The 144,179-nt window shown below is 38.9% G+C and overlaps 5 protein-coding genes and 3 long non-coding RNA genes across 9 annotated transcripts; 2 read left to right on the forward strand and 6 right to left on the reverse strand.

Moving 5' to 3' along the window:
- Positions 1-25,935: 25,935 nt before the first annotated feature.
- On the reverse strand, positions 25,936-30,291 carry LOC110865982 (TVP38/TMEM64 family membrane protein slr0305). Its single transcript, XM_022115327.1, has 9 exons — positions 29,963-30,291; positions 29,714-29,775; positions 28,823-28,877; positions 27,941-28,039; positions 27,766-27,852; positions 27,478-27,594; positions 26,823-26,915; positions 26,576-26,606; positions 25,936-26,270 (listed from the first exon to the last, which is right to left on the reverse strand). The coding sequence occupies exons 1-9, from the start codon at positions 30,062-30,064 to the stop codon at positions 26,116-26,118; spliced, it is 801 nt and encodes a 266-aa protein (XP_021971019.1). The 5' UTR covers positions 30,065-30,291; the 3' UTR covers positions 25,936-26,115.
- Positions 30,292-33,715: 3,424 nt separating this feature from the next.
- On the reverse strand, positions 33,716-41,656 carry LOC110865981 (histidinol-phosphate aminotransferase, chloroplastic). Of its 2 annotated transcripts, none has more exons than XM_022115326.2 (10): positions 41,514-41,656; positions 41,191-41,380; positions 39,791-39,874; positions 39,469-39,623; positions 39,215-39,312; positions 38,157-38,265; positions 37,279-37,436; positions 35,816-35,958; positions 35,579-35,719; positions 33,716-34,018 (listed from the first exon to the last, which is right to left on the reverse strand). In XM_022115326.2, exons 1-10 carry the CDS (start codon positions 41,645-41,647, stop codon positions 33,887-33,889), a joined length of 1,344 nt encoding a protein of 447 aa, XP_021971018.1. In that variant the 5' UTR covers positions 41,648-41,656; the 3' UTR covers positions 33,716-33,886. The 2 variants fall into 2 exon arrangements, with proteins under 2 accessions (XP_021971018.1, XP_021971017.1); XM_022115325.2 differs by having other exon boundaries at positions 41,191-41,443.
- A 1,572-nt stretch (positions 41,657-43,228) lies between these two features.
- Positions 43,229-46,222, reverse strand: LOC110865978 (pentatricopeptide repeat-containing protein At3g23020). Its single transcript, XM_022115321.2, has one exon. It carries the CDS (start codon positions 46,150-46,152, stop codon positions 43,351-43,353), a length of 2,802 nt encoding a protein of 933 aa, XP_021971013.1. The 5' UTR covers positions 46,153-46,222; the 3' UTR covers positions 43,229-43,350.
- Positions 46,223-49,512: 3,290 nt separating this feature from the next.
- Positions 49,513-55,249, forward strand: LOC110865979 (ATP-dependent zinc metalloprotease FTSH, chloroplastic). Its single transcript, XM_022115322.2, has 5 exons — positions 49,513-51,026; positions 51,793-52,039; positions 53,170-53,353; positions 54,086-54,257; positions 54,908-55,249. The coding sequence occupies exons 1-5, from the start codon at positions 49,737-49,739 to the stop codon at positions 55,127-55,129; spliced, it is 2,115 nt and encodes a 704-aa protein (XP_021971014.1). The 5' UTR covers positions 49,513-49,736; the 3' UTR covers positions 55,130-55,249.
- On the reverse strand, positions 55,147-62,965 carry LOC110865980 (serine/threonine-protein kinase BSK1). Its single transcript, XM_022115323.2, has 9 exons — positions 62,571-62,965; positions 61,294-61,429; positions 60,246-60,379; positions 59,975-60,080; positions 58,999-59,084; positions 58,742-58,930; positions 57,170-57,334; positions 56,642-56,755; positions 55,147-55,549 (listed from the first exon to the last, which is right to left on the reverse strand). Exons 1-9 carry the CDS (start codon positions 62,865-62,867, stop codon positions 55,307-55,309), a joined length of 1,470 nt encoding a protein of 489 aa, XP_021971015.1. The 5' UTR covers positions 62,868-62,965; the 3' UTR covers positions 55,147-55,306.
- Positions 62,966-65,499: 2,534 nt separating this feature from the next.
- On the reverse strand, positions 65,500-66,231 carry LOC110864206. Its single transcript, XR_002549721.2, has 3 exons — positions 66,100-66,231; positions 65,915-65,995; positions 65,500-65,684 (listed from the first exon to the last, which is right to left on the reverse strand). It is a non-coding gene; the product is annotated as an uncharacterized LOC110864206 (long non-coding RNA).
- A 79-nt stretch (positions 66,232-66,310) lies between these two features.
- Positions 66,311-68,310, reverse strand: LOC118479813. The gene is made up of 4 exons (XR_004860910.1): positions 67,900-68,310; positions 67,517-67,679; positions 67,356-67,390; positions 66,311-66,447 (listed from the first exon to the last, which is right to left on the reverse strand). It is a non-coding gene; the product is annotated as an uncharacterized LOC118479813 (long non-coding RNA).
- Positions 68,311-95,151: 26,841 nt separating this feature from the next.
- On the forward strand, positions 95,152-97,379 carry LOC118479814. The gene is made up of 3 exons (XR_004860911.1): positions 95,152-95,359; positions 96,627-96,683; positions 97,224-97,379. It is a non-coding gene; the product is annotated as an uncharacterized LOC118479814 (long non-coding RNA).
- The last annotated feature ends 46,800 nt before the right edge of the window (positions 97,380-144,179 follow it).

The raw sequence follows: 144,179 nt of genomic DNA on the forward strand, positions 1-144,179 counted from the left end.
ATACCCATTTTAGTTAATTTGCTAAGTATATAATTATTCAGGATCTTTATCACAACCCTAAATTATAAGTTAATAATAGCACAAAAAAGGCCTAGTCACGTAGACAAGTTTAATTTATAAACCAGGGTTCCTACAGAATCGAGGTATTAAGGTTTGAATCAAAGTTCATTACCTTTTCTTGACAGGGAGTTGTAAGCTACCACTGTCTTTAGTCCCAGAGGACATTAAATATAGCCTGTAGGCACTTCATCTTTAAGGGATGATTATTTAATTAAAGGAAATTGGAATAATCCAATTTAAGAATGACTTATGTGATTTTATCAAATCACATTTTGTCAAGCATGTTAATTATGCTTTCAGATGTTAACAAGGTTTTGAATCTTTTGGATAGGTTTTACCATCTTGGCCATGTCTGCAATGACATTTAGGCTAGGTTTTACCTTTAAGATTCTTTTTAATATTTAAACGCAGAGCAATCCTAATTTGAGATGTTAACAAGATCTGAATCTAATTAAGGAACTACCATCTTGGCCCTGTCTTAAGGTGACACGTGGCTAGGTCTTGTCCTTTTAGATTTTGCCATTTTATTATAATGTTAGATCTTATAATAGGAAATGTTATTTTAAATCTAACTATTCCACTTAAAATTTAAACAAGTACATGGTTGCCCTAAACGGGACTTCTAATTGAAATGATTTGCCCATGCAAAGGCTAATCAGAAAAATAACAAAGGAAACAAATCAAGGACAAAATAAAACGAATTAGGATTAGTCCTAAGCTCTTTGTCTAGACTCGAGAATCAAGGAATGTGCAATTGTGTAACTAAGATTAAACACAAAAGGCTAGTGTTTAATTCACTCAGTGTTGGCTCTGATACCAACCTGTCACACCCCGATATTTCCACGTATTACCGTTGGGCCCGGTGGGGAGTATCGTGACGTAGTTGATATCATCATAGTCAAACAACACAAATTATAAATGCACAGCGGAAGCAAAAAGATAGATTTATTTCAACCGAATAAATTGTAATATTAAGTATCACAAAACAGTTGAAACAGATCCACAGGCGGATCGAATAAAAAGGAAAATTGTTCAACAGACTTTAACATCTAAAGCTTGCGAGACTTGAGTAATGATGCCAGCCTATTTCGTATAGTACCTGCACTTAGCCTTTTTGGAAAATACGTCAGTTTACACTGGTAAATACAACTTAACTGTCTCATTTTGAAAAGAGTTTGAAAATTGATTTGAATGCACTTCGGCAAAAATATCTTTATAACTTGGGACAATTATTTAAAAATAATCTTGTATACAGTTTTACTTATTTGTCCTGCATCAGGGCCGGTTTGTAGGGCCGGTCTAGATTAACTGACACGCCACAGGTATAATACCCACAAGGCTGATTCCTGTAAGTGGACTACCAGTTTTTACATATGCAACTGTCAGGTGTACGCCTACACCCCGTGCTTAGGTCGTGGCCATTTCTTTGAATGATGCCAAGGATATCCGGGACATGGTCATTTAACCCCCAAGGCCATACACCAAATAATATATATTGAACGGGTCATGTAAATACTCTTAACTTATTTTCCCTATACGGGCTTGGGATACGGTACTATAAAAGTACCGCTTGGTCGGGTGTGTAGTCATTTAAATCGGATTGTGATTAATGTATTTACATGACCCGTTCAATATATATTATTTGGTGTATGGCCTTGGGGGTTAAATGACCATGTCCCGGATATCCTTGGCATCATTCAAAGAAATGGCCACGACCTTAGCACGGGGTGTAGGCGTACACCTGACAGTTGCATATGTAAAAACTGGTAGTCCACTTTAAGGAATCAGCCTTGTGGGTATTATACCTGTGGCGTATCAGTTTATCTAGACCGGCTCTACAAACCGGCCCTGATGGACGACAAATAAGTAAAATTGTATACAAGATTAGTTTTAAATAATTGTCCCAAGTTATAAAGATATTTTTGCCGAAGTGCATTCAAATCAATTTTCAAACTCTTTTCAAAATGAGTCAGTTAAGTTGTATTTACCAGTGTAAATTGACGTATTTTCCAAAAAGGCTAAGTGCAGGTACTATACGAAATAGGCTGGCTACTCGAGGCATCATTACTCAAGTCTCGCAAGCTTTAGATGTTAAAGTCTGTTGAACAATTTTCCTTTTTTATTCGATCCGCCTGTGGATCTGTTTCAACTGTTTTGTGATACTTAATATTACAATTTATTCGGTTGAAATAAATCTATCTTTTTGCTTCCGTTGTGCATTTATAATTTGTGTTGTTTGATTATGATGATATCAACTACGTCACGATACTCCCCACCGGGCCCACCGGTAATACGTGGAAATATCGGGGTGTGACATCAGAGTTCTTAAGCGATCTTAGCCTGACCGCATCTAAAGTGAGGGACAATGATAAATCAGCTGCCGACCTAAAAGTAGCAGGTCTTGAAGCCTTAACGCTGGCTTTGATTTCTGGGGCTAAACCCCCAATGAAGCGAGCAATCCTTTTGGGTTCCGGGGATACCAGATACGGAACCAGCCTAGACAGGGTATTGAAACTTGTGAGGTAAGCTTGACAATCTAAATTCTTCATTACCAACGATAAGAAATCTGACTCAATCCTTTCAACCTCATGCTGCGGGCAATAATTCTCTTTAATGAGAGCAACGGACTGATCCCATGACAGATTGTAGAGTGGGATCTTCCCAGCAGCTTGAATGAGAGACTTCCACCATGCTAATGCCTCTCCCTTGAATGATTGGGATACATACTTCACTATATCCCTTTCAGCACAACCGCTGATGTCAATTACTGTGTCCATTTCATCTAACCAAGTTATACAATCAATTGCCCCTTTCTCCCCAGTGAAATCCCGGGGTTTGCAGGAAACAAAGTACTTATAGGTACAGGACTTGGTACGTGGTTCATCATCAAACACTATCCTCTTGGATGGAACACAGTGTTGATTTGAGGAATGTTGAACATCCTTTTTCTTGGGTTTAGGTTGGGTAGAGGGTGGCTTGCTGTGAGCTTCTGAATGAGTTTTAGGGACAGACTTAGAGTGGGGTACAGGTGATGTTCTACTATGTGTCCCACTAGATTCATTATATTGTCGCTCCATAGCTTTTGTAACAGCATTATCTATCAGTGCTTGCAGTTCCGCACCGGTCATATGTATCTTAGTATTTTCATGGTTTTCCAATGGATGACTGATTACCTCTTCTGACCTAGCCATGTAGCTTTAATTGCTACATAAAATCAAATAAGGACAAGGTTTATACAGAAGCTTATACAATTTTATTGTTTTTGACAACTTATTAACCATGGATTTTAATAGCCATTTTAGTGAATTTGTTAATTATATAATTGTTCATGATCTTCATCATAATCCTAAATTATAAGTTAATAATAGCACAAAAAGGCCTAGTCACGTGGACAAGTTTGGTTTATAAGCCCAGATTTTATGGAATCAAGGCATTAAGGTTTGAATCAAAGTTCATTAACTTTTCTTGACAGGGAGTTGTAGGCTACCACTGTCTTTAGTCTCAAAGGACATTAATTATAGCCCGTGGGCACTTCATCCTTAAGGGATGATTATTTTAATAAGGAAAGATTGGAATAACCAAATTTAAGGATGACTTATGCGATTTTATCGAATCACATTTTGCCAAGAATGTTAACATGTCTTCAGATGTTAACAAGGATTTGAATCTTTTTGAATAGGTTTTACCATCTTGGCCATGTCTGCAACAACGTATAGGTTAGGCTTTACCTTTAAGATTCTTTTTAATATTTAAACGCAGAACAATCCTAAATTGAGATGTTAAAATGGATCTGAATCTAATTATGGAATTACCATCTTGGCCCTATCTTAAGATGACACGTGGCTAGGCCTTGCCCTTTTTAGATTTTGTCATTTTATTATAATGATAGATCTTAAATAGGAATGTTATTTTCATTTATTTCATATTTTATATTTATGCATGTAATAAATAAAATGAAAATTTTAACTAACCATTCCATTAAAAATTTCAAACAAGTACAATCGTGCCCTAAACGGGACTTCTACTGAAACAACATGCCCACACAGGAGCTTAAACAAACAAACATACCCACGCAGGGGTCAATAGAAAGACATGCCCACGCAGGGGCAGAATACAAAAAGACAAGCCCACGCAGGGGCTGAGTACAGGAACAAATGTCCATGCAGGGACATGATTACAAAAAAAAATAAACAAGGATTTTCAAAAATCCCCTCTCTTGGACTTCCCCTTGATTAGGCTTGCCAAACCTTTGAAGAAGCCTTGACGTTCCCTGTGATCTCTTTGAACCTCCCGCTCAACCTGGCTCAACCTTTCAAGAACCTCTTGTTGGCGTTCCGGCGGGATCAGTTGCGGCTGCGGCGGCTGCTGATGCAGAGGTTGAGGAGGTGGCGGTGCTGGTACACATAAGGTGGGTACCCAGTGGTCCAAAGACCACCATAGGGCCCATCAGGATGAAGAGCGTTGTAGTCCCACGCTGCTTGGTATGGGTCAACCTCTGCATAGTTGTAGTTGGTGTGGGCCGGCTGCTCAAATGGGTTGTACGTCGTTGAACCGGCGAATGCAGGAATTGGGTTACCAAAACCCAATGGTGGCGCTACAGGCGCAGAGTCTACTTCCGAGACGGGGTTTGAAGGTCCTCCCGTCTGCGGTTCTTCATGGAGTAGCGGGTAGTGGCTGCCACTTGATGGTTGAGGGGTGCTGATACGCACTCCTTCTCGCACGGACATCTGTGCGTTTGATCTTCGTCGCCTCGGTGGCTCCGGAGGCGGCTGTTGTACTGGTGGTGGTGGCGGTGGAGTAACTGCCACAAAGCGAGAATCCTCAGAAGGATCCTGATGCTGCTGCTGGTGGGGCAAGGAGTGGTAAGAAGGTTTAAACACCCAATCATACTGGGTGAACCTCGCCTGATAACTATCTGGACCACGATAAGGTGATCCATGAAAAGAGGACCCATCAGAGATCTCGATGGGATGGTTAGGGGTCCCGGTTGCAGGCTCAGCGGGATCCGTATCCTCATCCATGTCCATGGCATGGTCTCCCGAGAAGTGGTCTTCGGGTCCTAGTGGGTTAAAACCCACTAGTTCTTCAATATAGTTTGCCGGGTTGAACCGGCTCTGGAAGACAGGAGTGGGGTCGCCAAAGGAATGGTGCGAATTAGACCGCTAGAGTGGTATAAAGGAAGGTTGCGGGTTGTTGGGCTCATTTTCGGGCTGAGGCCCAAATGAATGGTGATATGAGGGTGAAGAACTGAGCGAGACAGATCGCCTCGCTGGCTCAATGTACGTCCTCCAGTGCTCCTGAGGACTAGTGCTCATTGTAGTTCACGGTGTTCTTCTATGTGACGGCCCGGCCTCGTGGTCATGCCCAGTGACGGGAGCCTTGCCTCTTCCCCTTCTAAACCTCGGCGGCATGATTAAACCTGTCAACATAAACAAAAATAACAACAAGAAATATATATAAAATAAAAGACAAAAATAAAACAAAACAGAATTTGTCCTATGTTCTTTGTCTAGACTCGAGGATCGAGGAATGTGTAATTGTGTAACTGAGATTAAACACAAAAGGCTAGTGTTTAATTCACTCAGTGTTGGCTCTGATACCAACCTGTCACACCCCCGTTATTTCCACGTATTACCGGTGGGCCCGGTGGGGAGTATCGTGACGTAGTTGATATCATCATAGTCAAACAACACAAATTTAAAATGCACAGCGGAAGCAAAAGATAGATTCATTTCAACCGAATAAATTGTAATATTAAGTATCACAAGTTAGTTGAAAATGATCCACAGGTGGATCAAAAGAAAAAGGAAAATTGTTCAACAGACTTTAACATCTAGAGCTTGCAAGACTTGATTATTGATGCCTGGAGTAGCCAGCCTATTTCGTATAGTACCTGCACTTAGCCTTTTTGGAAAATACGTCAGTTTACACTGGTAAATACAACTTAACTGACTCATTTTGAAAAGAGTTTAAAATTTAATTTGTATGCACTTAGGCAAAAATATCTTTTATAACTTGGGACAATTATTCAAAAATAATCTTGTATACAGTTTTACTTATTTGTCGTCCATTAGAACCGGTTAGAAGAGCCGGCTTAGATTAACTGACACGCCACAGGTATAATGCCCACAAGGTTGATTCCTTTAAGTGGATTACCAGTTTTTACATATGCAACTGTCAGGTGTAATGCCTACACCCCGTGCTTAGGTCGTGGCCATTTCTTTGAATGATGCCAAGGATATCCGGGACATGGTCATTTAACCCCCAAAGGCCATACACCAAATAATACAGATTAAAACGAGTTATGTAAATACATCAATCACAATCTGATTTAAATGACTACACACCCGACTAAGCGGTACTTTTATAATACCGTATCCCAAGCCCGTATAGGGAAAATAAGTTAAGAGTATTTACCTGAGCAAGTAATATTCAAAACCAGCAAGTGCACGTATCTTTTACTGGGCTCATAATCTGGAACTAAGGTTTTTAAATAACCTATTAGATTCCTAACGGGTCTTAATTAAGCCTAGACTTAGACCGGTTAGTTTTAAAAAGGAAGATACGGTTCAAACGCATGATAAAGCGAATACTGGTTTAGAATGTGGTTTTGACCCAACAAGCTTGTATACTTGTTTAATGTGGGTAAACTAAACACATTCTGGATTTTGAGATGAAAATGATATGGTTTGACCCGTTTCGGCTAATATATGCAGACTAGTTACATAAGCTGATCCGAACGCGAAAAGTGCGTAACGGGTAACCAAAAGAATCATATACAGGTTTCCTAAGTTAATATGCCTTAAATATGTTGTGACATCAGTAAGATATCTTCTATTATGCCCAAAACGAATTTAAACTCAAACTATGCCCCGTAAGGGCATTTTGGTCATTTTAAAGGTTATAAAAGAGTTTAAATGTTAATCTGAGTTACAGGTCTGGTATAATCAGTAAAAATACTTAATTTAATAAGTTATAATAGTAGGTATTACATATATGTGAAATTTATCATTTATAACCAAACTATGCACCGTAGGGGCATTTTGGTAATTTCACATAAGCTTAAAAGGTCAAAACCGGAAATCTGAGTTTAAAACTTTTGCTTACTGTTTAGTTATGAAAATTTAATAAAAATATCAGTAAGTACCAAACCTTATATGCTAAAAATAGTTTTAACTTATACTATGCGTTAAAAACGCTTAAAAAGGCGATTTTGGGCTAATTCCGGGTTTTATATTGAAAGCTTATATTTTTATGATTCCAGAAAGCTTAAAATACTTTATTAATCATATGAAATCAGTAGCAAAAGGTTTGGGGTCAAAATGATCTGTAAAACTCATTTTAAGGCCAAAAGGGCAAAAGCGACAATAACCGAATCAAGCTTAGAACTCTATGTTATGCTCAGCCTAAAAATAAATAAAAATCTTCAAAAATCCCAGAATATTATTTTATATCAGTAGGTAAAAATTTTGGTATCAAAAAATTGGGTTTAGATAGGCTATACGCTAATTATGCGTTTAATTAACAAAAAGTTTTTCATTTACGCTAATGAGCATAACTCCTAATCTAGACCTCAAACTGACGTCAAATTTTAGGGACAAGTTTATAATTCAGTAATGAAGGTTTCTATTCTTTTACTTTTTCAAAAATCATGTTTTAAGGTGAAAAGCGCATAATAGTCAACATTTAAGCAATTAACGGAAAGATGCATATGAATCGGATAACTAATGAACCAAGTTGTATAATCTCAGAGGGTTATACTCACATGAAACCTGGTCCTAATAAGGCTCTAAGGCATTTCTAAACTATGCTCTAATGGGTCAGAACTGAAAGTCAAAGTAAAAGTCCACTTATGCGACTTTCGATTCCAAACCGAGCTTAAGCTGAAAATTGTCGGGTTGAACATGTTTAGACATGTTCTTACATTAATTACCAAGTTATATTAGTGATAAAATAGGTTGCATGGCTTCTACATTGCTAATTATGTGTTAATTTGAAAATAAGCTTTCTGTTGACTTTTTAAGATTAACTTTGACCCGACATTTGACCTACTTAGAGTGGGAATCAGAGAGTACCCTTTTAAGGGTTTATCACCCACATAATTACCAACTCATAGGTATTTGCAATTCGAGATTTGACTGGACAAATTATGAGTAATCTTGAAGTCAAACCTTAATTACGACGGTTTGACTTTAAGCTAATTAACTAAGCAAAACTGAATTAGAGAAGGTTAAGGACACTTACAAAGGTCCTATGCACGATTAGGAAGCCTAAGAAAACTTGATTGCTGACCAGAGAGCTCCAGAAAGAAGTTTATGAAAGTTTGCAAATGAAGTGTGAAGTGTTGCAACAAGGAGGTAGCTTATATAGCAAATTTGATGCAACAAGATTATGACAAGGAAGTCTACTGATGTTATGAGATCATTACAAGCGCCCCTATTGCATGTTAAACCATTGGAGGAGTCCCTGGTATAAGAAAACAAGCTTTTAAGTCGGTTACAGACCTGAATTGGCACCTGCAGGTGACTTCTGTCGCTGTAGGTCGGACGCGGCCCACGTAACAGACCACATAGGTCTTACGCGGCCGGTATGAGTCCTCAAAACCAGCCAAACAAGTTTCTACAATTGCAATTCAGCCCCTGGTCCTTTTTAAACGTGGTTTTAAGTTATTTTCTTGCATTTTCAACCCCTTAACTTAACTTTTAAGGGCTCCAAGACTTATCCCAACTTCGTTAAGTCCTCGGTTATCTTTGTGATCACCCGTAAGGCCCTAGATTTCAACGTTGACGCTTTTAACCCCTCGTATACGAATATCATCATAACTTTCTCATACTTAATCGAAACCTTGTGAAATTTTTATCACTTATTCTCGTGAGTATAATTAATCGTTACAAAGCTTCGGCTTTGCTAAAAGGTCAGTCAGAGGTATACTTTTAACATGTTGACGCATTTAACCCCTTTAGTTTGTAATTTCTCACTTTCTTCCACAATTAGCTTCGTATGATCCATGACTTATTCGTTTAAGGATATAAACATCGTGTAGGGTTATTGTAAAGTATATTTATCCATTGTTGACACTTTGAACCCTTTTATTCACATAGTTTCTCTTTTTGTCAACTTTAGTCCCTTTAAATCAATTCTTTACACGTTTAAAGTCCATGATACGTGTCGATATAATATTGGACATGAATTTTCGAGGTGTTACAACATGGATACATAAAGACTCTAGTTTCAAGCGTCGCAAGTTTTGTCAAGATTCAACATTCCGCAATCCCACGACTCCCGCATGGCACGTGGTACGAAAGTCTGGCAACATGGTAGAAACACTTATATATAGGAAGTACCAGCGGCGTATCCACCATGTTTCGACCATGTCACGTTCGTCTCGTCAGTCGGTGTCATGCATCGTGCTTTGCCACACCTAAAATAGTATTACATATATTACTCAAATTGTTTCGCATGGTTCAACAAGTTTCTCATAGCTTGAATAATTTAGCACATTCACTACCAGACACCCACTTCTGCGAGTCACAAAACACCGAACCTCCCATGGCACGTGGTACGAAATTTCGGTAACATGACGAAAACACTTATATAAAGGAAGCACCAGCGGCGTATCCACCATGCTTCAATCATGTCACATCCGTCCCGTACTTCGGGTCATGTACCGTGTTTAACCTCCCATATAGAACATCCCACATAGATTAACCAAGTAGTTTACATACAAATCGTTCATCAAGATTCACCATTCAACATCTATCCCCGTGAGTTACAAAACACCGAATCTCTCATGGCACCTGGTACGAAATTTGGTAATGTGGCAGAAACACTTATATATAGGAAGTACCAGCGGTGTATCCACCATGTTTCGACCACATCACTTCCACCTCGTACTTCGGTGTCACGCATCGTGTTTTGCCACCCACATAGCACATTCCACACAGATTACTCGTATAGTTTCACATAGTATCACCAAAGCTTCACATAGTATAAATCGTTCATCAAGTCTTACTATCAAACAACTATCCACCATGTTTCGATCATGTCACGTCTGTCTCGTCTTTAGTGCCATGTTACTTATCGTGTTTTGCTACTCAACACATGTCACACCCCAACCGATGGCGGAATCATCGGGGCATGGCACTGAGCGAAACAGATTGTTCAGAAGTTTCCATAACAACTATCTATATAATCCAGTTAAAGATACGTCCCATACCGTATCCCGAATAAACAAATACATTATTACAGATAACATCCAAACAAGTAGTTCTGTTCCGAAAACTCAGATTTAAGTTAATACAAAACATAAATATTGTTCAAATGCTCCTAAAGACCCAGCCTGACAAGATCTATAGACAACTATACCCTAGTTGCTTGTTCCTGACAGACAACTATTTGTTGGGGGCCTCTAAAGCTTTATTCTAGCTTCACCTCCCTAGCAAGCAAATATCTTAAACACCTGTCACATACGTTAAAATACAGTCAATACATAAAATGTAAAGGTGAGCATACAAGTTTAATAATAGCATACAGAGTTCGAATAGTTTACGCATAACCAGCACGTACGCAGAGGGAAATGATGCATGTTAATTATCGACATGAACCTATCGATACCAACGACTGAGGGTTGACTGTGCGAGACAGTTCGCAATACATGATTACCACCGTAATCCATGCAAGTAATTGTCCTTAACAACCCCCGTGTGAACGGGCGCTGAGTCCAAACTATAGTACTACGTTGCTAAGGCAGGTAGACAGCATTCCACGTGTAAACATAACAAGCTTACATTTAGTCACGTAATACATGCAATCGGTTAGCGTTCAAATAGTTTGAATAGTGTGTTCGATTGTGATTTTGATAAGTAACGTATGTAACACCCAAAAGTGCTAAAAGCAAAAAGGGATCCGAGTATACTCACAGTGATTGATTATGGATTGAAGGGAGCGCTGAGAGTAGGGTTAGCCTGAATAGTTCGATAGTATAACGATGAGTAACGCGGAAAATACAAACAAGCGCAAATGGATCGAATAGCCTGGTCGATCGAACAGCAGGTTCGATCGAACGGGCTGTTCGATCGGCTTGAAAGTCCGTTTGAACGGTCCTGTTCGATCGGCCAGTAGGCTCGATCGGCTGGGCCATTCGAGTGGATTGTTTCTTCCTCTGATGTGCTTGTATATGATGGTTTGAACTTTTGAAGTTTTCGTTGTAGTATTTGAGAACACTGAAGTGTTCTTACCTTTCAGGTCGATCGATCGAACGGTCTGTTCGATCGGCCGGCTTAACCGATCGGTTAGGAACTTCAGAAGTAGTTCTCAGCAGGATGTCACTCGATCGAACAGCCTGTTCGATCGGCTGGCATTCCATACTACGAACGAGTTGCAAAATCGATTAAGTGTTGAAGCATAGTATCTCATGATCCGAAGAGTAATGTTTACCAATCGAGTAGCATATTCGATCGAACATCACTTCGTCAATAGCATACTTCATGAAGTTTGAAAAGTGTGGAACCATGTGCTAGCCGATCGGCTGGCCCGGCCGATCGGCTGGTATGTTCGATCGGCTGGGCTGTTCGTCCGAACAGCCTAGCCGTTCGGCCAGCAATTCTGACCTGGTCGGCCTTTCGTCTAACACTTGGCTGTTTGATTATTTGTCATGATTTTAAGGTATTTTGACAGCGACTTAAACCGTAGAACGTGGGTTCTTACTTGTTTCACCGGTTCGGACAGGAATCACCCAAGTCCGGTCGGTGAACTGTTCGGAACGGTAGTTTGATGTTTAACCCGAAATCGGTGAACCTCGTAGATAGAATCCGAATCTTGAACCTCTTGACTGTTTAGAATGATTAGTTAGTTGGTTCGAGCTCCGTTTCTATCGGTTTTAAGGTTTTGAGTGTAAAAGAGTTGAAAGAAAGTTGGAAATCCTTCCATGAAATGTTAAGATTCTTACAAATCCTAGCTTGTTTATGTGGAAATCGTTCAGATCTAAGCTATTCACGGTTGAATGAGGCCAAAGTATGATGTTCTTCAAGAACACCATGATGACATCACCCAAGAACACTTAGATCTTGGTCATTTCACGGTTAGAATTCAAGTTTTGAAAGATAGAAAGGTGTAGAATCATGTAATGATCAAAAACGTACAAGAATTAGAGTGAAAACTTACCGGAGTTGAGAGAAATCTGAGAAAAGGTGAAGAACAAGGGCTGGTTCGGTCAGAGCTTTCCAAAAGTAGAAAGAGTGACAATGACAGGGCTATTTATAGGCTCCAAAAGAGGAAAGTGGTAACCGATCGGCCAGGGTCTCCGATCGGCTGGGCTGCTCGATCGAACAGCATGTTCGATCTGCTAGCCTGTTCGATCAGTGATTCCGGTTCGATCAGGAACCCCTTTTTGAGTGTTTCGCGACGATTTTCGATATTTCGATTTCGATGGACGATGATACGAATACGATAGAGTTCCTAGTCAAATTACTTTCAGTCCCAACTACTATATCTAACATACAATCATCTATAAGTCACGTTTCGATGTCGGTTCCGATTGAGTTTGATTGCTTTTTGAGTTTCGATTCGAGTTTCGATCTATTCGATTGAATACCACACAAAACATAAAGTAAACATGCACAAGTAACACATAAGGCACACACACACATATAGCAATACCAAAATTCGCATAGTTCGAGGTTCGAGTTCGATGATTGATTTGATTACTTGATTATCGATTGATTAACTTTATCGCATTGTTACTTCCTACTATTCACAGTCGTAAATCGGTCGCATTGATTAAACATTCGATCATTTCATTTAGACAACACTTACTCCACATAATACAAAAAGCAAAAGAACATTAACAGTCAAAGAAGACAAAGTTGACTTGGACTTTGACTTTGACTTTGACATTCGAAAACACGGGGTGTTACAGCCTCCCCTTGTTTAGGGAATTTCGTCCCGAAATTAGGCTCGAAGCTGCACATCACCGTGAGTCGTTCACCAATTTGACGTTTCAGATCTTTATTCAAATAGTTGCGGGTACTTGGCCTTCATGTCGCTTTCGAGTTCCCAAGTGAACTCCGCGCCTCGTTTCCCTTCCCATCGGACCTTCACGATAGGGATGCGTGAGCGCCTGAGTTGCTTGGTTTGGCGATCCATGATTTCGACAGGCTTTTCCACGAAGTGTAAGGTTTCGTTGACCTGAAGATCGTCGAGTGGTACGATTAGATCATGATCAGCAAGGCATTTTCGGAGGTTAGACACATGGAAAGTCGGGTGAACGTTACTGAGTTCCTCCGGTAGTTCGAGTCTGTAGGCGACTTTTCCGATCCTTTCCAGAATCTTAAAAGGTCCAACATATCGAGGCGCCAGTTTCCCTTTCTTGCCGAATCTGACTACACCCTTCCAAGGTGATACCTTTAGGAGTACGAAGTCGCCAACGTCAAATTCAAGGGGCTTGCGTCTTCTATCGGCATAACTTTTCTGTCTGTTCCGAGCTTTCACCAAGTTGTCTCGAACCTGGTGGATTTTGTCAGTCGTTTCTTGTAGAATCTCAGGACCGGTTAGTTGAGAATGACCGATCTCGTGCCACACAATAGGTGATCGACATCTCCTTCCATACAAAGCCTCAAATAGTGCCATTTGGATGCTGGCATGATAGCTATTATTGTACGAGAATTCGACTAATGGCAGATGTTTATTCCAACTACCACCAAAATCTATGACACACGCCCGGAGCATCTCTTCAAGAGTACGGATCGTTCTTTCAGTCTGTCTGTCGGTTTGCGGATGGAATGCAGTACTCAGATTAAGCGACGTACCAACTGCCGCTTGAAAAGTTTCCCACAATCGAGAAGTAAACCGAGCATCACGGTCTGAGATGATGTCGCGAGGCGTACCATGATTACAAATGATCTCGTCGGTGTAGATCTGGGCTAGTCGTTCCACCTTATAGTCTTCTCGTATCAGCAAAAAGTGGGCTGATGTTGTTAGACGATCAACTATAACCCAAATACTGTCGTGACCTGATGGCGTGGGCGGGAGTTTCGTTATGAAATCCATAGCTATACTCTCCCACTTCCATATAGGTATCGGCGGTTGTTCGAGTAAACCAGAAGGTCTTTGATGTTCAGCCTTGACTCTTGCGCAAGTTAAGCAACTTCCAACGTAAAGAGCGATATCACGTTTAATACCCGGCCACCAGTACTTGTAACGAAGATCCTGGTACATTTTATCGGCACCGGGATGAATGGAATATCGGGACTTGTGGGCTTCATTCATGATAATCTTTCGCAGATCAGTTCGTCTAGGAATCCAAATTCGGTCCAGATAGTAGAAAATCCCATCTGATTTGCTTACTAACTGAGCTCCATCGTGATAGATCCTCTCTTTCTTCAATGTACGCTCGTTAAAGCAAGCATGTTGAGCTTCGCGAATAAGGGCTTCGAGGTTATGCTGGGCTTGAACGTTTCGGATACTGAGCACATAACTCTTTCTGCTGAGCGCGTCGGCAACCACATTCGCCTTGCCTGGGTGATAACGAATCTCACAGTCGTAATCATTGAGGAGTTCTACCCATCAGCGTTGATGCATATTAAGTTCCCTTTGATTAAAGATATGTTGTAAACTCCTGTGATCAGTGTAGATTGTACACTTAGTACCATACAGGTAGTGTCGCCAAATCTTCAATGCAAAGACAACCGCGCCTAGCTCGAGGTCATGGGTTGTATAGTTCTTCTCGTGGATCTTGAGCTGTCGAGATGCGTAAGCTATAACCTTGTCTCGCTGCATGAGAACACAACCAAGACCAAGGTTGGAAGCATCACAGTAGACAATGAAATCGTTGCTTTCATCGGGCAGCGTAAGAATCGGTGCGTTGCACAGCATGTGCTTGAGGGTTTGAAAGGCAGACTCTTGTGCGGTTCCCCACACAAAAGGCTTGTCTTTATGAGTAAGAGCGGTAAGCGGCACAGCGATTTTAGAGAATCCTTCAATAAATCGTCGATAATAGCCCGCTAGTCTGAGGAAAGAACGAACTTCAGACGGGTTCTTAGGCGTAATCCAACTGTTGACGGCTTCAATCTTCACGGGATCGACGTGTATTCCCTGACTATTCACGATGTGACCCAGAAATTGAACCTCTTCTAACCAGAATTCACACTTGGAGAACATGGCATAGAGTTGGTTCCCCTGAAGTAACTCGAGAACCAAACGTAGATGTTGCGCGTGTTCGGTCTTCGATTTGGAATAGATCAAGACATCGTCAATGAACACGATGACGAAACGGTCTAAGAAAGGCTTACATACGCGATTCATCAGATCCATAAAGACCGCGGGTGCGTTAGTTAAACCAAAAGGCATAACAACGAATTCATAATGGCCACATCGGGTTCGAAAAGCGGTTTTGGGGATGTCTTCCTCTTGAATCTGCAATTGATGATAGCCTGAACGTAGATCGATCTTCGAGAAACACTTGGCACCTTGCAGCTGATCAAATAAGTCGTCGATTCGAGGCAAAGGGTATTGGTTCTTGATGGTTAGCTTATTCAACTCCCGATAATCGATGCACATCCGGAACGACCCGTCCTTCTTTTTGACGAAAAGGACTGGCGCGCCCCAAGGAGAGGTGCTTGGGCGAATAAAGCCTTTTTCGAGTAATTCCTGGAGTTGGTTTGAGAGTTCCCGCATTTCGGATGGAGCGAGTCGATAAGGAGCTTTGGCAACGGGGTTAGCTCCAGGAATGAGGTCAATTCGAAAGTCGATATCACGACTTGGCGGGAGTCCTGGGAGATCATCAGGAAACACGTGAGGGAATTCACAAACAACAGGTACCTGGTCTACCGCCATTTCTTTCTTTTTCTTTTCCTTCTCCGCTACTACAATGTTGGCCAAGAAGGCTCGGTATTCCTTGCGGAGATACTTTCTGGCTTGAATACACGACATTAGCTTGAGACCTTTCGAAGCAGTTTCACCGTACACACATAGAAGATCACCGTTTGCGAGCGAGAATCGAATCATCTTTTCAAAGCATACAACTTCAGCATGGTTTTCGCGAAGAAAGTCCATGCCTACTATGACGTCAAAACTTCCGAGTTGCATCGGAATAAGGTCGATTGGAAAGATGTGATTGTTGAGCTCTAGAGTACAATCACGGAGAACAGAGTTAACGGCGACAGTTCTTCCAATAGCGACTTCGAATTCGAATGACGAGGACAGATAAGAGCGCTTACGACTAAGAAGCTTCTCGAATTCAAACGACACAAAGCAGTTATCGGCTCCAGTATCAAACAAACACAATGCATAAATACCATTCACAAGGAACGTACCATTAACCACGTTGTTATCCGCCTGAGCCTGACGGGCATTGATGTTAAAGGTTCGAGCATGGGCTGCTTGCTGCTGTTGCTGAGGCTGCTGTTGTTGCTGCTGGGGCTCTTGCTTGACCACCCTGTTCGGGCACCTGTTTGCAAAGTGGTTAGGATCACCACATGCAAAGCAGACTCGAGCATTGACTGCAGGTGCTTGAGCCGCTTGTTGGCCTTGAGGGGCGGGGAGTAGAGCTTGGTTGACAGTAGCTTGCACTGGGGCTTGACGGGGACCAAAGCGACAGTTCGCAGTGAAATGACCGTAAAGGTTGCAATGAGCGCAAAAACGACAGGCTAGACCTACTGGATAATGATACGAGCATGTCGGGCAGAGCGGGTGAGGGCCTGTGTATGCACGCTTCGCTGGCGGTGCATTGATCACTGGAGCTGAGCGGTGGTGCTGTTGCTGCTGAGCCGGTACAGCTTGTAGAGGAGCAGCAGTTGTTGCGGCAGCACAGCTCTTGTTGCTGGAGCTGTTGTTGTTGTGCTTCTTCTTTCTTCTTGATGATTTGGAGGATTGAGCAGATGAGTCGGTGGGTGCTGCGGTGGTGGCTTGGTGCAGTGACTTGGTATGTTTATCCCAAAAGCCAGATTTCACTCGCTTGTCATTGATCTCAGCGGCGAGTAGGTAAGTCTCTTCAATTGTTGCTGGCTTGGCGGCGTGAACAAAGTCGGCTACACAATCGGGCAGAGCTCGAATGTACTTCTTGATGGTTTGATCTGGGGTCTTGACCTGATCGGGACATATGATACTAAGCTGCTTGAAGCCAGCAGTGAGAGCAGCGTTGTCTCCATCCTTCTGCTTGATGGTCCAAAACTCGTCCTCCAGCTTCTGGCGTTCATGAGGAGGGCAGAATTCGTCAATCATAATTGCCTTCAACTCCTCCCATGTTAGCTCGTAAGCTGCATCATTTCCACGCTTCTTTCGTTCGGCCGTCCACCAGTCTAGAGCACGGGACTGAAAGACGCCTGTTGTGTTGAGGGTGCGGAGATTCTCAGGACATCCGCTCTGGCGCAGAGTGACTTCGACTGAATCGAACCAGTGAAACATGGCGGTAGGGCCATCTTCTCCGGTGAACTCTTTGGGTCCGCATGCTTTGAACTGCTTGAAGCTGAAAGCAGCTTTGCTAGCATCTTTGGGTGCGTCTGTTCGTGATTCATCAGTCGACTTGCTAACATTTTCATAAACATTGCTCACAGCTTTTGCCATGCTTTTGGCGATGATGGTGGCAAGACGCTTATCTCTCTTCTCTTGATGAGTCAGATGGTGTCGGGATCCAGACGACGACATGGTCTGCAACAGACATCGTCACAGGACTCAACATAACGAAGTCGAATCTCACCTCACACTTCTAGACTACTAAAGCTTAGGAACACGTCGAAACACATACCACATAAACACATAGGCACATAATCCACAGATTCACGTAACCACAGAAGCACATAAGCACGTAGGCACGTAGAGCACAGAGTCACATAAACACAGAAGCACATATACTTATACACACCTAATCATAGAAGCAGTTAATGTCACGTAATTCCCCTATAAGCACATAGAGCATTCTGACTGCCTCAAGATCCTATCATTCAAAGCTCGTGTGTCGTTCGTATAGCATATCGAGTAGCATAGTATAATCGTATAGCGTGTCGAATAGTGTAGTATAATCATATTTCGTGGCATAGTATCGTCTAGAATTGCAGCGACTTGTTAGCGTTTTGAGATAGAATAGCAATGCGAGTCGTGTGTGCTGATCAAAATGACATCAAAATCGAATAATATCCAAGGTATAAACAGATAAAGCACAGATAAAGCACATATAAACACATAAAATCAACGAGTCAAAAACACCAAAAATCGGGAATTGGATCGTCTGCGGCTACTAGACATCGACTACCCAAAGCGATTCGACTATTCACATTAGACTTGTCTTCATATTTCGAATCTCAGGTTTATGTTTCTGCCTCGATTCTTGGGCATTCAACACGCATTCCTTAGGTCATACTTGTGAGTTCAGGTCGTTAGAGTCCGTCGAAGCTTTGGTGAGATGAAATAATATTCGAAGCAATTTGCCAAGGTTAGGGTTTCACCCCTGGCTTAGCAATTTCTTCCTTGTTTTAAGAAAATCTAAGGAGAATTTTCATCAAAATGGGGATTTCACTCCTGATTTGGTATAATTCTCCTTGTTGAGAAATCGATAAGAAATCAATATCAGTTAGGCAATTTAGTCGGGAGTTCGCGGTTTTCACACCTATTCCTGACCAAATCGCTTAACTTTAATTGAAAATTCGAGTGCAGTGATAGTGAATAATTGTAGAATAGAGCACATAAGCTTGGTCTGTTGGTTCCTAACTATAGTCTAGGTCTCTATGACAGCGACCCGGACTAGGTCGTGTCTTACCTAATTCCCTATAGTTATGGCTCTGATACCAATCTGTCACACCCCAACCGATGGCGGAATCATCAGGGCATGGCACTGAGCAAAACAGATTGTTCAGAAGTTTCCATAACAACTATCTATATAATCCAGTTAAAGATACGTCCCATACCGTATCCCGAATAAACAAATACATTATTACAGATAACATCCAAACAAGTAGTTTGTTCCGACAACTCAGATTTAAGTTAATACAAAACATAAATATTGCTCAAATGCTCCTAAAGACCCAGCTTGACAAGATCTACAGACAACTATGCCCTAGTTGCTTGTTCCTGACAGACAACTATTTGTTGGGGGCCTCTAAAGCTTTATTCTAGCTTCACCTCCCTAGCAAGCAAATATCTTAAACACCTGTCACATACGTTAAAATACAGTCAATACATAAAATGTAAAGGTGAGCATACAAGTTTAATAATAGCATATAGAGTTCGAATAGTTTATGCATAACCAGCACGTACGCAGAGGGAAATGATGCATGTTAATTATCGACATGAACCTATCGATACCAACGACTGAGGGTTGACTGTCCGAGACAGTTCGCAATACATGATTACCACCGTAATCCATGCAAGTAATTGTCCTTAACAACCCCCGTGTGAACGGGCGCTGAGTCCAAACTATAGTACTACGTTGCTAAGGCAGGTAGACAGCATTCCACGTGTAAACATAACAACAAGCATACATTTAGTCACGTAATACATGCAATCGGTTAGCGTTCAAATAGTTTGAATAGTGTGTTCGATTGTGATTTTGATAAGTAACGTATGTAACACCCAAAAGTGCTAAAAGCAAAAAGGGATCCGAGTATACTCACAGTGATTGATTATGGATTGAAAGGAGAGCTGAGAGTAGGGTTAGCCTGAATAGTTCGATAGTATAACGATGAGTAACGCGGAAAATACAAACAAGCGCAAATGGATCGAATAGCCTGGTCGATCGAACAGCAGGTTCGATCGAACGGGCTATTCGATCGGCTTGAAAGTCCGTTTGAACGGTCCTGTTCGATCGGCCAGTAGGCTCGATCGGCTGGGCCATTCGAGTGGATAGTTTCTTCCTCTGGTGTGCTTGTATATGATGGTTTGAACTTTTGAAGTTTTCGTTGTAGTATTTGAGAACACTGAAGTGTTCTTACCTTTCAGGTCGATCGATCGAACGGTCTGTTCGATCGGCCGGCTTAACCGATCGGTTAGGAACTTCAGAAGTAGTTCTCAGCAGGATGTCACTCGATCGAACAGCCTGTTCGATCGGCTGGCATTCCATACTACGAACGAGTTGCAAAATCGATTAAGTGTTGAAGTATAGTATCTCATGATCCGAAGAGTAATGTTTACCAATCGAGTAGCATATTCTATCGAACATCACTTCGTCAATAGCATACTTCATGAAGTTTGAAAAGTGTGGAACCATGTGCTAGCCGATCGGCTGGCCCGGCCGATCGGCTGGTATGTTCGATCGGCTGGGCTGTTCGTCCGAACAGCCTAGCCGTTCGGCCAGCAATTCTGACCTGGTCAGCCTTTCGTCTAACACTTGGCTGTTTGATTATTTGTCATGATTTTAAGGTATTTTGACAGCGACTTAAACCGTAGAACGTGGGTTCTTACTTGCTTCACCGGTTCGGACAGGAATCACCCAAGTCCGGCCGGTGAACTGTTCGGAACGGTAGTTTGATGTTTAACCCGAAATCGGTGAACCCTGTAGATAGAATCCGAATCTTGAACCTCTTGACTGTTTAGAATGATTAGTTAGTTGGTTCGAGCTCCGTTTCTATCGGTTTTATGGTTTTGAGTGTAAAAGAGTTGAAAGAAAGTTGGAAATCCTTCCATGAAATGTTAAGATTCTTACAAATCCTAGCTTGTTTATGTGGAAATTGGTCAGATCTAAGCTATTCACGGTTGAATGAGGCCAAAGTATGATGTTCTTCAAGAACACCATGATGACATCACCCAAGAACACTTAGATCTTGGTGATTTCACGGTTAGAATTCAAGTTTTGAAAGATAGAAAGGTGTAGAATCATGTAATGATCAAAAACATACAAGAATTAGAGTGAAAACTTACCGGAGTTGAGAGAAATCTGAGAAAAGGTGAAGAACAAGGGCTGGTTCGGTCAGAGCTTTCCAAAAGTAGAAAGAGTGACAATGACAGGGCTATTTATAGGCTCCAAAAGAGGAAAGTGGTAACCGATCGGCCAGGGTCTCCGATCGCTAGGCTGCTCGATCGAACAGCATGTTCGATCAGCTAGCCTGTTCGATCAGTGATTCCTGTTCGATCAGGAACCCCTTTTTGAGTGTTTCGCGACGATTTTCGATATTTCGATTTCGATGGATGATGATACGAATACGATAGAGTTCCTAGTCAAATTACTTTCAGTCCCAACTACTATATCTAACATACAATCATCTATAAGTCACGTTTCGATGTCGGTTCCGATTGAGTTTGATTGCTTTTCGAGTTTCGATTCGAGTTTCGATTGATTCGATTGAATACCACACAAAACATAAAGTAAACATGCACAAGTAACACATAAGGCACACACACACATATAGCAATACCAAAATTCGCATAGTTCGAGGTTCGAGTTCAATGATTGATTTGATTACTTGATTATCGATTGATTAACTTTATCGCATTGTTACTTCCTACTATACACATTCGTAAATCGGTCGCATTGATTAAACATTCGATCATTTCATTTAGACAACACTTACTCCACATAATACAAAAAGCAAAAGAACATTAACAGTCAAAGAAGTCAAAGCTGACTTGAACTTTGACTTTGACTTTGACATTCGAAAACACGGGGTGTTACAACACAGCACATAGATTAACCAATCTGAATAAAGATTCCCAAGTAGTACATCATAAAGAGTAAAGTTTCATAAATTTAGTTCGATCCTGAAAGGTCATGATTACTGTTTTAGATTGCGGAGACACATGCGATTTGTGTAAAAATCTCGAAACAAACAAGAATCAAGTTTAAAACCACATGTAAAATCGAGATAGCATAAAAGATAGGCTCATAAAACATTGGATTTTTCCGGGTAGAGGAACGTTGACTAACCAAAGTGAATCGAACCCCTCTCGAATTGAGGCAACGTGTCTGGACTTACTTAGACAAATACGTCATTGATGTTAGGCCTACGATATTCTTCATTTTGGTCCCTTCACGTTCCTAATTGATTGGGAACTCTAAGACTTTTGGCGAGACAGTAAAATCAAAGAATGGGACTAGTTATCAAGGTGTGAGTTTCACCTCTAACTTGACAACATTGTACCCTAAATGTGTTGGTACTTATCAAAAGATAAAACCTACTAGAATATGACATGGAAATTTCCCTTCAAGGTTTGGATGTCACTCCTGACTTGAGGGTCAATCTCGTGCGAAATACAAACACTGATCAGCAGTGTTTTCAAAGTATCCAAGTGTACATGGTGTCAGCCTTAGGAAAGGCATGTATGTTTAGCAGAAAATGTGTTGCTAGGAAGCAAGTATGGTAGAATGCATAAGTCTTAAACAACATATAAGAGTCAAAGTTTCCTAGAACTATAGACTAGGGCAAGTATTCCTACTTTTCCTAATTGCCTATAGCTATGGCTCTAATACCTATCTGTCACACCCCAACCGATGGCGGAAACATCGGGGTGCGGCACTAAGAGAATCAGATTGTTCAGAAGTTTCCACAACACTAAACGTTTCAATATAGATTTAACCAAGTTTAAAGCATTGTCTAAACATCAAGTTTCACAACCACAAAATATCATTACAAACCATCTGGAATATTGCTCAAATGTTTCTTAAATTAACTAGATGAGTTTCTAGCATCATCCTAGCTTGTTCCTTGAATCCAGCATCCTATCAGCCTACAACATGTATTAAAATATATCAACAAAAATGTTGGCGAGTATACAAGTTTGAGTATAAGTATCATAATAGTTTAAAAAGGCTCATATCAATCATGCAAACATATAGAAGTTTCAGCCATGCTAGTTTACGCAGTCCAAGTAATAGCCCAAGAATCCCAATGCGTTTAAAGGTTCTTCCCCAAGAATAATGGGAAGGTAAATGTCTCCTCCTAACAATACCCCCGAGAATAATGGGGAGGTGCATTACTCCTATAGCGCTACTATCGTTAAGGCGGAACTACACACAAGGATTAAACGTTCACATAGCATAAAGAATCAAGAATCACAAGTTTCAAGTCTCACGTTCACAGATGATAGAGCATGTTTCCAAATAAGTTTCAAGTGCCAAGTTTATAGAATACATGTTGCATCCCAAAAGTGTTTAAAACAAAAAGGGATCGAGTATACTCACAGTGGGTGCTAAGTATCGACACCTACTATTGGATCGAAGGGAGCTCTGAGATTAGCCTGATTATAGTTTAACAAATGAGTGTCGAACAGAATGTCGAATCGTGCGAAAACTCAAGTAAAAGTGTCTGATGGTCCTCCTGATCGGATGGTCATCCGGACGGATGGTCATCCGGTCGGATGACCATTCGGTCGGACGGCCCTTTGATCAGTAAAGTGTGTTTGCAAAATGTTTCCAACTTTTGAAGTTTTTTGTTGTAGTACCAGTTCAGGTCTTCTGATCGGATGGTCTTCCGATCGGATGACCGTTCGGTCTGATGATTGTTGACAGCTTCAAGTTTGTTTAAAACAGCTTAAGTGTTTAGGGAACAGCTCGTTCGGTCGGATGACCGTTCGATCGGGTGATCGTCTGATCGGATGGTCATTCGACTGTTGTGATCTTATTCCTTCACACCCTTTTCGTAAAGTTTCTAAGTTCGAGTTTAACGGGGACGACGTGATAACGTATCAAGACAACGGAAAACCCACCAAGGTTCAGCTTATCTGATCAGATGGGAATCACCTCATTCGATCGGACGACTGTTCTTGACAGAGTTCTCAAGTCTGATCCATAACTTGGTCATCTCTTCGATGGAAATCCGTTATCGAGCCGACTCCAGGCTAAGGAACGAGTCCTAGGACTGTTTTGGTTACAGATTCCACCAAGTTGGGTAGTTGAGTGTAAAAGAGTTGAAAGAAATGGATGAAAAGTATGAAATCTACTAAAAATGCTTAGATTTGGTAATGATTCAAGTTAAAATGTATAAAATCATGTGAAATCACTTAGATCTGGGCTAATCTTGTTGAGATGATGTCACACTTCTTGAAACCATGGTGAGATCACCTTCAAGAGCCCGAATCTTGAGGATTTCACGGTGGAAATCCGTGATTTGACCCAGAATAAGATGAAGGATTGTGTATTGATCAAGATTGTACAAGAATCTAGGAGAAAATTTACAAGAATCGCATAAAACTGGAAGAAAAGCGCCTTAGAACGAGAGAGAGAGAGAGCGTGCTGACCGGAGGAGCATGTCACATCAAGTGATGTGACAGGCTATTTATAGTGCAGGGGGTGAATGAGGCGGTGTAACTGATCGGATGGCTGCCAATCCAATGGCCCTCCGATCTCCGATCGGATGTCCATTCGGACAGCCAATACCCGTTCACCAAATTCCTGATTTCGACTAGATTTGCGCGCTAGATTAAGCGTTGTGTTGCGTATCATTGTGGGTAAACATTACATGTTATTAGTATGTTATTAACACAAAGTTTCCGAGATTTAAGTTTACGTTGAAGTTATCAGACAAGTATCGAGTTTCGCGTTCAAAGCATCAAGTCTCAAGAGTCAAGTCTCAAGTGTCAAGAATCAAGTCTCAAATGTCAAGAATCAAGTTTCTAGTTTCCCGTTAAGTGTCAAGTATCGAGCATCAAGTTTCAAGTATCAAGATTCAAGTATCAAGTATCAAGATTCAAGTATAGTAGAATAGCACAAAGTTTCAAGTCTCAAAAGTACAGGGACTAAACTTGCCAAAAGACTAAAGTTTAGGGACGCCGGGCGTTACACACATTATCGTCCTCAATTCCGCTTTGATTGTTTTAAGGATGGAATGTGCAATATTATTCAGAAAGAAGTTGATTGTATTAATAATACATCTGCAGCAACAGCAACAGCAGGTGAGGATGGGAATATGTGGATATGGTATAGACCATGTACCTCCTTTGGGGGTCAAGATTGGTCTGCAGGTGGTACTCTACTCATTTCAATAAGCCTAGCTTATGGTGCAAAAGCTGTAAGATGTGCAGCACGACTTATCTACAAAGAAGATGTGGAATCGAACCAACAAATTACAACTTGTATCTCCTATCCATGGAAGAACCATAAGGAAAGGAAAAAAAGGCCCTCCAAAATTTTTTGAGGGTGATGTGTAAGTAGAAATATTAACATTACACGTTCTATCTCAACGACCCTAGCTTTATTTAAATAAGGAATTATTGCTTTTATCCGCATATTTTGATTGATTGGTTATAAGATCATTAAAAAAATCCTGCCAATCAGGGTAATGAGATCTTTGAACATAAAACTTTTGGTATGCCATCTTAAAAAGTGTGAAAGTTACTAAAAAAAAGCGTAAAACACCCAATTTGGTAAACAAGGTATATTATATATTATAGTTATAGGTATTTTACAATGCATAAATTTATTTACAGTAACAATTAATTTAGATTTTTCACATTTCATCTTAATTATAGGTTACAAAGGGGCCAAAATCCCTAAAATGCCCTTAAAATGTCTTAAATTTATAGACAATGCACAAGTTGCTTCAAAATGTAGCTTGGCTCTCTTGTACATGTTGCTTCAAAATGTGTACACAATATAAAATTACCATAAGGGTAGAAAACCTAGTTTGCTTAATAAGGTAGTATAGATATAGACGAACTAAAACCTCCATCCACACACACCCTTGTACGAGTCGAAATAATTCACTTACCTTAACAAGACCCACAAGCATGGTATAGAATTTCAATTCTCAAAGTGCATGAAGGAACATTTGGCTTATATACTTGAGTTTACTATGCCATATGTATGTCTGCCTTAAGTGATGCTTAAATCATTTGACATTTATATTACGACAAACGATATATTCTTGTAAACTTTAATCCGAAAATCCTTCTAATGGACAATTAGAATGTGTCATCCACGAGTCGTTCTTCTGTCATAGATTAAAGCCGACTAGCCGATTGTCCATTAAAAAAATGAAACGACGTACCATATAAATCAGTAATATAAGTTAATCATCTACAACACTTTCGTGGACGCTGTACTACAAATGGTAAGACTGGGAAATCAACTATACATAAAATGTATAAATAAGAAAGAAAACATTTAACTGCCTTTGATTCATTGTTCATAAACAAGAATCAACCTTTGACTAGTAGTGACTCATGAATATCTACCCGCGCTTCCTCCACAACAGATGAGCTATCGGCGACACCGCCATCTATATCAATACCTTCAGCCAAAGCTTTTTCAAGAGCCGACTTTGCAACTTTGGTAACAACCACCATTAAGATCACTGAAAAACAATTTCGAGTATGCATCATTAAGCATGATACCAAAAAATGGTATTCTTTTCTTTATATAAAGAGTAAATTACGATTTTGGCCCCTGTGGTTATATCATGTGAGGGGCACATAACAAGTTTTTAACCAAATAAATGGATGAGGTTAGTGTTAGGGGCCAAAGGGTTAGAAAAAAAGACGTTGGGGGCTCAGATATTAAAAAATTCCTTTTTGGGCTTAAAGGGTAAAAGTAATATAACCACAGGGGCCAAAATAGTAATTTACTCTTATATAAAATTGAATACAAGTAGCAACTTACCAGACACCACAAAACTCAGAATAACAAGTGCCTGCATCCCCCAAAAAGTAAAAATAGTGAGTGATAGGATGCAACGGAACACTATATATTGCGAGAACACGCAAAATAGATTAAAATCATTCTAATTTCCGATCAAAGATTTTAAAATAAACGAAATCAAAATTTACGTATGATTGTTAGGAATTAATATGAACAATGAAACACATTTGGTATAATATGATTAACGAAAAAAAAAAAAAATTATTACCCAACGAGTTTTGGAAAACTGACTCCATCCATGGGTAACATCAGCTAGATCCTTCAAAGTTGTTCCAACATATACAAGTGCGAAGGTAATTGGCTGTAACGACACATAACAAGTTTAAGCGAGCCTATACTTATGCATATCGCAGAAGTACAAATATGTGAACACTCAAATAACCAACTATACAGAATATATACATGCTCATGCATCAAAAATAGAAAGTAATCAAATACCATAATTTAAGTAAACCAGACATTCCTTTTGTAACTAAAAACCTTTTGATATATTATGTTTTTAATTAACTATACACATCACATCAAATCAGAGGTTCGTAGAGATTAACACAAATAAAATTTAAAGAGTAAATTACGTTTTTGGCCCCTGTGGTTATATCACTTTTACTATATTAGCCCAAAATAAGAATTTTTAACATATCTGCCCCTATGGTTTCTATAAGTAACCATTTTAGCCCCTAAGTCTAGAGATTATGGGGGCCAAAATGGTTAGTTATAGAGACCATGGGGGCAGATATGTTAAAAATTCTTATTTTGGGCTAATATAGTTAAAGTGATATAACCACAGGGGCCAAAAACGCAATTTACTCAAATTTAAAAAAAAAAAAATAAGTGAAAAGATAAATGTAGTGAAGTGATAATACCATCATTCCCAACCATGAAGCCATCACATACTCCCATATAGAAATCGGTGTTACGGATAAAAGGTAATTCAACATGTTAAATGGAAGTAGTGGAACAAGTCGAAGCAACAGCACAATCTGCCAAAATAAGAATATCTTAAAATATAATAAAATAAAGATCTTATTAAGAATAACAAACGATCATGTGTATCGTGTGAGTTGCAGATGAAGAAAGTTTTTATTCCCACATTTAAAGTAGTTGGAACTGAACTGAACATTCAATAACAGGATTTAAAATTTTAAACAAACCTTAAATCCGGATTTCTGAATAGCAATAGCAACTGCTCGAAACTGTGGATAATCACCTAACTTAGAAATGACATATGATCTCCCAATCTGCAGAAAAACTTAGGAGAAACGAGATTAACCAAAAAAATAACATGTACTAGTAAAAAAGCCAACAAAAAATGCAAATAAAACTTACTGTTTTGCCAAGAAGGAATGCTGCAGTTGCACCTATCACCGCACCAATAGAGTCAGCAAGAAAACCCATTGGCAAACCAAACAGATAACCACCACCCAGCTGGAAGTAAATACATACACATATACATTAATAGAGGCCGGTTATTGTACAAATTGCCTTAACGTACGCTGCGTACGCCATGCAGTATCAACATGCGATTTTTTTTTTTTTTTTTTGAACAAGCGATTTTGATTTTTTTTAACATGCGAATTTAATTTTTTTTAACATGCGAACTTTTTTTTATAACATGCGATATTTGGTTTTTCACAACATGCGATTTTCATTTTTGGTAAACATAACGTGCGATTTTGCCATCGCGTACGCAGCGTACGTTAAGGCATATTGTACGATATACTTTTTCTACATTAATATATATATACACACACACACATAACAAAAAAAAAAAAAAAACTATCCAATGGTCATGATGGTTCATTTCTACTTAAAAAACACTTCTTTACTATACAGTAAAGTTCATCTACCAAATCCTATTGGTTAACGAGAACTTGTATATGTTTAAGCTACTAGGATGTGTTGTATATGTTAACTGAAGGTTATTGATTCAAGTTTTTCATGTGTTCTAAAGCAAGAAAGGTGATGTTGATGCAGACATACTTTGTATGTGAAACGATCATAGGGACGACAAACAACATAAACCAACATTTACATCCAAACACCACTAAGAATACTATAACTTAATAGCTTGATAACAGAAGCAGAAATTTGTAATGACCAATTATCAAAACGCACAAGATACATTATAACTCATATGATAAAGTGAACAATGATAACCAAAAAGAAAAACCATTTAGAAAACGCAAGTGTGTGGTGTTGAGATCTTACAGTAAGCACTGATGCGGGAACTGCAAGAATCGTTAAAGGGATATACGCAACAGCCCTGCAGGAGGAATAGTAAAATGACCGAGTTCAATGTACAATGATGATTCAAAGACAAAGAACATAAGCTGACAAAATGCTATTTAGGTTAATGATAAACAAACACCACTCACCACCAACGTGTGACAGGGCATAAATGGTCATATGGGTTGTACGAGGCCCAAAGTATGATGTCATTGCCTGACAAAGATATGACTATGATACCACCAACAAAGTCATACAGCCCGTATGACCATTTTACGCCCTATCATACGGCCGATATGAGGTGACAAGCTATGGTGTGCATACTTGATTTCATAGTTGTTAAAAGCCATCGCTTCTTGCGCCTAAGCCCATTTTTCAGGCGAGGCGAGGCAATTGCTCTTTAAGTCGAGGCAATTGCGCTTTAATTCTCCATATGATGGTTTAGGCGCGGATTTCGACGAGGTTCCTAGATTTCCGATATGATATTAAATGTTATATAACAGCTTTTTATTTGAACAATATTATTATTTTTCTAAATTCTAATACATAATATATTTTTCTTTCTTTTTTCATTGTGCGCTTTTCTTTTCTCGGGCGCTTTATTTGCGCCTTGCGCCTAGGCCCCAGGCGAGGCCTATGCGCGTTGAGTGTGCCTAGCGCCTTTAATAACTATGCTTGATTTGACATCATACGACGTCTGGCACTGTTAGGGGTGGTGTTTGTATATCATGAATCAAGAAAAACAAGATTTTGTTCCAAAATCAAATCCCCCCCCCCCCCCAAAATCAAGAAATGTGTGTAAAGTAATGAGGTCACACTACTTGTTCAACCTTTTTTTTAACAAAAAGTCTTGAAAATGACACTAAAACTTACAATGCAAGAGGACCCCAAGGACCAAGATCATTCTCCACCCATAACAAGAAGTCCTTCAATGTCTAAATCCACAATTCAATCACCAAACATAAATAAATAAATAAAAGATAACAGATGAACTCACTTAGGTTAAATCCAATGAACCAAACAATCAAAAAGCAACCGAATTTATCTTCAAAAACAAAAACCCAAATCCTAAATGCAATAATAAATAAATAAACTTTACAAAAACTAAAAGAAAAAAAACACCTTTTCGACAGGAAGAGTAAAGCAAGCAAAGGCGATGGCGGCGATGAGGAGAAGAAGGAGAGTAATTCTAACCCAATTCCAATTAAACGACGTCGTCGCCATTAATAATATATCCTGCTTCTGATTTTGATTTTGATTTTGATTGGGATTGGGATTGTGTGTAATTATTTATGTGTGAAACTGAAAGAAGAACATCCCCAAAATGCGATTGTTAGCTGAGAAATCAGCTCTTCTTTCTAATCTATCTCCCAATTGGAAGCCAACTATATGTTTCTTTAATTTTTTATTTATTTTTAATAATTATTATTGTTTTTCCTAATGTTTTGCTTGTATATGTTCAAGAAAAACAGGATACATATGTTGTCAAAACATATGGGCCATTATTATATTATTAATTTAATATATATCTATGTGTCAACTCGTGTCACTCTCATCATATATTAATCTAGACGACCATTGAACTCGACCCTTATAGATAAATTCGAAACCCTTATATATTAATCACTGTTTTTTTTAACTATCGGAGAGTTTATTAATGAAGGAAAGGAAAATAAGAAAAAAAAAAAAGTAAAAATATTTTGTGTTCCAGAGTTTTATAAAAGAAAGAAAAATAAAACATGTCGTATTTCCGAGTTTCATTTAAGGAAGGAAAAGAAATAAAATAAAAGGAAAACTATGCTAAATTCTTTAGTTTTTTTATCCTACCGATTTGGAAGGAAATGGGGGGAAACTCGTCCTTTTCTTTCTTACTTTTATTTTCTTTTCTTTTCCCACGTTAAGTTAACCCGGGAACAGAGCGTATAACTTTCATTCAAAAAACCGGAACAGTCCTCAAACCGAGGACCTTCGAAAAATCCCCAATTACAACATGACAATGGAGACTTAACCCAATCCTTCCAACTAATATCTTTCAATCTAGACCTATGTTTGAACCACAAAAACGAAAGAGACTTTATAGAGGAAACAAGATCAAAAATTTCCGGCTCCTTGCTTCTAAAAATCTTCTGATTTCTTGAGCTCCATACAACCCAAATCGAGACTATAAAGATCCCGTACACCAGCCGTTTACCCGCCTTGCCTCCTGAAGCTTGTTTATACGCCAAAAGGACCTCACGGACATTACAAAAAGAAATCGGGGCTATATCGCACCATTTACCAATCGCATCTAACATTCCGAACGAAAAGCCACACCCGGAAAACAAGTGAGAGGTTGTTTCAAGATCAACATTACATAAACAACAAACCTCGGAATCCAGTCAAACCCCTCTCCTAGATAGAGCCACAGCTGTAGGGACTCTATCCATTTCTGATCTCCATGCCAATATGTTGCATTTGAGCGGCACCCACGCAACCCACTTGAATTTAAACCAACTGTCATAGCTTCTATTAGAACACATAAACTCCTTCACAGCCTTTACCGAGAAAGGAGTTGCCCTCTTGCCAAACCAAGCCCAGGAATCCTCATGATCCTTCAACGCGGTCCGAGACAGGATAACCGACAGCTCCTGTCACTCCAAAACTGTCTTTGCATCGACTGGAGATTCGGATGAATGACCAACCAATAACCGTGCCCGATTTCACCAACCCAGTAGTCTCGAACCCTGCAATGTTTATTGCTGATAACAGAAAATAGCCTTGGAAATTTGTCTTTTAGAGGGCCATCCAGGGTATAGGAATTGTTTTGAAAGATTTATAGGTATAGGATTAGGTGACATCTGACCCAATTACGCGGAAGCACATGCTTATTTACCTAAACCAAATACATAATACATGTAGCCAAAAATTTTTAAATTTTCAAGGAAAACGGGATACATATGTTGCCAAACAAATGGGCCATGGATATGTATGTCCCTATCGTATATTAATTTACTTTATCTGTTAGGTTTTAAGTGGATGTTATAATTTTTATGGGTGTGATAAAGAGATTTACATGTTATATATAATTATTTTTATGTTTTCTTTTTGTATTTTGTAAATTCAAATAAATAAAATATGAGGATATAATTTATAGAATTAGGTTACTTTTGATTAACCTAATGGAGAGGTTTGACCTTATCAAGAGAAAAAAGACATAGGATTGGCTTGTTTATTCATTTGTTGACTAATATTTTATACTTAGCATGCAAGATACTTAAAGAGCATGTAGGGGGATACTGCACGGTCCTCCCAACCGCCGCTATCCGACCAAGCTAGCTCTGCGGTGACTTCCCCATGCCGAGTTCTTACCATGGGCGACATATGCCACTCCCAAGACTCGAACCCGGTACCTCTGGGAAGAGGTGGGTGTCGGTGGCCAACTGGGCTACCCCAGTTGGTTAAGAGCATGTAACTAAAAGGTGAGAGCGATAAATTGTTTTGAAAATCGGATCGAACCAGATGGTTGAACTGAGAACCGGACATGAAACCGATCTGGTTAAGCTTCTTTAACCATTCCTCATTTGAACCAATCGGACTAGTGATCAACCAGACTAGGTGATCAAACCGGATTTTCACTTCTATTTTTTAAAATCTCATTTACTTATACATGTACTACTCGAAGCTCTAGGATCGAACCAGATGGTTGAACTGAGAACCGGACATGAAATCGAAGTTTGCAAATTCAAACGGAAACATAAAGTATTTCCATTTAATGTGTTGTAATAGATATATGTGTATCGTTTTAATTTTTGTATTATTATATATTATGTCACCCGGTTCTTAAATAACAGTCAGTGAACCAGTAAGTCTTAAATAACAGTTAGTGAACCAGTAAGTCTTAAATAACAGTCAGTAAACCAGTAAGTCAATCTTTTTGTTTTCCGGTCCGGTTATTAAAACACTGTTGAACGTTCCGTTGAAGAGTTCTTGATCTCTATATACTTGAAATATCTAGGTTGAGAAAATAGAACGGCTCTTTAGTTCATCTGGTATAGATTAACCGTCCAGAACATGCATCAAAGCTGTATGCATAAAAACATATAGTGCTTGTTTTTTCTTTCCATTTTAAAAAAGAAAAAATTACCAAACGTGATTTTGTTTTTTTAAATATACACAAACCCCGAGCAGAAGAATCGCGGTCGATGGACTGATCATCTATGATAAGGCCCGGATAAAACCAAGCTCGTCGAATAACTAAAGAAACAGAAGGTATAGAGAAAAGAATCACGGTTGATTGGAAAGCACAGAGAAAAGAATCACAGTTTACACATAGCCTAACATAGTGATAGTGGATCGACTAGGAATTTTGGGTCCAATCAAACAAGTCGACGTGAAACTTAAGGGTGACCATACATGTCCATACATGTCATCGGGTACAAAAGTAAGATCAATTTAAGGACAAGAAATGTGTATCTAAACTGAGAGGGGTAATCAAACACCTAGAGACATGCCCTATGGTGATTTAATTCATCTCATTCAATGGCGGACCCATGATTTTTTTTTCAATGGGGTCCATTTTTTTCGATGTTCAAAATTTTCATAACAAAACGTTAAAATTTTCGGGTCGGTCCTTGTTCGGGTCGGGTCATAGCGAGGTTTGAACTAGATTAAAAAAAAACCAATAAAAACGAGCTATACAAAATATTCAACAAAAAAGTAAAAAATACACGATTGCTTTTTTTTTTTTTTTTTTTTTTTTTTTGCTAACCTCTAAATATTCTAAATTCTGCTCTATTAGTAAATTTACATGTTTCTTTTTCTCAACATTATTTCTTTTTAACTCATAAACATGTCATGTGTTATCCACAATAATTATCACATGTTGGAGACAACATATTAGACCCTCAACATCCATAAAGATGAGGAAAAATCTTTGCTTTTATAAAATCATACAACAATCTTGTTAAAAACTTGAAGCTCACGCTTCCAATCTCATCAAACGATGCACAAAAATGGGGTTTTTTATAAACAAAAACAAGAAACTAACAGTCCAACAAACCTACCACCTTAAGATAGACGATTAATGCAATCCATTAGAGCATTGGTTTGTTCTGGTTTACCAACAGAAACACGAACATAACCCTTCAGTTCTTTGTTGCTGTAGTGGCGTATCATCACCCCCATTTTTGCCAGGTCTTCCTGTCAATATACAAATAGATAAGATGTCAATAAAGACATATCAAGGTTCATGAGTCATTGAATATTAGATATAAAAAGTCATAAATTGATCATTTTCGTCGTATAACATACACATTATTTATCATGTACTCATTGTCTATTCATTCGGTACAAACAAAAACAAACAACATTTATATCATATTCTAGGTTAAAACGGTCATTTTTTATCAATCAGCACAAAAAACTAACAGCACCTACTGCATAAGTGCATATACAGTCTTTCGTAATCCATACAACCATCCATAATATCCACACAACACTTGATGTAAGAAAACAAACAGGCCTTCAACTGTATAGCGAATTTAATATGCAAAATTAAATTTATTAATCCCAAAAAAAAAGTCACCTGAATATTTTTTTCCTAATATATATTAAAATATAACCAGCAACCTAATTTCTTTTAATATAATATTTTATCAGAAAATTGAGGATGCGTATTTAAATTTTCTGTTCAAGTAAGCTTTTGATAAAACATTGCTGATACACATAATATTGTTATAGTTGAGAATTGAGATCAATGTATTGTCTTTCACATAAATTGTTTTATCATTAACATTAATATTTCTTCTTCTAGTATAAATATTGGAAGTATATATATCATTAACATTATTATATATACTATAATTCTATAGGGGCAATTTCATATATACCCTTTGCAAACTTGTGAAATATCATATATACCCACCTAAAATTTTAAATATCATATATGCCCTTACAAAGTAGTTAAAATATCAAATTTACCCATTTTATTGAAAACAATTCAATAAATGACAATTTACCCTTATTTTTCTAAAACCTTAAAATTTCATATTTACATATTTGTAGTTATGTACATTTATATATGCACAAGGTACAAGTTTTCATTTAGAAAAAAGGTATGAATTAAAGGAAATAAAATACAAAACTAAACCACTCTGCTCGATAAGTTTCTTCCCGTCGCCAAACAAAAGTGGTAAACTTGAAAGAGCTTATTGGATCAAAGTAGTTATGGAGAAAACCTTAGGAAGAGGATTAATGGAGATGTGAGTTTAGGTCGACAAAGAAGACAGTGGGATTGTCTTTATTTTTATTTGATTTGTTTTAACATTTTTTGATAAGGGTAAAATAGTCATAAACCAAAACTTCATTTAGATTGGGTATATATGATATTTTAAGTTTTTGTCGGGTACATATGATATTTGACAAGTTTGTAAGGGTATATTTGAAATTAATCCAATTCTATAAATATGCTGTTTTGTCATATCAACCAACTTTGGCCCCTCAACTTTAATAATGACATGTTTAGCCCCCTTAACTTTAATATTAAACAACTTTAGCCCCTCAACTTTAATAATGACATGTTTAGCCCCTCAACTTTAATAATGGCGTGTTTAGCCCCTTAACTAAAACATCAAACAACTTTAACTCTCGCGATTTGCTTATTTTTATCTATGTTTCGAACCCACTGCGGGGCGCGGGGGGTAACCCACTAGTTAAGTTAATATAAATTACCAGAAACAGAAGTAAAGAAAGAAGCTGTACCTTTAGCTTTTTAGCATCCCGTCCATTAGTAACCTCACAAAGAATAAAATTAGAATAGCTTGGATATGGATTTAGAAATGGCACTTGTTTCAAAAGCTTAAACAGCCTTTCTCTTTCTTGTACCAGAGCAACTTTAACTTTCTGTAATTTAAAAAAAAACAAAAAACGTTAAAATGTGCATATGAGCGATATCATGATTAGGATATGAAGTATGAACAATCTTTATAATAATTTTACCTCCAAATATACAGGATTCTTCAATGCTGCACATGCAGAAACTTCAGCAGCAACAGACACGTTATAGGGTTGTTTCGCCCTCCACAAGTATTCGATAATGCTCAAAGGAAACGCTCCGTATCCCACTCTTAGTCCAGCTAGGCCTGTTTGAAAGTTGACAGAAGTTTGTCTTAATGAAATGTACATATATGGTTGTTCATGTATGGTCGATGTAATTTAATAACTAAGCAGTTAATGCAGTAAAAAATCGGATATCGGTCAAGGACCGATATTTGAGGTATAGGTTACCGCAATGGGATATCGGTAACTTTTAAAATCATGCATAATTTATATCATATTATCAAATGCGCTAGGAGCACTCTAGGCGCATAGGCCTCTCCTTTCGCCTAGGCGAGAAGCGCAAAAAAAAAAAAGCACGGTCCTGAGAAAAAAAAAAGCACAAGCAAATAAAAGCATAAAAAATAATATTATGTATTGAAAAAAAAAACACTTTCTTCAAATTCCAAAAGTAATTGAATACCATAATTCTTGTAATAAAACCAAAATCATCATGAATCCTCATAGAGTCAAAAAATATACTGCAGAATCCTCATAAGTTCAAAAAATAATTGTAGTATTGTATGTTTTGCTGGCCAAAAAAGAAACGTTTGTTTACAGCATAGGTTGTATATAACAATATGTTTTTATAGAAGATATGATATCTCTTAACTTTTTTAAAATTCAAATTTGATTGAGATATAATTTCCAAAAAATAGATAACTATCTGTAACTATAATCTGGTGTGTGTGTGTGTGTGTATAACATAGGATTTCAAAAAAAAATCATTTTTTACCTAGGAGGGAGAAGCGCTGGTAGGACGACTCGCCCAAAAATATCGCCTAGGTGGGAAGAGCGAGCGCTTTTGATAACTATGATTTATATATATAGCAATTTAACACTAAGAATTCAGTATACTCTCCTACCATTAACAAATTAAGTAATTAACCTTTTGCAATTTGCAAATCACTAACAATTGTAGCAAGTAGGAACAGATTAAGACTTAAAACACTAACAATTAACAACTAAGACTTAAAACACTAATAGCAGCAATAAGAAGAAAGACGAATGGTAGAACTAAGAAGAAAGGTACTTATATCGGGAAAATAAGTGATATATCGGTCAAATATCAGTCAAATATCGGTCACGGTCGATATCGCCAATAATATTGGCGCCGATATTCTGACTGATATTTGACCCCGATATTTTACATGGGGACCGATAACCGATATGTAGGTCTTATATCACAGATATTAACTGTATAGCTCAAAAGTCTGGTCTTCATGTGTGCCTAACTCAAAAGAGTTGACAATATTTAAGAAAATTATGAGTCAAGTAACTAAATTTACAAACACAAATCTATATGGTTACAAATTATCATCACACATACCTATAGGAATAGAGTTGAAGAAGAATCTGAAATATACCTGCCCTTTTACTAAATGTCCTAAGAACAATAAGATTCTCATGCTTCTTAACCCATCCCATCTTAGAATCAAGTCCTGAAAATTCAATGTAGGCTTCATCCAGTACAACAAGTATTGGTAGATCAAGTATCTTCAATAAAACTTCATCACTGATCACACTGTCAAGGAATACATTATAACACAAAATATTACAATACCAAAATTAAGATTTGCATGATAAAAATAATCAAAATACTAAATTATGTTTAAATATTACATCATGAAAAATTAAAAATACAATACAGAGTAAATTGCATTTTACGTCCTTTAAGTTTGAGCCAAATTGCAGGCGCTGTCCTATAACTAACAAAATTACATTGGATGTCATTTATGTTATTGTTTCTAATCAGGCAGTGTCCTTTTCCTCTTACCCAGTTGAGTTTTTCTGTTAAATCATAACACGTGTCACTCACATGAGGGCATAATGGTCATTTTCACTTGATATCTATTTTCCTCTTAAAGTACATCCCACATATAATAAAATTTATTAAGTTTAAGTGAAAATGACAATGATGCCCTCATGTGAGTGACACGTGTTAAGAGTTAACAAAATAAATTAACTGGATTAGGGCAAAAGGCCACGGCTTGATGAGAGATAGTAACATAAAGGACATCCAGTGTAAAAATGTTAGTTAAAGGACAAAACCTGAAATTTGGCTCAAACCTAAAGGACGTAAAATGCAATATACTCTACTATATAAAGTATATTTAAATAACTAACAAGACTTCAGGCTTAAATCTAATCCATAAGGCTAATTAATTAAGGGATCACCCGTTGAGTAAAAAAGAACAACAAATAAAGATAACGGATATATAAAACTACAGCGATTATCGATTACCTCCCGTCTGGATTGTTAGGAGAAGTTAGAAAAATGATCTTTGGTTTCTCATGCTCAATGACTTCAGTGATCCTTTGTACATCCAAGCTAAAGTCCATCTTTCGTGGTACTGCTCAATCATATTGTAGTAATTAATTGTGTTAAATATGATTAAAAAACTATATTACTACAGTCATTTAAAAATTCTAAACAAAGCAATTTAAGAGACTATATGCACACTTTGGACCACTTTCAACCAGTTCCTTTTTTATTTTTTATTTTTTTTTTTTTTTTTATTTGCCCTGTTTGAGATAACACATAACACTAATGAATTCATATATAAGAAAACTAAGTTACCATCCCGTGTATTACACGGGTTGATAAATGTAATGTTATATAATTAGTATAAAAAAGTTAGGTTTTAAAAAAACATACGCATTGCACGGATGAATAAACCCGTGTTATACTAATAGAATAAAATATAATGTAACTTGTTAACGTATATAGTAGTCAAGATATGTATTTACAAAAATAAACATTGACGTGACAATTATAAATTTTGTTAAGTTACTTTTTAAAACACTATTCTTTCAACTGGGTATTAAGTTTGATTTTTTAATACAACCTATTTTTTTATTATTTAACATATTGTAATTGTACCATTCTTACCATCCAACCACATTCAATATTTGAAAAATATTAGAAATCACTCATAAAAACAATTATCATCATTATTCTTTGTTTTTTTAATATTTTAACCAACATAATTTTGAGCTTGGTGAAGCTTTTTAGTAAAAAAAAATATTAGTTTATTTAAAAAATGAATAATTAATTTCATTATTTCCATTTGGTTAATGATATAATAAATATCTTTAATTATAATTAAGTAGGAGAGAGGGGCGGGAAAACCAAAAAGAAAAAGTAGATGGCTCCAATGGATGACACGTGTCCCCCATGGATAGATATAGATATAGATGGGTCAAAATTGCCACCTCTAAATTCACGATATCAGAGTTGCATAACATTCTTTAAGTAAGAAACGTGGATGAGATACATGGTGAGCAAAAGTAAGTCCTTACCCTTAATAACACGTGCACAATTAACAGCTGCATCAAACTCATACATTGTAAAGGTTGGGGGACAATCAACAATACTGTCACCTGGATCTAGCACACACCTGTGACACAAAAAAGTCACAACTTCAAAGAAAACAAAATGTTGAGAGGCTTAGGAATCTACAGATTTTTGCATACGAAATTATCAGAGCAATCTCATAAAAAATCTGCAAGCCTGAAATAATTGGAAATTGAGGATAATAAAGTGATTGACGAACCGCATAATGAGATCAATTAACTCATCAGCCCCACACCCTACAAGAATATACTCCGATTCAAGACCAGAATCCTCTGCGAGGGCCCCACGCAATGTACGACTTTCAGGGTCAGGATAAATATAAGGAAATTTCAATTGTCCCAATGCCTCGAAAACCTACAAATGTTGAATCGTGATAGATATGAGAAAATTCACAACACATCGCACCTAATTAAGCATTGCATTGACAAACATTTTCTGAAACATAGATAAACATATCATTTTTTCTATTAATAAAAAAAATTATATATAAATGTTGAGAACACATATATAACAAAGCTCACCTCTGGAGGTGGACCATATGGGTTCTCATTTGCATCTAACTTTACAATCTCCTCAGGCTTTCTACCCAGACGAGTTGACAGAACCTGTATTGAAACTTATATTCAGCTTGTGAAAACTCATAAATTAAAATCTTTTAAGACTTCAACCATTACCGGTTACCAAAGAAAGAAGAGTAATTGTTTCTTACTTATTTCCGAGTTCAGATAAATCATAAATATTAAAATAAACTCCACCAAAATAGACATGTAAGTATTATGCCAATCAATTAAAGGGACTGATGTCATACACAACCTGAATTTGTTAAAAGCCATTGCCTCTTGCGCCTAGGCCCATTTTTCAGGCGAGGCAGTTGCGCTTTAATTCTTCCAGGTGATGGTTCAGGTGCACATTCCAGCGTGATTCCTAGATTCCGGAGAGTTTCCGGCCAAATTCTCTAAATTCCGACAAGATTTTAGCCAGATTTCTACTTTCATCCAAGGAAAACTACTTTTCTACACTATAATTTTAGAACTTTTGGTATGAAATAGATTATATAAGGTGTTATATAAAAGATTTTGTTTATTTTGTTTGAAGAATAGTTTTACTTTTTCTAATACATAATATATTTTAATTTTCTTTCATTATGCGCTTTATTTTTCTCAGGCGCTTTGCGCCTAGGCCCCAGGCGAGGTCTATGCGCCTTGAGTGCACCCAGCACCTTTAATAACTATGCTGTTACTAAAGACTAATGTGTTCAATAATTTGTAACAGTGACAATAAGCAAATAGCTATATTCAAATTTAAATTTTGCACAAAAATGAAACATCCAGAACTACAAGTATGTATGATTGAACTGAGTATGGTATATGTATAAACATAAGCGGGACATCCTTCATAAGAATAACAGAATCCAACACTCCAACTCCACATGATTCAAATGTTACAAAAATTCCCAAAATACCCTTCCTCCAATGATAACACAAGAAAGAGTATCCTACTACTAAATACCAATGTCTTCAATTATTTGTTATAATGACAAGCTTCAACTTCAAATAAAAGCACAAAACTGGAACATCCAGATATGAAAATTAGGCATCTGAAAGAATAAGAACTATAAGTGTGTCCGATTAAATAAAGTATAATATATGTAAAGTCGGGATCCTGTACAAATGATATTAGCCTTCAAAACGTACAAATAACTAAAATAATTATTATTACACTACTCTTTAGAACCAGAGTAATTACACTACAAAAAATGAAAGTGGTAGCATAATTAATTACTCTAGTTATCTGTATGCTTAGCATGTTAAATCTATTTGTATTTGATCCTAACACAATACATGCACAACATAAGCTGATTTTACATCAAAAAATTCACATTATCTTCTCAACAAGCAGAATAAAATAAACAAATGACTACCTCAAACGGCAATATAGGCTGATACGGAGACAATTCTCTAAGATGAGGTCTAATAAACGAATCACCGGTCAACTTCAACGGCTGTGTGACACCTGCAGCACTAGAAATGGAAGAACTAGACGCCATACAACTGAACTTACTCTGAAATTTAGAAATTGAAGAGCTGATCTTGTTCAACGATGGTGAAAAGCTAAATTCATCGTTAAATTTGATCATATGAAGAGATGAACCGGTAATTGCGTCCATTTGTTTGCTGCATTTTGAGTAGAATGATTCAAAAACAGTAGGTTGATGATAGTATAAGTTAATCGAAGAGAACTAACCTGATTTTGAGCAAGAAGAGATTATTCTGAGGCTGTAGAACCCTAACCCCTAACCTGCAACGAGTGATATACAAAACAAACTGCAAATTGGATGGATTTTCGAAGGCCCCCTTCACTTTGGTTTTTCTCCACATTACCCCTTGAATTATCACAGACAACGAATTTTGTTATCGTTGTCATAATAGAGGGACTAAATTGTAAATGTATGGTAGTTCAAAGGTATCTTTGTAAAAAGAGGAAAAGAAAGGATACATATATAATAATGCCCCCATCATGGGGTATTATCTGACACGTATCATCCCAGTCAGCATGGGGCATTATTCCAAAAGTGACGTAGTGGGGCATTATTCCAATAACGCCCCTTCCAATTAGAAAAAAAAAACAAAAAAAAAAAAACAAAATGGTCATGTGCATCAGTGCATGTGAGCATATTTCGGGTCCTATGCATGTTTAAAAAAAGGAAAATGGTCATTACTTGTATCCCAACCATTGGCTAGTCAACATTAGGCAAATGCATGTTCAGCGTTTTAATTAAAACGCCAACTTCCATTTTATTTGAAAATAACGCCGGCTAACACCAGGTGTAGTGGGGGGAGGGGCGTTTTGGGGCGTTTTTTTCAATTTTTTTTTTAAATCACGCCCCACTACGGGTGGTCTAAGGGGTTGTTTGTTTAGCTTTTAGTTAAAAGTCACTATTCTATAAATTTATCTCCCATTTTTAATTATGTTATAAAGAAACGATAATGAATGAGATGTGGAGGTTTTAAAAAGATGTGAATGCTTTAAACAAACTGAGTGAGTGAGTTCTAAAATCGATCTTAACTAATTGTGTCCAATACATATGAACTTAATTTTGTCGAATTTATTCGATATTTGTTGTTTAATTTAAAATTCGATATTTGTTGTTTAATTTAAAATCACTTGATTTATGCTTGTCTAGTCCTCATCCTTCATGATCTTGATTAACATCACTTTTGGCTTATGTAATTACTAGATGTGTCATAGGTAAGCAAGAGCTTTTTAGTCAATTTTTAACACTCCATTGGAATGTTGCAAATTCCGTCATTGTGTGGAATAGCTTTTTAGTCAATTTTTAACACTCCATTAGAATGTTACAAATTCCGTCATCGTGTGGAACAAATTTTAAAATCCTACGAGTGAGGGAAAGAATTCCAATTATAATTCATCTGATGTGAATCGGACACGATTTTTGTTGGGATTAATAACGAATCCATCATATTCATCAAGTACATGGCCATATCTCAATGAAAGTAAAACTTAATAAAAACTCCATAATTCAATAAGAAAAACAAAATCAAAGTAGAAAGCAAGCAACATTTAGTCGTTTACTAAACAAAGATATGACAACCAACCGGTGGAGGTAGGTAGGGGGTGGAACAGACCCGAAGGTCAAAGACACAAGACCAACCTTACGAGCGTAGGAACCCAACTAAGGAAACACCGACTCAAACTGTTCTGTTACATACCAAACAAGAGAACTCAACCCAAAAGACTAGTCTGGTAGGTGAGAGAGCCCATTTGGTATATAAACTCGGCCATACAACTGATGTGGGACAAGTCCCATACCTTGCAAACAAACAAAGTCAACATTATTAGTAATGCATCATCTAGTCTAAGGGAGCTGGGACCAAAAACATATGGACTGCAGACAGGCAGACACTTGACCCATATCAACAACCAAGTAGCAGCAATACTTTTACCTCAATCAACAAATTTTTTGTTACTATATAACTCTGTTTCAAAATTCAAAAGCATCTATAAACATACCTCTAAATAAACCCAAATTCTAAATATGATCTAATAATACAATAAACCATCATTCATCACCATAAACCATACTATTAACCGAATCGAGAGTCGCTAGCCACACTTCCAAACCACTTTCATAATCATTTCTCCACATAATTTCCAGATTCTTAACCGCTTTCTTTGAAACACCACGTTTCATAAGAACAACTCCAAGTGATTTAAATGTTAAATCAGTCGGTTCAACGCCCGATTTAATCATCTCGTTAAAGATTGTTACCGCCTCATTAAATCTACCATCTAACGCATACAATCCAAGAACATGATTATAACTCAATAAATCCGTCAGTAACCCTAATTCTCTCATCTGTTTTGCTATCTTAAACGCTTCATCAAAACTCCCGATTTTCTTGTACATACACAACATCATGGCGTAAGAAAACTCGTTCACATTCCTGTTTCTTCTCAACTTTTCAAAAATTTCCTCCGCTGGTTTCAGCATTGATCGTTCCGTGTATAAATCGATCATACAATTCGAAGAATAAACGTCTGGACCCGCATCTAATCGTTGAAGCATATAGTATACTTCCTCTGCGTCTTTCAAACACCCAACTTTCTTGTAAAGTTTGATTAAAGAATTACATATAACGCCGTTCATAGCCAAACCCGTTTCTTTCATTTCGTTCACGTAACGTAAAGCTCCTTCAACGTTTCCGACATCAGCGTACGCGTTGATCAACACACCATACGCAACCACATCGGGTTTCAAACCGAATCGAACCATTTCTTCAAACAACCTCACCGCCATTTCGAGTTGACCCAATTTCACAAAACTCGAGATGACCGCACAATACGGTACGCAGTCACTCACCAATCCGGATTCTTGCATTTTCGTTAAATAGAACGCGGCTTTCTGCGGGATATCAGCGCTTGCTAACATTTGAACGAGTGAATTATAGCTGCATTCATCTGGATACACACCATGTTCATCCATACTATCAACTAACCGACACGCCTCATCGTACATTTTGCTAATCCCGTAAGCTTTGATCATGACATTGAACTCGAGAACGGTTGGATTTCTTCGTTCCCGACAACTTTCGAAAACTTTCTCCGCTTCCAAAACATGTCCACGTTCACCAAACGCATCGACATTCGCAGCGTAACACTCGGGACTCATCTTCCCTCGTCTATGAAACCGATAAAACCATAACCACGACTTTTCAAGCATACCAGACTCAATGTACATTCTGGTAATCGAAGATTGTGTGAATTCATCTATCTCGTAACCTCTTTCGTTCATCTCTTTTACAAATTCTTCTGCTTCACTAACCATACGTCTTGTTGAAAAAGCGTATAAAAGTGTACGGTAACTCACAACATCGGGCTCAAGAGACGCTTCTTGCATCTTTTTAAAGTACCCTTTTGCCACAATGATATTGTCATGCTTAACATGAAGCGAAATAAGTATGTTATACGTTCTTGTATCGGGTACGCATCGTAGTTGTTCCATTTTCTGCATCAACGATGCAACTTCCTCTAACCGGCCATGATTACCAAACATGTGAATCATTGTGTTAAATGTCACTGTGTTCGGGACTATACCTACTCTAAGCATCTGATCAAACGTATCAGATGCATCTTTTAGTCTTCCAGCTTTCCCGTAAGTATCAATCAAGGTATTATACGTATGCGGGCTTAAACCAAGATTATCAACACCCGAAGCTGCGAACTTTGTTGGTTTACTAATATTACGCACTGACCAGTTTTTGAAAAAAGTTTCAGCCTTTTCAAACTGTCTGGCGGTTTTGTACATTTGAACGACAATCCCCATAGTCACCTCATCGGGTTCGATATCTCTCTTCTTCATTACATCCAACCAATGCATTGCTTTCTCTCTTATTCCACCTTTACTATAAACATCAATCAAAGTTCCAAACGTAGAGTTTACACATTCGATTCCATTCTTCTCCATTTCGTCTATCAACGTCTCAAGTTCAACCCATCGTCGAGCTCTTCCGAGAACCCTAATCATCACATTGTAATGAATTACATTCACCTCGTAACACCCTTTTCTCTTAAACCACTCGAAAATCTCCAAAGCCCGTTGCCAAACCTCTTGCTCCTTCAAGATTATCGTCATTTCCTTCTTACTTATCCTCACTTCCCACGCTTTAAACACTTCGTCCAAATCGCTAACTCTTTCCAAAGCTTCCAATATGGCGGGTATACACCCGCCATACCTCGCCCATTTCATCAAACACCTGGTGTGCACTTTCTTCACAACCGCATTCCCACTCACACATTTCGTCGAACACTTGGTGTGCACGTCTCCCTTTCCGCCCCTACAGTTTCCAGCTGCACCCTTTTCTTTCAAACTTTTAACTGGCCCATCTGGGTTCGGTTTCGGCTTATAAAACACAACGTTTTCGTAGAATTCGGGCGGTTTTTGAGGCGGGATTTGGTGTTTCTTGATGAGTTTTTGTTCCAATTCTGTTTGGGTACGGTTGCGTGGGAGATGAACTGAAACTCCACCATTAATGTCGTGGGTTTTTGAGGGTTTGACTGAGTGGATAATTGGGATGCAATTTGTATCTAAATGCTGAAGCTTGACGAACATTGCTTGGTAATTATTGTGGCGAACACGTTTTGATGAATTCGTATCTGCATCAGGGATGAATTCAATGCTAATGAGAAATATATGAATGAATGAATTGAGTTTGTAGATTATGAAACTCCAGAATTCATGAAAAATGAGGAGAATTTTTATGGGTTTATCCATATGGCTGTTCGGTTCGAGTAGGGCTGGCAAATCGTGTCTTAGCAGGTTTAACAGGTATCTGATAACGCGAACAACAAAATTTTTAATCATGAATACGACTCGTTTAACTACTTTATATCCAATGTCTATAAGACAGATGTATATTTTATGCACCTAGAAGGAGAAATAATGGATCTTAACTTTCAAATTTGAATTATTTTCAAAAACATAAAAAATCACATGGTGTACTTTTCTGTTATCGTGTCTTAGCAGGTTACCTATTGCCAAATTTCAAATTTGAATTTTTATGGGTTTATCCATATGGCTGTTCGGTTCGAGTCCCTATTTTTTTTTTAACGGTGTACGGTTAGGATGTTGTTAACCGGGTTAGTAGTTAGTATAAAATCCCCTTGTCTGGATTTGAACCCACGACCTTTAAGAAAAGCAAAACCTTATTTTTTGCTTTTTTTTACAATAAGATTGTGCTTTTGAAAATTAGAACATTGCCTTTCGATTACAATAAGGTTGTGCTTTTGAAAATTAGAACGTTGCCTTTCAAAGATCTATACACGAAGTGGTAGACGGGTCACCTATTAAAAAGAGGTTGGTTCAATCGATTGTGGTGTTTGACTTCCCGAGTTATTAAGAGGTTGGAGATTGAAAGGATGATAGAAGAAGTTAAAACAGTGAGATTCTTTAGACGAATAATCACTCAAAGCTCGAGTTTTTAGAGTGGGTCACCTATTAAAAGAGGTTGGTTCAATCGATTGTGGCGTTTGACTTCCCGAGTTATTAAGAGGTTGGAAATTGAAAGGATGATGGAAGAAGTTAAAACAGTGGGTTTCTTTAGATGAAAAATTACTCAAAGCTCGAGTTTTTAGAGTGATTTCATTGGTGTCGTTTTATGATATAATTGTGAAGTGTAATTGTATGGTGTACGCTCTGGTAGTTTGATAATATTTTTTTCTGCCTTTCATAAAAAAATAAACACATTATTTGGAATTAATACTCTTCAAATAGCTAATAGCTAGTGTTTCTAAACACGCTCGAAATTATATCAACTTCTCTAGATTTGATCACCTATGTTATTAGACTAGATCTCTGTCGAGGGATTCATTAGAAAGGCAGAAACAACATATTATTCTTAATAATTAAGCTAAAAGTCTGTTGTATTTACTCATTTGATCATTCTCCCTTTTTTCTCTTAGCTACCACGAGTAAACTTTAGGTTCTTTTTCTCTTGCTAACGTATCTTGCTCTGATCTTAAGGGCTTTCTTCAAGCTTTTTAGAAACAAAGCTCAAATTGAGCCAAGCTTTCATAAATTAAATGAGCTTAAACTTAAGCCTAGTAGAGCTCAGGCTCGACTTAACTCGTTTATACCACTAATGTTAACCATACTATATGCAGCAGCAATTAAGCTTATCACCAGGGGCGGATTTAGCATGGTTCCATGGGTTCCCAGGAACCCATTCGATTCGAAGAAAATGGAAAAAATAGTGTAAACCTTGTATGATTTGTGAAAAAATAATGAAAATTAGTGAAAAACTACCAAAAGGAACCCAATGGAATCTGACCCTGGATCCGCCACTGCTTATCAATATGGCTTTCGCATAAGACTAAATACTCTTATCTGGTTAGCAATTTCTAGGGCGATAGTGCACAACATGATTAGTTTGTCTCCCTCATCTGTAGCAAGACATTAAATTATTTTATTTATTTGTTTTTTTTAATAAAATGGTGTATACTACAAAACTACAAGCATTGCGTTATAAGCTGTTCATAGTTTTTGACTCTTTATTCTTAGCACATCATACTTTGATTGAAAAATGAGATTGTCTAGGAATAGAAGTCGAATACTAATTACACATTGGATTTCTATGTGTGTATAACAACAACAACAACAACAACAACAAAAAATAAATTAAATGTCGTATGAGCAACGCATCGATACATTAGAGAACCTATTCTAGAATGTGTGTGTTTGAATAGGGTTCATGTTCGGACCGAGTACTTATGATCAAGGTTGGAGAACTCGCTAGTCGCTAGTCGGCCGGTGAGGTGGGGACTAGCGACTACTCGGGATTACTCAGGATTACTCGGGATTAATCGGATGAGAACTTTATATGTAAATTTTATAATTTTTATAAATATGTATATATATATACTCACATATCCATATCAATATAATACATAAAAAGGTAAAAGTAGTTCAAAATACAAACTAAACCTACATATAAGTCATAAGATAACAAGTCTTACTACTTAAAATTCAAACATTAACAAATAGCTCAAATGTAATCGTCATCCCTGTAGTTTTCAATGATTTCGACACCATCCGACTCGTATTCAATCTCCTCGTCTATTTCATCCTCTTTCTCCGACTCAAATTCTTCGTCATATTAGGGTAAGGGATAAGGAAAATGGGCTAAAGTTGTAATCTTGGGCCTGTTTTGTAAGGATTTCAAATGGGCCGACTAGGGCCGACTAGGGCGGCTTTGACCGGCTTTGACCGACTAGCGATTTTTTGACTGATTAGTGAGAAATTACTCAGTAGGAGGCCGACTAGCGACTAGTCGGCGATTAATCGCCGAGTAATCGCGATTTTTGCAACACTGCTTATGATCATACTTCGGTACGGTTATCTTGATGATCATATGTTGATTTAGTATCATTTCTGCATTGTTAATGATGATTAGAGACGGAAGTTAGGTTTTATTTATCTATTTATCTTTTTGGGTTAAGTTATTTTACAAAGGCTTCTAAAAATAAGAAGTATACAAAGACACGATGGATCGCACAAGATGCCACAATGTCGAACAAAATATAAAACAATTCCGAAAAATATAACACATTGTCGAGGTAAAAAGACACAATGAGTCTCAAAAAAAGACACAATGACGCAAATATAGAAAAACCACAATGATGATAAACAAAAATTTTAAAATTTACAACCTACAAATCAAAAGGTGAAAACCTAGAATCTCACATCGTAGAGTTCGATGAGCCGATTCCAATGCCGCTTAAATGAGGCCAATCGGAATCCGTTTGATACCTTTTGTACGACTTCTTATTTTTAGAAAGTCTTGTATTTGATCCTAAACCTTATATTTTTATGTTAAATAGTTTTTAATAGTTTTTATGTAAAATTCTTTAAATTAAAGATCTTTTTTCAAATGACTAATGAATAGAAGCACAACTACCCAATGTAACCCAATAGAAAAATACAACCCCATATGTCTGCGATTGCAGAAGGCACTTTGGACCCAAGCCCGCCATCTCTAATTTCGAAGAAAACTCACTGCTAAAGGTCCATTGCGATAAAACCTGACTGAAATTGGATTCGAACTCTAAGTCTCAAGTTTTTAGCCCATAACTCACTACTGAAGGTCCATTACCATAAAACCTGACTAAAATTGGATTCGAACCCTAATCCTTAGGTTTTTAGCCCAAATCCTCCTATGCAAGTTGAGCAAGGTCCATTACACTCCCTTTGTTAAGAAACCAAGAAAAGCCATGAAAAAAAATCAAGTGTAGATAACAGGGTGATTATTAAAACACGTATATGCAACCCATTCCATCACTCAAAGATAACCACTTCCCCCTCAAATTCAATCAAATCAACCCCCCAATTCATACACAACCATTTACACTCTCAAATCAATCAACCTCAACCAACCAGCAAAACCCTCATCAATGGCTGCAACCAACACCATTCTTTCTTCCAACTTTTTTGGATCAAGCATCCTGCTTTCAACTCCAACACCCAAAACCCACAAACCCTCAAGAAACAAGTTCATAATCCCCCAATCAATTCTTAACAAAAACCCCAATTCATCAAATCTTTTTAACCTCCAATCAAAGGCCACTTTAGCTGCTCTGTTATTCTCCTCAGTTGCATCACCACAAGCCTTTGCAGACACTGATCTACCTCCTCCCCCACAAACCCCACTTCAAGCTGAGTTAGTTAAACAAAACCCATCAACAAATTCATCACCTTTTTCACAATCCAATCTTCTTACAGCACCAAAACCCCAAAGTTCTGACCTTCCAGAGGGTAGTCAATGGAGGTATAGTGAGTTCTTGAATGCTGTTAAAAAAGGGAAAGTTGAGAGGGTTAGGTTTAATAAAGATGGTGGGGTGTTGCAACTTACCGCCACCGACGGCCGGAGAGCGTCGGTGGTGGTCCCGAATGATCCGGATCTTATCGATATCTTGGCGATGAACGGTGTCGATATATCGGTATCAGAAGGGGAGGGGGGTAATGGGTTGTTAGGGTTTATTGGTAACTTGTTGTTTCCTTTGTTGGCGTTTGGTGGTTTGTTTTTCTTGTTTAGGCGGTCACAGGGTGGGCCCGGCGGGCCTGGTGGGCTCGGTGGGCCCATGGATTTCGGCAGGTCGAAATCCAAGTTTCAGGAAGTTCCCGAAACGGGAGTTTCGTTCGCTGACGTGGCGGGTGCGGATCAGGCTAAGTTAGAGTTGCAAGAAGTTGTTGATTTCTTGAAAAACCCAGATAAGTATACCGCTTTAGGAGCTAAAATCCCGAAAGGGTGTTTATTAGTTGGACCACCGGGGACCGGGAAGACCCTTTTGGCTCGGGCCGTTGCAGGTGAAGCGGGGGTGCCGTTTTTCTCGTGTGCAGCGTCGGAATTCGTTGAGTTGTTTGTAGGTGTTGGTGCATCTAGGGTTAGGGATTTGTTTGAAAAGGCGAAATCGAAAGCGCCTTGCATTGTGTTTATCGATGAGATAGATGCGGTAGGAAGGCAGAGAGGAGCGGGTTTAGGTGGCGGGAATGATGAGAGGGAACAAACTATTAATCAGTTGTTGACTGAAATGGACGGGTTTTCAGGTAATTCGGGTGTTATTGTTTTGGCTGCAACTAACAGACCCGATGTTCTTGATTCGGCTTTGTTGAGACCGGGCCGGTTTGACCGGCAGGTGACTGTTGACCGGCCTGATGTTGCTGGCAGAGTCAAGATCCTTCAGGTTTGATCATCTTGCTTTTGAATTGTTTGTTGTTTATCTTGTTGCGCTTCTGTTATTAACACGCGTTTACTTGAATCATTTATGTGCCTGTTGTCATCCTTGTTACATCGTAATTCCATAGATTTTGGTTAAAAGATTCTTGTTTTTGTCATCATTGAAGGTAGGCCTGTAAACGAACCGAACAAACAGAAACGCGGGCATGTTCGTGTGCGTTCATTTAACTTTAACCGAACACGAACATATAATCGAACACATTTTTTTGTTCATGTTCGTGTTCGTTTATGTTCGTTCGTTTAAAACCTAAAGGAATAGTTCACAAACGTAAACGAACATAAACGTCTAACACAAATGAACATAATTGGCCAAACATAAACGAACATAGATTAGTTTTTTTATATAAGTTAGTGATTAGTTACGAAAAGTTCAATTCAAAAATCCATTTTTCATTACTGGAAAGCCCAATTACTAATTAGTTAGAAATCCTGTTTAATGTTTATATTTATATAACTACAATTGATTATGTGATTATTAAAACATAAATGAACATAAATGAATGAATATAAAAAGACGTTCACGAACATAAATGAACGAACAAAGCATGTGTTCATGTTCGTTTGTTTATTTAAATAAACGAACTTCCCAGTTCCCGCCGAATAGTTAACGAACAGTTCATGAACGTTCGGTTCGTTTACAGGCCTAATCGAAGGGGTTTTATTGTCATTTCACATCCTTACGAGAGGGAATGTGACTTTCTTCTACATGACAGGTGCACTCGAGGGGAAAGGCGCTTGCAAAAGATGTGGATTTTGAAAAGATTGCAAGGAGAACCCCGGGATTCACCGGAGCGGATTTGCAAAACCTGATGAATGAAGCCGCCATTCTTGCTGCCAGGCGGGAACTCAAGGAAATAAGCAAAGATGAAATAGCAGATGCTCTTGAGAGAATCATTGCTGGCCCGGAGAAGAAAAATGCGGTTGTGTCGGAAGAGAAAAAGAAACTTGTTGCATATCATGGTAACCAAAACATACATACTCTTCTTTCCTCTTTTTCGCAAAAGGGTATTTTAGACATGTTCCTTAGAGTGAAACATGTTACGTGTCATGTATTTAGTTGCATATCATGGTATATGCTATAACATGTTAAACCAAACACATATTCTTCCCTATATAGTTGTTAGTAGCGAGCATAGCACTCGCTATAACAAATAACGTAACGAAACGTGAGTTTCCCGCTAAATGATGTTAAGCGCCCAAATAGCGTGAAAATAGCATATTTAGTTTTTTTTTCTTTTTTCTTTTTTGATAAATATAGTTATATAGATAGAGATTGAAAAAAGAAGCGTATTTAGGGTTTTTTATTTTAGGAATGAAAAATGAAAAAAAAAAAAAAAAGCGTATTTCTTCCATATTTACAGGAATTTTTGATAAAATATACATATAAATTATTTCTAAAATTTACTTCTAGCGTATCGCTAAACATGAAATAGCACCCGCTATTTCATCGCTATCGCTACGTAGCGTGTTGGTAGCTTGTCGCTATCGTCCGCAATTCTCTATTGACAACTCTGCTTCCTTAGACTTTTTCTCAAAAAGGGTACTTTGGACATTTTGCTAAGTCCGGAACATGATAAATATCATGCAATTGCATATCGCGTTATTTGAAACATACCTTTTGCATTGTTTGCTTCAGAAAATTTTCAATGTAAAATCATCTATTTGTGCGTTTTCGATTGACACTTTAACAATTGATCTTTTCATTCTGATTCACAGAAAGGGTATTTTAGACATTTCACTAAGAGAAGTATGCTATATGTCATGCATTTTGTTGCATATCATGCTGAACAAAATTTGCATTACCTTTTACATCCTTTTTTTCTTCTGAAACTTGCATTGTTACTTTGTTGGAAAGTTTCAAGCTAAAATTACCTATTTGCCCCTTGGCCATTGATGCTTCAACTATAGCTCTTATAAAACTGATCCACAAAGAGGGTATTTTAGACGTTTTCCGAAGATCCAAACATGTTAGTTAAATGACAAGTAACTAGTTTTCTAGCATGGTAGCCGTAACGTTTTCTTTGTAACTATTGATCTTATTGGTTCTGGTCTACAAGGGTATTTTAGACATTTTTATGTTGATTTCACAGAGGCCGGACATGCACTAGTTGGTGCCCTGATGCCGGAGTATGATCCTGTAGCAAAGATATCCATCATTCCTCGTGGTCAAGCCGGTGGTCTTACCTTTTTCGCCCCTAGTGAAGAAAGGCTCGAGTCCGGTTTATACAGCAGAAGCTACCTTGAAAACCAAATGGCAGTCGCGCTTGGTGGAAGGTACAACGTTTTGTTTATCAGTACTTCTTTAGTTGCTAGTTTAGAACTCACCTCGTTGTAGGGGCAAAACCGTCTTTATAGGATATAATCTAGGGGCAAAACTGTCTAACATAATTACCTGAATGTTTTCAAAAAGGAAAATTGGATTTATATAATCCTAACTATTATCTATTGGCCAGCAACAGTCCAAACTAACGAAATGTTTGTGACAATCCGAACTTACAACCTATTTTCTCCCAACGGGCTTTTTCTAACTGTGGTCTAACCCCGTTAGTTTTTTTCTGACGTGGACTGCTTATGTGGCAAAAAAGTCAAACTTTTGATGACGTGGACTACTTATGTGGCAAAGTTTTGATGACATTGACTGCTTATGTGGCCAAGTTTTGATGACATGAACTGCTAATGTGGCAGTCGACGTCAGCAAAACTGACCTCAGTTAGAAAAAAAACTCCTCGTTGGGAGAAAAATAAGTCAAAAGTTGGGATTGTCACAAAACATTTCGTTAGTTGGGACTGTTGTCGGCCAATAGGTAATAGTTGGGATTCTTTAAATTCAATTTTCCTTTCAAATTTTTTTGGGCATGCCTGGAGTTGAAACCGAACTGGTTCTTTTGTTTATTTATTACTTACTTGGAAAACGACCACGTCTTAGGTTTACACTTTTCAAAATAAATTAAATAAGAAAGGGATAAAAATTAGAGTTTACTAGTTCTAAACCGCAACTGCTTTGCAGGGTTGCTGAAGAGGTTATTTTTGGAAAAGAAAATGTTACAACAGGAGCATCAAATGATTTTATGCAAGTTTCTCGTGTGGCGAGGCAAATGGTGGAGAGGTTCGGGTTCAGCAAAAAGATCGGTCAGGTAGCAATAGGCGGTGGTGGCGGTAATCCATTCTTGGGACAACAGGTACTCAAAAATTCTTTTTTTTTTTTTTTGCACCTATATCATTCTTTTTTTCCTAGTGGTGTTAAGATGGGCTGGTTGGATCACGGGTCAAAACATGTTGTAACTTAAAACAACGCAATTTAACAACGCATTTTAGCCATGGTTGCAAAAGTCGCTAGGCGCTCCCTAGTCGGATTTGGGAGTACTCGGGAAGTACTCGGCTTAGGCGGAGATTACTCGGGGAGTAATTGGCCTGGGAGACCAGTACTCGTGTCTCGGCAGCCTACCTTGTAGCGAGTACTCGGGGAGTAATCGGAGCCTAGGCGGGACTTTTACAACCATGATTTTAGCACACTTCTTATTGGGTCAACCCACAAACACATTATTTACACCCCTCAAGTTTAATACATCCCCTAAAGTTAGCGGCATAAATTTGACTTCGTCTACGTTTTACGTCTCGTGAGTCACTTGGTGTTAAAAATACATGTTTTTGTTTTACGCTTTTCCCCAGTTTTTGTCCCCTTTATCCAACTTTCAACCCCTTACCTAAATTTTTTCATCCGGCCCGTTTGGGTTTGAGATAGAACACAAGCTCCATCAACCATATTCAGGTTCAAATCGTAAACGATGTGTTTATAATATCATGTTTATAATATCAAATTTATTTACAGATGTCATCCCAGAAAGATTATTCTATGGCTACCGCCGATGTTGTGGATGCTGAAGTGAGAGAACTTGTAGAACGCGCATACGAAAGGGCAACATCTATAATCACAACACAAATCGACATCTTGCACAAGCTCGCTCAACTCCTTATCGAGAAAGAAACAGTCGACGGTGAAGAATTCATGAGCCTATTCATCGACGGCAAAGCTGAACTCTACATCTCCTAGATTTCACACTTTACATGTAGCAAAAGTTTTATATAATTAATGTACATGTTTGCTTGCTTCCCACACATTCGTTATCAAGAAAATTATATAAATAAATAAAAGCCAGTTTTTTAACTTTAACCAGCGCTACTTTACTGACCACAACAACAATGGCGACATGCTTACAACAATAGGATCTCATTTGGGTCGTTTTTTGTCTTCAAGAGTAGCGGCTTCATTCAACATATCAACTGCGTCTTTGTGCATGTCCAGCTTGGCAAGGGCAACAGCTTGCATGTAAAATGCGGTTGACCAGTCAGGGTACACGCATTGTGCTTGCATGGCGTCTCGAAGGGCTGCATCGGGTTGATCACACATGAGGTGGCATAGACTGCGCCTTGCGTACACTGTCCGTGATATCATAGTGCCAACATCGATGAACTGTCAAACTCAAATCAGATTCACATAATTAAATTACTATATAATAACAATGACATAAATTTTAATCAAATAAATTGAAACAAATTGTTAAATCTGAAAAAAAATGTCAGTTTAAAAACCAGGGCTGATCACTAGGCCAAACTTGCTGATAAGAGATGAACAAAACGGTTTTTTCCGAACCGAAACCGGTTTTGGCTTTGACCACTTCCAAGTCAAACCGGTTTCGGTTTGAAAGCAGTTCGGTCTTGTCATGGTTTGGTTGGTCTGAAAGACCGGTTTCGGTTTGGTTTCCATACGTAAACCAGTTCTTGCACGCACTTTTTTAACGTCAAAAAAGTAAAAAAAAACATAAAATGCGAACTTTATTGTTTTTTATGGTTATTTGAAGATAAAAATAAACAGGTTTTTATTTGAAACCTTTTTGGACCCACAGGCGAAAAATGAAACCTTTGGTCTAAACTGCCAAAATGACCCAAACCACAGGGACTAAAATGGCATTTAACTCTTTTTTTAAAGTTCAATCAAATAACCTTTTTTAAATAAGTGGACCAGTTTTTCTTCTTACTGGTTTGGCCAAAATCCGTTCGGTTCGGTTTTTGGTGTGCAGAAGGGGAACCGATCCCAAACCTACGGTTTGTATACCAAACCGGACCAGTTTGTACGATACCAGTTCTAAACCGGTTTCGGTTGGCAAAACCGGTTCAGTTAACCGGTTTTGTTGTTCATCTCTACCTGCTTACATGTTACCTAGCGATGTAAACGAGCCGAAACACGCTGAAACTTTGAGGTCAAGCTATAGCTATACTAGGGTCCTCTCAAGTTGGCTCATGAACCATGTTATGTGAGCTTATATATAAATGGTAACATGGTATTGAGTTATAACTTATAACGTTAAAGTTGGGCTTAACTTAAACGAGCCAACAAGCCAGCTTCTTGGCTCAAGCTCGGCTCATTTATTAACAACCAATTTCGAGCAGGCTTTTTTCTCGAGAGCCACGAGCTTTTCGATAAAGCTAAGTGGAACGCGGAAGCAGATTAAACATCCAAATGGGCAGGTAAAGTGTAAAGTGAAAACCAACCCAAAATACGTACCTGAGAATAACAATCAATGGCGGTTCTAAAATCTTTATCACGAAAAGCTAGATCCCCGTGCTTCCTTGCCTCCAACATATCCCTCATTTGTTGGGTCCACTCTTGAAAAGAAAGCTGATAAAAACATCACCATACAAATACAATTATCAGAAGCATGAAAATAAAATAAACCGAAGAGTTTAGTACACGAATGGTCTCTGTGGTTTACCAAAATTTTGGATTTGGTCCCTAGCTTGCCAAAAGTACTCGAATAGTCCTTGTGGTTTGGACTTTAAAACGCATTTAGTCCCCAGCTAACGAATCTAAAGGTTTTAGCAGGTCCAAAATTATGGGCTAAATGCGTTACAAAGTGCAAACCACAGGGACCATCCATGTACTTTTGGAAAAGCTACAGACTAAATTCGTTACAAATTGCAAACCATAGGGACCATCCGTGTACTTTTGGAAATCCAAAATGTTGGTAAACCACATGGACCATCTGTGTACTTTACTCTAAACCGAATCGAAAGTTTAAACTGGATCCATCACCTCATTGGTGCCTTCATCGTCTTTATAATGTGTCATCACGAGTATCTGGTGGATGGCTGTTAGATCCACACGTGTACATGCATCACCCATCGGAGAAAGAGGGTGGGGCGGTGTGGTGGGTGCTTCTTCATGTTTTGGGATCCCAAGCATCTCATAAGACGGAACCTACATATATAATTGATTTTAGTTTATTATTAAGCGATTAAACCGTCTGCAGCCACATGAGATAACATACATACAAAGTGGTAAAATGGGCAGGTCAAGCAGGATGAGTGAGTCGGGTTGTGTCAACCCAGAAAACACTCTTTTGTCTTTTCGATTTAGAATTTTGTAAATGATTGTGTTAAGTATAAATATATGATGAAAGAAACAAATTATTACAACAATAATCTATGTTTTTATAATAAAATGTTGTATAAGGTTTTATGCGGGATGAGCTCAGTACCTTACTCATACCGATACCGAAAGTACCGATCCCAAAAATCGTCAAAATGGGTACAGGTACCGGTACAGTATTCAGAGGTATAAAGTGGGTAAAATACCGTACCGGTAAGTACTGATCCCAAAAAACGTAAAAAATGGGTACCGAAGTGGTACTGAAATTCGATCGCCACGGTATGGTTTGATACCCGGTATTTTTTGGTACCTAGTAGCATAGTTGTCGATAGCGACCATAGCGGTAGCGCGCTTTATGGCGATGCGACTATGTGTTGCTATGTTGGTTATGGCGATGAATAGCGAGCTTAGCGACAGTTTGGATTTTTTTTTTTTGATGTTAATATCAATTAGATATAGCTATGAAATAGCTGGATTTATAGGTTTTTGTTAAATATACATGTAAAATATCATATATACAAGGGTATTTTGATGTAATATACATATAAAAATTTTCAAAATTCTTTTTCTAGTGTAATCGCTATTTATAAAGTAGCCGTCGCTATTTGTCGCTATTCGCTACGTAGCCTACAGGTGCCTTGTCGCTATTTGTCGCTATTCGCCATCGACAACTATGCCTAGTAGTCCAGTACCGATTGCTCATCCCTATTATGCAGTCTGGATACACTTCGAACAACTTTTGGCCGATTTTGACCATTTCCATCTCATCTAATTCTTAATAATTTTTATCCTACTAACTAAGATAAACATAACCCAAACCAGCATAAAAATCCCATTATTATGCAAATGAGTCAAAGATCCCACCTCTACATGCCCGCACCACACTGATACGTATCAGAATTGAATGGAGATGATGAAAAATAAATCTGTAACTATATTTGATAAACTTTGATAAACTGAAGAAGACAATACAAAGACTAGCCACCAAAGTGGTCCAGGGCTAAGCCCTTCTCATGCACAAGGCAATGAGCCTAATCACCGACTAATTCTCTTCCTATCCTTTACTAATGACTAATGCCTTATTTATAGAAAAGTAATTACACTAATACCCCTTACACTATTACACTAATACCCCTTACACTATAAATCTACATGCCCGCACCACACTCAATCCGTTATAAAGAAAGTGAAAACACATTAAATACGTAAACCACAAGAACGAAAGTGAGGACTGACATCTGGTTTGGTCTGCAACGGGGCAAGTGTGGCAACCAAATCTTTCGTATTTGGTCTTTCCCTTGGTTCATACTGTAAGCATCGTGAAGCAAGATCAAACACAACAGTCGCTTCTTCAGTCGAAAAGTTACCCTCCAAATGTGAATCCATCAACAGAGAAATGTTTTTCCCCCTAATCATTTCAAGCGCCTGCGGCAAGCATCAAATGTCCACATCATCAACTTTTTCAAGTTAATTAATGCATTATAACTACTTACGTGACTCGGGGGAATATGTTTTCCACTCAGAAGATCCAAAAGTACCGTCCCAAAGCTAAAACTAACACTTTCAGGCGTAACTCTCCCTATGAGAGAAAAAAAACATGATTATTAGGCAATGCTATTTAAAATATGACCACCAATGATCAGCTATTCATGTAAGCTCATCAAAATGGGTTGATTTAGTTTATATCTAAGGGTGCCAACGAGCTGAGCGGCTTGATATCGGCTCGAGAGAAAGCTCGAAACAAGCCAAGCCGAGCTTGAGCCTAAAATAAAGCTCGTTTATTTATCGAGCCCAAGCTCGAGCCTGGCATGTGAAGCTCACCAGGCTCGTCGAGCCTTAAAGTAATATTAATTCATTATATATAATAATATTTACCCCTTATTTAAAGTTGTCTAGTAAACGAGGAGAGCCGAGCTTATTTAAACTTGTTTGTGAGCCGAGCCCGAACCTAAAACTAAGCTTGTTTAGTAAATGAGTCCGAGCCCGAGCTTCACTTATAGAGCAAGCAAGCCTAAACGAGTGTATGATTTATATTATTTTTAATTAATAGATAATAAATGAGCTGAGCTCAAGCTTGAAAAATTACCAACGAGCCGAGTTTGAGCTTTGAAAACAAAGTTCAAATCGAGCCGAGCTCTCATAAGTTAATTGAGCCCGAGCTCAACCTGGTCAAGCTCGAGCTCGGCTCGGCTCGTTTGCACCCCTTCATATTAATAAAACTTAAAAATTCGGCTTAAAAAATGCATGCCAATCATTTAACAACCACCAAAACCGCTTTATTAAAAAAACTTAGAACATTATTTTAGTAATTTTTTCTTTTATCATATTTAGTATGTTAAATCATTTACAAAATTCAGAAAAAAAAAATAGACAGGTCAACCCAAGTACCCAACTCATTTCCCTTTGCAATTTGAATTTATTCATTTTGACCCGTTAACCACCTTGTAATGTAACGTCAAATAAAAGTACCGTTTCTTAGATACTCTGGAGGAGTGTATGCAAGATTTGTGCTATAACTTTTCCCATCCCTACTATTTTTCATCAACCCAAAACATGAAAGTCGTGGATCGCCATTCTGCCACATATTCCAATCAAGTTATCAACGTGATTTTATAATAATATATAGAATAGTTTCATCATCACCACAACGGTAGTTACAGTATTCATGTTGGATACTCAAAAATATTATATTTCACAATGGAATACATTATGAAAATAGAAATAGGGAAAACTACAGTACCTCATCGAAGAGAACTCTATATGCATTTAAATCATGATACAATGGACGGCCTTCAGTACTGCAGTAATCCAATGCTTCAGCAATACATAGAGCAACCCGTAAACGCATTGCCCATTCGATTGTTTGATTCTCCCCTGTCAATAGATCAAAAAGAAAATTTTTCATTTATTTTAAAAAAAAAATTACAAAATACCTAATGTGTTAGTCATGATTTCAAAACCAATACTATAACAATAATAACCAAAATGTTTAAATAAGACGATTTAGGAGGTTGTACGCAATTTAGGGGTGCTAAACCGGTCGTGTCCGTGGGTTGGTGGGTCCTACCCGACCCGAACCCAAAAACTTTAGACGAACCCGAACACGAAAATCGTGTCATACATATGAACCCGAACACGACCCGCATATTTGCGGGTTGACCCGAACACGACCCGTTCAACCCGAATGTTTCATTTTTTAGTTTCTTTCCGTAAATTAGTCTATTAAATTTAAAATTTTTACTACATAATAGACAAATGTATATAATACAATTACATTAAAATTATAATTATAAAGTCTTATGTCAATTTCTGTTTTTAAGTTATAATTATGGCTTAAAATAGCTATCCAATTTAATTTGACATAAAACATATTGTGAAAAAAGAAAATATAATACAAACAGGTTAAACGGGTCAACCGTCAACATACCAACCCACCCGGGTTGACACGAACATGAACGGAGCCCATTTAGATTAAACCCAAACCCACAAATTCGTGTTAGGTTCGTGTCATATTTTCAGGTCTTGTCAGAAATTCACACCCCTAGTATGCGTTAATAAATTCCCTTTGGGTGATTTTCAACCCGTTTGACATGTTTGATCCATTTGACCCGTACACTTTAAAGCTAAACATTTTTAATTAACCCCTTTAACAAGTTTGATAAAATCGACATCTCAAATTAGACCCGACATGAGTAATTGGATCAAAATTCCCACCTCTAACGTTACCAAACCGTTTGGCTATTTTATGTTAGCAAACGTAAAATGGTATTATGGTTATGAATACATACAGTGAAATAAATGTTTGGCTAGAGTATCGTTAGGCATATACTCTGCAACAAGTAGCCTTTCATCCCCATCACAACAATATCCGATCAAATTAGCGACCCTATTATGCCTCAACTTTCCAACTCCCCATGCTTCATCCTTACAAAACATAACAAAGTAAATTTAGTAATTACCATCTTATACTAATTTAAGCTATCCGTATGTGTGCAATACAAACATAAGGTATGTTTGGCATGGAGCTTTTATGAGCTTTTAGGAGCTTCTAGCTTTAAGCTTTTAAGAAAAAGCTCCTACTCAATAAAAAGCCTTGTTTGGTTGAAGGAGCTTGAAGCTTTTGGTTGAACGCTCCTACTAGTAGCGTTTAGAAGGAGCTACAAGCTTTTAGGGCAAAAATGATTATTTTAACCTCTAAAAATAATGAACTTTTTAATGCAGAAACTTTTTAAATTTTTAGTTATGTCCATTTTGGTCATTTTATACATTTTATTAAAAGCTCCAGTTACTCTGCCAAACACCAAATATATATATAAAAAGCTACAGCTACTAGCTACCAGCTTCCAGCCACCAGCTACTTTTGCCAAAAATACCCATAATATCAAAGTATGGTGGGTTATTTGGCATTATATTTAACACAACTTGTTGATCACAATTGCTAATTCTCAATAACTTTTTATCCTTTTTGTCAAAAAAAAAAAAAAAACAAAAAGAAAGAAAGAAAGATCAAATAAAACTTGTTGTTTTAAAGAAATATGTAAACAATGTAATGAACTTAATTTGCAAAATAGGGGGTGTTTGGATGTGCATTTTAGTGTTGGGGATAAGAACCTAAGATACTTCTGCTTACGATTATCTATCCTTATTTCACAAATCATCTCCTTAAACAATCTGCATTTAGAGAACAATCAACACCATAAAACCGATTAGCAAAACCAAGGGCGTAGCTATGTGGGGGCGGGAGGGGGCGGCCGACCCCCTGAACTTTTCGCTCGTTAGTGGAGAGTATGTAGTTTTCGTATATAAATTTTTGGGTATACACGTTTTTTACCCCCGGTTTTAGAGAAATTTTTGGTATATACGTTTTCGACCCCCCGTTTGGAAATCTCAAGCTTCGCCACTCAAAACATGCACATCCAAACACCAGCAAATTTACATACATTAAGCAGTCTTTATATAATCAAAACAGCTACTAATCCTACTATAAACCCACCCAAATCCACAATTAACCAAAACAAAAAACAAACAGTAAACCCTAAGACCCAAATCAAAACACCAAGAATACCGCAAACTGTTTGGGATCAGGCCACGCCATTTTCGAAAACTTCTTAACAGCAATCCACCTCTTATTCTGCAGCCTACCCTTATACACAACATTCGGAGCTTTCTCACCACTTTCAGAAAGAATATACTCTGAACTGAAGTTATTAGTTGCACCCTTCAAGTCCGCCAATGAGTACTCAGAAAACACAGGCACTCCGGCGAAAGCAGCCCCTTTTCCGTTGGCTGGAGCATTATTCCGGTGAAAACTATCTTTTTCCGATGTGGGTTTTTTAGAAAAGAATGAATTGCAACAACCCATGAGTTCAAGACTCACAAAAGGTTGAATCTTGAGTAGCAGAAGTTGGGTTTTTTGTTATTGTTGGTGAAAGAAAGAAGGAAACAGATATGAAAGTTTGTGTTTTTGACTGTCAATAATATTTTACTAGTATTAAGCCACAGCAACTTGTGTTAAGCAGTAGCAATACTATACTATTGTCAGCGACCACCAACACCGTAGAAGCTCGTAAAAACAAAATAAATAAAACTGGGAAAAAATAACGCCGAGCGAAAAACAAACATAAAATCTTTGAATCACGCACGCTCATTGCTGAGAAATTAAACCGAAACGTTAAATATAGAGAAAAATAACTAAGTCCATCCAGGACCGGCGTGTTGGACGAACTCATCAAACGCAGAAAAATAGATGTGACGCGACGGGTCAGTCAAACGGGAAAAAAATATACGAAAAAATCTTGAACCCCACACGCATGTTGCGGTGCGTTAACTCACAAAATTTAGAATGAAACAAAAAACTTGGGAAAGATGAAAAGTATGGTGGACCAAAATTGAAAATAAAAAAGAGTTGGAATTAAATTGCAAAAGATGAAAAACTTTAGGTTAAAAGCAAAAAAACTAAGGGTCTAAATTGCAAAATTGAAGTTATTTATTAATTTTAGATAAAGATAAAAATAAAAATAAGTGATATCTATATATTGGTTATTAATTAATATTAATATTAAAAAAATTTATTAAACAAATATAAATAAAATTTATTAGGTTGAAGGAGAGAATGATATGTGACATTATTTGGAATCTTTTATTATACGTTAGATTAGATTAGATTATATGATATGGTAAAGGTTACTGTAAAAGATACCAAAAGTGTGAGAAGGATAAGAAAGAATCTACATCATTAGATCTTTGATCTAATGGTTTAGATTAATAGGGACCAAATTGTAAAATTTGTTTTATTTTTTTGACTGAATTGAAAATTAATAGGGGTAATAAAGTCTTTATATCCATTCAAAATAGGAAACTGTAATCAAAATCCATACAATTTCGATCTCTCTTTCCAATCGCACGATCAGAGCTCTCTCTCTCTACAATTTCGATCTATCTCTCTACATTGCAGTGGAGCGGCGGCGGCGAGAGGCAGCGGCAGTGGTGGTGCCGGATCGGCAGTGGTGGTGCAGCGGTGGTGGTGCCTGATCGGCAGTGGTGGTGCGGTAGCGGCGATCTCTCTCTCTCTCTACATCGCACGACCAGATGATCTCTCTCTCTCTCTACACGACAGCATCGGCGGAGCGACAGTGGTGGTGCCGGAAGTGGAGAAGATGATACAGAGGTGTAATGTATTGAATGGTGTTATATATGTGCTGAATGGTGTTATATTCTTTATTGAATGGTGTTATATATGTGCTGAAGGGTGTTATATTCTTTATTGAATGATGTTATATTCTTTATTGAATGGTGTTATATTCTTTACTGAATGGTGTTATATACGTGCTGAATGGTGTTATATTCTTTACTGAATGGTGTTATATTCTTTACAGATGTGTAATGATTATTGAATGGTGTTATATATGTGCTGAATGGTGTTATATTCTTTACTGAATGGTGTTATATTCTTCACTGAATGGTGTTATATAGTATATACTTACTGAATGGTGTTATATACTTGCTGAATGGTGTTATATAATTATTGAATGGTGTTATACATGTGCTGAATGGTGGTTGCAGTGTTATTCGTAGTGTTTTTTTAGAGATCTTTTAAGAAAATCATGTTCCTATAATTAAGGTGGCGGTTATGGTAAGTTTTGAATTAATTATAAAATTACTTGTTTACCCTTTTGAATTAATTTAGATGGAGGACACATCTCCACAATATTTCTCACATTTCTCACACTTTTAACCTTTTTTTACAATAACCTTACCCTATATGATAGAATGTTTTGAGAGGATAAAACACAAAGATTTATTTTTCAGATGTTGTAAAAGTTTGGAGGCATGTGAATGTACGCATTCGTGTGATAGAGAGAGATCTGAAATGTTTGGGAAAAAGCCGATCACTTTAACTTTGTCCTCTACAAGATTTGTATAGATTCTATATAAAATATTGTTTGTGAGTATGGGTAGATTCTGATTAAAGTGGTTAGGTTAGATTGTGAGTTTGATACTGATTTTTTTTTTTTTTTGAAATTAGATTCTTCGTATCTATTCTTTACTTGTTGTTTGTTTACTCTGTGTGATGTGTCCACTCTTGTTGACATGTATTATACATTACTAGTGGGAAACCCGCGCGTTACTGCGGAGTCGATAATACAGGACAAAAATATAATTTAAACCTTAAAACAATAAAAAAATTATAATATATTAGGTGTGGTTCTCATTATACGCCTATGCAAACAATCAAAACAACCCTTTTAAAGAAAGCAATTTTTAACCAACCCGGACCGACCTGAAACCCATTTTGACCCGGGTCCGTTTCAACCCGAACCCATTCCGACCCAAACCGTTTCGACCCGAACAAAAACAACCCTTTTTTGTAAATGACCCATGACCCGACCCAAACCGACCCGGTTGCCAGGTCTCGATTGCATGGTACAACATAAGCATTTAGGTATGCTCCTAAAATGCGCGTCATAGCATAAAACTTGTTAAAAATGGATATAAAGATTATAATGTTTTAACAAAAGAAATGCCAATAATAAAGTTTTAAATCATCGGGAACCCAATGTCTCAACATCTTCAGATCCTGAGAAACTCTTTCCTCCTTGATCCGCCTTCGTATGCGGGTCACTGCTGTTATGTGACGGATGCTCGAACTTCATTCGGGAACTAACCCGTCTCTGATGTTCTGAGAGAATAAAAGTACTTGTTAGATAAACAAAAAGTGGTTGACATTTTGAGTCAGCATGTTTGACTTTAAAATTTCAACTTCTGTATTCTTTTTCCATTAACTTCCAAAACTTGGAAAAATCATAGTTTCTTGAGGTGAAAAGTCAATGTAAAAAAATTCAAATAGTTAAGAAATCAAATATACAAAGTTAAAGACAAGTCAAATTACTTTTGCTATTGATTGCTTACCGAGTCATGGTTAAGAAATCATCCCAAATCAGTTTACTGAGTTCGTCCTTCTCCTCAGCCGTGAGCTCAAAGTTCAGTTCTCTACCACACATGAAAGCGGTTTAAAATTGGTGAATTATACTATTTAGACATGATGCAATACGTGTCATACAAACAAGCAGCTTCTTGTTGGGAGCCAACTGTACCTGGATAGATTTGTTTTTTATCGACTTTAATGGCAGCTTGCCATTTCATGTTCTTATAATATACCCCTCTCAACATGGTCAAACTTACTTCATTTTGACCTATATGGATTACCTAAAATCAAAATTTCAAAAGGTTTTAACATTATTTACAGGTGAGATAAAGGATAGTTACTGTAAACAAATACTAAACCAAAGTTGCTTGCCTTTTAACATGGGTCCCTGTTCCATATGAACAAACATCAAAACCTTCCCTCTTTAGCAGAAAGTGAGCTTCCATGCTTCGGTTCTGATTTGAGGAGCATACCATAGATATCTCAATCTCATTGTACACGATTTTTCTGTTCAACACTGCAGAAGAATTTTCATATAGTTAAAATCAAGATTATTCTTGTTCATAACTTAATACCATAGATTAACAAAGATTGGTATTCTTAGCGAGATTGCACATCAAAACATCCGCAATAGATTTGCAGCACTTCCCTTTATTAAACACCACTTCGTCAAAGAAGTATTTTTTTTTATTTTGGTATATATTCGTAAAGTAATATCATCTGTATCCGTATCTATATATTCATGCACTTCTTCAAAATCAAACCAATAGAACATTAAAAAAAAAAAAAGAGGATTACAAACCACCATTACCAAAAGAGGGGTGTAAATGATCTCAAACAGCTTGTGAGCTACTCGAGATCGCCTCGCTAAAAGCTCGATTCGAGCCTAGCTTAAATAAGCTCAAGCCTAGAGTGAACAAGCCCGAGCTTGAGCTTCACTTATCAAGCTCGAACAGGCACACGACCCTAGATGTGCACAAATTGGTTCCAAACCCTAAACTGGTTCAGGTAGGTCAATGAAAAGTGAAAACCAATTTTGGTTTGAAACCGGTTCGGATTATGTTAGTTTGTAGACTGGTTTTAACCAGTTTTGAGCAGCTTTTTACCGGTTCAGTTCGGGTTCAAACCAGTTTCAAAGTAAAGTTATAAACCCGTCCCAAACCTATGATTTCCATCCGGCTCAAATAGGTTCCTTCGCTTGTCGGTTACAAACCGGTTTCAGATCGGGTTGAAATTTGGTTTCAGCTCAGGAACCGTTTTTGTGTAGAGGATTATAAACCGGTCTCAAACCTACGATTCCTATAACCAGCCTGTTAATTATATAACTCTTGTTCAACATGCTTGCATTGTAACTTTGCTTCTAGCTTCTAGATAAACAATTACAGTATATTTAAAGTAGAGAACAACCGAAGAGTATACACATACCATGAAATTACTTTAAAATATGAATGTTGGGTAACCTGAATGCACAAAAAGAAAAGAAGTCAAGCTTGCAAATCATGATCTAAATAATTCTAACATCCCATACACGATTAACTAAAAGCAAATAAAGATTTGATTGATTGGATCGGGATTTATAAACTTACCTGAGATATAGAGAAGCTAATCTTTGATAAGCTCTTTAAAAACCAGGGTTCTTCAACCCACAACCTCCTCGCATTCCTTAATAACCTCCCCCAGCCTCACTAACATGGTCAACGACTGAAGGTGAAGCCCACCAACTCAGATCATTCTTCACTCCCATCTCACCTGAAATTTCATTTTCACCGATAAAAATCCCCAATTTCTTCATTAAAACACCATGTACACACCAAATATAAACACATTAATTTACCAAAATACAAACATAACATGAACCCTAGATCTCCAGTTCTTTATAATTCAGTAAAAACATGCATAAAACAACTAAATAATCACAATGTAGAGATTGTAATTGGTTTACAAGATAACTGTGATGAATCTTACTAACCTGCGATTGGAATTCAGCCTCTGTCAGACTCCAAACTTGCGCACCCAACAGAGACTAAAGATATAAATGTTCTTGATCCATCCCATCATATGGTTATGATTAAATCCTGAAACCGTTTTGGTTTAATTATGCATTTATTGAATTCGGCTGTCGTCGTAACCCCATTGAACCATCGAACTTTTGATATACATCTCTGTATCGCATCTTATATGTGTGGGAAGTACATAAATATACCTAAAATTCAGTGGGTGGGATGGAAACGCACAAATGCTTCAATTGTTGCATTCAATGGAGAATTAAAATTAGCATTCACTACTGCATCGATGAGGGTGACAAAATCATTCTAACCATAATTAATTGCTCCCACCGTTTCATTTGCTTGTTCGATTGACTACATATTCGGAGGGGGATGTAAGGAGAGGAAGACAAAATGGGGAGAAAAATGAAAAAATTTAGATTTTATTTGAGACTTTTAGGCTGCCATCTTAAAAAATAGGTGTTAAATTACAATTGTGTACATGGGAAATGCTTATATATAGTATATAGATATAGATTATTATTATTATTACTATATATTAATTAGGCAAATGAAATGAACAGTTAATTTAATATATTATAATCATGTATTAATATATTAATAATTATTATTATTTTCTTTACTTTCTAAGTTGGATAACTGGTATCGAAAATACCGGTACGGTCCGGTTCATTATCGGTACATGAACGTAAAAATCGGCACCAGCCTGATACAGAAAACGCCTAAAGTTAGTACCGAATTGAGTTTGAAAATCTTTTAGTTTGGGAAATTCGGTACTGCTACACGGTACCATTTGCTCATCCCTGATCAGAGCTCTGTGGCAACCGATACCGAAAATACCGGTTACGGTACCAGTATATGAAGGTAAAAATCGGTAGCGAACCTGTACTAGGAACGCCAAAAGTCGGTACCGAATTGGTACTTAGGATCCTTCTGTTTGGGAAATTTGGTACCGGTACCCAGTATTATTTGCTCGTCTCTGACCACGTGTTTCATACCAACAACATCATTAATATACAAGTTTTTTGGTTGATTTTCTTTCGATTATTTTTTATTGTTTTTTTACATTTTCTTTTTGTTCTTGTTAGTGGTTCCGTGTGCAACGCGCTCGTAGTGATTTTAAAACACATGTAAACACAGACTAAATAACAAAAGAAATTCGCCGCAACGCGGCTAGGGTGATAAACCTAGTTTATGGTAATTTTTATTGGCTTATGTTTTGTTACTGCTTTTTAGTGCCTGTTGTCGGTGACCTATCACTCAACTGGTATTAAATCAGACCTGATCCAGATGTAGAGAAGAAAGGGGTACTTTGAAACATGCGTGGCCACGTCACCCGTTAACGGCTGGAACACCGCGCCGGCTCGTTAATCGCGGCCGTGAATGGGGGATTCTGTTAGTGTGTTGGTGATGTTAAAGGAAAGAAGAGGAGAGGATGGTGGGGCCTATGTGTTATCGGTGAATATTTCGATTAATATTTCGGAGAGAAGCTAACTACCCGGGATACTTGATAGGTAGGGCTGTAAACGAACCGAACGAACACGAACGAGGCCTTGTTTGTGTTCGTTCGTTAAGGAAATAAATGCGTTCACGAACGGTTCATGAACACTTACCGAACGAGATTTTATGTTCATGTTCGTTCATTAAGGAAATGAGCGTGTTCACGAACACAAGCGAACACAAATAAATTTGGCGAACACGACGAAGGATAAAGGTGGATGGCCTAGAGAGTAGCACTAGAAGAATCCATTATTATGGAATAGAGGTAGATCAAAGGGAAATGGTGCATAAACAAGGTGAAAGAGGTTTCCTAGTTTAATTGTTAGGGTAATGATATAAATAAAAGTTTAATAGTATAATAAGTATAGATAAAATATATGAAAGTATAAAAATCTTTAATTAAAACACGAACATACGAACATAAACGAACGCAAATGAACGAATGTTCACGAACACCTTACCGAATGTTCACGAACACAATTGAACGAACGAGACCTTTTTTCATGTTCGTTCATTTAACTAATCGAACGGAATTTCTTGTTCATGTCCGTTCGTTTATTAAACGAACGAACATAAACGAACTTCCCGCCGAACGGTTCACGAACTATTCGCTGAACGTTCGGTTCGTTTACAGCCCTATTGATAGGTTTGATATCCTAAACCTTTTTCTTATATATTTATCTAACTCATTCTTGCACGTGTTATTTAACTTGTGTAGGAAGGAATAAACGAGACTAAGTCAAGCCCAAGACTCGCTCATCCGGTTAAATATATAATTGTTGGTCCTGTTGAAAGAGTCACCAACGTTCACTTAAAGAATATTCAAAGCATCTCCGGTATATCAGATACTTAGACTATTATCACTATAAAATGAGGCAAACTGATCGAGTATTAGGTTACACACTGCTTTCGCACACTTATACACTCAACTTGTTTTCTTTTGCAGCTTGTCTACGATCACACTAACACTCACAATAGAGATCATACCATCGATCAGTCTTGTTCTCGAGTTATATTTATTTTAGGGTAAATTACTTTTTGAGTCCCTGTGTTTTAGGGGTTTTAATCACTTGAGTCCAAAATCAAAATGTTTAACGCCCTGAGTCCCTATAGCCACTTTTCTTAACTATTTGAGTCCAATTTTCTAACATTGTTAGAATTATTTTGTTAAATGACCAAATTACCCCTATAATTAAAAAATAAACATTAATAATTAATATATTGTATTTTATATTTGTTGTGTTTAACCCAACAAATTTCCTAGTAGGTTTGATTGCAGACTTAAAAGAGTTAAACCTGTTAATCTTCCCATGTGCAGGATAGAAGAATGCAATTTTGTGGATGTTATTTTTGCATGGGTTATTAGATTTTATCACCCCCGACTATTGGCTATTGGCCGCTGCCACCCCCAAATATCACTTTAACGTCCGTCACCCCCAACTTAACACTTAGTGTGTTCTATCATCAGAACGTAATTGAATCTCACCTCACACGTCTACTACTTACTAAAGCTTAGAAACGCGTCGAAACATGTATCACATAAACACGTAGGCACATAACCACAGATTCACGTAATCACAGAAGCACATAGGCACATAGAGCACAGAGACACATAAACACAGAAGCACATACACATATTAAACACAGAAGCAGTCAGAATACAGAAACCTATTATTCAAAGCTCGCTTGTCGTTCGTATAGTATATCGAGTAGTTTCGTATGATCGTATAGCATGTCGAGGATAGTATAGCGTATATCGCATTATAGCATTGCCTAGAATTGCAACGACTTGTTAGCGTTTTGAGATAAGATAGCAATACGAGTCGTGTGTGTTGATCGAAGTGATAGCAAAAATCGAGCGAACATCAAAATTAAGCACATAAACAGGCAATTACACATAAAACACATGAAAATCGACGAAGCATCAGAGTAGGCAGTTGCGGGCTTAGAATCGGAACACATAAAATCGAGAAAATGGGTTGTCTGCGGCTACTAGACATTGACTGCCCAAAGCGTTTCGACTATTCGCAATAGACTTGTCGTCACTTTTCGACCTTCGGGATCGCGTTTCTGCCTCGATTCTTGGGCATTCAACACGTTTTCCTTAAGTCGTACTTGTGGGTTCAGGTCGTTGGAGTCCGTCGAGGCTTTGGTGAGATGAGTAAAAGTTGGAATAAGTTGCCAAGGTTCGGGTTTCACCCCTGGCTTGGCAATTTCTTCCTTGTTTTAGTAAAATTTGAGGAGATTGAGCAGATAATTCTGTCGAGAGTTTGCGGTTTTCACACCTATTCCCGATGAATAATCTCCTCCCACTTGTGAATAAATTGCAGACTGAACAAATAATTTAGTCGAGAGTTTGAGGCTTTCACACCTAATCTCGACCAAATTACCTGTTCGGTGTCAGATGATTAGGCGATAGTAGTGTAGTGCAAAGCAAGAATAATGGGGCATATAAGCTTGGTCTGTTGGTTCCTAACTATAGTCTAGGTCTCTAAGACAGCGACCCGGATTAGGTCGTGTCTTGCCTAATTCCCTATAGTTATGGCTCTGATACCAATCTGTCACACCCCAACCGATGGCGGAATCATCGGGGCGTGGTACTGAGCGAAACAGATTGTCCAGAAGTTTCCATAACAACTATCTATATAATCCAGTTAAAGATACGTCCCATACCGTATCCCGAATAAACAAATACATTATTACAGATAACATCCAAACAAGTAATTTCTGTTCCGACAACTCAGATTTAATTAAATACAAAACATAAATATTGTTCGAATGCTCCTAAAGACCCAGCCTGACAAGATCTACAGACAACTATGCTCTAGTTGCTCTTTCCTGACAGACAACTATTTGTTGGGGGCCTCTAGAGCTTTATTCTAGCCTCGCTTTCCTCGCAAGCAAACATCTTAAACACCTGTCACATACGTTAAAATACAGTCAATACATAAATGTAAAGGTGAGCATACAATTTTGATACAACATATAGAGTTCGAGTAGTTTACGCATAACTAGCACGTACACAGAGGAAAACGAAGCATGTTAATTATCGACATGGATCTATCGATACCAATGACTGCAGGTTGACCGTCCGAGACGGTTCGCAATACATGATTACCACCGTAATCCATGCAAGTAATTGTCCTTAGCAACCCCCGTGTGAACGGGTGCTGAGTCCAAACTATAGTACTACGTCGTTAAGGCAGGTTAGGCAGCATTCCACATGTGAACACAATCAACAAGCATTCATTTAGTCACGTAATACATGCACATTGGTTAGCGTTCAATTAGTTTGAGTAGTGTGATCGTTTGTGTTTTAATATGAGTAACGTATGTAACACCCAAAAGTGCTAAAAGCAAAAAGGGATCGAGTATACTCACAGCGATTGATTGATGGATTGAAGGGAGCGCTTGAGAGTGGGGTTAGGCTGAACAATTCGGTAGCACAACGATGAAGAACACGTAGAATGGAAACAAATGTAAGTGGGTCGGACAGCCTGGTCGATCGAACAGTTGGTTCGATCGAGCGAGTTGTTCGTTCGGCTAGACAATTTGTTCGGACAGTTCGTTCGATCGGTCGGTAGGCTCGATCGGCTGGACTGTTCGAATGGATTGTTTCTTCCTGATATGTGTTTGTGTGTGAGGATTTGAACTTTTGAAGTTTTCGTTGTAGTATTTGAGAACACTGAAGTGTTCTTACCTTTCAGGTCGATCGATCGAACGATCCGTTCGATCGGTCGGCATAACCGATCGGTTAGGAACTTCAGTGGTAGTCCTCATCAGGTTGTCACTCGATCGGGCAGCATATCCGATCAAACAGCCTGTTCGTTCTGATAGCATGTTCGATCGGGTGGCACCCCAATGCGTCGAACGAGTTGAAAATCGATTACGTGTTGAAGCATAATATCTCATGATCCGAGGAGTAATGTTACCAAACAGCTCGTTCGATCGAACATCACCTCGTTCAATACCATACTTCATGAATTTGTAAAAGTGTGGGGTCACATGCTAGTCGATCGGCTGGCCTGGTCGATCTGCTGACAAGTCCGATCGGTTGGGCTGTTCGTTCGAACAGCCTAACCATTCGGCCAGCATTCTGACCTGGTCGGCCTTTCGTCTAACACTTGGCTGTTTTGACATAATTTCGAGGTACTTTGACAACGTGTTGAACCATGGGCGTGGGTTCCTACTTGCTTCACTGGTTCGGACAGGAATCACCCAAATCCGGCCGGTGAACTGTTCGGATCGGTAGCTTAACGTTTAACCCGGAGTCGGTGAACCTCGTTGATAGAATTCGAATCTTGAACTACGTCACTGTTAGATGATTAGTGAGTTGGTTCAAGCTCCGTTTCTATCGGTTTTAAGGCATTGAGTGTAAAAGAGTTGAAAGAAGGTTGGAATCCTTGCTTTCAATCCTTCATATCGCGGAAATGTTTAGATCTTCGGTAGATCTTAGCTTGTTTATGTGGAAATCGGTTAGATCCAAGCTATTCATGGTGGTTTGAGGCCAAAACATGGTGTTCTTGAAGAACACCATGATGACATCATCCTAGAATGCTTAGATCTTGATGATTTCATGGTTAGAAACCAAGATTTGAAAGATAGAAAGGTGTAGGAGCATGTTTTGATTAAGAAAGTACAAGATTTAGGTTGGAAACTTACCGAATTCAGAAGAAATCTGAGGAAAAAAGGAAGAGCACGAGCTGGTCGGTCAGAACTTTCCAAAAGTGGTAAAGAGTGACAATGACAACCCTATTTATAGGCTCCAAAAGAGGAAAGGGCTGGCCGATCGGCCAGGCTTCCCCAATCGGACAGCCTGCTCGATCGGACAGTCCGTCCGATCGGCTGGGCTGTTCGATCGGCGGACAGCCTGATCGGTCAACAGCCTGGTTCGAGGGTTCGGGCGACGGTTTGCGATATTTCGGTTTCGATCGAGTACGATAGAGTTTCCCATTCAAATTACTTTTAATCCCAACCACTATATCTAACATACAATCATCTATATTTTACCCCATCCTTACGTTACCGTTCGTCGTAGTTCGATTTCGATTGTATTTGATTTGAGTTTCGAGTTTCGATTGATTCGATTGAGTAACATACCAAACATAAAATAAACACGCACAGGTAACACATAAGGCACACACACATAAGTAATATAACACCAAATTCGCATAGTTCGAGTCTCGAGTTCGATGGTGGTTAGATCGGTTTGATTGTGGATTAGTTAACATTATCGCATTGTTACTTCCTACTATTTACAGTCGTAAATCGATTCGCGTTGATAAAACATTCGATTGCTTCGATTCTTTCTGATTACAACACTTACTCCACATAATAAAAATAAAATTGAAAATAGACTATCTTCAGTCAAAGAAAGTCAAAGTTGACTTGGACTTTGACTTTGACTTTGACATTCGAAAACACGGGGTGTTACAGTAATACCCTCACATGCAATGCATGTGGGGGCATTCAACCAAGAAAACTAACATCGTTTGTGTTAAAGGTTATAGTTTGTAGCAAAACATGGACATAAAGGTTAGTTTTTGCCGATTTCATAGTGAAAAGTATGAAGTGTAGTTTGGGTATAACATAAAGGTTGATTTCTGCAATTTAGTCGTATATATATTATGTGTATGTGTATATATTGATTAGATTATTTTGTCGAATAATTGTTTTATATAATTTAAGTCCCCAAATAGGAGAACCCAATTTCCTAAAATTAATACATTATCCGTTCGTTAGGATTTCGTTTATTATATTTCAAGGTGATTATTATTATTATTGTTGTTGTTGTTGTTGTTGTTGTTTCTAGATTTTGTCTATTCCTTTTCGTGCGGTAATTCTCGTTGAAATGATTCTTCGCAACCTGTGAGTAATCTCTTCCATTTTCCCCCTTTATAATTTTACCAATTTTGGGTTGTACCATGTTATACAAATTTTTGAACTATTTTACCTTTAACATGCCAAGTTCAAAGTGTTATTATATGGATGTCTTATGTGTTTCCTTCATTCTATATGCTATGTCTTGTCAGTCTATTGCATGTTATTGTGTCATGTGGATCCGCGGCTGACTAGGTTCCCCATGACCATGCATTGTAGCCTAGTATCGCCAACAGTATTAGACTCGCTCTTCGCGGCTTGAGACTAATGCACACTATTGTCATGAGTCTATTATTTTATTTTGTTACATATTGTTAATTGGTTGTGTGCTCTCATTTGGTGTTTATGTGATTGTTGCCTATGTTAATATTATGAGATGATCTTCATACTTAACTTGAAGTGCATGTTAAAAATACTTTTCTAAAAATAAATATAAAACTGTTTTCCATAAAATGAGGTAATTGCTCACCAACATATTTGTTGACCGAAAAATATATTTTTCTAACGTGGTGTAGGCAATCAAGGTTGATGATCAAGATGAGGACACGTAGCAAGGACCTTAGGAAATTAAATTGAAAACTTATGATAGGTTTTGTTTTTGAACAATGTATGAACAGTTTAGATTATTATATGTGATGTGACAATTTAAATGATCATACTTTAAATATTGTAACAATGATTAGTTGTCAAGAGCTATGGGCAATCATCATGCCCTGTACCCATGCGCGGAGCTTTCAAGGGGTGGGAGGAGGCGGCCGACCCCCCGAACTTTTCGCTCAATAGTGGAGAGTATGTAGTTTTCGTATAGAAATATTGGGTATATACGTTTTCGACCCCACGATTTTATAGAAATTTTTAGGTCTGGTGACTTGCGCCCCGCAGTTGGAAATCTCAAGCTTCGTTACTGCCTGTACCAATCCACTGCGGGTCAGGGTTTAACAACAAATATGCCCCTAGTTGTCATATGTTATGATCACCCGCCTATTTTTTAATCCACATAAATGATGCCGGAAATTGGTTCTTATTTGATTTTGACACTATATGCACAGAGTATCGTTCAATTGATAATCATCATTAAGTAAGGAATTGTGAGAAAGATATGTATATATTGTTGTTTTAACCGTATAGATATGATGGCTATGTAGCCGTCTAACCACATCTCTCTCTCTCTACCCCCTATCTTAACATCATGTATAGGTGGTTCTTTACTTATATATATATATATATATATATATATATATATATATATATATATATATATATATATATGCCATCTAACCACATCTCTCTCTCTACCCCCTATCTTAACATTATGTATAGGTGGTTCTTTACTTAAATATAATTCTCTCTCTCTCCCTCTCTCTATATATATATATATATATAGAAAAAGTATATCGTACATTACGGCTTAACGCACTTCACATACGACAACTTGCGTGATTTGTTCTATAACGTGCGTGATTAATGTTTTCAATATGCGTGATTATTGTGTTTCAACATGCGTGATTTTGGATTTTTGAGTTATAACGTGTGTAATTACATGTCGTACGTGTTAGGACCGGTTTTCGACTCCGAAACGATTGCGTATGACACGTTCGACGTGCGGAATCCGTGAACGTGCGTGACCGAACACACGAGAAAGTACTAAATCTGTGATTCTATTCAAAGATATGAAATCGTACAATCACGTGAATCACCTTTTGCACTTTCTCTCTCTAGACTCTCTCTCTAGATCCAAATCTCTCCAAGTTGTAGAAGTTGCAAAAGTTCTAAACACTAACACTAAGTGTCCTATTTATAAGCCAAGGGGATAAGGAAGGTTTCCTTATTTACAAAAATGCCACCTTGCCTTTTCTATTAAAATATTACAATATAAGCCTAGATTTCTTCAGTTTCAGCTACGGTTTTAGATTGACGTAGGCGATAGACATTACTGCACCAACAGACTCCCCCTTGGATATTGCCGCAGTCAATCCGTAGTCAAACTCGTAGCGACTTGTCTTTCTCTCTCTCTCTCTCTCTCTCTCTCTCTCTCTCTCTCTGAGTCTTCTTGAAACTTTAACACGTCTTCAGCAACATAGACTCCCTCTTTCTTGAACAGAATCCCCGTGGATCTGTCTTCAGCTTCATCTCCCCCTTTCAGTAGACTCTTTCTTCAGGCTCCCCCTTTTGTCAAGCTTCCGTGCTTTTGGGATCGACACCTGGCTTTCCGGATACAAGCTCCTTTAGGGTAGTTATCTGGCTCTTTGAATGCACACTCCCCCTTGCGTTGAGCTCGTCTTCAGACTCCCCCTTAGACTCGGCTATCGGGATCGTAGTCTGGAAACTGCAACTCTCAAACGTTTATTAGTAAAAAAATTTTGAACATCCAGGATTGATTACCTGGCACTCTCAGCTTATGCTAAAATATTTTGAAAGTGAAAGCATTTTCGATAGTCCAGGAATCGTGACCTGGCTCTTTTAAATTTTCTAAATCAGGATCCTGGTTCTATAATAATATGAATATATTCAGGATTAACTTGATTTTCTCTCTCTATCAACAATCTTCATGGATTTGGCAGTTTCAGCAAACAGGATCGGAAACTGGCTCTATTGAACTGATTTTAACAATTTAAGCATCCAAATCCTTCACGATTAATCATCCAAGTCCAAATTAATGACCTTGGAGATATCACCAACTGTTTTTTATTTTTGATTTTAAAGATTTCAAGTTTCAAATTAATGAACTTGTTTATTTTCAGAAACACAATCAGCATACTTTTGAAACTCAGCTTTCAGACATCGATTGTCGAAAATAAAGTGAAATCAAAATCTTTTTGGAATTTTCTGAAACATAAAGCAGTAAAGAAATATATACAAACATATTTACAGACAATTATTTTTGTTTGAGTTTGTGTCAGAGGATCATATCAGTTTATAACAAATCACTAGCACCGTTGAGCTTTAAACACTTTGAGTTCTAAACGATTCACTTAGATTGTCAGTATACTGATCCACTTAAATTTTCACACAAAGTTCAACTATTTCGAGATACGGATTAGTGTTTTAAGGACTTAACTTATTCGCGTGTCCCACCTCAGAATATACTCCCGTATCCAGACTCCTATATTCAGTCTTACAGGTGAATGTACACTAATGATATCTGTAAACGGGTAAATGCGAGGCCATGAGAGCTCAGGTTAGAACTTCCGTTCAGACAAAGAGATGATGGCTTGACTTTAGGTGTGTCCCGTTTGGGGATCTTTTCTTCAACAGCACATGATTAGCATTTTTCAATGTTCCATCATTTTTTATGTTGAGGGTGGGCTTTATGATTAAAGCAGTGCAGAGCATTATACGAGGACTAGGATATTGCTTCCGCAAAATCAGAAGTCCCGGTATAATACCCCAGATATCATCACGTACAAAGACCTAGTATGTCAGAAATAGAAAGCCCTTCAAACAAGATTTCGGGGGTTACCCATATATCCGAGAGATGTTCCCCACGAGATAAGTAAGTATTTGATATTTAGGTTTATATCTCGAAAACAATCTACTAAGCGTGTAAAAACCTACTGGCATATCATCAGTGAGACCGTTTATCACATTAAACATTCCATTTCTTTAGCGTACTGTGATTGTCTACTGATGTACTATTATTTCCCTTTTTTACACAAAAACTCAATTTTTGAATTTTATCATGTTTTTGGCTTTTTCAAATTTTCTAATGTTTTTGGATTTTCTCAAATTTTCTTACTCCCCCTAAATACAAAACCATTTAAAGAAAATTTGACAAACCGATACTGATAGCTTTGTCTCGCCATCCATTTTCTGCATCTCATGCTTTGTTTTGCAGAAAATATAATGTACCCCCATGATTTTCAACACATTGATCTTTTACAGTTTGAAAATCGTTTTTCAATCTTGTGAAATTAATCATGTTTGTTCAGCCGTGAGGGTTTCGGCGTATTCAATCAACATATTTTTGGATTTTGAATTTTTTACAAAATTTAAAAACAAACACATTTTTGATTTTTTTTTCAAATTTTTGACAAACTAAAAACATATTTTTGGTTTTTAAATTTTCAATTTTTTTAGGGTTTTGAAATATGGTTTATTTATGTACAGAAATGAACAAACTCCCTGATTTCAGACACAGGGACCAGTAGCCTCTTCCTCTCGTGCCAGGCTGCTCTTATCTCCATCTTGGTAAACATCTGTTTTCTTGAGCACCTGCACATTCACACTTACTCAATTACTTGGACAGGTTAGCCCAGGTCTGTTTGACCTTAGGCATTTCAACACAATACGTTTCATTCAACTTCGGAAAATTTTTATCATTCTTCACAAATGAAGTTTCATTCTGATTATCACTCATAGAAAACGTTTGTTTCTTTTCCACCCAAGTTTGTCCTTTGTTTTGAAGCACTTCTCTTGTAAAAATGTGATTCATTTTGAACATTTTGATTTTGAACAACAACTTTTGGTTTCCAAAACTGGTTTGGTTTTGTTGCATCAACAGTTGTTTTCCAACTTTGTATTGTTCTTAATTTGGGTGTTACCGATTTCCATGTTTGTTGTGAGTCAGCCTTTGACATTTTCGGCTTCTAAGTTTGCTTTGAATCAAACTTGGTTGACTTCTGATTCACAACATCAGACTTCTTTTTCGTTTCAACACCAACAGGTTTAAGATTTGGATAATTTCGACTGAGATGTCCAATTTGATCACACTTAAAACATGTTCTCTTGGACACATCTTTAACATGTTGTTGCTGCTTTTTCTTTTGAGCATAGAACTCTTCATTAGACTGTCGTCTAAATTAGAGTTCTTTCTCTTCTTCAGAACTTGTTCCGTGAACAAAGTTCATCTTTTCCTGATAATTTGGTGTTACATTTCTTTTCCAATTCTGTTTCTTTTTATAACCCAACCCAACCTTCATGTTTTTCTTTTTGTAACCAGGTTTGTTATAAAAAGTTTTCTGACCTTTTCCAGCAAATTTTGAAATTTCAAACTTTTGAATCTCTACCAGTTTGAAAACTTTGTTGATTTTATCTGAAATCACATTTTGAATTGGGAATTCATTATCTGAAAATAGTTTGTCTGATCCAATCATGGTATACCAATCCTTTTGAATCATCATTCACAACTTTTTCAGTAGTTTGTCTGATCCAATCATGGTATACCAATCCTTTTGAATCATCATTCACAACTTTTTCAGATTTTGAGTGTTTAAGATAATTATCATGAAAACTTCCCTTATTTTCATTTTGTGATTCAGACTTATCTGTTTTGGTAGACTCCTCAGCTAGAACACTTTCAACAACCTTACCAACCACCTCTGAATCACTGATGTCATCAGATTTGGTGTAAGTCACATCGATGTTGTCGGGTAACTGGTCAACCATGTTTATTGCTTTTTCCACCTTCTCGCCATCATAGAATGTATAATTATTCTCCAACGGTGGTGGAACCTGTGGTATTCAGACCCAATTCCCTTTTTGTTCTTTTCTGACTCTTTCCCATCGGGTGTGATGTTGAAAATACGTTCCAGAATGTATGAAGACGCATGGTAACTTTGCAATTTATTGACAAACTTTTCTTTATCTGCCAATACTTGTTTAAGCTTAGCGACATCATCAATATATTGATTTAAAACCTTTTTTTTCCTTCAAATCTGGCTTCAAGAAATTTAGTGTTTTTCTAAAAAGCACAATCTATCATCTAAACTTTTGACTTTACTTTTCAAAGTTTCATAAGCTTCTTTTACAGTATGATAAGACAATTTCATTCCATCATATTCCTTTTGCAACTCTTGAATTGTTTTATCTTTTGGAACACATTCGTTGCAAACAGCTGAACACTTTTCTTTCAATATTTTGTTTTCTTTTTCAAGATCTTCACATCTTTGTTTCAGCTTTTCGTTTTCTTGTTTCAAAAACTTTTCATTTTCAATCATTTCAAGACTTTTATTTTTGAAAATCTTTTCTATTTTTGTGAATTCAATGTCTCTGATTTTAAACTTTTCATCCTTTTCAGTAAAAGCACTGCACGTTTCCATGCATTTCCTGCACTGTTGTTCAGCTTTATTCTCAGATTTATTTTCATTTTCATCAATTTTATTGGTGTTAGATGACTTAATAGATTCAGTTTGAATTTTTTCTATTGTCACACCTTCTTCTGACGTCTGCTTCAACTCATTCACCAACTTATTGCTTTCCTCAACAATTTCCTCTATAGTTTTCTTCTTCTTCTATAAACTCGCATAGATCACCTTCTTTATTCCTTCTTCAACCTTTTGTTTGTACCTTGGAATCTCCTCAAGGCCTTTGCACCAAACACTTACAGTAGGTATAGCAGCAACTAATGCTTCAAAGTCAACCTTCTTAGGATCAACCGTCGGGTTCCTTGAGGATCAACAAAACATTCCTTTTCTTTGCTCCACCTGCCTGCTAGTGTTGCTTCTTTGTAAGCATCATACACATCATCCAGTCTAAGACGAGCATGCCTTTCTTCTCGACTTTGTTTTATCTCAGTAACCATTGTTTTGTTTATCACTTCGAATTACACCTGAATCACGTACAAACACGATCAGTTTAAAAATTATCAAACACCTGAATCGGACGAGTATCCGATCGAGTGAGTCAACAAAAGTCAACAGTGACAATAATCGGGTGACAACGCTGTCAGATCGGTTGGAGATGCTGTTCGATCGGATGAGAATGTTGTTCGTACGAGCCGTTGTCCGTTCGAGCTGTTGTTCGATCGAGTGCACTACACGACAAAACTGTTATGTTGTCCGATCAGGTGGGTCAACCTAAGTCAACTTGCTGTCCGATCGGGTAGCACTCAAAATATGGCACTACACGACAAAAATGCTTGGTCGATCGGTTAGCCTATTTTGAATAGGGTGGGTTGTCCGATTGGCTAGCGTGTTGACTTCTTTGACCTTCAATGCAAAATCACATGTAAACCGACAAAACTAATGCAATTGCAGAATTAATGGCCGACAAAGTGTATTAACATAAATCTTGATTGGACGTGTAAAATGAATTCAGTATGTCACTTGGGCTGATATATTCACGTGATGACTTTTCAATGCAAATTCAAATGATGGGACCTCACAATCTTAGTGGACGACTACAATGCATGGGTCGACAATCCTGACAATACAACTTATCACTTCATTCTATTGTGCTGCAACATATACAAACAATTAATGGACTGATGATATTGCACATGCACAATCAATTACTTCATCACATGCAAACTATAGTGGACTGACACTTCTAAAATGCTATAGGACCACACTTGATCGGATATGTCAAAGTATGAAAGTGAACTTTGGTTCGGACTGCTGTTCGATCGGATAGGCAGTCAACAAGTCAACTCCTTTTTAAAGAGTATAAAGTGTGGTGCAGTGGATCAGACAGGCGTCCGATTGGTTAGGTCAACAAAGTCAAAATCTTTATTGAATTTAAAGTGTGATGCTATGGATCGGACAGGTGTCCGATCAGTTGGGTCAACAAAGTCAACAACTTTAATGAATTGCTGTTATGTGCTTTGGATCGGACAGTTAGCCGTTCGGTCAGCTGTCCGATCGGATAACATTCAATTGAACATCAACAGCAACAGTTATCATTTTGCAAAACTTTTCGAACCAAAAATATTTAATTTCTCCCAAACGGCTAGGAATTAAGATTTGAAAATTTGTAGGCTTTTAGATCAATGGTTTTCGCATAACATATCCAAAAATCAGCAAATTTTAACCGTAAAAAGTCGTTTAATTTGACGATTTTCAGATAAAAACGTGAATAGATGAAAAGATGAAGAAATTTTGACAAATCTGTATGAATTTGACTCTGAATCTGCTGAATTCGTGTGCGAAAATGTGTATTTGATCAGTGCAATCGAGCTCCTGCTCTGATACCACTTGTTAGGACCGGTTTTCGACTCCGAAACGATTGCGTATGACATGTTCGACGTGCGGAATCTGTGAACGTGCATGACCGAACACACGAGAACGTACTAAATCTGTGATTCTATTCAAAGATATGAAATCGTACAATCACGTGAATCACCTTTTGCACTTTCTCTCTCTAGACTCTCTCTCTAGATCCAAAGCTCTCCAAGTTGTAGAAGTTGCAAAAGTTCTAAAGACTAACACTAAGTGTCCTATTTATAGGCCAAGGGGATAAGGAAGGTTTCCTTATTTACAGAAATGCCACCTTGCCTTTTCTATTAAAATATTACAATATAAGCCTAGATTTCTTCAGTTTCAGCTACGGTTTTAGATTGACGTAGGCGATAGACATTACTGCACCAACAGTACGTGATGTACGTTAAGCCGTAATGTACGTTAACCTTCCTCTATATATATCATCATCATACTCAGTAAATCCTAAAAATAGCAAAGCCAAGGCAAGGTCTGAGGAGGGTAGATGTAGACAGCCTTACCTCTACCCCATAGGAATAGAGAGGCTACTTCCAGTGATACCCCCAACTCGATTGTAGTTTTGTACCAAGCCTGGGACCTAGGGCACATAACACTCAAACCATCAGGACAGAAACCGATTAGTGCATGTACCCTCGTGTCTTTCAGCTATCAACGCCATCACATGATGCATGATTAACCATCTGCAGCTTTTAACGTTATTTTCACAAAATTAGTAAAATAACGTTAAAGTTTGTACCATTTCACTTTTGCCCCTCAAGCGCCCGCACATATATACATTATATGTGCACACTGCAAGCAGGACAAACGAAACGCCCGAATAAAAATAACATTTTTGAGAAAGTCGTTTCAAGCACTGTTTATATGACCGGATTGGATTAGCCGGTTAAATGAAAACCAGTCAGGCCATCAATACCAATATTGCTCAGATCACGGGTTAAAAATGGAAACTGTGGACCAGTTGGACCAGATTTGGAGAGGTTCCATGTGTGTTCATTTTATAAGAAAAACCTTCGAGAATTTACACAACTAGCAACGAGGGATGGTTAAAGGTTTAAAAACATAAACAAAAAGTTTTGAACATATGACCTTCTCTTTTGAATGGCTTATCAAATGTCAATTAGTCTATGATATACGCAAATGTAACATATAAATTATATCAAACAAGGTATAAAATCAACCCTTTTATGTACTAATGTTGGAAAAAGAGTGTTTCTTTGTATACTTTTGATTTCCAGGACTAAATGAGCTTAAACGTACAAAAGAAACAAATCAACGGCAAAAACCAACATAAATACAAGAAAGAAGGGTTGACACACCATACCTACCCTCCAAGCTACACCCTAAGTCCAAAACAATAAACAAGAAGACAAGTACGGGGCCGTGCCACCAAGGCATGGGGTTGTGCCTGTTGGTGCACTCAATGTCTGTTTACTGCGTCTTAATCGAGTCTTAGGTCTAGATAGGTTAGATTGGAGCTTGGAAATGAAAAACTGGATTTTAGAGTGTAATTCCGCTCCAGATAGGTTTTAGATGATTCCGCTCCAAGATGTATAGTTGGTGATTCCGCTCCAAACGAACATGGTAATTCCGCTCGAAACATTATCATGGGGTTCCGCTTGAACCATTTCAAGCGGAATCAGAGCTACTATAAATAGGTCAGTGATGATTTCATTCGTAACATTTGGAGTGAAATCAGATCATGTGCTAGGTGTCGAATTGCTGTCAAAATTTACTCAGAAAGCATTAATAGAAAGGAAATTAAAAGGATAAAGCTGTTGTGACTTTGTTTACTTTGATTCCACCTCTGTATTCAAAGATGAACTGCCTTTACTGACTATTTAGGGTCGCACACGGTCCAACAAGTGGTATCAGGGCGTGAAGAGGAGTTCATACCATAGCAGCTTGAAACTATAGGATTTTCTCATTTCTACTCTCTTCTTCTCATACTTTTCTGATTTGAACTAGTTCCAACGGTTGAAATGGACTGAATTTCGGATATATTGTGTAAAACATAGTATTAACAAACCCTAGAAAGAATTAGGTTAAAATTCGAGGTAAAAATGGTAAAAATGATCTAAAAACCTGATTCCGCTCGAAAAGATCTTCGCAGATTTCGCTCTAAAAAATTAATTCCGCTCGAAAGACACTTGGCCATTTGAAGCGAAATAGGTGATTTCGCATGAAAAGACATAAAAATTAGATTCCGCTCGAAAGTTATTTTCTAATTCCGCTTGTATTCAGTTCAGTTCTGATTCCGCCTGAAAGTTTCATCTGAGTCCGCTCAAAATCAGAAAACATTCTGATTTCGCTTGAGATTACTTTCTTATTTCGCTTGAGATTACTTTCTGATTTCGCTCGAAAGCTGATTTCGCTCGAAATTGCTGTTCTTCAAAATCACGAAAAATTTCCTAAGTGTTTGCTGATTTTTCAGGTACGTACAAGATGGATGATATATTCATGAACCCGTTTAGCGATTTGTATGCCTTTGCTGGAAATTCTGGAGACGATACTTCTTCTAGCAACACCAATGAGAATACGTCAAATACAAAAAAAAAAGTTATCGGATGCTTTGGAAGTTGAAAGCGCATTTGGAGCATATAACAAACCCCCGAAGTTGATGGCTATTGAAGAATACAGTCGGTGGGCCAAGAAGTTTGAAGATTGGTTGAGGGCCTTTGCTTTTCCCAACTGGAAGAGTCTAAAAAATGGATACAATGATGGAGGCAAACGTGGCAAAAGCTTAACATCATCTGAAGAAATAGATGCATTTGTCGCTGAGCAGAAATGCATTGCACTGCTATTTCAGTCTGTTCGAGAAGATATTGTGACAACTGGCACAAAACCGGTAACTTCCGTACACTTTAATTATTATTTAATGACTGCAATTATGTGCTTAAATGTCAACATTGACTAATTAGATGCTAAGCAAGTGAATTCATGCACGTTGTATACTACAAAATATTGCTTCATGCAATCGAGAGCGCTGCGTCAGAAATATTAGTAAACTCACCGGTAAGACACACTGTGTCAACGGAACTGCAGAAAGCAGTCAGACATTAGAATTGAGGCCTAGGTGTAGGTCCTACGACAAAGGTACAATAAAACCCAAGAATACATATAAGGGTTTAATTTATAGACATTGCGAAAGCAAAAATAAGCACTAAAAGCACCCGAAACACACTTTAAGAGCAGAACTAATTACGACAAAACTGCGAAACGAATGTTGATGGCCGCCCGGATAATATTTAATCCCACAAATATTCTGTTATGATTAAAATTTAATTTTAATCAGGTTCGTGTTGAAAAAAAAAATAAGTTAAAACGCTTAAAAACGTTATTTTTTTTCATGTTTAAGCGCGTACCGTGTGTTCCTACGCGACACAGTGCTTACACTGCAAAACGCAGACAACGCAGAAAACCTAGGAATATACCAGGAATATGCTAGGAATATGCTAGGAATATTCTAGGAATATACCAGGAATATGCTAGGAATATGCTAGGAATATTCCAGGAATATGCCAGGAATATGCTAGGAATATTCCAGGAATATGCTAGGAATATTCCAGGAATATGCTAGGAATATGCTAGGAATATTCCAGGAATATGCCAGGAATATGCTAGGAATATTCCAGGAATATGCTAGGAATATGCTAGGAATATTCCAGGAATATGCCAGGAATATGCTAGGAATATGCCATATGGAATGTCTATAAATACCTTGAGATGGCACATTAGACAATTCACCACCCAACACCATAAAACTACTCTCTCCTCTCCCTCAAAAACTTTCGGCCAAACACCCCTTGATCATCCATCATATTTTTCGATTTTGTTCTTCACATTCCAACATCATACAAGTGTCAAGTGTCACGCATAAGAAGGCTTGGTACACTCGGAGATCGAAGGACCTCATCCTCTAGCTTTTATCCACTTCATTTGCGCTTAGATTCCTCCCTAGCCTCGAGCTAGTGGTATGTTACTTAATACACCTTCTTGAACTATTTTGAAGTGGTTAATGTGATGTGTAATGATTAAAACTCGAAATCTTACAAAATGGTTCATTAAAGTCTACTAAAAACATGAAAAACGATGGTTAAAAGCTCACTAGTTGTGTAAATGCTGTAGTAATTGAAATTTGTGATTATTTAGACCCGATCTATGTTGTGGTAGCTCAGATCATCGTTTAACCCGGTTTGGTCGTGATCATGAATCATGACATAAGGTTGTTTTGAATGAAACAAGGGTTAAAGGGTGAAGATCTACCACATACGAATCATGAACTTGTGTAAAAGCGTTTTACTTGTGAAATAGTGTTTAAAACTAGCCGATCTATGTATCTACAAGTGGTATTTTCAAAAGACCAAACGTCAAAAGAAATCACATGTTCTAAACCGGATCTTACACAAACAAAAGTGATTTTTGTGAACAAACAAGTGTGTGGACACTTGTGTAACAAAAGTTTTTAGCAAAGAAATAATTTTCGTAAAAACTGACTAGAAGTTGTGAAACTTCATATTCTTTAAAAATAAGGTTTTTAAGAAATCAAACTTATTTATAAAGATAACAAGACTTACTAAATGTGCTAGTAAGTTACTACACAATTTTGGTAAGTATTCAAGTTCATGAAATGGGGAAAATTAGTGATTATTGTTGATAATTGTTGTTGATGATTGTTGACGATTTAAAAGAAAATAAACACATGTTTTGAAAACATGGTAACCTCCATTTTTAGGGGAAACTCTGTCAAAATTTTTATAAATCTTGACACTTAGAAAAATATAAGTTTTTGAGAAACTTATTCCCTAAAAATGTATTTAAGAGTATTACCAAGGTTTCCCTAATTTTTGGTGAAAAGAAATGAAGATTTCTTCAAGCATAAAAAGGGATATAAGTATGCATTTTTGAAAGAAAAATATATATATTATTTATCACCAACTTTTGTGCTAAGTGTATACCATATGTGTTATACATGCTAGCGTATTAAGACGTAAAAAAAAAATACACTAAATACTCATGAGGAGTATAAACATGAAGATACACATACAATATACTAGACACATAATTCGGGTGCAAAGTACAAAACACAAAAGACTTATATTTATTTGTGAGAAAATAATATAAGTAAGACATTTAGTTAAAAATATAAAATATTTTTAACACAAGAAAATATACACAAAAGTGAGTGACTGAACTTGTGCGACGCAAGTCTAGTGACTAACGATAAGAAAACGCGTATAGGTTACGACGTTAATTAAGCAAATCCGGTGAAGTTTACGACGCAAGGAACGCAAAGTTGTGAGTTCATGCTCCCCCTTTTCTTTAACTGTTTTTGTTTTACACTTCGGGGGTGAAATACATGTCACAAATTGAATACTGTTTGCATATGTTATGATGGGTACAAAAACATTCAAGTGAAACATTCCAGACCATGTCTCGAATAGGGTACCATAAGCACCATTAATCAACGTATACATTCAGACCGCGGAACAAAAGGTTAGATCTAATGGGTTTCAGGCAACCCCACTCTTGGCCTACTTCTACCAATGAGTGCTTCTGTGTCTCAGTCAAGTCGACAAAAATGCCTAGGTTTGGTGGCTTCCTATGTCGTGACATATGTTAGTGGCCTTGCAAACCACTAGCAAAACTCACACATTCAAACAGTCATAGTACCCAGTTATACATACGTTTTACGAGTTACATTCAAACATTCATTCATTCTACCAGTTTTATACTATGTTTTCATTCAAGGATATTAAACATTCAAAAACAATCACTGCATGAATTCACACCAACATTATGTTGATGTTTTTTTTCCAAAACTCACATGTATTTCAGGTAACTAAAGGTGGATGTGCGCGTGGTCCTACGCATGCTCGTGGATGTCGCTTTGTTTATCGTTAAATAAAGTTGTAACTTTTAAGACAATATGCTATCATGTGTTGTAAACACTTGACTTATGTTTTCGGTAATGTAATGTTTAAAGTTATTTTCGAGCATATAGTATGTTTACCTTTCGTATGCAATGAGAACCTTTCATGATCACACCTCGTGCTTCCGCCGCAGAAAGGGGTGTGACAGATTGGTATCAGAGCTGCGATTGTAGTGAACCAGGATTCCTTCTCGAGTCTAGTCTACAATCTCTAGGATCCTATCACGAAAACAATTTTTCAAAGAGTTTTCATTGCATAAAACATCCCGCGACATCCACTGCCTGAAACTGTATACATGAGTCTAGAAAAGACGCTACGTGACTTAGGGTGCACTGGGGTAGCACTTGTCTATGATTAAGGATTACTTGCAAATATGTGTGATAATTAGCATATACATGTACTAGATGTAGAATACCCCTAGTATACATGACTTTGCCTGAAAACAATGACTTAACTGAAGGAAGAAATACGAGGATGAAACGAACTGTGCGGACTGTGCAAGGAGTTACGTAATTATGGATGCATACATAATTATGGAATTCAGTGCACAGAAACCACAGCAAGTCTTATCACGTATAGATTCCCTCAGTACAAGAAAAGGGTCAAACGTGAGCACCCTTCCCCCAGCCTAATAAATACTCGGTGGAGTAATAATTTAGGGTATAAAGACAAGAACCGCCAACATTTATCTATTTATACATGCTTGCTGCTGTATGAATTGATTTAAATAGCGGATTGTTTGATGTCACTTATGTGGGTATATGTCATACTACCACTGTCTAGTAAGACGATATCAAACAAATGTCTAAACCCTATTGGGTCGTGTTCTGTCAGAACATGGCACCCAGAAGAGCTGTGAACGCTCGGGATCAATCTCCTCCTCCCCCACTTCCAAGAACTGCTGAAGAGCTAAACGCCCTACTGGAGGAAAGAATCTCCGCAGCTATCGCCCAGTACGAGGCGAACCGTACTGAACAAATTGGAGGACCAAGCAATGCAAGACGTAATGGGAATGGAGATTCATCTGGAGGAGACGCAGCTCAGGGATGCACTTTCAAGCAGTTTCTCGACTGCAAACCGCTGAACTTCGACGGCACTGGAGGTGCAGTGGCGTTCGTACTCTGGACAGAAAAGACCGAGACGCATGCTGAGTCGTCTGGTGACAAGAAAAGGAACGCACGCGAGGACCCTAACATGGTCACCGGTACGTTTCTCGTTAACAATCACTTTGCATCCATATTATTCGACACTGGAGCCGATTATAGTTTCATGTCCGTGGAATTTAAACGTACGCTTGGAATTGAATCTAGTAGATTAGAAGTTCCATATTCCATAGAATTAGCCAATGGAAAACTTGTTGAATCAGGCGAAGTTGTTAGAAACTGCACACTAGAACTTGGTGATCGAAGCTTTAACATCGACCTCTTACCTATTCAATTGGGTAGCTTCGATGTGGTAGTTGGAATGGACTGGCTGTCCAAGAACAAAGCTGAAGTTATTTGTCATGAGAAGATCATTCGCATCCCTTTGGCGAATGATGAAACTCTCATCGTACATGGAGAAAAGCGAGACGCGCCTCTTCGGATCATCAGTTGCATGAAGGCACAGAAGTGCTTAAGGAAAGGATGTGTTGCCTTCCTAGCACACGTTGTAGATAAGAAGGCTGAGTGGTGCAGCGCGTGAAACGAAAAAAATGAAGATTACACGTTGATTCTACGAATACCCGTGTAGCTCTTCCCCAACCCCCAAACTGTAACCCCAAAGGCCACGGAATTTGAAGTGAAAAATCAGTTTTCTCAAAATTCAATTCTGAACTTCTCATTAGCTTTAGCAACATATAAATAAAGACTGAAATTCGAAACGGGCCTAAAAAAGATAACGGGCCAAACACACGGCCTAAAACAAAAAGCCCAAAATAGTTCAAAAAACATAAAAATGCAAATAAGTAATAGAAATAAGCGTTTTTTTGGCCCGGACGATGACCCAAACCGCCGTAGGCGTTTGCAGCAAGATGGAGCTCGTTCTCGCCTTCGAATCGCCTGGTCGCACGTCCCAAACGGACCCCCATAGCCCAAGTTAGGGCCATTTTAGTGAAGGCCCTTTTCTTACGCGGTCTTGGGCCTCCAAGTACATAATAGCCCGTTCCTCCACACTTGGGCCCACATCACTGAGGAACCGAAACTCGAAGATATTCCTGTGGTGAAGGAATTTCCTGATGTGTTCCCTGAAGATCTACCAGGACTACCTCCGCAACGACAAGTCGAATTCCGTATAGACTTGGTTCCGGGAGCCGCACCTGTAGCCAAGGCACCCTATCGACTTGCACCATCCGAGATGCAAGAATTGTCTACACAACTCCAGGAGTTGTTGGATAAAGGATTCATAAGGCCAAGCTTCTCGCCCTGGGGAGCCCCAGTATTGTTCGTGAAGAAGAAGGATGGAACTCTGCGAATGTGCGTCGATTACAGAGAACTGAACAAACTCACTATCAAGAATCGGTACCCACTACCGAGGATTGATGACTTATTTGATCAGTTGCAAGGATCAAGCTACTATTCCAAGATCGACCTTCGATCTAGATATCATCAGTTAAGGATACAAGAAGAAAGCGTACCAAAGACTGCATTCAGAACATGCTATGGACATTACGAGTTTCTTGTGATGCCATTCGGGCTGACGAATGCACCAGCGGTCTTTATGGATCTGACGAACCGCGTATGCAAACCATATCTTGATAAATTCGTGATTGTATTTATCGACGATATCCTGATCTACTCTCGGACGAAAGAAGAGCATGAGCAACACCTCAGGACCATTCTAGAGCTACTGAAGAAAGAGAAACTATACGCAAAGTTCTCAAAGTGCGAATTCTGGATTCGCGAAGTACAATTTCTTGGTCACGTGGTGAATGAGAAGGGCATTCACGTAGACCCGTCCAAGATTGAAGCCATAAAGAATTGAGAAGCTCCCAAAACCCCGACTGAGGTTCGCCAATTTTTGGGCTTAGCGGGCTACCATAGGAGATTCATCGAGAATTTCTCGAAAATAGCTCAGCCGCTAACTGCCCTTACGCAGAAAGACAAGAAGTATGACTGGGGTTTTAAGCAAGAAGAAGCTTTTCAGCTACTCAAAAACAAGCTATGCGATGCACCGATATTGTCACTACCCGAAGGCTCAGAAGACTTCGTGGTATACTGTGACGCCTCGCGACAAGGACTAGGTTGCGTGCTCATGCAACGCCACAAGGTCATCGTTTACGCTTCAAGGCAATTGAAGGTTCACGAAAGAAACTATACCACTCACGACCTGGAGCTGGGCGCAGTGGTATTCGCCTTGAAAATCTGGCGACACTATCTATATGGTACTCGATGTACAATCTTCACAGATCACAAAAGCCTGCAACACATATTTGATCAGAAGGAATTGAATATGCGCCAGCGCCGATGGGTCGAGCTGCTAAATGATTACGACTGTGAGATTAAGTACCACCCAGGAAAGGCAAACGTTGTAGCGGACGCGTTGAGCCGAAAGGAAAGAGTTAAGACCCTACGGGTTCGAGCATTGGAAATGACTATTCGAACGAACCTCACTTCACGTATTCGTGACGCACAACAAGAAGCCCTTAAGGTGGAAAACCGCAAAGCTGAATACCTCCGAGGTGCATTGAAGTACATGGCGCCAAATGAAGAGGGAGCCTTATACTTTAAAAAGCGTATTTGGGTTCCGCTCTATGGTGGCCTACGAGAAGTCATCCTTAATGAAGCCCACAAATCGAGATATTCGATCCACCCAGGATCGGACAAGATGTATCAAGACTTGAAAGAGTACTATTGGTGGCCGAGACTCAAGAGCGACGTTGCTGTTTATGTTGGTAAATGCCTAACCTGTGCTAAGGTTAAGGCTGAATATCAGAAACCGTCTGGCCTACTACAACAACCAGAGATTCCCGTGTGGAAGTGGGAACAAATCTCGATGGACTTCATAACGAAATTACCCAGGACCCCGAGAGGGCACGATATGATATGGGTAATAGTTGACCGATTGACGAAGTCTGCGCATTTCCTACCAATCCGAGAGAAGGATAGCACTGGAAAGCTTGCTGAGATATACTTAAAAGAAATTGTCACGCGTCATGGAGTACCAATCTCCATTATTTCAGACAGAGATGGACGCTTTGTCTCAAGAATCTGGCAATCATTTCAGGAAGCCTTTGGATCTCAGCTAGATCTAAGCACAGCATTCCATCCTCAGACAGACGGCCAGAGCGAACGGACTATACAAACATTGGAAGATATGCTTCGCGCATGTGTCATGGATCTAGGCGGCAGCTGGGATACTCACCTACCCTTGGTTGAGTTTTCCTACAATAACAGTTATCATACAAGCATAAAGGCCGCGCCGTTCAAAGCTCTGTATGGCCGCAAGTGCCGATCGCTCCTATGTTGGGCAGACGCCGGTGACAAGCGTATGGTTGGTCCTGAACTAGTACAAGAGACAACCGACAAGATTGCGCAGATCCGAGAGCGCATTAAGGCGGCTCGAGATCGACAGAAGAGTTACGCTGATCAAAAACGAAAACCCTTAGAATTCGAGGTGGGAGACAAGGTGTTGTTAAAAGTCTCACCATGGAAGGGCGTAGCCAGATTCAGAAAGCGTGGGAAGCTGAATCCACGATACATCGGACCATTCAGAATCTTGGAGAGAATTGGTACCGTGGCGTACAAGTTAGAGTTACCGGAAGAACTTAATGGAGTACATGATACATTTCATGTGTCCAACCTAAAGAAGAGTCCAACACAAGAAAACGTGATCATCCCTGCGGATGAAGTGCATATTGATGACGCCCTCCGATTTACAGAACAACCCGTCGAGGTTACTGACTGGAAAGTCAACAAGACCAGGAGGAGCAGTGTGAAACTTGTCAAAGTACGTTGGAACTCTAAGCATGGGCCCGAATACACATGAGAACGCGAAGACCAGTTCAAGGAAAAGTATCCCCACCTATTCAAAGAGACTCCTGCGAGGGTTAGTTCATCCTGAATTTCGGGACGAAATTCTTTTAACGGGGGGAGACTGTGACAACTGGCACAAAACCGGTAACTTCCGTACACTTTAATTATTATTTAATGACTGCAATTATGTGCTTAAATGTCAACATTGACTAATTAGATGCTAAGAAAGTGAATTCATGCACGTTGTATACTACAAAATATTGCTTCATGTAATCGAGAGCGCTGCGTCAGAAATATTAGTAAACTCACCGGTAAGACACACTGTGTCAACGGAACTGCAGAAAGCAGTCAGACATTAGAATTGAGGCCTAGGTGTAGGTCCTATGACAAAGGTACAATAAAACCCAAGAATACATATAAGGGTTTAATTTATAGACATTGCGAAAGCAAAAATAAGCACTAAAAGCACCCGAAACACACTTTAAGAGCAGAACTAATTACGACAAAACTGCGAAACGAACGTTGATGGCCGCCCGGATAATATTTAATCCCACAAATATTCTGTTATGACTAAAATTTAATTTTAATCAGGTTCGTGTTGAAAAAAAAAATAAGTTAAAACGCTTAAAAACGTTATTTTTTTTTCATGTTTAAGCGCGTACCGTGTGTTCCTACGCGACACAGTGCTTACACTGCAAAACGCAGACAACGCAGAAAACCTAGGAATATACCAGGAATATGCTAGGAATATGCTAGGAATATTCCAGGAATATGCCAGGAATATGCTAGGAATATTCCAGGAATATGCTAGGAATATTCCAGGAATATGCTAGGAATATGCTAGGAATATTCCAGGAATATGCCAGGAATATGCTAGGAATATTCAAGGAATATGCTAGGAATATGCTAGGAATATTCCAGGAATATGCCAGGAATATGCTAGGAATATGCCATATGGAATGTCTATTAATACCTTGAGATGGCACATTAGACAATTCTCCACCCAACACCATAAAACTACTCTCTCCTCTCCCTCAAAAACTTTCGGCCAAACACCCCTTGATCATCCATCATATTTTTCGATTTTGTTCTTCACATTCCAACATCATACAAGTGTCAAGTGTCACGCATAAGAAGGCTTGGTACACTCGGAGATCGAAGGACCTCATCCTCTAGCTTTTATCCACTTCATTTGCGCTTAGATTCCTCCCTAGCCTCGAGCTAGTGGTATGTTACTTAATACACCTTCTTGAACTATTTTGAAGTGGTTAATGTGATGTGTAATGATTAAAACTCGAAATCTTACAAAATGGTTCATTAAAGTCTACTAAAAACATGAAAAACGATGGTTAAAAGCTCACTAGTTGTGTAAATGCTGTAGTAATTGAAATTTGTGATTATTTAGACCCGATCTATGTTGTGGTAGCTCGGATCATCGTTTAACCCGGTTTGGTCGTGATCATGAATCATGACATAAGGTTGTTTTGAATGAAACAAGGGTTAAAGGGTGAAGCTCTACCACATACGAATCATGAACTTGTGTAAAAGCGTTTTACTTGTGAAATAGTGTTTAAAACTAGCCGATCTATGTATCTACAAGTGGTATTTTCAAAAGACCAAACGTCAAAAGAAATCACATGTTCTAAACCGGATCTTACACAAACAAAAGTGATTTTTGTGAACAAACAAGTGTGTGGACACTTGTGTAACAAAAGTTTTTAGCAAAGAAATAATTTTCGTAAAAACTGACTAGAAGTTGTGAAACTTCATATTCTTTAAAAATAAGGTTTTTAAGAAATCAAACTTATTTATAAAGATAACAAGACTTACTAAATGTGCTAGTAAGTTACTACACAATTTTGGTAAGTATTCAAGTTCATGAAATGGGGAAAATTAGTGATTATTGTTGATAATTGTTGTTGATGATTGTTGACGATTTAAAAGAAAATAAACACATGTTTTGAAAACATGGTAAACCTCCATTTTTAGGGGAAACTCTGTCAAAATTTTTATAAATCTTGACACTTAGAAAAATATAAGTTTTTGAGAAACTTATTCCCTAAAAATGTATTTAAGAGTATTACCAAGGTTTCCCTAATTTTTGGTGAAAAGAAATGAAGATTTCTTCAAGCATAAAAAGGGATATAAGTATGCATTTTTGAAAGAAAAATATATATATTATTTATCACCAACTTTTGTGCTAAGTGTATACCATATGTGTTATACATGCTAGCGTATTAAGACGTAAAAAAAAATACACTAAATACTCATGAGGAGTATAAACATGAAGATACACATACAATATACTAGACACATAATTCGGGTGCAAAGTACAAAACACAAAAGACTTATATTTATTTGTGAGAAAATAATATAAGTAAGACATTTAGTTAAAAATATAAAATATTTTTAACACAAGAAAATATACACAAAAGTGAGTGACTGAACTTGTGCGACGCAAGTCTAGTGACTAACGATAAGAAAACGCGTATAGGTTACGACGTTAATTAAGCAAATCCGGTGAAGTTTACGACGCAAGGAACGCAAAGTTGTGAGTTCATGCTCCCCCTTTTCTTTAACTGTTTTTGTTTTACACTTCGGGGGTGAAATACATGTCACAAATTGAATACTGTTTGCATATGTTATGATGGGTACAAAAACATTCAAGTGAAACATTCCAGACCATGTCTCGAATAGGGTACCATAAGCACCATTAATCAACGTATACATTCAGACCGCTGAACAAAAGGTTAGATCTAATGGGTTTCAGGCAACCCCACTCTTGGCCTACTTCTACCAATGAGTGCTTCTGTGTCTCAGTCAAGTCGACAAAAATGACTAGGTTTGGTGGCTTCCTATGTCGTGACATATGTTAGTGGCCTTGCAAACCACTAGCAAAACTCACACATTCAAACAGTCATAGTACCCAGTTATACATACGTTTTACGAGTTACATTCAAACATTCATTCATTCTACCAGTTTTATACTATGTTTTCATTCAAGGATATTAAACATTCAAAAACAATCACTGCATGAATTCACACCAACATTATGTTGATGTTTTTTTTCCAAAACTCACATGTATTTCAGGTAACTAAAGGTGGATGTGCGCGTGGTCCTACGCATGCTCGTGGATCTCGCTTTGTTTATCGTTAAATAAAGTTGTAACTTTTAAGACAATATGCTATCATGTGTTGTAAACACTTGACTTATGTTTTCGGTAATGTAATGTTTAAAGTTATTTTCGAGCATATAGTATGTTTACCTTTCGTATGCAATGAGAACCTTTCATGATCACACCTCGTGCTTCCGCCGCAGAAAGGGGTGTGACAGATATAATATCTTTGATCGAGTACAGCAGTTCTAAAGATCTCTGGAAAAAGTTAGAAACCAAATGTTTAGGTAGTACAGAAATAGTGAAAAACAAAAAGAAACTACTTAGAAAAGAGTTTGATTTGTTTGGGTGTTTAAAGAATGAATCAGTTTCTAAAATGATTGAGAGATTTGGGCACCTGAAGCTGGAACTGGCGAGACATGAAATCGTTTATTCTCGAGAAGAGCTAGTCGACAAATTATTTGATGCGTTGCCAGATGAGATGGATTGGCAATATTATGCGTTGATGCTGAAAAATACTATCAAACCGCCAGAAGTGTTGACTGTAGATTTACTGATTGAGAGACTAGAGAGTCACGAGCTGGAGATAAAGAAGACACACAAAGTCAATCACTTATCTTACCAGCAGAACTTGGATTTGTATTATCCAAAGAGCATGATGCCAAAGAGTACATCTCCCAAGACAGCTTTTTTTGCCGAAAATGTTAACACTTCAAACAAAGATACTCAAAGAAGTGGATTTCACAGTGGATCTTCGTCATCTGCAAATCATTCTGATGCAAAGAATTTATTTCAATGCAACATCGCTGTAGACTTAAAGAACGCTCAGAATTTCAGTGAGGAGTCAGCAAAGCAACAGATGGTCTTCTTAGCATCTGTGCTAGAATCTTATGAAAGTCTTGTAGCAGGGAAGATAGGCAACACCAACCTGACGAAGGAAGATTATGATCAGATTGATCCTGAGGAGATGGAACTGATTGACATAAGGTGGTGTATGGCCAGTGCAGTTCGTCGGGCACAACGCTTCATGGAGATAACCGGGAGAAAGTCTATTGGTGGACCGTCTACCAAGTTAGGCTTTGACAAGTCTAAGGTGACGTGCTTCAAGTGCAAGCAGAGAGGTCACTTTAAGCGTGAATGCCGAAATGCGTATGCTAATGAATCTGAGAACCCGTTTAGAGAAGATTACTACAAGAAGGCGATTTATCATCAGAATAAATCAGAACCGCCAAGAATGAGCTTGAGGATAACAAAGAGAAATCTAGAGCTCTTGCTGTAATTCACGACGATGAAGGTTATGACTGGAGTGAGTTGTTACCTGAGGAGGATGCGGTTGGATATGCATTCATGGCAAAATCTGAACCGGTTCCTTGGAAAGACAACAGAACTGAAGAACAGAAGTATAATCACAGAAAGCTGTTGGCCACGAACAGATTGATCAGAATATCCGGTATATTTTCTGAGGCAAAAGAGCAAAGAGATGGGATCCAGACAGAGAATGTTATCTTGACCCCCAGGGAAACATTGCTATTGATCATAACACTCTTGATTTGGAAACCATAATCAAAGAGTTTAAAGAAGAAGATGATTATTGGCAGAGGAAATGGTGGGGAAGCGGAGAAGAGAAAGACAAAGAAGAGAAAGAGAAAGAAGAAAGAAGAGAAAGAGAAGTCAAAGAAGATTGACACTGGAATCATTGACACGACACAGGAGTTGAATGCTGAAAACATGGGAAAGATGGCTGACAAGGTGCTGGCTGCTAAGGCGCTTGAGGTAGATTCTAAATCCGTATCTGAGTCTGAAAGCCAGGTTAGTTCAAACGCGTCAACGACTGAGTCAGGTAAGAAAGTCAATGGTGATGTTGACTGCAAAAATTGCATCAAGGAATGCAAAGTTTGTAGCACAGTCACTTATCTCAACGGTAAGAAAGTTAAAGATCTGACTGCTAGAGTCAAAAGTGTTGAGGATCAAATTCTTGATCGTGATAAAATGGTGAAAGCTTCAACTAAACGGTTAAAAGAATTAACTAACAAAATTGAAAATGAGAAAATTGATCATGAAAAAGAAAATGAAAGGTTAGTTCTTGAAAATCGTCAGATCACTGAAAATTTTGAGAAGCTTAAACGCACAATGAAAGATAATGATGATAGAAATGGTAAAACTTATAAAGAAAATGTTCATCTGTCGACAGTGCTTAGGTTAAAAGAAGAATTAATCAACCAACAACTGGATGAAATTGCAAAATTAAAACTTAAAGTTCAAGAAGCTGAAATTGAAAATGAGCAAATCCAGTTGAAGCTTAAGAGTTACAACTCCACAAGCTTTGTTTTGCAACACATTGTTCCCAAACCCATCGGGAAAAACAAAGCTGGCGAAGATGTCTTTTCCGGCGGAACCGGGGTGGGTTTTCATCAAGTTCCACCACCAGTTCTTGACAATTATTCGAAAAAGCAATATGGGTTGGTTGAAATTGAAGAAGAGAATGAAGTTAAACTTCCTGATTCAATAGATGTTACATTTTCTTCTACATCATCTGATGATAGTGTTCAGACAGAGATTGTTAAAAACACAGCTGAAAGTGTTTTGATGTCTGATTCAATTGAAGATGATGGATGTTTCTTGGACAAATACATTCCGAAACAAAAGTCCAAAAACAACTTAAATGATGAACCTACTCTTGTCATGTACAAGATGTCGGGATCTGATAAGTTGTATTCGGATTACAAGTTTCCTCTGGAGAATGTAAATGTTTCGAAATTGACAAATGTGTTCAAAATGGTTGAAATCGATTTGGCTGAAGTGAAAAGTTTAAAACAAACAAAAAGGCAATTGAATTTTGAGAAAGATAAAGCTTATTACAAGAAACCTGTTGTTCCACCACGTTTTTATAACAACAATCGAAACAATCGAAACAATTGGTCAGGTGGTTATCAGGGTGGTAAGAGTTATCAAAAGAGAAATGTTTAAAAAAAGAAGTTTGTTGAAAAGAGAGTGTTTGTGAATAGTTCGAGTTCATTGTCTGATGAAGAGAAAAATTTTTTTTCAAAATCGAATGAAGAGTTCTTTGAAAAGAAAGCTTTACAACCTCAGTCTGAAGGCACAAGTCGAGTAACTGACACTCGAACATGCTTCAGATGTAATCAAGTTGGACATATTGCACGAAAGTGTACCAACTTGAAGCCTAAGACTGGAGTTGTAAAGAATCAAAAGAAGAAAGATGATGTAAAGGGTAAAGCACCAATGTTTGTTGAGAAAAAGGTTTTGAAAAACCAAATCACCAAGATTAAAACTGAACCCGTAAAGAAGTTGGTAACTAAAAATGACAAATTTTACAAACGGGTTGCATCATCTCAACAAATTTGGAAGCCTAAAACAGAGAAATAAACTTCAACTTCACAAGAGAAAAAGGTGGTGAATTCAGTTCCAATTGTGGATGATACAAACTTTCCACCAATGCAAGCTAAAAATTCTAAGAAACAAAATAGGAAAATTGAAAGCAACAAGGTAACACCCAAGGCTGGTCAGGCTTGGGTGGATATATTCTTCGTTGAATGAAAAACCTGACTTGCCGGAGCTTCCTTGATCGCGAAGCATGAATCGGCATCTTTATTGAAATGTGTTTTTAAATCAATTTGTGATACATGTAGGAACTTCCGAGATTAGTTTCATGATGGATTATGGACAGTGGAGCATCTCGACATATGACAGGGAAGATTGCATTGCTGTATGATGTGAAGAATATCAATGGAGGATATGTTGGTTTCACGGGTAATCAAGGTGGAAGGATTATTGGTGAAGGAACGTTATTCAACGGGATTGTGACGTTTGAAAGAGTTAACTACATTGCTGAGCTGGAGAACAATCTGCTGAGTATCTCGCAGATCTGTGACAGGATGTATACCACTCACTTCACTGACAAAGAATGTTTGATCTTGAAGCCAGGATTTGTTATCCCTGAGGAATGGATTATCATGAGGGCACCAAGAGTCAATGATCTGTACGTGTTGGATATGAGCGTAGCTACTACAACCACGGGTCAGGCTCATTGTTTTGTGTCCAGAGCAACTGAGAAAGAATCGAGATTGTGGCACCGGAAAATGGGTCATATTCACCTACGGAAGATGAATCACCTGGTTCATAACGATTTAGTGTTGGGTGTTCATGTGAAAGGTTTTCATTTGGAAGGGGAGTGTATTAGCTGTGTTAAAGGAAAGCAGAAGAAAAAGTCACACCCTACAAAGCAAGTCAATTCAGTTTCAAGACCCTGGAGAGACTTCACATGGATTTATTCGGTCCTGTGAATGTCAAAAGTATTACAGGAGACTACTACTATTTGGTCGTTACTGATGATTATTCCAGATTTTCGTGGGTATTGTTTTTGAAGTCAAAGATGAAACTTATGACAGTTTGATGGCGTTGTTCAAGAAGATTGAGAATTTGTACCAAAGGCGTATCAAAAGAATTCGAAGTGATAATGGTACTGAATTCAAGAACAGCAAGATGGAAGAATTTTGTGATGAAAGAGGTATTTTGCATGAGTTTAGTGCTCCGTACACTCCGCAACAGAATGGAGTCACAGCACGCAAAAACCAGACACTAATCGAGATGACTAGAACAATGCTCGCAGATTCAAGTCAAACAAACCAAATTAGTGAACAAGGTGCAAATCAGAATGTTACTAATCTGGAAGGCGATGTAGATGTTCCAAGCGAAGTAATGCCACGAACTCTTTCATACCATCCAGAGGAGTTGATCATTGGAGAGTTGCAATGGGGCGTTCGCACGAGACGTCAAATTGACCAGGGCCTTACATGTTTTTACTCTACAGTAGCACCTTTACAAACTGATTTTTCATTAAGTTGTTTTATTTTGCAGATCGAACCGCGAACTTACAAAGAGGCGCTTACTGAAGATTCTTGGGTCAATGCGATGCAAGAAGAATTGAGTCAGTTTGAAAAGTTGGGAGTGTGGAAGCTAGTGGATTTGCCAGATGGTCACAGGAAAATCAATACAAAATGGGTATTTAAATGTAAGAGAGACGACAGAGGAGTTCTTGTACGAAACAAAGCTCGACTCGTTTTTCTGGGCTTTAGTCAACAGGAGGGGATTGATTTTACTGAAGTGTACGCTCCTGTGGCACGATTAGAAGCAATCAGAATTTTCCTCGCATTTGCATCTTGGAAGAACTTCAAAGTATATCAGCTAGATGTAAAATCAGCGTTTCTTTATGGGAAGGTTAAAGAGGAGGTATATGTCGGACAGCCACCGGGCGTTACCGATCCAATCCACAAGAACAAGGTCTATTTGCTGGACAAAGCGCTGTATGGTTTACACCAGGCCCCGAGAGCTTGGTACGAGACTTTGTCTCAACACCTACTAGCCAACAGCTTCATTCGAGGGAAAGTGGATGCCACTCTCTTGACTAAAGAGGTCGACGGACATCTTCTGATCGTATAGATTTATGTGGATGATATAATTTTTGGGTCAACTGTAAAACCCGTGAGGATCTTTCAATGATATCAAACAATAACTTGTGTAAGTGCGGAAATCAAACACAAGCGGATTCAAGAACAAATATAACTGAAACACTAAAAGAAATTAAAACAAACCAAGATATCTTGCATTCACTGATTGAAGGTGACGGATACAAGACACACAATAGGTTTCGGCTGGCCTTCCTTGTTCGCTACTAACTGATCAACCTCAACCAAATGGTTGAGGTTTGCTTAAATACTAAAACACATGGATTACTATACTAGGCCCACTCGAAACCAGCCAAACTAGCCCAACCCATACATATCGACCCAAAACATATATTTAACAATTACAAAATCAACCCTTTAACTATGCAATCCTTAATGTATAAACCTTCAGGTTCCAACAATCTCCCCCTAGGTTTATGCATGGAGGATCTTGAGACTTCAATGACTACTGTCACCACCCAGACGATCCTTGAGTCCACCAAATCCCTTAGTTCGAATATGAATGGCTAAAGCAACAGCAGCGGTCCATCCTTTTGCAATCTCTTCATACTTTTCAGTAGCTCTAATTTGATTTCGAGCTAACACCTCCAGGTCTTCAAGAGTAAGATTCAGCAAATTAACTTGATCAACCAATCGAAAATTCACATCATCATCACAAACAATCACTGCCTGCCCTAGACGCTCATCATAAGCCCAGAAATGTAAGGACTTCAAAGCACCTTTTGGAATCTTTTTCACCAACGGAATCATCTTTTCTTTGTCAGTTGCAGGCCAGTGCACAATCTTCATACGCTTGTTTGTGTATGGATCTCTAATGCCTTTAGCTGGTTTAACAAAGGACTCTGCCGTGCGCATCGAAGGAAAGTTATGAAGAACTTCCCTCTGCAATCTCTCGAAAAACACATATCCAGGACCTCTAGGCTTATCATCTACATAAGGTGCTTCAGACAAATTTGTCAAATCAACCTTAGTGAAAGACTGAAACTGGCCTGGATTTTTGTACCACTCGACAGGACCAACTTTTCTCTTTATCCACCATCTTTGGCGATCATGATCAAATCCCCAGCTAACCACACCAGAACGATTTCCAACTTTATCATAGAGAGTTTTACCAACATCCATTAAATGGTGAGTTACCTGAGCATCATCATCATCTAGATTAAGATTCTTATTGTTCAGAATTACAAACTCTCTGTTCTTCTTGAATCTTTCATCCTTATCTTTGTCTGCCACTGGATCAGTAACTCTTTCGAAGTACTGTTCCATAGCAGCACTTCGTTCAGCATCATCTTTATCAAAAGCTTTTCTTCTATTCTCTACGTCAGTTGGATCAGAAAATTCTTGTCAAAACTTCTTCTCCAGCTTACAACGCAGATCACAAACCATATTGAACAACAAACTAACATCTCCTTGAAGCTGTTCAATCTGTTGATCTTTCTTCACTATAGTATCTTCAAGTTGGATAATCTTGGCATCTTTGTGAATTGAATCTTGCTCAAGCACAACCAGTCGTTTCGTTATCTCCCTCATGCTAATAAACTCATCATCACTTGAATCATCATCAAAAGGCATTCTCAATGGCTCTTCAATTCTTTTTCCACTTGAACTACCAGGTTCATCATAAACAGTTCCAGAAGGACCTGCATGATCAGAAACAACATTTTCCACTGGTGTATCTGTTGAGGTGATTTCTAAAACACTTCTTTGAACATCAGCATTAAACTCAAAGATGTCTTCTCCAGTAGAGGTGGTATCAGTGACAGTTTTCTCAAAATCGAAGTCGTACAAACCATCATCATCTTCAGCAACATTCACGGGTTGATCTTTGTTTTGCTCAACATACATTCCGAGTCGAGGATCCCTCCTTTTCCGCTTCAATGGCAGGGAATCAAGATCCTTTGGGTTCTCACTAGGCTCTTCACTTGATACTGAAAGATCAGAAGGAGGATTTCCCATCTTATCAGTTACAGACTTTAATAGCAGCAGAAATCACAGGTGGAACAGCAGAAACAACAATATCAGCTTCAGCTTCAGGAGGAAGCTCTTCATCATCTCCTGAATCACACATAATCTCTATGCCTTCATCGTCAGAGTTGATTGTTAAAATCTCTGTCTCAGGCTCATCTTCAGTAGCCCTTTGAATATCATGTTCTTCAGCAACTATAGCATTTGCAGGTGCATTGATTTGCGCAACATTCACTGGAACAGGATGCACTATTACTGGATTAGCAGCTACATCTTCAGTCTCTGCAAATTGACCAAATTTCTCTAACGGAATTAAACCTTCAAATTTCTTTTCAGTACCCTTCTTTGGAGTGAGAGCACCAAAACAAGCTGGACCCATGGGCTTCAACTCCAATGTGTTTCCAGATGTTTCCAACTCTGGATAACAAGCATTGAGAATCATTTGAAGAAATCTTGGATACATAAGAAACTTATCCTTTCTGACTCCAATCACATTTCTCTTCATCGCTTCAAACACATACTTTGAATAATTGAAGGGCTCGTTTGTTATCACACAGACAAGAGCCGCAGACTGAGTAATGTTCAACTGACTGTGCCTCATCTGTTTCATACACAAAATAAACATGTGCAACAAAAGACGCCAATAAGGATGCACAAACTTCTTAACCAGAGGTGGATACTTCCCTTCATAACTCAATCTAGGCAATATTGCTTCAATTGTGCCAGTGGGAAGTTCAACAGAATCTGTTTCTTGATCATTGAACTGCAGTACTTCACGAATCATCTGCTCAGTCAAAATTACAGCCTTCTTTTGAATCTCAGTAATAATAGCTCCCTTTCCATCAGCTTCAAGTACATCAAACCTTGCATTTTTTCAGAAATCCTGAATGAGACTTTCGTAGATAACTGGATTTTCTCGTAGTGCGTGAACAATACGACAACTGTTGAGACCTTTCATCAATGAAGTATACATCTTCTTGTGTTTCTCCGGAGGAGGTACTAAGTATCCTGCTTGGTTATGTGTTGAAATAAACTTCAAATCCATATCCTGCATAAAACACAAGTTTATTAGGGACATGAAGAGTTCAACAAATACTTGAATCAAATTTAGAAATCTCAAACTTTAAAGTCAACAATCTGGACAGGTCAACAAAACCATGACTTGAGACCATTTATTTTGAGTCGAGACCATGAGTCGAGACCATGAGTCGAGACCATGAGTCGAGACCATGAGTCGAGACCATGAGTGGAGACCATGAGTGGAGACCATGAGGTCTCGATTCGAGACCATGAGTCGAGACCATGAGGTCTCGAGTCAAGACCATATGGTTTCTTGTCGAGACCCTGAATCAAGAGTGTGAGATCTCGAGTCGAGGCCAAGAGATTGTGACTCGCAACTGCTAGTCTCGAGTCTTCAAGTATTCCTGAGTCGAGACCAGACAAACACTTTCATCTGTCCAGTTTTTGGATCAAAAAACCCATAAACACCCTTTGATTTCTTTGAAGACCAAAATATATTCAAACTAGGGTTAAAGTTCATCTTCAAATCTTCATAAAAACATCATCAGATCTTCATACCACCTGCAAAACTTCAACAATATCATCAAGATACCTTCAAATATCGATGAGTCGAAACCGGAAAACACACCGGAACAGTGAAGATTGCCGGAATTTGAGAGAAAATGTGTGAGGATTTCCGCTGGTCTCGAGTGAGAAATGAGGTCTCGACTCGAGACCTGCCTTTTATACCTCAGCCCCAGATATGGTCTGGGCCTGAATTTGGGCCGAGACCCCAAAGTGAAACAAAATCCAACCCACATTTATTTTTAAGGATTTCTTTGATTAATATTTAATTAAGATAAAAATCCTTTTAACATAAGTTATAGTTTTAATAACCCGATTCACTTTCTAAGCACATTCTACGAATGCAAAACCTAAAACAAAAATAAATAATATAAACTATTATTTACAAAATAAAATAGGAAATAACATAATTGCTCAGGGATCAAATCACGAGGTTTTGGGCTTGACTTCACTTATCAACTCTGATCTACTACCGAATGATCTAGATAACTGCCAGTATATTTATCTACCTAAACTCATCTTCCTAGACCTTTTCCATATAACTGCCTGTAACAAATTTTATCATGTTTTGATTTCTTAACAATGAACACCCAAATAAATACTAATCAAATCCTGGAAATATAAACAACGCACTCTATCATGCAAGTATCTTCCCTACCACATATTTCACAAGTCCAATCCAGATTTCTGAAATCTTAACTGGGAGTAGGTTGAGAAGAGAACAGAATAGATCTTTTGCAGAGATGATATAATATACAGATCAAATGAGTTTTTCTCAATTTGATATAGGTTTCTTGGGGTTTCTTTTGGGCACTAGAGGGCCTCTTTCGGGTGTATTAGATCTATAGCACGACAACGTACAGCTAGGTCAGCATGTATCTGGATGCAGCAGAAGCTGTCGTTGCCTAGCACCTCCAGGTCAGCATGTATCTGGATGCAGCAGAGGAGGTACACGACTTTTTCAGAGAAGATTTCAGAATCAGATCAAAATTGTGTGTATCGGGACAACATACAGACATTCAAATAGAAATGAGCTAATTCCAAGTGACTTTCTTTCCTGGGGTCATGCACAAATTTTAGTTCTGAACAGAAACAACCAATGTTTCTAGCCTTAAGGATAGAGCCTACCAACACATCATACTAGAGTCAAACCATTTCGATACTGGTCTTACATGAGTCAGCCCTCTACCATGATGTGAAAATTCATTTCATTTCCCATGTCATGCAATGCTTCTTTTTGTATTTTTTAAGATTTTTATATGTTTTTGTATTTTTCAAAATTTTTATATGTTTTTGTATTTTTCAAAATTTTTATATGCTTTTGTATTTTTCAAAATTTTCTCCCCCTAAATTTGAGCATAAAGAAAAAAAAAACTACCTAAGAATAAAAAAAATTTATGAACAAATTTACCTACGAAATAAAACAAAAACATGCTCAGTCAGTAAAACGGATCATTTTCAGAAAATCCACAAGCACTTGAAATTTCGAACTGCTGACAGGTTTGATGAACAAATCGGCAGCGTTTGCATCTGTGTCGATTTGCTCCAATTTGATAAGACGCCTGTCAAAGTAGTCGCGTATAAAATGAACTTTAATATCAATATGCTTGGTTTTTGAGTGGAAAACAGGATTTTTCACAATTTGTATGGCAGCATCATTATCACAGTATATGGTAGTCTTAAGATAAGTCAAACCGTAGTCCTGCAATTGATGTTGCATCCACACCACTTGAGAGCAAGACGCCGAAGCTGCAACATATTCTGCTTCAGCTGTGGAAATAGCTACCGTTTGTTGCTTCTTGCATTGCCAAGAAATGAGCCTGTCACCCAGAAATTGACATCCAGCAGAGGTGGATTTCCTGTCCTTGTCAGTGCCTCCAAAATTACTGTCAGAAAACGCAAACATGTCAAAATTCGAATCCCTCGGATACCACAGACCAAACCTGGGTCGGCCTTTAAGGCACCGAAAGATTCGTTTAACAGCAGTAAGATGAGAAGTTTTAGGATTAGCCTGATATCGTGCGCAATTGCAGACAGCAAACATGATGTCAGGATGACTAGCTGTCAGATACATCAACGATCCGATCATAGACCTATAAAGTCGTTGATCAACAGGGGATCCTTCAGCATCTTCAGTTAACAACGGTCTTTCTGCCATTGGAGTTTCTGCTGGTTTAGCGTCAGTGAACTTGAATTTCTTCAGCACATCATCCACATATTTCCCTTGATGAAATAGAATGCCCCGTGAATCTTGTTTAACTTGTAAACCCAAAAACAATGTCATTTTACCGAGTGCACTCATCTCGAACTTCTTTTGCATAACTCTCTCAAACTCTTTGCAAAGCTCCTCACTTGTAGACCCGAAGATAATATCATCGACATAAATTTGAACCAAGATTTGATCCTTGCCCACTCTTTTGATAAACAGAGTCTGGTCTATCGTGCCACGTGCGTACCCATGAGCCAGAAGATGCTCAGTTAGAGTAGCATACCAAGCTCGTGGTGCTTGGTGCAATCCATACAATGCCTTGTCAAGCTTGTAGGCATATTTTGGATGATCTGGATGAACAAACCCTGGTGGCTGCTCAACAAAGATTTCTTCCTTCACATCTCCATATAGAAACGCTGTCTTGACATCCATTTGATACACAGTGAACCCCATATATGACGCGTAGGCTAAGAAGATTCGAATGGCTTCAAGTCGCGCAACCGGAGCATATACTTCATTATAATCCATACCCACTATTTGTTTGAATCCTTGGACCACCAATCGTGCTTTATTACGAACAATAACTCCTTCAGAATCTTGCTTGTTCCTGAAAACCCAGCGAGTTCCAAGCTTGCGTTTTCCTTTTGGCAACTCCACCAGTTTCCATACTCCAAGCTTCTCAAACTGGTTTAACTCTTCATGCATAGCATCAACCCATCCTGGTTCCTGCAACGCTACATCAACAGTTTTAGGTTCAATTTGAGAAATGTAGCTAGAGTATAAGCACAAATTAATGGTTCCTGATTGGCTTCTGGTTTGAACACCTGCACTGACAGGACCGATCACATTCTCAATAGGATGATTTCTTTGAACACTTGTTGGAATGACAAATTCAGGTATCGTCTCGTCTAGAGATGTGTGCATGTTGCTTGACTCCCCCTCATTAGGTGCTACCGAACTGTGATTCACGGGAGTGGTAACAGTACACTCTTCAGGAATAGGATCAGCAAACAGTTCTGATCTAGCTGTATTAGGTGAAATTCCACTAGATTGTGCACCTTCAGGAGATTGATGAGACATTTGTTGAGGCAGAGGATGCTGTGTAAACACCATTCCCGGTGGGTCAATGGTGTGATGTCTGAAGCTTCCTTCTGTCTGTTCTTCTTCTTCAGTATCTTCAAACGACAATGATTGCTTTGGAGTAGATATGTCTGCATCTGAAGAAACACTTGACAAAATGTTAAATGATTTAAACAAATTTGCATAATCATATAACCAATCTGGTCCAACTCTAGCATCCGTAGCATTTTCTTCGAGCCATTCAATGTTGCACGACTCGATGACCTTTTTAGTTACTTTGTTGTGTACTCTATAGGCAGAGCCTTTTGCATATCCAACAAAGAAACATTCGTCCCCTTTGACTTCAAACTTTCCATTAGAGTCCATAAGTAATAATACACATGGACATCCAAAGATACAAAAGTGTGAAACCGAAGGTTTACGTCCTTCCAGAATCTCATAAGGAGTTTTCATATGACGTTTATTTACTAAAGCATGATTCTGGACGTAACAAGTCGTGCTAACTGCTTCAGCCCAAAAGAAACTAGAAGCTTCGAGTCAGCTAGCATAGTTCGTGCAGCCTCGATAAGAGTACGATTTCTTCTTTCAGCTACTCCATTATGTTGAGGAGTTCGTGGTGCACTATACTGACGATCAATTCCCTTTTCAGTGCAGAATGTATCCAAAGTAACGTTCTTGAATTCTGTTTCATTGTCAGATCGAATAACCTTCACTTTGGTGCTCGCTTGATTTTCTGCCAGAGTGATGAATTGCTTCACTAAGACTGCAGTTTCATTCTTGTGGCTGAGAAAATACACCCAGGTGTAACGTGAATAATCATCAACGATTACGAGACAATAAGCTTTCTTGCCAATACTTAACACATTCACTGGACCAAAAAGATCCATGTGAAGTAATTCGAGCACGACTTTCGTTGAGGGTGCAGGTTCAGACTTATAAGGTTTTCGATGAGCTTTTCCTTTCGCACAAGCAACACATTTTTCAACCAACATGAAATCTTTGATTGGAAGATCACGGACTAGTTGACCTTTAGCCAGTCGGTTCAGATTCTTCATGTTCACATGCCCAAGGCAACGATGCCACAGTAGACCATCATGTTCTAAAATCTTCGAGAATAGGCAAGTAACTTCTTCACACGGTTTCTTGTTCATATCAATCACATAAGCGTTTCCTCGTCTCTCTGCTGACATTAAGAACCAATCTTCTGGAATGACAATCCCAGGTTTAAGTACATAACATCCTTTCTTTGTAAAGTGAACTGAATTTCCTCGATCACAAATCTGAGAGATGCTCAACAGATTGTGTTTCAGTTCTGGAACATAGTTACCATTCTCGAAGCTTAAAACACCGTTTCTTACTGTTCCTTTCAGTGTGATCCTTCCTGATTCTCCTCCCGCAAATGAGATATATCCACCATTAAATTCTTTTACATTTATCAGTTGGGATAGGTCTCCTGTCATGTGCCTAGAACAGCCACTATCCATGTACCAAAGTCGCACGGTAGTCCTCCACAGCTGTTCCTACACGATTAGCGGGATTAGTTAGATCTAGGAGCCCAGCCCATGGTGGATCTGGGTTTTCCTTGTGCATCAATATATGTCACTTTTTGCCAAATTAGATTGTCTTTGATCAGAAATCTTGAAGGATTTTTCATGAGAGATCTTTGGCGAAATGTATTAGATTGTGCAGCACCAGTTTTGGGTTTCCAAAATGTGTTTGACCAGTTTGAATTATAGTTACCAAAACCATTATGTTGATTTCTTTGAAAACTGTTCTTTTGATTTTGATTTCGACGTTTTGATGCATTCCAATCTTGATCAGAAGGTTTAGTTTTGCGATAGTTGTGCTTCATTGTCTTAGACCTTTCAGTCGTCATTGACTCTGAACAATGATATCGGCTAGACTTGACCTTCTGATTTTGTACAAACTTCTTCTTGGACTGGGCACTTGGGAGTTGAACACAGTTTCTGGCAATGTGTCCAGCAATTCCACAATTAAAACATGTTTGCCGTTTCATTGTGTGAGTATTTTGAAAATTTTGATACTTTAATGAAGAATCTTTGTTTGGTTTTGAATGATTGGACGTTTTGGTTTTCCTAATATGTTTTGCTTGTGGCTATTCTGAGCATTTTGGTGTCTGCTGATTAGAATTTACACATTCATGTGATGTTGATGAACAATTTGACACCCTTTCTTTACTGTGATCATCATTTGAAGTTGATGTTTTAAAAACATTTTCTGATGACTCTTTATTTATCTTAAGCCCTTTTTCTTCTTTACTAAATTCAGTTTCAGTATTTGAACATGCAGAAGTCTCATCAATATGCGTTTCATCAACGCATTTATCATGTGAAACTAATTCAGGTTCAATTTCAACTACGGTTTCCAATGGGATCCCACTAGATTCAACATTAGGGATTCCCACTGAGACAGATTCAGAAGAAGAATCACGATACTCTTGATTTTCTTGTGAAGAAGTTTCAGTGGTTTCACTGAATGTGTCCTGAGGGACCTCACCTGTAACACTGTCATCAACCAAGGGGTTAGAAACATCACATTCACAATCATTAACTGAAGAAAATTCATCACCAGACTTATTGTTCAAAGTTTCAACACAAACATTATCAGTTTTGCCCAAAACATCAGGCTCACTAGACGAAACATAAGCACAAAACGACGCAAACAAAGACCGACCAAAAGCAATATCAGATTCAGTTTGTTCAAAATAATTTTCAGAAATATTAGAATGAACAACTGGTTCACTCCCAAGAACATCTCCACACTTTACTTCAGATACTTTATCTGCACATGAAGACGAAGTGTTAGGATCAATTGAGCCTTTACAAATAAAGTTCGTTTGAATTGACCTTTGTTTCGCAATTGATCTATCAGTAAATGATGACTTATTGTTTTTAGGACCATAAGTCATTTTACTTCATTCATTATCTCCTCCTCAGTCATAGGTAAATAAGTATAATTGTCATTATAAGGAGGAGGAGTCTGATTATAACCCAAACCACGCCCTTTCTTTTCCTTGAATGCGAGTTGTTGATCACACAAATTTTTGACTAATTTACTAGAAGAATCAAATTTCTTTATGTTTAGCTTCTAGAAAATGGGCTGTTTTTACACTTACATCATCTTTGAGTTTGATGATGTCTTTTCACTGAGCTTCAATCTTTTCTTTATAAAGTTTTTCGTTTTTCGATGATGTGAAATTTTTATTTTTTATATCTTGATAATCTTGAATTAGCTCAGCATTGTGTATTCTATAAGCTTCAACCCTTTCCCTACACTCAGGAGTACAGAAAACAGAAAGTACCTCTTCTTTGGTGAGACCTTTAACTGGAGCTGAAAGAATCTGGGTCATAAGAGCAAGGTTTTCAGCTGAAGTCTCCTCCTCTGGTACAGAAACTTGATCAGTTGAGGCCATGAAAGCAATGTTGTTTGACTCGTCTTGATTTTCTGGAGCTGAGATGTTCAGTTGCTCAATTTCCGAATTCCAATCAAAGTTGATACCAGGCTGAACCACCAAGGCTTGAGCTAATCCCAGTGGTTGAGGACTTCCACCAGTAGCAGCATCATCCGTTATACTCTATGTGGTCACAAGGGCTCTCTCTCGATTAGGTGTAACGGGCTGGGCAGGAGTCTGTTCTCTATTAATCGGTGGCTTTGTGCAGTTTCGAGCATAGTGTCCTTCCTCATGACAGTTGTAACAACGTAGTTTAAAAGGCACTGTAGACGCTCCTGTAAATGAAGCACCCCATTTGTCTTTACCAGTTCTTTTCATAAACCTTGTTGCCCTGAATGCAGCCATAGCCATCTGCCAAGTGATGTCCATTTCTTCAACATCATCAGGATGAATCTGATGTAAGTCATCGCCACACCATTTAGGAGGGTCAATTTTTCCTGCAACAAATGCATTCAAACAGTTTATAACAGAGGCTGCGATATCCAGATTTTCTTTAGACTGTTGTGTAAAGAAAGCAATCATCTCATTTTTCACAGTGGAAGCAGGAGCAGCAGTGGATGCATTCACAGCGGTAGCAGAAGCAGCAGTAGATGCATTCACAGCGGTAGCAGAAGCAACAGTAGAACGTGATGGAGCAGCTTGTGTAGGAGACCCAGAGTAATAGACATTTGCTGAAGTAGGAGCAGCCTTAGCAGATGTCGCGTTGCTAAACATTTGAAATCCTCCTTGAGACAAGAGAGCTGCGTTGTTATTGTTTGACGAAGTGGGAGCAACAGAGAATCCTGCAGCTAGCATGCTATTCTTATAGTTGGTTTCTCTTTGTTTATCATCTAGTTCACAGGCTTTGATATGGGAAATCATCTCTGACAAACTGCACCTAGCAAGATCTTTTGTTTTCTTGATCATAGCAACATGCTGATCCCAGCTTTTCGGCAACGCATTCAGAAGCTGTCTATTTGTCGAAGCATTTGATGTATGAATTTCTTCCATCTGCATTTGAGTGACCAGTTTGACAAACCTCTGAAGTTGGTTATCAACAGTTTCTCCGTAGATATGGTTGAAATTGTTGAAATTTTGTCTCAGCAAATTTCTTCGACTCTCCTTCATGTCCTCATTCCCTTCATAAACATCGATCAGAGATTCCCACAGTTCTTTGGCGGATTTGCAGGTACGAAAACCAATAGCAATGTCTGGACCCAATCCCATGGTCAAATAGGACAGTGCTCTTTCATCTTCTTCAACTATATTGAAATCATCTTTAGTATATTGACTTTTGGGTTTCTTTACTTTTATACCAGGTTCAGTGGAACTATCCATCATGATCTCCCTTGGACCTCTCAGAATACTTCTCCAAATTTTAGAATCTTTGACCTTCACATGTTGTTCAAAACGCCATTTCCACTCAGGAAAATCATTTGCATCAGTCAACCTTGGAATGCGTGTAGTGGTCCCAACCTTTGAATCCAGTTCTTGCTGTTTGTTAAGGGCAGCCACGTCAACATTATTTGCAGACATGATTAATTAATTAATTAATTAATTAATTAATTAATTAATTAATTATGTTTTAAGTCCAAAGATCCTGTTCAAAGTTCAAAGTCTAAAGTCCAAATCACGTTGCAGATCGTCGTTGCGAGTCGAGACCACGGTTGCGAGTCGAGACAATAATGAAGATGACTCGAGACCACAGATGGTTGCGAGTCGAGACCAAAAGTAGACAACTCGAGACCTCAGTTGGTTGCGAGTCGAGACTAGCAATAGATGACTCGAGACTAATTCTGGTTGCGAGTCGAAACTGTGATGTTGACAAGTCGAGACAGCTGGTTGCGAGTCGAGACCAAATGTTGACAAGTCGAGACAGCTGGTTACGAGTCGAGACAGCTGGTTGCGAGTCGAGACCAAATGTTGACAAGTCGAGATGGCTGGTTGATAGTCGAGACCAAATGTTGACAAGTCGAGACGACAACAGATTTTGAGTCGAGACCTACAAAACAAATGTGAGATAAATCTGTTGACTCGTAATCCCTGATTTTCAGCACTTTTCAAAAATTCAAAGATATCGTAATCTTTGAATTTTCTTTGATCACCAAATCTCCTAGAAATCAACAAACACAAATCTATGAAATCACACAAACCACAATCAACACCAATTACGAAGAATATGCCAAGAACAGTTTTGAAGATATGAATCTTAAAATCAAGAAACACACCATACCAAACTAAATCCCTGTAACACAAAACTGGTAAATAAGATCAGTAACAACATAAACTTCTTGAATCCGAATGATATCAAAACCGAACCAAGATTTGGTTTCTTGGCTCTGATACCAATTGTAAAACCCATGAGGATCTTTCAATGATATCAAACAATAACTTGTGTAAGTGCGGAAATCAAACACAAGCGGATTCAAGAACAAATATAACCGAAACACTAAAAGCAATTAAAACAAACCAAGATATCTTGCATTCACTGATTGAAGGTGATGGATACAAGACACACAATAGGTTTCGGCTGGCCTTCCTTGTTCGCTACTAACTGATCAACCTCAACCAAATGGTTGAGGTTTGCTTAAATACTAAAACACATGGATTACTATACTAGGCCCACTCGAAACCAGCCAAACTAGCCCAACCCATACATATCGACCCAAAACATATATTTAACAATTACAAAATCAACCCTTTAACTATGCAATCCTTAATGTATAAACCTTCAGGTTCCAACATCAACGAATGAGAAACTGTGCAAAGATTTTGAATCAGTTATGAAGCAGAAATTCGAAATGTCATCAATGGGGGAAATGAAATTCTTTTTGGGACTACAAGTTGAACAACTACCTGAGGGAATTTTCATTCACCAGACGAAGTACGTGCATGATATTCTAGAGAAATTTGGGATGTCAAGTTCTACTCCAGCTGCTACCCCTTTAGCAACAAATCATGGGATTCAACCAGATCTCACCGGAGACAGGGCTGATGAGACGTTTTATTGTTCCATGATCGGTTCATTGATGTACTTAACTGCTTCGAGACCTGATATCATGTACCCAACGTGCCTCGCAGCAAGATATCAATCTAACCTGAGAGCTTCGCACATGATTATTGTGAAGAGGATATTATGTTACCTGAAAGGAACTCCTACATTGGGGTTGTGGTATCCTAGAAAAGGCGACTTTACGCTCGAAGGGTATTCCGACTCGGATTTCGGATGCTGCAAAGTCAATGCAAAATCCACAACTGCAGGATGCCAGTTCTTTGGACCTCGCTTGGTTACCTGGCAGTGTAAGAAACAAACGTCTGTGGCGCTATCCACATGTGAAGCGGAGTACGTGTCTGCTAGCAGTTGCTGCTCTCAGATCCTGTGGATACAGCAACAGATGCACGAATACAGTTTGCAGTTTCTTAACACACCTCTTTTTGTTGATAATGAGGCCGCAATAAATATAACAAAGAATCCAGTACATCACGCTAAAAGTAAACATATAGAAATTCGACATGACTTCATCCGAGATTGCTTCGAGAAGAAGTTGATTCGAATAGAGAAAATCCACACTGACGAACAGAAAGCTGATTTACATACCAAAGCTTTTGACAAAACACGTTTCAAATATCTTTTAAAACTGAACGGTATGAAGCTTCTTTCGGTGTCGGATGGTATTATTGGCGTTGATGAAGGTACTGTTGTAGATGAAGATGAGAAACAATCTGCAATGGTTTGTCGATTTTTTACTTGTTTTCGTATTTAGGGGGAGTAGTATATTTTCAGAAAATACAAAAACAGTAAAAAATTCAAAAATGCAAAAACATGATAAAATTTCAAAATCCAATAACAATAGAAAACTGAAAAAGAGCTTGTGTAAAAAGGGAAAATGATAGTACATTGGCTTGACAGTTACAGTATGCTAACAATTTGCAAAGTTTAAAAAGGGTTAAACAGTCTCACTGATGTTGTGTCGATAGGTTTTTACACATTTAGTAGATTTGTTCGGGATATAAACCTAAAATTTCAAACTTGCGAAATTTGTGGGGAACACTACTTGGATATATAGGTAACCCCTGAAATCTCGTTTGAAAGGTCCCTCTTTCTGAAATACTAGGTCTTTATGCTCAGTGATATCTGGGGTATTATTCCGGGACTTCTGCTGAATGGAAGTTCTGACCTAGTCCCCGAATAATACTTTCCGCATTGCTTGAAACATAGCATCACCCTTAGCAAATTTGATTAAACAATAAAATTGATAATCATTGCTGTTGAAACAAAAGATCCTCTAAAGGGGACACACCGAAAAGTCGAAGCCGTCATCTCTCTGCGTATACGAAAGTATCGACCTGAGCTCTCACGGCCCTCGCATCTAACCCCTTACAGTTATCATATGTGGTATACTCGCCTGTAAGACTGAATATTGGGATTCTGGATACGGGAGTATATTCAAGAGGTGGGACACATGAATGAGTTAAGTTCCTAAAACATCTAAATCGTATCCTGAGTAAATTGAAATTTGTGTGAGAATTTAAAGTGGATCACTATATCGACAATCTATGTGAATTGTTTAATTCTGAGTATGAAATTAAGCTTAACGGTACTTGTAACTTGTCTGATAAGCTGATATGATTCCCTGACACGCTCACCAAAAATATGTTTGTAAATAGTTTAATTTCTTTACATTCTGCAATTTGAGTTTCTGTATTTCATTTCTAGTTTAGAAACTTTATTAAAAATCCAAAAAGATTTTATTTCTGCTTTATTTTCTGACAAACCAAAGTGGAAAGTTGATCGTTGGATTCTCAAAGACTGAAGCAGATGCATGAAAAGTTCTGGACTGGAGAATGAGGAGAGCTTATCTTGATAAAGATTGGGTTGTTAAAAAAGTCAAAACAAGTTCATTAACTTGATGCTTGTTATTTTCAGAAAATGTTTGAAAATGTTAAACAAAAATCAGTTTGTTTGTCAAAAAGATCAACCAAGGTCATTAAGTTGAAGTTGGTAGTTTAATTGAGTAATCAGGGTCATTAATTTGGACCTGAATACTTGAGTGGATTTCTAAACTGATAAATTTTGTGATTTATTGTTAAAAATCAATAGTTTGTAATGTTATTGGTTGAGTAACAGGTTGTGGATTTTATCATCCCCATGGCTCAAAAAGTTAATGTTTGAACCAGACCAAGACCCTAGATCCCAGCATACCGAAAGGGGGAGTCTGTGAAAGGGGGAGTCTAGAGTCTGGATCAACAGTCAAAGGGGAGACTGAAGATAGAGACAGGAAGAGATCTGAAGATAGAGACAGGAAGAGATCCTGAACCTGTGAAGAAAAAGCTTTTGCAATGAGAAGACAATGTTGAAAAAGACCAAGACTGAAGACTCGACGTCGAAGACTTCGTCAACATCCAAGGGGGAGTCTGTTGGTGCACTCAATGTCTGTTTACTGCGTCTTAATCGAGTCTTAGGTCTAGATAGGTTAGATTGGAGCTTGGAAATGAAAAACTGGATTTTAGAGTGTAATTCCGCTCGAAATGACATTTATGTCATTTCAAGCGAAATCAGGATATTGTGTAATTCCGCTCCAGATAGGTTTTAGATGATTCCGCTCCAAGATGTATAGTTGGTGATTCCGCTCCAAACGAACATGGTGATTCCGCTCGAAACATCATCATGGGGTTCCGCTTGAACCATTTCAAGCGGAATCAGAGCTACTATAAATAGGTCAGTAATGATTTCATTCGTAACGTTTGGAGCGAAATCAGATCATGTGCTAGGTGTCGAATTGGTGTCAAAATTTACTCAGAAAGCATTAATAGAAAGGAAATTAAAAGGATAAAGCTGTTGTGACTTTGTTTACTTTGATTCCGCCTCTGTATTCAAAGATGAACTACCTTTACTGACTATTTAGGGTCGCACACGGTCCAACAGTGCCCCACTCCAGAGCCCATGCAGAACAAGACAAACAGAGCAGACAAGAGACACGAGGCTGTGGTCAACTCCCAGATATGAAGAATCTCTCAAAGAACCACAAGTACTGACCACAGGATCATGCCCTCTGACACACGGGGCCGTGTGTGCATACGGACTGACACTGGACAATTAATGAAGACAGAGAGGAAAGGACACGGGGTCGTGCCCCCTGGGCATGAGGCCATGTGTGTAATGCCTCGTAATTTAATTTTTTTAGAAAAAAATTCATATTTATACCATGACTCGAGGCGTTAATCATATTAAAAATATATATGAATTTACGTATTCGTTATTCGTATGGTCGACCGTTTAAATAAATAATTATGCACAAACCGATACTTTTCAGGTTTGCAATTACGCGTCCAAACGTCAATTAATGACCTTACTTGACATATTGTCAATCCTAAAATAATATTTTACTACACGTTACGACGCTCGGGTGTGAAAACGAACTTCGGGAAAGCAATTGGGCCGCTTAAAACGCGAGTAACGGGCTTGTGGGCCCTGGGCCCAAGCCCATTTAAAAACCTAACTAATTTTAATCCCCATCTTCTTCATTACATTTTGAGAAACCCTAGTGACCATAAGCAGCCGCACACCACATCTTCACACGAGACCCCTGCCCTCTCATCTCTCTTGTCCGAGTTTCCGGCAACCGGAGCTACACCGGCAGTGGTTCGCCGTCAGCGGTGGTGGCGTATGGTGGCGACTGCACAAGACGAAGAGCGTGAGAGATGGTAAAGAGAGAAATCAGAGACACGGCGGCGATCCGCCGTCAGCGGCGGCGGCGGCGATACTTGGTGACGAACGGCATCAGTTCCAGCGATTCAGAGCTGGTTCGAGCTCCGGTCGACGTCGTTTCAGTCAAGTTCCAGTTCGAATCTTCATTCGTGTTAGTTTTGAGACCAGGTTTTTTTTTTTCGCTCGATTCAAGTTACGGTCAGTTTTGTTTCGGTTTTGGTTGCGTCTATTTCTGGTTTGACTTAAGTCCCGATTTTTTTAGGATTTCGTTCGATCCCGGTCACCGACGACAGCCGGAGCCGCATCGATGGGAAATGGTGTCGGCAGTGGTGTCGGGTCAGTCCTGATCTTTTTTTTTGTTTACTTTGGTTCGAGTTTTATTCATTTAAGTCTCAAGTTCGAGTGTCATTCTAATCGAGTTCGCAATCGAACAGTTTCAGATTCATGTTGGTTTCAAGGTTCGGGTTTGGCTTGTTTGGTGCACACGGTTCAGCAGGTTTGGTGTTCGGTTCAACCCAGTCAACACCGGGTCAAACCTGGTCAAACTTGGTCAAAGTCAAGTTTGACTGCTGCCGGTCAACGGTCGGAATAACGGGTTACTCACGAGACTTGGTATGACACTTACGATACAATTATTTTTATAGTATTTCGGTTTATACATTTTTATACTAATCAAGGTCAAACCGACACACTTGACTTTTAATTGTATTGTAGCATTTGACGTGAATTTTATATATAATGTTGATTCACTTGTTGAGTTTTGAAAATATGAAGACAACTTGATTGTCGGGATCGTCCAAAAACGGAGGAAACTCTGCCCGTTTTCATAAAAATCCGTATGACAAAACGCGATTTAATTGTCAAACGAGGGTCCATTGTCTCTTCTAAACTCTAAAAATAACCAACTTTTTAAATTCGTTTTATTAATAAAATATTTAAATTTATTTAGAACGCAAACGACTAGCAATAGGCTTAAATCCTATCTTATCTTTATTTAATTTATAGCATTGGTAATCAATAACAAACTAATACATAGACCGTCATTATCCAATTCACAAAATACTTGGATACTTAAACTTAAAGTAATCACCTCTTGTGCGGTATTCCCTACTTAGGTTAAACGCTCTCGTTCATTCTCGTGGAATTCTCAAATCTTTACTCGTGCGTTATTTCGAGAAATCATGATATGCAACCACTGTGAGTATACTCGAATTCCCCTCTTTACATTTACCACTTTTTGGGGTGTAACATGTTTACTTACCAAAACTTACACATGAACATTTTACTTAAATGCACAAACATTCCTATAACATGCTTGTATACGTGATTGCTTGATACTTTAAACTTGGGTTAATTAGATCTTGTGTTAGACTTATCATTAACTTCATACGAGCCTATCCGTGACATATATAGCGCTATAGGATTAACGCACCGTCCGTAGACTTGTGGTTATGTCATGAGCATATTGCGTTTCATCATGGGTTTGATATGTTAGACACATGCCGAATTTAAGGTTTATCTTGTATCACATGCTTGCTATGAGGAATTGTTTAATCATCCTTTTATGCTATGTATGTATCAAACTTGTATACTCGCCTTTGCTTTTGCATTGAACTTCATTTTAAACATGTTACAGGTTGAGGATGACGATGCTATGAAATGAAGTAGCGTTGATGCCTAAATACACATATAGACGTTTAGGTTTAATGTGTTGTATCAATTTTGTTTATGATGTTATGTATTTCATTTGAACTTGTTGTTATTTGTACTCCTTGTAATGTTTGAAAATTTACTATATGAAATGAAATCGGTTTATTTAAATATTGTCACAAAATAGTGTTATGAAGTCTCTTACAATCTCGAACAAGTCCCGCTCCAATGATTCCGCCATTGGTTGGGGTGTGACAGATTGGTATCAGAGCCATAACTATAGGGAATTAGGAAAAGTATGAATGCTTTAACCTAGTCTATAATTGTAGAGCTTTCTTTTTATGTTTTGCTTGAAACTACTTGCATGCTACTTTATTTGCTTTTATTTATTCTCTTTTGATCTTTCAAGCATATATGTCACTTATGTGCAAACACTCGACATGCTATATTTGTTTCATTATGTGTTAATAGTTGTTTTATTATGTGTCGATACTTGTTTTAACATTCTATCCCTTATGTGTTATTCTTGACATACTTTTTAAGTGTTAATAATTGTTTCATTATTCCATTCTTTATGTACTATTCTTGACATGTTTATACTTGTTCGTCAAATCTTTAACATACACTCTTCCACATACATTTTACTTGATTATTCTAAATCCGACAACACTCATATTATACAAACGAGACAAGTTTACCAAGACAGGTGTGAAACCCACAATTTGGTAAACGACTCTCTTCCCGCTTGATTCTATTTTTGCACGAAATTCACCATTAAGCTAGGAGTGAAATCCACATCTTAATGGAAATTTCAAAATTTAAATTCTAGTGGAACCTCGACAACGTGTTGAAATTTAATTTGACCCAACGAGTGTCAACTACACTTAGGGTACGAAGTCGTCAAGTTAGGGGTGAAACCCGTGTCACACCCCCAAAATCCACACGCGGAGTATCACCGCTTGGAGGCGTGACATGACCAGGATCGAGCCACCAATCATATTGAACAACGTAATTAAGTAAATAAAACCAACCACAATACAATTGGTGACCAAAATAAAGTAACCAACTTTAAGTTAACAGCGGAAGCATTAAACATAAAACCAAAGCATAAGTTCATAGTTCATAAGTTTAAAGTTTAAAACGTAAGTTTAATAGGTTCATATGGATTAAATATTAAGCACGGGACATAACAATCCATATCCCACAACGACCTCCTCCTCGTGCAAGCTCCATAAGCATCTAGCGACCTGTAAGGCATGTAACAACGAGTCAACAACAAAGTTGAGTGAGTTCACGGTTGGTTGTTTAGTTTTAAGTTGTTTCCGAAAACTTGGTTTGTCTTTCATTGGCTTATTTGCCGTGGGGGTTACCCCATAGTTGAAAGTATGATTAACTAGTTCCTGCTTTATTACCCAAACCATATCCATAATTAGTGGGGGGCTTCCCCATGTGAACCACTAGACTGTACCATATCGACTACTAACGAAAATAAGTTGTGCCCTACATCAGTGTCTATCATCACTGACAGTTTGCCATAGTCCATTAGTACACGCCCGTCCGACTGGCATGGTGTGAGGTTTGTTAACCTAATAGCGCTATTAACTAATGACCCGCTCGCCATTGGCCTCGGCAATTAAGTCGATATAAAATGAGGGACTTAATGATAGAGTTTTGTCTAGTAAGTTTTAAGATTGTTGTCCTACCCAAGGAGGACGAACGTACGTATTCTACCCAAGGAGAATACGCATGATTAATATTGGCATCCTACCCAAGGAGGATGGCCGTACATATCCTACCCAAGGAGGATATGTAGGTTCCGTTTTAATTCTTTAACCCATTCCCAAACCACCGGGAATCCCATGCCTTGTAGAAAGTGTGAACTCACCTCGGTTGCTCGGTTTGACTCTTAAAAATAGCTAACAGTCACGGTCGGTCAATCACGTCCTAATATGATTACCAGTTAGTCATTTAGTGTTTTCAAATAGAGCACAAAGTTCCTACATGCATCTACTACATAACATGCACTCACTTTAGTAGTTCACACCCATATAAACGTTCCACTTATAGCTACTCAAGAGCAAGAATACGATATTGCACATAACACTTTTGTTGACATATAATCATGTTAGATCATCCGCAGATAACAAACTCGACATTTAGACACGCAAATTACTACTTATGTCATTTCAGCTTTAATATCCAAAACTGGGCTGTTTTCGGGCATTTTAATAAATTAGTTAACCTACTTCAAAAATTCCCAACTTTTTACAGGAGGTCTTAAACAATCCATATATTATTATGTAAAAATCTCGGGATCCAATTCCTTGCCAATATTTCATAAAAAATCATTTACCGGACTGCAATCAGATTCGTCACTTTCTAACTGCAGTCCACGGAAAAATTCATTTAAAATTCATCGTAAGTCCGATTGACGAAATTCCAGTGGGAGAATTACAACGGCAACAGTGTCCATCTACAGTACCAATTTCATGAGTAAATTCTACACAGGTTTCAAGTTATGACGAAAAACATAACACACATTTTCTGCAGTAAAAACGCAAGTTTTGCTACTGTGAAAAATGACCCTTTAAAAATAGTAAACCACCTCGAAAAATTACGATTCCAACGCCATTTGATCCGTTTTTCAAAAATGCATAATTTAGGCTTTAGAAAATCAGTTTTTCGACTTATAATGATCCGCTTACAGCCAGTTGAAGTTGGCTGAAAATGTCAATCAGCATGTTTCTTTATAGTTTAAATGTTACTAAATCGTATCAACAAATGTCCTAACAACGGGTTTATCAAGAAATCAATGATCAAACATCATGCATGCTTATATCAACTTAATCCAACCAGATTTCAACATTATGTAAGTTTATGTTTATGTTCCTTGTTCACTTTCTTTTTATGTTCTTGTGTTAAACATCAACTACAATCTTTCGAATAATCAACGTAGAAGTGACCAAGAGTTAAATCGAAGACTTACGACTAGCACAAGGGCTAGGGATGAATTTGTGAACAAAGAATGGTGATGAAAATGGCGTGAGAATGCAAGGTGTGATGTTTCTTCAAGACCTCCAAGCTTCACAAGACTTCTTCTAGCACTTGATTTGGACTTGAAAATGGAACAAATGAATGAATGTTGAAGTGATGGTGGTGGTGGTGGTTATGTACAGCCGAGAGGGAGAGAGAGAGTGGAGAAGGTGAGGTGAACTTGTAGTGAAATGATGAGATTAATCTTATAGCCCAACCTAATGTCATCATAGATATTTCTTTGCAAGTGCAACAAATAAAGAGGTCCAATCAAAATTAAAAGGAATATTTAATTGGGGATTTGGTGATGATGAGGTGGGTCCCTCCTTGGAGCCGAAAATAGTGAGAGGGGGGGGGGGTAAATTGTAAGTTTTGATTATAAGTAGGTGATTACTTAGAAGGTTTGGTGAATTATCTAAGGTAGTAAGTGTATGACATATTTTTATAGTGTGTTTGGATATTTGGAGCACATAATTGGTTAAAAATAATAAAATAATATTTCAGACAAAATTTTGGTGCCCCGGGTAATGTCCGGTTGTTCGGTTAAGTACCATTCCGTTAATGTGTTAAATTGTACCGTATAGTGTCTTTTATGCATCTTTTGTAACACAATTAATTTTCAACACATAGAAAAGCATACAGGATCATTTAGTCAATTTTTCTGCACAATCAATAAGCACAATTTAATATTAATTAATCATACGGATACATGTAATTATGAGGGTTATCACATTCTCCCCATGTTAAGAAAATTTCATCCCGAAATTTAGCACGTGGTTACTGAGGAAGCTAGTTAGGTTGCGTGGTTTACTGGTTTTCCTGGGGTGTCACATCATCCCCCTGTTGGTTTGGAATTTCGTCCCGAAATTCTGCAGTAGCTTCAATCTCAGTAGTGGTTGCACTTTTCTTAAACAACTGGGGATACTTGAGTTTCATTTGGTCTTCTCGTTCCCAGGTATACTCTGGGCCACGACGGGAGTTCCAATGAACTCGAACAAGAGGTATTCTGGTTCGCTTGAGAATCTTAACATCTCGGTCAGTAATCTCTACTGGTTCCTCGATGAATCGTAACTGATCGTCGATAGTGAGCTCCTTTAAGGGAACTATGAGGGTCTCATCTGACAGACACTTTTTCAGATTTGACACTTGGAAAACATTGTGAACTCCGTTGAGTTCTGCCGGTAGATTCAGCTTGTAGGCCACTTTGCCAATTTTCTCAATGATTTCGAACGGTCCGACATAACGCGGATTCAGTTTGCCTCGCTTGCCAAAACGAACCACACCTTTCCAACGTGAAACTTTGAGTAGCACTCGATCCCCAATCTGGAACTCGAGTGGCTTTCTTCGCTTATCAGCATAGCTTTTCTGACGGTCACGAGCTGCCGCCATTCGTTGTCGTATCTGAGCAATTCTCTCAGTCGTGTCTACCACAAGTTCTGGGCCTATGATTTGGCTGTCACCAACTTCGCCCAACAGAGAGGTGATCGGCATTTACGTCTATACAATGCCTCAAACGGAGCAGCCTGGATACTGGTGTGGTAGCTGTTATAATATGAAAATTCTACTAATGGAAGGTGTTTTTCCCAGCCATTACCAGAGTCGATCACACATGCCCTAAGCATGTCTTCAAGGGTTTGGATGGTGTGTTCAGATTGCCCATCCGTCTGTGGATGATATGCCGTGCTCATGTCTAATCGAGAACCAAAGGACTTGTGCATAGCTTGCCACAATTCAGATGTAAAACGCGAGTCACCATCAGAAATGATGGAGGTTGGCACTCCATGCCTTGATACTACGTCCTTTAGGTAGATGTCTGCTAGAGTAGAAAACTTGTCGGTTTCCTTGATAGCCAAGAAGTTTGCAGACTTAGTCAGTCGATCTACTATCACCCAGATGGTGTCATTTCCGCGTTGAGATCTAGGCAGGCCAGTAACGAAATCCATGGAAATTTGCTCCCATTTCCATTTAGGTATCTCTGGTTGTTGAAGTAGGCCTGATGGTTTCTGGTATTCGACCTTGACCCTAGCACAAGTCAAGCATTTACTGACGTAGGTTGCTATGTTGGCTTTCATGCTAGGCCACCAGTATGTAGTCTTGAGATCGTGGTACATCTTATCCGAAACAGGATGTACCGAATAACGAGACTTGTGCGCTTCATCCATCACAAGCTCACGTAGGTCACCAGAGAGTGGAACCCAGATGCGCCCGTTTACATAGTAGGCACCGTCTTCCTTTTATTCTAACCATTGCCTCGATCCTTGTAAGGACTCAGCCCTGATGTTCTCTGCCTTCAACGCTTCAACCTGAGCGTCTCGTATCTGAGTGGGCAAACTGGATTGGATGGTAAGTTGTAATGCTCGCACACGTTTAGGTATAGTATCCTTTCGACTGAGGGTGTCGGCCACAACATTGGCTTTGCTCGGATGATACTTGATCGCACATTCGTAGTCATTCAAGAGTTCGACCCATCGACGTTGTCGCATGTTTAACTCCTTTTGCTTAAAGATATGCTCGAGACTCCTGTGATTGGTGTAAATGGTGCACTTGGTACCGTACAAGTAATGTCTCCATATCTTAAGTGCGAAAACAACTGCTCCCAATTCCAGGTCATGCGTAGTGTAGTTCCTTTCGTGAACTTTAAGTTGGCGCAATGCGTAGGCAATGACCTTGTCACGTTGCTTCAACACGCAACCAAGTCCTTGGATGGAAGCGTCGCAGTAAACCACAAAATCATCTGTGCCTTCAGGCAATGAGAGGATAGGCGCGCTACAAAGTTTATCCTTTAAGTGCTGAAATGCAGACTCCTGTGCATCACCCCAACGATAGGTGACACCCTTCTGAGTCAGTGAAGTGAGAGATTGCGCAATCTTTGAGAAATCCTTGATAAACCTCCTGTAATATCCTGCCAAACCCAAGAATTGACGGATTTCTATTGGTGTACGGGGTGCAGGCCAGATCTTGATCGAGTCAACCTTGGATGGATCCACATGAATCCCATCCTTGTTTACCACATGGCCTAGAAAATGGACTTCGCGAAGCCATAAGTCGCATTTCGAAAACTTGGTATACAACTGCTCTGTTCGAAGAAGTTCTAAAATAAGCCTCAGGTGATGCTCGTGTTCCTCCTGACTCTTAGAATAGATCAGGATGTCGTCGATGAATACAATGACAAACTTATCCAGGTACGGCTTGCACACTCTGTTCATGAGATCCATGAAAACCGCAGGTGCATTCGTTAATCCGAAAGGCATAACCAGAAACTCGTAATGGCTGTAACGAGTTCTGAATGCTGTTTTAGAGACATCCTCCTCTCGGACTCTCAGCTGATGGTAATCAATCTTAGAGTAATAGCTCGACCCTTGCAACTGGTCGAATAAGTCATCAATGCGTGGGAGAGGATAACGATTCTTCACGGTCACCTTGTTGAGTTTGTGGTAGTCAATACACATTCTAAAGGTACCGTCTTTCTTCTTCACGAATAACACTGGAGCTCCCCAAGGCGAAGAGCTAGGACGTATGAAACCCTTTTCCAAGAGTTCTTATAGTTGAGTAGACAGTTCTTCAAGTTCTGATGGAGCTAGACCATAAGGTGCTCGAGCTATGGGCGCTGCTCCAAGAGCGAGCTCGACTTGAAATTCAACTTGACGATGAGGCGGAAGACCAGGTAATTCCTCGGGAAATACCTCAGGAAAGTCACGTACAATAGGAATGTCTTCTATCTTCCTTTCTTCTGAGGATGCGTCAGAAACGAGGGCTAGAATAGCAGTGTGGCCCTTTCGCAACCACTTCTGGGCCTTAAGGAAAGAGATAATGCCCACAACAGCACCACTCTTATCGCCACGAATTACGAGGGGTTCTTTACCAGAACCAGGGATGCGGACAATCTTCTCGTTGCAATGAATTTCCGCTTGCTGATGAGATAACCAATCCATCCCGATAACTACGTCGAAACTACCCAGAACGATAGGAATAAGATCAATAGAGAAGGTCTTACCAGCTAGGACGAGGTTACAGCCCTTAACTATGTGTGTGGCTTCAAGACTTTTACCGTTTGCTAGTTCTACCGTGTGTTTGGTGGTCAAAAGTATTGGAGTATGCTTAAGCATTTGATTAACTTTTAAGGACACGTAACTAATATCGGCACCCGAATCAAATAAGACAGTAACAAAGAAGTCGTCCAGAAGCAACTTACCCATCACAACGTTGGGATCATTCCTTGCATCACCCTGACCAATCACGAAGGCACGACCTTGGGCGCCATTGCCGTTATTGTTACCTCCGTTGTTGCCTCCATTGTTGCCTCCATTGTTGTTCCCATTTCCTTGGTTGTTGTTCTGATTCTGGTTCAGCTGAGGGCAGTTCCTCTTAAAGTGGCCTTCAGCGCCACACTGAAAGCATCCTTTATTGCCCTGCTGTTGCTGCTGCTGGTGGTTCTGTGGAGCTTGTTGTTGCTGTTGGCGATTCTGATTTGCAGGACGTGGGCTCCTGCAATCCTTGGCTTCATGACCCAGCTTGTTACATCTCAGGAAACGACCCTCGTGGCACTGCCTGCTATGATGCTTGTTGCACCGGTTGCACTTGGGGCGGTTCCCTCGGTATCCACCCTGTCCTTGACTACCAGAAGATTGCTGACCAGGACTCTGGTGGTCATCAGTCTTTCGCTGCTGAGACGGAACTGAAGTAGAACCCTTGCCCGAATTTCCATCCCACTTGCGCTTGTTATCATTGGGAGCATCAGTAGTAGTAGCGCTGATACGCTTGGGCAGCTTGTTCTGTTCAACTGCCTGATCAGTGAGACGATGAGCCAACCAGATGATTTGCTGAATGGTACCCAGGTTAGCTGAAGTCACGTGACTCTGAATCTCTGGTACAAGACCCTTGAGGTACAGCTCAATACGCTTGATGGGAGGGTCCACCATAGTAGGACACAAGATGGCTAGCTCGTTTGACCTCTTCGTATACGCCTCAATTTCCGACCCCGTCATTTTCAGATTGAAAAATTCCACCTCTAGCTTGTGGATGTCGTCACGACTACAGTACTCTTCTTTGATCAATTCCTTGAAGTTGTTCCATGGGGTGGCATTTGCAACCATCAGCCCTAGCAGTTGAACCTGTGCCTTCCACCAGGTTAACGCAGCACCTTCGAGTGTTCCAGTAGCAAATTTCACCCTACGATCTTCAGGGCATTCACACATCTCAAAAACAAACTCAATCTTCTCGAACCAATGAAGAAGACCTACAGCTCCTTCTGTGCCGCTGAAAGTACTAGGTCGGCAATCCATGAACGTTTTGAACATACATACGGGAGGCGGAGCATGTTGACCTGTGGCGCGAGAATAAAAGACAAGGTTAATCATAAGGGTTGGTTCGCGAGGGTGGGATCTAAACGTCCTAAGATGGGTTGATATGGCAGGTTATACCTCCTGCAGGGGCAACTGCGAGTGCCTCAGCAACTCGTTCATTGATCAAGGCCGTCAACTGGGCTAGAGTTAGGTTGATACGTCCTCCGCGTCCATTCATGATCTTCACAACGAAGCAATGTAAGTGAGAAAAGTATCGCGAAAGAGCGTAAGTGTGGGACGACAGTAGAGAGTAAGCACACAAGGTTCAAATAGCAGTTATCACGTTAATCAATGCACAGTGTAAACTATCTAACCGACAATATAACATAAATCATACCACCTATTGTGTCGAGTCTTGCACGTGGAGCGAAGCGTCGTTGTGGATCATTGAGCACTGTACAGGTTATAGTCTGGTTTTATCAAAAAGCTTTTCCCTTTTTAAAACCAAGTTCACTATAACCAATGGCTCTGATACCAATCTGTCACACCCCCAAAATCCACACGCGGAGTATCACCGCTTGGAGGCGTGACATGACCAGGATCGAGCCACCAATCATATTGAACAACGTAATTAAGTAAATAAAACCAACCACAATACAATTGGTGACCAAAATAAAGTAACCAACTTTAAGTTAACAGCGGAAGCATTAAACATAAAACCAAAGCATAAGTTCATAGTTCATAAGTTTAAAGTTCAAAACGTAAGTTTAATAGGTTTATATGGATTAAATATTAAGCACGGGACATAACAATCCATATCCCACAACGACCTCCTCCTCGTGCAAGCTCTATAAGCATCTAGCGACCTGTAAGGCATGTAACAACGAGTCAACAACAAAGTTGAGTGAGTTCACGGTTGGTTGTTTAGTTTTAAGTTGTTTCCGAAAACTTGGTTTGTCTTTCGTTGGCTTATTTTCCGTGGGGGTTACCCCATAGTTGAAAGTATGATTAACCAGTTCCTTCTTTATTACCTAAACCATATCCATAATCAGTGGGGGGCTTCCCCATGTGAACCACTAGACCGTACCATATCGACTACTAACGAAAATAAGTTGTGCCCTACATCAGTGTCTATCATCACTGACAGTTTGCCATAGTCCATTAGTACACGCCCGTCTGACTGGCACGGTGTGAGGTTTGTTAAACCTAATAGCGCTATTAACTAATGACCCGCTCGCCATTGGCCTCGGCAATTAAGTCGATATAAAATGAGGGACTTAATGATAGAGTTTTGTCTAGTAAGTTTTAAGGTTGTTGTCCTACCCAAGGAGGACGAACGTACGTATTCTACCCAAGGAGAATATGCAGGATTAATATTGGCATCCTACCCAAGGAGGATGGCGGTACATATCCTACCCAAGGAGGATATGTAGGTTCCGTTTTAATTCTTTAACCCATTCCCAAACCACCGGGAATCCCATGCCTTGTAGAAAGTGTGAACTCACCTCGGTTGCTCGGTTTGACTCTCAAAAATAGCTAACAGCCACGGTCGGTCAATCACGTCCTAATATGATTACCAGTTAGTCATTTAGTGTTTTCAAATAGAGCACAAAGTTCCTACATGCATCTACTACATAACATGCACTCACTTTAATAGTTCACACCCATATAAACGTTCCACTTATAGCTACTCAAGAGCAAGCATACGATATTGCACATAACACTTTTGTTGACATATAATCATGTTGGATCATCCTCAGATAACAAACTCGACATTTAGACACGCAAATTACTACTTATGTCATTTCAGCTTTAATATCCAAAACTGGGCTGTTTTCGGGCAGTTTAATAAATTAGTTAACCTACCTCAAAAATTCCCAACTTTTTACAGGAGGTCTTAAACAATCCAAATATTATTATGTAAAAATCTCGGGATCCAAATCCTTGCCAATATTTCATAAAAAATCATTTACCGGACTGCAATCAGATTCGTCACTTTCTGACTGCAGTCCACGGAAAAATTCATTTAAAATTCATCGTAAGTCCGATTGATGAAATTACAGTGGGAGAATTACAACGCTATCAGTGTCCATCTACAGTACCAATTTCATGAGTAAATTCTACACAGGTTTCAAGTTATGACGAAAAAGATTACACACATTTTCTGTAGTAAAAACGCAGGTTTTGCTACTGTGAAAAATGACCCTTTAAAAATAGTAAACGACCTCGAAAAATTACGATTCCAATGCCATTTGATCCGTTTTTCAAAAATGCATAATTTAGGCTTTAGAAAATCAGTTTTTCGACTTATAATGATCCGCTTACAGCCAGTTGAAGTTGGCTGAAAATGTCAATCAGCATGTTTCTTTATAGTTTAAACGTTACTAAATCGTATCAACAAATGTCCTAACAACGGGTTTATCAAGAAATCAATGATCAAACATCATGCATGCTTATATCAACTTAATCCAACCAGATTTCAACATTATGTAAGTTTATGTTTATGTTCCTTGTTCACTTTCTTTTTATGTTCTTGTGTTAAACATTAACTACAATCTTTCGAATAATCAACGTAGAAGTGACCAAGAGTTAAATCGAAGACTTACGACTAGCACAAGGGCTAGGGATGAATTTGTGAACAAAGAATGGTGATGAAAATGGCGTGAGAATGCAAGGTGTGATGTTTCTTCAAGACCTCCAAGCTTCACAAGACTTCTTCTAGCACTTGATTTGGACTTGAAAATGGAACAAATGAATGAATGTTGAAGTGATGGTGGTGGTGGTGGTGGTTATGTACAGCCGAGAGGGAGAGAGAGAGTGGAGAAGGTGAGGTGAACTTGTAGTGAAATGATGAGATTAATCTTATAGCCCAACCTAATGTCATCATGGATATTTCTTGGCAAATGCAACAAATAAAGAGGTCCAATCAAAATTAAAAGGAATATTTAATTGGGGATTTGGTGATGATGAGGTGGGTCCCTCCTTGGAGCCGAAAATAGTGAGAGGGGGGGGGGTAAATTGTAAGTTTTGATTATAAGTAGGTGATTACTTAGAACGTTTGGTGAATTATCTAAGGTAGTAAGTGTATGACATATTTTTATAGTGTGTTTGGATATTTGGAGCACATAATTGGTTTAAAATAATATTTCAGACAAAATTTTGGTGCCCCGGGTAATATCCGGTTATTCGGTTAAGTACCGTTCCGTTAATGTGTTAAATTGTACCGTATAGTGTCTTTTATGCATCTTTTGTACCACAATTAATTCTCAACACATAGAAAAGCATACAGGATCATTTAGTCAATTTTTCTGCACAATCAATAAGCACAATTTAATATTAATTAATCGTACGGATACATGTAATTATGAGGGTTGTCACAACCCGCACCTTGTCGACTAGTCCCACTCCTTGATTTTATAAATCCCGTCAAGTCTCGAATTTTCGATTGAATTGGAGCATGTAGTAACCGGAATGGTGAATACCGTTATTCAACTTGTCGGCGAGAGTATACCACCTATTAGGCCAAAGCATGCTTCTCAATTTCAAGAGATCTTTCGACCACTTTGGTTAGTCAACGTTCCGTTTGGAACCACCCAGGTTTTTATTTGAACTTACGCTTTATTATTCTCGATCTTTTATGATGAAACTCTCTCTTGTCAATTTTGAACCATTTTTGCGCACACATCATACTATTACTTTTCATGCGATTATACATTATTAGCATGCATAATTTCACGTAATTTTATTTACACTTTTATAACAACGAGTGGAGACATATGATGTGTGTGAGGTGTTATATATTTTAGGTGTATATTTTAAGCCCTTTTACACTTTTTAGCCAAGTTTTAAATTTATAAAACACGATATTTACTAACACTAAACACACATATGGGCAAGTGCACCCATCGTGGACGTAGTATAGTGTTGGTAAGATACCGAGGTCGTCCAAGGACACAAGAGCTTTTAGTACCGGTTTATCCTCAACGTCTAATCAAATCAAAAATGTAGGAAAAGGTTTTTAAACTAGAAAAATAAAACTAACTAAAATGCTGAAAAATAAAATAAAAGTAAAAACAGATAGACAAGATGAATCACTTGGATCCGACTCGTGTGTAGTGTAACCTTTGATTATTTCCACACTTTTGCACTTTTTAAAAGATTATCTTAGTTATTGTAGTAGGCCCCTCTTTTGAAGGTGACGTTACCCTCAACCCAGTAGTTTGAGTCAGCAAGGATACAATCCTAAAGGGTCGGATTGTTGAAAGATAATTAATTAAGTTATTAATGCATAATGTGGTAGGCCCCTCTTTTGAAGGTGACGTTACCCTTGGCTAAGTAGTCTGAGTCAGCAGTGATACAGTCCTATGTAGTCGGGTTAAAGTTTTAATAGTAGTTTAACTTATGAGGGGATCAAAGAGTTTGGACCCCCGCCATCCAATACCGGTGGGTATTGAAGGAGGTCTTACTAAATTTGACCCAGGTCCTTTGCAGGATCTATACACTGAACAATGGCAAGACTCTTACCAAACCGTTCCCTTAACCCCTGACCAGGTAGCCAACATATCTCCATATAGACCGTGGAGATATGAATGGTGAAAATCTTTTATTTTATATAGACAATAAAATAATGCCAAGACACCACGGACAAACGATAAGGAAGAATCACCTTCAACATAAGAAACTAGTTATTAAAGTCATTAATACATAACCAAATAAAAGGTGCGAAAAGATTAAAAATAAAAAGTATTACACTAAACACTTGTCTTCACCAAGTGATGTAAGAGACTTAGGCAAACATGGCCTTTCATTGTCAAGAACTCTTACGATCAATCTTGGATCCCGAGACGACTCACACACTCTATGATGGACAATGGATGATGGTGGTGGATGATGGTGTTGTGATGGTGGTGGGTGGTGGGTGAAGTGTGAGAGAGGTGGTGTGCCAAGGGATGAGTTGCAAGTGATCCAAGCACTCCTATTTATAGGCTGAACAGGAGCTCGGGCACGGCCCCGTGTCCATCCTTCTCTCTTTCTTCATTAATTGCAGTTTCTCTGCATTAGTTGACCATGCCCCGTGTCCGCTGGGCACGACCCCGTGTGCAGAAGCGTATCTGTACTATCAAGATTTCCCTAGATCCTGCGAATCTTGGACTTGACCACGGCCCCGTGTCCGCTGAGCACGGCCCCGTGGTGGGCGATAAAAGCTTCTACAACTTTGTCTTTTCTGCTGACACTTGGGCATGCTAATGAGCACGGGGGCGTGTTCAGCCACCTGTTCTCTTTTTTTGCTTGGGAAGAGGCTGTCGGGGAGGCCGGGCATGCCACGTTTGTTCCTTTTCTTGTATTTATGTTAGATTTAGCTGCTTTTGTGACAACTCGTATTTTGAACTCATTTCTGTGTAATGTTACGTGATTGTGTGATTATGTTAATAGAATGATTATGTGATTATGTGATTATGTGATATGTGAATGTGTAAATGTTACTTGAAACCGATCGCACATGAACCACAACCGGACACAAACCCATTCGGTCCATGTTGTTGGACTCGAGACCATGGGGCAGCCCAAGTAAGGGTTCGGCCCACTTCCTTCTCATACGTATACACGCATACGCACACCATTAGGGTTTTACTTCCCACAACTTGCAATCAAGAACACACACACAAAAACTAAACTATCTCTCTTGACTCGGAACCAAGGAAGCCGAACACCCCTTTCCATCGAAGCTTTTGGATTCGGATCATTCCTTTTCTCATCTCGGTTAGTAGTATGTTTACCGATTACGTGTTTAATATATATATGATTACGTGGTGATGTTGTTATTAATCGAATTACATGATCTAGAACTCTTGCTACATGATTGATTGTGTTCATAGTAATCGGTTCATGTGAACATTGGTTATGAAAATATATATAATCGGCTGCATGTTAAAGAAATCGGATTGATTTCATGATGGACCGAATACTTGTTAAACAACTGTGGTGTTATGATAGGATTTAGGTTGCATGATAGTCAAATAATTCGGTTTATGCATGAATGATGATTTGATTGTTACTGTTCTTGATGATGATAAGAATGTTCTTGATTATCGATTAACTGCTGTTTGAATACGGAAATTATTGTGTTTGATTTGATTGGTGAAACTGCCAAGTTGTTAGCTGAAATTACGGAATGATTGTTACTGATTGGATATGGAAATCTGTTACACTTTGTCTCGACCAGGGTTGCGAGTCGAGAACCTTTAGTCTCGACTCGAGACCACATTGCCGGCACACAACAACATAGACCGAGACCACGGTTGCGGGTCCGGTTGCGACTCGAGACCGTGTAGTCTCGACCAGACCATGATGACTCGAGAACCCCTTTGTTGCGACTCGAGACCCCGAAACCAGTACACCTCGAAACCGACTAGTCTCGACTCGAAATCGTTAGTCTCGACTCGAGACCGTGAACACATGAACACTATTGGACTCTCACTGTTACGGGCCCAATTGATTGGGCCGGATACTTGGACTTCGTTATTTACGTAACTATTCCTGCTAATGCTCATACGTGAATTGCCATGATTATACTTGTAGAACATACGTGCTATACTTGATTACGAACCTGACTTGTATGATAACCATGCTAGGACGTGGTTGATCACTATATAGCTTAACCGAACTTTGTGTATCTGCCGAGCAAACCAAGGTGAGTTCACACAGCCAAGGCATGGGGTTCCCGGGTTGGGAATTGGGTTGGAGGGTTTGAATTGGATAATTACTCGTACTTACGCTATTGCTAGACTATATACCATCGTCCTCAGGTTAGTCAGGACACTTACGTAAAACCTACGTAAATTAGTATCTACCACTGTCTCCCGGGTCGGGAGGACACTTACGTAAAACCTACGTAAACTCATACCTACTACTGTCTTCCGGGTCGGAAGGACACTTACGTAAAACCTACGTAAACCCCACGCGTACCACTGTCCTCGGGGAAGGGCACTCACGTAAAACCTACGTGACCTTGTACGTATTCCTGTTCTCGGGCTAAGAAGAACACACGGTTGCAAATAGTCTAGTAAGTATAAACATGGGAAGCCCCCAATAGTAAGGATAAACGTGGGAAGCCCCCACTAGTAATAAGTATAGCCAGGGGAAACCCCCCCCCCACTATTAGTTCATACATACATGGGAAGCCCCCACTACATGACTATACGATTTTGTTATTCTGAACTTACTATCTGTGAACTCGCTCAACTAGTTGTTGACTCTCTGCTGCATGCCTTGCAAGACCTTAGGTACTTATGGAGCTTGCACAGGGAGAAGCAGGTCGTTGTGGGACATGGTTCGTGGATGCCATGTTAACGTTTAAACATTGAACTTATGATTTACATTGGATTTACATACTTATGCTTCTGCTACTCAAGTTACATTTTGATAAACACCAATTATATTGTGATGGGTTATTTTGATTACTTTTAATATTTAAATGCTATGTTCAATATGATTGGTGGCTTGATCCTAGTCATGTCACGCCTCCAAGCGGTGGTACTCCGCGTGTGGATTTTGGGGGTGTGACAGATTGGTATCAGGGCCATTGGTTATAGAGAACTTGGTTTTAATATGGGAAAACGTTTTTATTAAAACCAGACTATAACCAGAACAGTGCTCTCTACGATCCACAACGACGCTTCGCTCCACGTGCAAGACTCAACATCCTAGGTAATATGGTTTATGTTTATATTGCCTACTTGCTAGATTACATAAAACTTTGCTCGTAGTATGCTTAGATACACATGACACTATTACATGAGAATACCTATGTGCTTACACTCTTCTGTCATCGCACTACTTGCAAACCATTCTCACTTATGCTACTTTCACTATGAAGATCATGTCTGGACGTGTTAACATGACTCAAGCCCAGTTGACGGCTCTCATTAACGAACAAGTTGCTGCGGCACTTGCAGCCGCGCAAGCAGGAGGTATATCCTGTAGTTATAACTCACACTGGGATCTTTAGGTCCTACACTCCTAAACCAACGTTTGTGTTTAACCTTGTCCTATTCGTACACAATAGGTCAACACGCACCGCAACCAGTTTGCACTTTCAAGAACTTCATGGACTGTCGTCCAAGTACGTTCAGTGGCACGGAAGGAGCAGTGGGACTACTCCATTGGTTTGAGAAGCTCGAGTCAGTATTCGAGATGTGTGAATGCCCTGAGGCTCGCAGGGTGAAATACGCCACTGGTACTTTGGAAGGAATTGCGCTAACTTGGTGGAACGCGCAAGTTCAGATTTTAGGGCTGGCAGCTGCTAACACCACCCCTTGGAACGATTTTAAGGAACTGATCAAGCGAGAATACTGCACGCGTGATGACACCCACAAGTTGGAAGTGGAGCTTTATCACCTGAAGATGACGGGGTCAGAAATCGAAGCTTACACGAAACGGTCGAACGAACTGGCTATCTTGTGTCCAACTATGGTGGACCCTCCAATTAAGCGCATCGAGTTGTATCTCAAAGGTCTAGCGCCAGAAATCCAGAGCCACGTGACATCGGCTAATCTCGACAACATCCAGGATATTCAGCGACTCGCTCATCGTCTGACTGATCAGGCAGTGGATCAGGACAAGCTACCGAAACGTATCAGCACTACTACTGCTACCACATCAGCCGCTACTCCTGCTACCCCCAGTGACAACAAAAGAAAGTGGGAAGGGGATTCTAGCAAAGGTTCAGCAGCAGTTCAGTCTCAGGCTCAGCAGCAGAAGACTGACCACTACCAGAGTCCCAGTCAGCAGTTTTCTGGTAGTCGTGGGCAGAGGAGATATTAGGGAAATCTCCCAAAGTGCCACAACTGTAACAGGCACCACAGCGACCAGTGCAACAAGGGTCGTTGCCAAAGGTGTCTCAAGATGGGCCACGAGGCCAAAGACTGTAGGAGCCCACGGCCTGCGAATCAGAACCAGCAACCGCAACTACCAGCTCCACAGAACCAGCAACAGCAACAACAGCGAGGCAACAGGGGATGCTTTCAGTGTGGTGCTGAAGGTCATTTCAAACGTGATTGCCCTCAATTGAACCAGAACCAGAAACGCAACAACAACAATCAGGGCAATGGTAACAATGGTGGGAAAAATAATGGCAATGAAGCTAGTGGTCGAGCTTTCGTGCTAGGTCAGGGTGACGCAAGGAACGATCCTAACGTAGTTATGGGTAAGTTTCTTCTCGACGATTTTTACGTTACTGTTTTGTTTGATTCGGGTGCGGATACAAGTTATATGTCTTTGAAAGTTAGCCAAATGTTAAAACGTACACCCACACTTCTGAACACTAAGCATGTCGTAGAGTTAGCTAATGGTAAGAGTCTAGAGGCCACGCACATAGTTCAGGGTTGTAATCTTATCCTCGCGGGTCAGACTTTCTCGATCGACCTCATTCCCATAGTTTTGGGTAGTTTCGACATCGTCATTGGTGTGGACTGGTTTTCTCAACATCACGTAGAGATCTTGTGCAAAGAGAAGATTGTTCGTATCCCTCGTTCTGGTCAGGAACCTCTCGAAGTTCAAGGCGACAAGAGTGGTGCTGTGGTTAGCATCATCTCTTTCTTGAAGGCTCAGAAATGTTTGCGAAAGGGTCACACCACCATTTTGGCACTTGTCACCGATGCATCAACAAAGGAAAAGAAATTGGAAGACATTCCAATAGTTCGCGATTTTCCTCAAGTGTTTCCAGAGGAATTACCTGGTCTACCGCCTCATCGCCAGGTCGAGTTTCAAATCGAGCTAGCTCCTGGAGCAACACCTATAGCTCGTGCACCATATCGATTAGCTCCATCAGAGTTGGAAGAACTCTCTACGCAACTACAAGAGCTCTTGGATAAGGGCTTTATTCGACCTAGCTCTTCGCCTTGGGGAGCTCCAGTACTATTTGTGAAGAAGAAGGATGGTACCTTCCGTATGTGCATTGACTACCGTAAACTGAACAAAGTGACGGTAAAGAACCGTTATCCTCTTCCGCGTATTGACGACTTATTCGACCAGTTGCAAGGGTCGAGCTACTACTCCAAGATAGACTTGAGGTCAGGTTACCACCAGCTGAGAGTCCGAGATGAGGACGTCTCCAAAACAGCATTCAGAACTCGCTACGGCCACTACGAGTTTCTTGTCATGCCATTCGGGCTAACGAACGCACCGGCAGTCTTTATGGACCTTATGAACAGGGTGTGCAAACCCTATCTAGACAAGTTTGTGATTGTATTCATCGATGACATCCTGATCTACTCCAAGAGTCAAGAGGAACACGAGCAGCACTTGCGGCTTATCTTGGAACTTCTCCGAAAGGAACAACTGTACGCCAAGTTTTCAAAATGCGACTTCTGGCTTCGTGAAGTCCACTTTCTAGGCCACGTGGTGAACAGGGATGGGATCCATGTCGATCCATCCAAGGTAGATTCGATCAGGAACTGGCCAGCACCGCGTACACCAACGGAAATACACCAATTCTTGGGTTTGGCGGGTTATTACAGACGATTTATTAAAGACTTCTCCAAGATCGCACAGCCGCTTACTTTACTAACGCAGAAAGGTGTCACCTACCGTTGGGGAAATACACAAGAAACTGCTTTTCAGTACCTAAAGGATATGCTTTGCAGCGCACCTATTCTCTCATTGCCAGAGGGCACAGACGATTTTGTAGTATATTGTGATGCATCCATCCAGGGTCTTGGATGTGTGTTAATGCAGCGCGACAAGGTCATTGCTTACGCTTCGCGCCAACTCAAGGTTCATGAACGGAACTATACGACACACGATTTAGAGCTGGGAGCTGTTGTTTTCGCGCTTAAGATATGGCGACACTACCTGTATGGTACCAAGTGCACTATTTACACCGATCACAGGAGTCTCGAGCATATCCTTAAGCAAAAGGATTTGAACATGCGTCAACGAAGATGGGTTGAACTACTTAACGATTACGAATGCGCCATCAAGTACCATCCAGGCAAGGCCAATGTTGTGGCTGACGCCCTCAGTCGAAAAGACACTCTACCTAGACGCGTACGAGCATTGCAGCTCACAATCCAATCTAGTCTTCCTGTACAGATACGAGATGCTCAGGTAGAAGCATTGAAACCAGAAAACGTCAGGGCTGAAGCCCTACGCGGCTCAAGGCAACGATTAGAACAAAAGGAAGACGACGCCTACTATGTAACAGGGCGTATTTGGGTCCCACTTTATGGAGACTTACGCGAGCTTGTAATGGACGAAGCTCATAAGTCTCGCTACTCGGTACATCCAGGGTCGGATAAAATGTACCACGACATCAGAACTACTTATTGGTGGCCTAGCATGAAGGCCCACATCGCTACCTATGTCAGCAAGTGCTTGACTTGCGCAAAAGTCATGGCAGAGTATCAGAAACCAGCAGGTTTACTTCAGCAACCAAAGATCCCACAGTGGAAATGGGAAGAAATTTCCATGGATTTCGTTACTAGTCTACCTAGATCCCAGCATGGGAACGATACTATTTGGGTGATCGTGGATCGACTCACCAATTCTGCTCATTTCCTGGCAATCAAAGAAACAAACAAGTTTTCTACACTAGCAGACATATACTTGAAGGAAGTAGTCTCAAGGCACGGGGTGCCCACCTCTATCATCTCGGATCGCGATGCATGATTCACTTCAGAACTATGGCAAGCAATGCACAAAGCTTTTGGCTCACAGCTAGACATGAGCACAACATATCACCCTCAGACGGATGGACAGTCTGAGCGCACGATTCAAACTCTAGAAGACATGCTTCGCGCATGTGTTATCGATTTCGGCAACAGCTGGGAAAAGCATCTCCCTTTGGTGGAGTTCTCATACAATAACAGTTATCACACCAGCATACAAGCCGCTCCATTTGAGGTATTGTACGGGCGTAAATGCCGGTCACCTCTCTGTTGGGCAGAGGTGGGGGATAGTCAGATCACGGGTCCAGAACTTATAGTGGACACCACGAAAAAGATTGCACAAATACGACAACGCATGGCGGCAGCTCGCGACCGTCAGAAAAGCTACGCGGATAAGCGTAGGAAGCCATTGGAATTTCAGGTCGGGGACCGGGTTTTATTTAAAGTCTCACCCTGGAAGGGTGTGGTTCGTTTTGGCAAACGGGGCAAGCTCAATCCGCGGTATGTCAGACAATTTGAAATCATAGAAAGAATAGGCAAAGTAGCCTACAGACTAAACCTACCAGCTGAACTCGGTGTAGTTCACAATGTTTTTCACGTGTCGAATCTGAAGAAGTGCCTGTCAGATGAGACCCTCATAGTTCCTCCGAAGGAACTCACTATCGACGAGCAGTTGCGATTCGTCGAGGAACCGGTAGAAATCACGGACCGGGATGTTAAGGTCCTCAAAAACAAGAGAATCCCTCTTGTTCGAGTTCGTTGGAACTCCCGTCGTGGCCCAGAGTTCACCTGGGAACGAGAAGATCAGATGAAAGAAAAGTACCCCCAGTTATTCGCGAACAGTACAACCACTACTGAGGCTGAAGCTACCACAGAATTTCGGGACGAAATTCCAGATCAACGGGGGGAGGATGTGACACCCCAGGAAAACCAGTAAACGATACAACTTACCTAGCTTCCTCAGTGAGTGCGTACCAAATTTCGGGGCAAAATTTCTTTTAAGTTGGGGATAATGTGACAACTCGTATTTTGAACTCATTTCTGTGTAACGTTACGTGATTGTGTGATTATGTTAATAGAATGATTATGTGATTATGTGATTATGTGATATGTGAATGTGTAAATGTTACTTGAAACCGATCGCACATGAACCACAACCGGACACAAACCCATTCGGTCCATGTTGTTGGACTCGAGACCATGGGGCAGCCCAAGTAAGGGTTCGGCCCACTTCCTTCTCATACGTATACACGCATACGCACACCATTAGGATTTTACTTCCCACAACTCGCAATCAAGAACACACACACAAACACTAAACTATCTCTCTTGACTCGGAACCAAGGCAGCCGAACACCCTTTTCCATCGAAGCTTTTGGATTCGGATCATTCCTTTTCTCATCTCGGTTAGTAGTATGTTTACCGATTACGTGTTTAATATATATATGATTACGTGATGATGTTGTTATTAATCTAATTACATGATCTAGAACTCTTGCTACATGATTGATTGTGTTCATAGTAATCGGTTCATGTGAACATTGGTTATGAAAATATATATAATTGGCTGCATGTTAAAGAAATCGGATTGATTTCATGATGGACCGAATACTTGTTAAACAACTGTTGTGTTATGATAGGATGTAGGTTGCATGATAGTCAAATAATTCGGTTTATGCATGAATGATGATTTGATTGTTACTGTTCTTGATGATGATAAGAATGTTCTTGATTATCGATTAACTGTTGTTTGAATACGGAAATTATTGTGTTTGATTTGATTGGTGAAACTGCCAAGTTGTTAGCTGAAATTACGGAATGATTGTTACTGATTGGATATGGAAATCTGTTACACTTTGTCTCGACCAGGGTTGCGAGTCGAGAACCTTTAGTCTCGACTCGAGACCACATTGCCGGCACACAACAGCACAGACCGAGACCACGGTTGCGGGTCCGGTTGCAACCCAAGACCGTGTAGTCTCGAGTAGACCATGATGACTCGAGAACCCCTTTGTTGCGACTCGAGACCCCGAAACCAGTACACCTCGAGACCGACTAGTCTCGACTCGAAATCGTTAGTCTCGACTCGAGACCGTGAACACTTGAACACTATTGGACTCTCACTGTTACGGGCCCAATTGATTGGGCCGGATACTTGGACTTCGTTATTTACGTAACTATTCCTGCTAATGCTCATACGTGAATTGCCATGATTATACTTGCAGAACATACGTGCTATACTTGATTACGAACCTGACTTGTATGATAACCATGCTAGGACGTGGTTGATCACTATATAGCTTAACCGAACTTTGTGTATCTGCCGAGCAAACCAAGGTGAGTTCACACAGCCAAGGCATGGGGTTCCCGGGTTGGGAATTGGGTTGGAAGGTTTGAATTGGATAATTACTCGTACTTACGCTATTCCTAGACTATATACCATCGTCCACAGGTTAGTCAGGACACTTACGTAAAACCTACGTAAATTAGTATCTACCACTGTCTCCCGGGTCGGGAGGACACTTACGTAAAACCTACGTAAACTCATACCTACTACTGTCTTCCGGGTCGGAAGGACACTTACGTAAAACCTACGTAAACCCCACGCGTACCACTGTCCTCGAGGAAGGGCACTCACGTAAAACCTACGTGACCTTGTACGTATTCCTGTTCTCGGGCTAAGAAGAACACATGGTTGCAAATAGTCTAGTAAGTATAAACATGGGAAGCCCCCAATAGTAAGGATAAACGTGGGAAGCCCCCACTAGTAATAAGTATAGCCAGGGGAAACCCCCCCCCCACTATTAGTTCATACATAC

The sequence above is a fragment of the Helianthus annuus genome, chromosome 6, assembly GCF_002127325.2.
Source record: "Helianthus annuus cultivar XRQ/B chromosome 6, HanXRQr2.0-SUNRISE, whole genome shotgun sequence".
NCBI lineage: Eukaryota > Viridiplantae > Streptophyta > Magnoliopsida > Asterales > Asteraceae > Helianthus > Helianthus annuus.

Excerpts from the sequence above, each read along its gene's own strand:
- LOC110865982 (XM_022115327.1), bottom strand. The coding sequence starts at position 30,064 with ATGGCGACGACGTCGTTTAATTGGAATTGGGTTAGAATTACTCTCCTT. Across the intron at positions 28,040-28,822 it reads TTCCCGCATCAGTGCTTACT|CTGGGTGGTGGTTATCTGTT; the intron begins GTAAGATCTCAA and ends ATTTACTTCCAG. Across the intron at positions 26,607-26,822 it reads AGTTTTCCAAAACTCGTTGG|GCACTTGTTATTCTGAGTTT; the intron begins GTAATAATTTTT and ends TGGGGGATGCAG.
- LOC110865981 (XM_022115325.2), bottom strand. The coding sequence starts at position 41,647 with ATGTGGAGAAAAACCAAAGTGAAGGGGGCCTTCGAAAATCCATCCAAT. Across the intron at positions 38,266-39,214 it reads TTGTGCACGTGTTATTAAGG|TACCACGAAAGATGGACTTT; the intron begins GTAAGGACTTAC and ends ATGATTGAGCAG. Across the intron at positions 35,959-37,278 it reads GACATTTAGTAAAAGGGCAG|GCCTAGCTGGACTAAGAGTG; the intron begins GTATATTTCAGA and ends ACTTTCAAACAG.
- LOC110865978 (XM_022115321.2), bottom strand. The coding sequence starts at position 46,152 with ATGATTAAAAATTTTGTTGTTCGCGTTATCAGATACCTGTTAAACCTG.
- LOC110865979 (XM_022115322.2), top strand. The coding sequence starts at position 49,737 with ATGGCTGCAACCAACACCATTCTTTCTTCCAACTTTTTTGGATCAAGC. Across the intron at positions 52,040-53,169 it reads GAAACTTGTTGCATATCATG|AGGCCGGACATGCACTAGTT; the intron begins GTAACCAAAACA and ends TTGATTTCACAG. Across the intron at positions 54,258-54,907 it reads ATCCATTCTTGGGACAACAG|ATGTCATCCCAGAAAGATTA; the intron begins GTACTCAAAAAT and ends ATTTATTTACAG.
- LOC110865980 (XM_022115323.2), bottom strand. The coding sequence starts at position 62,867 with ATGGGTTGTTGCAATTCATTCTTTTCTAAAAAACCCACATCGGAAAAA. Across the intron at positions 61,430-62,570 it reads CTGATCCCAAACAGTTTGCG|GATGAAGCATGGGGAGTTGG; the intron begins GTATTCTTGGTG and ends ATGTTTTGTAAG. Across the intron at positions 56,756-57,169 it reads ACGATGAAGGCACCAATGAG|CTTTCTTTTCAAGAGTGGAC; the intron begins GTGATGGATCCA and ends TGTTTTTATCAG.